This window comes from Temnothorax longispinosus, chromosome 6 (assembly GCF_030848805.1).
Source record: "Temnothorax longispinosus isolate EJ_2023e chromosome 6, Tlon_JGU_v1, whole genome shotgun sequence".
Taxonomy (NCBI): Eukaryota; Metazoa; Arthropoda; class Insecta; order Hymenoptera; family Formicidae; genus Temnothorax; species Temnothorax longispinosus.
This window is the reverse complement of record NC_092363.1, coordinates 18,979,021-19,091,243: the sequence shown is the minus strand read 5'-3', so window position 1 is coordinate 19,091,243 and position 112,223 is coordinate 18,979,021. Positions and strand designations below refer to the sequence as shown.

At 40.9% G+C, this 112,223-nt stretch overlaps 9 protein-coding genes and 1 non-coding gene across 16 annotated transcripts; 6 read left to right on the top strand and 4 right to left on the bottom strand.

The window, feature by feature from the left end:
* Positions 1–6: 6 nt before the first annotated feature.
* Positions 7–4,499, top strand: LOC139815251 (cytokine receptor-like factor 3). Of its 4 annotated transcripts, none has more exons than XM_071782034.1 (8): positions 7–172; positions 630–906; positions 1,045–2,324; positions 2,434–2,840; positions 2,910–3,199; positions 3,273–3,685; positions 3,871–4,001; positions 4,069–4,499. In XM_071782034.1, the coding sequence occupies exons 4-8, from the start codon at positions 2,436–2,438 to the stop codon at positions 4,402–4,404; spliced, it is 1,575 nt and encodes a 524-aa protein (XP_071638135.1). In that variant the 5' UTR covers positions 7–172; positions 630–906; positions 1,045–2,324; positions 2,434–2,435; the 3' UTR covers positions 4,405–4,499. The 4 variants fall into 4 exon arrangements, with proteins under 4 accessions (XP_071638135.1, XP_071638136.1, XP_071638134.1 ...); XM_071782035.1 differs by having other exon boundaries at positions 1,045–2,349; XM_071782033.1 differs by lacking the exons at positions 630–906; positions 1,045–2,324.
* L(1)10bb (BUD31-like protein) lies at positions 4,006–5,331 on the bottom strand. The gene is made up of 4 exons (XM_071782040.1): positions 5,118–5,331; positions 4,822–4,944; positions 4,499–4,733; positions 4,006–4,303 (listed from the first exon to the last, which is right to left on the bottom strand). The coding sequence occupies exons 1-3, from the start codon at positions 5,209–5,211 to the stop codon at positions 4,516–4,518; spliced, it is 435 nt and encodes a 144-aa protein (XP_071638141.1). The 5' UTR covers positions 5,212–5,331; the 3' UTR covers positions 4,006–4,303; positions 4,499–4,515.
* A 360-nt stretch (positions 5,332–5,691) lies between these two features.
* On the top strand, positions 5,692–9,351 carry Ifc (delta4-sphingolipid-FADS-like protein ifc). Its single transcript, XM_071782038.1, has 7 exons — positions 5,692–6,067; positions 6,202–6,592; positions 7,148–7,324; positions 7,425–7,564; positions 7,658–7,871; positions 7,961–8,172; positions 8,251–9,351. The coding sequence occupies exons 2-7, from the start codon at positions 6,511–6,513 to the stop codon at positions 8,389–8,391; spliced, it is 966 nt and encodes a 321-aa protein (XP_071638139.1). The 5' UTR covers positions 5,692–6,067; positions 6,202–6,510; the 3' UTR covers positions 8,392–9,351.
* A 237-nt stretch (positions 9,352–9,588) lies between these two features.
* On the top strand, positions 9,589–13,080 carry Noc1 (Nucleolar complex protein 1). The gene is made up of 5 exons (XM_071782030.1): positions 9,589–9,802; positions 9,962–11,092; positions 11,184–11,787; positions 11,861–12,283; positions 12,445–13,080. Exons 2-5 carry the CDS (start codon positions 9,965–9,967, stop codon positions 13,011–13,013), a joined length of 2,724 nt encoding a protein of 907 aa, XP_071638131.1. The 5' UTR covers positions 9,589–9,802; positions 9,962–9,964; the 3' UTR covers positions 13,014–13,080.
* Positions 13,017–15,827, bottom strand: LOC139815254 (chromobox protein homolog 5). Its single transcript, XM_071782039.1, has 4 exons — positions 15,686–15,827; positions 14,928–15,045; positions 14,598–14,835; positions 13,017–14,428 (listed from the first exon to the last, which is right to left on the bottom strand). The coding sequence occupies exons 2-4, from the start codon at positions 15,021–15,023 to the stop codon at positions 14,205–14,207; spliced, it is 558 nt and encodes a 185-aa protein (XP_071638140.1). The 5' UTR covers positions 15,024–15,045; positions 15,686–15,827; the 3' UTR covers positions 13,017–14,204.
* Positions 15,828–16,428: 601 nt separating this feature from the next.
* Idh3g (Isocitrate dehydrogenase (NAD(+)) 3 non-catalytic subunit gamma) lies at positions 16,429–19,006 on the top strand. Its single transcript, XM_071782037.1, has 3 exons — positions 16,429–16,583; positions 16,667–16,899; positions 17,390–19,006. The coding sequence occupies exons 2-3, from the start codon at positions 16,684–16,686 to the stop codon at positions 18,326–18,328; spliced, it is 1,155 nt and encodes a 384-aa protein (XP_071638138.1). The 5' UTR covers positions 16,429–16,583; positions 16,667–16,683; the 3' UTR covers positions 18,329–19,006.
* On the bottom strand, positions 18,869–22,562 carry LOC139815250 (probable ATP-dependent RNA helicase DDX10). The gene is made up of 12 exons (XM_071782031.1): positions 22,353–22,562; positions 22,081–22,272; positions 21,740–22,012; positions 21,530–21,651; positions 21,253–21,454; positions 21,021–21,183; positions 20,684–20,867; positions 20,431–20,607; positions 20,105–20,337; positions 19,806–19,999; positions 19,236–19,630; positions 18,869–19,152 (listed from the first exon to the last, which is right to left on the bottom strand). Exons 1-12 carry the CDS (start codon positions 22,449–22,451, stop codon positions 19,032–19,034), a joined length of 2,355 nt encoding a protein of 784 aa, XP_071638132.1. The 5' UTR covers positions 22,452–22,562; the 3' UTR covers positions 18,869–19,031.
* A 2,350-nt stretch (positions 22,563–24,912) lies between these two features.
* On the top strand, positions 24,913–24,985 carry Trnav-uac (transfer RNA valine (anticodon UAC)). The gene has a single exon. It is a non-coding gene; the product is annotated as a tRNA-Val (tRNA).
* A 2,948-nt stretch (positions 24,986–27,933) lies between these two features.
* Positions 27,934–41,183, top strand: LOC139814089 (nuclear receptor subfamily 2 group E member 1). 3 transcript variants are annotated; one of them, XM_071780070.1, is made up of 9 exons: positions 27,934–28,383; positions 28,611–28,726; positions 35,838–35,979; positions 36,161–36,276; positions 37,714–37,899; positions 37,978–38,091; positions 38,232–38,398; positions 38,598–38,844; positions 39,154–41,183. In XM_071780070.1, the coding sequence occupies exons 2-9, from the start codon at positions 28,618–28,620 to the stop codon at positions 39,381–39,383; spliced, it is 1,311 nt and encodes a 436-aa protein (XP_071636171.1). In that variant the 5' UTR covers positions 27,934–28,383; positions 28,611–28,617; the 3' UTR covers positions 39,384–41,183. The 3 variants fall into 3 exon arrangements, with proteins under 3 accessions (XP_071636171.1, XP_071636172.1, XP_071636173.1); XM_071780071.1 differs by having other exon boundaries at positions 27,934–28,726; positions 35,838–35,970; XM_071780072.1 differs by having other exon boundaries at positions 27,934–28,726; positions 37,762–37,899.
* A 9,117-nt stretch (positions 41,184–50,300) lies between these two features.
* LOC139814087 (insulin-like growth factor 2 mRNA-binding protein 1) lies at positions 50,301–104,724 on the bottom strand. Of its 2 annotated transcripts, none has more exons than XM_071780068.1 (7): positions 103,766–104,724; positions 64,546–64,722; positions 63,756–64,139; positions 63,181–63,433; positions 62,406–62,762; positions 61,578–61,829; positions 50,301–61,282 (listed from the first exon to the last, which is right to left on the bottom strand). In XM_071780068.1, exons 1-7 carry the CDS (start codon positions 103,852–103,854, stop codon positions 61,037–61,039), a joined length of 1,758 nt encoding a protein of 585 aa, XP_071636169.1. In that variant the 5' UTR covers positions 103,855–104,724; the 3' UTR covers positions 50,301–61,036. The 2 variants fall into 2 exon arrangements, with proteins under 2 accessions (XP_071636169.1, XP_071636170.1); XM_071780069.1 differs by lacking the exon at positions 103,766–104,724 and adding an exon at positions 78,001–78,332.
* Between the last annotated feature and the right edge of the window lie 7,499 nt (positions 104,725–112,223).

The following is a 112,223-nucleotide window of genomic DNA, read 5'->3' as shown; positions in this document are numbered from 1 at the left end:
ATTTAGACCCAGCGCGACAAGATGCACCGCCCGTAGAGATCCGCGATTACCCCGTGCGTTTCAAATGTCATAATCTTTTCGGCAAAATCATCGCTCTCCAAATTTCTCCCGTGTATCGCCCATCCTTGCCAGATTTCCGGTTTTAATTATCTCGGTTAATTTCCAACGTTCTGTGAGTATATATCAAGATTGTATATATGCGTACTGACTACTGACATATTTTTTTCCTTGATCTCTATCTTATCTCCGATGAATCATTTACACATTTTTCAGAGATATATACTTTATAAAATTCCGTTATCATAATCAATCGTCGTTTAACACGATATATTGTTTATTTTATAATATAATTTGGGTGTAATAAAGTTCGTCGTTAAATAAATTTCAAATTAAATATTTTGTATATATATAAATGTGCTTTATTTCGTATTGTACATATAAATTCACGTTTACAGATACATATTGTAAATAGTAAAAGTAATCTGCTTCGATTCTATATTAGTATATTTAATCCGTCAACAACACTAAAATGAATTTATAGGTTATAACTGTGAAAGATACATGTATTGAAACAGTTATTTATGTATTTAAGAGACACGCTCTTTGATGTATGATATATTTTACTGTAGAAGCCCTAACATGGGAGACTCAGCTCCGATAAAAGGCAGACGCCTAAAAAATCCACGGAAGAGAAGGATGCCAGATGTAATATTGCACACCAGGAATGTAATGATTCCCATTGTGAAACCTGTGCCCTTTAAGCAGAGCTGCGACGCTACCTTCTCAGAGAACAGGACTTTTCAGCGACAGATTCTGAGAGCGCAAAACTGCATAAATAATCCTGCATTGCTGTTCTCAGAGGCACCCTTACGTACATTATACGATCCCTTGGGAAACTCACTCGAGGTCAATCAAAATCTCTGTTTTCCAAAAGATTACTTTCCCCTTTTCTTTTTCATATTACATACTTTTGAACGCGATCTCGACAAATTATTAAAAATCTTGTTTAAAGTGTTTCTACATCTGAAGCTTGGAACTTCCTAGGTAAAAAGAACTGATCGCTGGAAAGCCAAGGATCAAAGTGCAAAGTATACTACTTTTGGAAAGAACGAGTCTCCAAGCATCGAGAAAATTAGTATTTCGCAAAATTCGTACCCACCGAAGAGATTATCCTGCAAGGAGAGAAATGATACGTTACAATTTCCCAATACAGTGCTCGCGCAATCCGAACCGTCCGCAGATGAAATGAATTTGCACAAAGCAAGTTCAAGATCTATAAAATTATCAAGGAAATGCGATCTGTCGCAGATGAAGGAAAGCCAGACGAGACACGAGGATATAATTGCACTTTTGCCAAAGATAGAAACGCCAATCAGTAGTATCATGAGCAAACCGGTTGTGTCACTATCAAGTCAATCATTCTACGATATTGCAGACACCGTCTCCACGGTGTCAACACCGTCAAGCTTCAAGATCGAAAATAAGAAAACGTTTGCAAATATTGCAAACAGGGCGAAGTCGATATCTAGTAAAGCGTCAAATCATTTGCATCCCAGTAACAGCGAATATGAAATTAATGTTTTACATTATGAAAATGACGTTCTGCCAGGAAATAACTTCCCACAGTTTGCACAATCTCATTTAAAATCTACTAACACAAACTGGTCTTCTGTCTACAACTGCAGCAGTTTAGCCAAAATTCAGGATGACAATAACAATCTTGTTGAGGAGAGAAATGCGATAAAGAGTCATACGTGGGATGAAGATAAGACTGCGGGTAACATCAAATATTCTTGGGAAATAGATAATTGGATGCCACACACATCTTCTCAAAGAAAAGAACCTGACAACGCTGAAATGAAAACTGCTGAGAGAAATGGCAGAAGACCTTATGACTGTAAATTAAAATATTCCTGGCAAGTTATTGGAACAGGCACACAGACATCACACACCTTATTGCAAGACTTGTTAAATAATATGGAGGATAATAAGCCTGCGTACAAAATGTGCAGCATTAAATATTCTTGGCAAATTATAGGGATTAGTACGCAAGCGTCTTTGCACGATTATAACGATCCAGATTATTGGAGCGGCATGTTGCTAACGCCGAGTAAGAATTATAACGGGAATGAAGCTGAAATCGGCAGTAATGAAACAGATCACGCTAAACTGCATGATTATGTGAGATATCCAGAAGGAAGATCGAAGAAATACCTGATATTGAACAATCAGCAGACCCAAACGTTTGCTGAGAAAGAAATTCAAGCTGACCCTAATGATTGCTATGCAAAATATTCCTGGCACAATTTAATTAAACAATATCTGTAATTAATAAACAAAAATTAATCTGTAAAATTTTAAAATTTATATTATATATTTGAATATTATATCAATAATTATTTATATTAATCCAAATCTATATTATCTTTTCAGATATGGAACAAATTTTAGAAGCGCTGACCAAACAAAAACCGTCCGATAAATTGGAGTTGGAGCAAATCGACAATTATGACGAATTATTGCACAAATACGTGACAAAACCATTAACGCCAAATATTTCTAGTAAGAGTTCCGATAACGGTAATGAAAAAACGAAGAGAGAAGAACTTCTGATGCGATTAATGTATGCATTAAAGAAATTAAACCAATATGAACGAAATGTGGACAAAAATCGGGGCACAAACGTATCACATCCTGATGCAGAAGATACTTTCGCACAAAAAGGAGAAGTATTGCCACAGAACGTGACAGACAATATCAAAAGCATTGTAGAATCTACACAGGAATACATAGCAAAACTGGATTGTCAATTGAAAGATCTCGACAATGCTGATCAGCAGGTAAATTTAAAATTGCTGCTTATTTTTATGCTTGGTGATTACATTAACACGAGAAAATTGTTTTGTCAGATAGAAAATAGTATGATGAGAACGTTAAAAGATATAGACGGGACGTTTCAATCTTTGTTAGATGACGTGTGCCACGAGATCAATAAGAGACGCGAACAGCTGATACTGGAGACAGAAATTCATAAACACGAGAGTCTGATACCGTTGAGGGCTTGTAGAAGGGAGCTAGAGGCACAGGTGCAAAATGCGCAGAATATCATATCAATAAGCGAGGATATTCTACAGCATCCGCATCGATATAGCGCGAATGGATTTGGAAAGATAATTTCTGCGAGTAATGATATAGGCAGGTGAGAGCGATAATAATATAAAGATTACAGAGACTATCTCAGAGACTAAAAGTTTTAAATTATAACTTTTAAGAATCCCGGCGGTGCCGTATTCAGAGGAGCTTCCGAATATAAATTTCGATCGTCCATTGAACTCGTACAAGGAAGAGATTATGGAGCAGATATCGAAACTTGGCTGCATCTCTCGCACGGTACCCGTTCAGATAATAAACATTGAGGAGAGACCGGCGGGATTATACGTTAAATGGCACGTAACTAATCCGGAGTACTTCGCCGAAGAACAGACGTATGTCGTGGAGAAAGCTAACGGGGAGATTCTCGATCCGGCGTCAAGCAAGTTCGAGACGGTGTACAGAGGATCCGAGACTTCTTGTTTTATCAGAAATATACCTGTTGATCGACAAGTTACGCTCAGAGTTAGAATACAAGCGGACAACGTCGCAAGGAGCGTACATCACGTCACACGGACTTTTATACCGCCTTATAGTACGTATAGGGAAAGCGACCAATCTTTGTATTAAGAATGAAGCTTTTCTAAATTTGATATCTTAATAAATTAGGCCTAACACGGTGGATTTTTGGACGGGAAAAAGAATACTTTGAAAACGTTTTATATTTCGTGTGAGATTTTAATGTGGCAGTCATAAAAAAATCATTTACAATGATTACAGGCTGGGAACTTGATAACAAGGATTACGTGATCACTAATAACGGTAAAGTTGCTGCAAAAGTTACGGATACCATAAGTACGTTGTTCTCGCAAGGTCCTCAATTCGATGCGAATTACATAATTGAATTCAAGGTAATTATATGCAATATGATTTTATTTACACTTTTTCGTCTACGCTTTAATTTTACCTATTATACAGTTTTTAGAAGTTTCACCAGAAGGAAACGATGACGAGGGCATTGCGTTAGTCTACGACCCGCAAGGTAGTCACGACACTTTGAAAAGAGCAGCTTCGCTGATGATCACGCCGCAAGGCAAAATCTTCATGGACGGTGACGAGAAACTGATGCGCCTGCCGAGGATGCGTCTCGGTGCGGTCATCATGATCTCTGCCCTCCGGAAAAATGCTCACGTGTTGCGAGTGAACATCGAGTCTGAAAACAAATGCGTCACGTACGACTGGCGAGTGCAAACGCCGCTTTATCTTGCCGCTAGATTTACCGGGCGTGAAAAGTGGCGCCTGACGATCGAGTAAAGATGCGAGATACGCGCAAATTAAATTTTTTTTTTTATTACAAAATGAGATGTACAATGTAATTTTGCGGCAATAAAGAGTATAAGTGCCTTACACAGGGGAGCGTCGCACTCAACCCGAGCATCCTCGGCAACCGCAATGTATGCACTCCACTATCCGGCCTTCCTCGAGCTTGCCCTTCGGCACTCTGCAGATGCAGTTCGTGCCGAAATTTGTATCCCTCGTCTGAATGCAACGCAGGCAGCACAAGTTCTCGTAGCCGACCTTCTTCCACTTGGCGATCAAGTTTTTGTCGGCGATATTTTCATTCAGGCAGTAATCGTACAATTCTGCAACAAGTGAAAAACGCAAGAAGATCAGACGTAATCTCTTAAAATCTCTTTTTAAGAGCGTCTTTGTAACGGCACGTCGACTCACCGCGACTGATCGCCTTTCTTCTGTAGAACAAGTCGTATATGTATCGAGATTTCTGATGGTGGATTTTAAATATCGGCCACAAGGACTCCTGTTTTCTTTTGCCCTCGTGCGGTTCCGTCTCGGCTGTAACGAAAAAAAAAAAAAAACTTTAATGTCCATTTCCACCAACGTAGATATAACTTTAATCTCGATTTGATTTACATTTTTATCTTTTTCTAGTTTTGAGAATTAAAGAGAGATAAAACGTAAGTTAAACCGAAGCAGCTAATCTAACCTCGCGAGGAGCAAACACTCACCTTCGCGCATCTTTTGCTCCAATTCCTCCAGCGTCGGCTCGATCAGTTCCCAACCATCGGGCGGCGGTTTTTTGCTTCGTCGTACTTTCGGCATGATTTACTTTTGTTGAATAAATACTTAATTACACTTCGAAGAGTTTCGTCAAACAATTGCGGTACGCTATCCAAAATACGTCTGTCGGTCTGTTCCTTGCAGCTACACTGACTACACTTAAATACTTAATTGTCTTACACTTTCTGCGCGTTTCTGATCCTGCAATTATTATAATTCAACCGGCAGAATTGCTTTGCTAAATTTCCAACTGTATAATTCGTTATCGCCCTGTCCGATCTTTCTTTCTACATATTAAACAATTAAATTGTTTTATTCGCCAATTAATTATTTCATCCACGAAATTATCCGTAAACAATGTTGCTAGGGAATAACGCGCAATCCGCCAATCAATCTCCCGCTTTTGCGAGATTCCGGATGAAACGCTAGAGTCGATCCCATCATCTAGCGATAATGGAGAATAGTGCTGGCTTTTTGTTCTCGATTATCTCGAAAAGAGAGAAAGGGAAGAGAGAGACAACGCTTTCCCGGGATTGCGGGTGGAGTTGTTTACTGTTTACAGGAATTATTTATCGCGTAATTTTTTTCCTTTATCTGTGCGCGCGATTTGAAGAAGTGGATGTATCTGCGCAACTACTGTGTGGCGATAAATGTTTCATTAGTATTTATCTCCACGTAGCACATACATACATATGTACGATGATGTCACGATTGTCACATGCCGAATTAGATTACATCAGTTCCACATACCGAATGCTCCAAAATCGTCGAACGATATTTCGAGCTTGGACTTGTTAAAGCAAATATCGAGAAAAAGGGAAAACATCACAAAACTCATTGACGATTGAGTAATTAGCTTTGGCTGTTTGACGGTCTTTCCGACTCCAAATTTATTTCGGTAAAAAATTAATTTAAAACTACAAATGTTTAATTCGACAATTAACTTGAATGCGAGTTGAATTTTTAAATAAATTTTCCAAAAATCCGCAAATTTATTTATTCGCAACTTATTTCGTAACTTATTGATTCAAGGCACTCGACTCCATATTTACTCAACGCAAAACGCGTGACCGGCGTGACCAGAACGTGATATCCGGTGATAGCAGGACACCCTGTATAACGGCAAGTAAGAAAAAAAGGCAAAGGCCGGCGCCCGGCAATATCATCAGGTAATGTGACGAAATCGTAAGTTCAAGGGTGTGTATGTAGTGTACATGCCTGCGTACTGCGTATCGCACGTCTACTTCTTGCCTTGATCGTCACTGACGATCTCATTCGGCTCTGGGCCATCGCTGGGATTAATCTCATCTGCCTTTTGTACGGAAATCGGAAACGGAAAAGATGGGCCAGCGGGTCTCGAGGACGGACTTCGAGTGGGTCTACACGGAAGAGCCGCACGCCACGCGCCGTAAAATAATTTTGGGTATGACAATCGCGGGAAAAAATATTTAATGATTATATTTAGGGTGTAAAAATTTGGTTACTTTAATTGCTCTCTCGGGATACGAGGCTCGTTAATTGCTTAAAGCCAAATTAGGAGCTAAATGGAGCATACGCGTAACCACGCCTCTATCCCGAGAAAATTCTGGTCGAATATCTTTGTGGCCGAGTAATATTTTGGATGTGGTATGAAAGCAGTACCGCGAAATATTAATTAGAGTAGATGCAGTATCTTCAATCTCTATTGTTGCCCAAAATGTCATTTTTAAGATTGTACTCCGATTTAGTGTCTAATGGTCTAATGAGTCTATGCTATATGTACCGAGAATTGATATATAAATTTGTATTAAAATATATGACAAGAAAAGCTCAACAAATATATTTAATTAAAGCGAGATTATTTCAGAAGTAAATGTATTTTGCTGCATTGTTTTTCGTGTTATCAAATTTTATGAATTAAAATGATATTTTAATGAAGTAGCTTGTTTATACTTATTATTTTTGAAATGTTTGTTACAATTAATATTTTCTATTCCAGAGAAGTATCCACAAATCAAACAGTTGTTTGGTTACGATCCAAATTTCAAATGGGTTGTCACTGGGATGGTATTGGTACAGTTCCTGTCGTTCTTTATCGTCAAAGATTTGAGTTATCCGAAACTCTTGCTATTAGCATATTGCTTTGGAGGCGTGATAAACCACTCTCTTATGCTTGGTATGCATACATTTATTAATACAATAAAGCCACAGTTTGTCAAACATTATGCGCTTGTTTAAACATATTACGCTAATTTATGTTACTTCTTGCTTTGCAGCGATACACGAGATAGCTCATAATCTTGCCTTTGGACATGCCAGGCCTATGGCTAATCGACTATTTGGCTTTTTTGCAAATCTGCCAATAGGACTACCAGTATCTGTCAGTTTTAAAAAATATCATCTCGAGCACCATCGGGTGAGAGAAATTATGAAAAATTGACTTGCGTTATCTAGCGATGTAATATATTTTCAATCAATATTTTATGAGGTATATTTGTTGCGTTTTCAGTATCAAGGAGATGAAAAATTAGATACGGATTTACCGACATTATTAGAGGCTAAACTGTTTTGTACAACTTTTGGCAAGTTCTGTTGGGTAATGCTACAACCGTTCTTTTATGCATTCCGCCCTCTTGTAACGTACCCAAAAGTACCAACTCTTCTGGAATACATAAATTTAGTTATACAATTGACGTTTGACGCCTGCGTATGGTACTTTTTCGGTAAGTTTCAGAATTTGTAAAGGATTCAAAGTTTATGTTAATAATATAAATTGTGAATCTCGATTACTGATAAAAAATGTGATTTTCAGGTGGTAAAGTACTGTTTTATTTGCTTATTGGCTCTTTTATGGCAATGGGACTGCATCCAGTGGCAGGACATTTTATATCGGAACATTATATGTACAGTAAAGGATTTGAAACATATAGTTATTACGGTCCTCTAAATTTCATCACTTTCAATGTTGGATATCACAACGAACACCATGACTTTCCTGCGGTGCCTGGTTCGAGATTACCAGAAGTATGTAAAAAATCACTACGTCCATCCGATTAGTATACCATGTAACTTGTTACTTATCAATTCAACTATCTTATGTAGGTAAAACGTATAGCCGCAGAATTTTACGACGATTTGCCGCAGCACAATTCATGGGTTTCCGTTCTGTACGATTTCGTGATGGATCCTGAAATCGGGCCGTATGCAAGGACGAAGAGAAGGCATCGAGGATTAGATCAATAGACTGTTTAAACTTCTTAGAAGCCTTTCTAAGAATACCTCATAAGATTTATACGTCACTAAGTGTCTGTATATGGCAGAATTACATGTTTATAGCAATTAAAAAGTTTGCTATGTTTGGGGTCAAACGAAATGTGTCACATGCTGATAGTCACGTAAGCATATTTGCCTGTAATGTAATGTAAATTCAGGGAAAAATTTAGACGTAGTATTAATCTATGGGCAAGCAATTTTTCAATGTTTCTATTAAGCTGTTTTTATAAAAGCTCTTTTTTTAAATCTAGTCATACTGCATACAACAACTTTCGATTAAGTACTCATGTCACGTAATACGAGTTATTGTTTTAACACTGCTCAATCAAGTAGAAAAGGTGAAACACAACATAATTTATCTATCATAATTCATAGAAAACATAATTTATCTTCAATTCTGTATCGATCTTGACTTCTGATTCAAATCGATTACTGTTTTTGTCTTTTATTTAATTGTGATCGTTCACTTTATAATTATCAGCTTTTTCGACGAGATTGGGTTTTTAATCGGATTTTCGAGAGCGATTAATACTGGTTACAGTCCTATTGCTATGTGATTGTACCTCATTTCCAAATAAACTTCCAAGTAAACGTGTGTCATAAAAATTGGTTTTAATCGCTCCTGGAACGATTTATAACCCGCGTTAGTAAAAAACGCTGCGTGTCTTGCAAAATAAAATATATCTGTGATGCAAGAGTATATACTCTATTACTCTATAACTTTTATGTATAATAAAGCGACTCTGGTAGATAACATTGTTATCGAAAACTCAAAATCTACTAGGAAATGCGTGATGGTATACGCCACATAATAGATAATAGAAAATTGTATATATCGCTTTAATGAGATGCAAATTAATATGACTGCACAGACTGTTCGTCAAATAATAACTGTATATTTTCCAATAAATATAAGAACATTGAAATATATATATAAAATGTATAGCACTCCTAAGAATTATGCCAAATAATTTTCATGTTTTTATCTCAATTTATGCCAAAAGTTTGTATGCTTGTTTTACAATAAATATGCACAGCATGAAAGTGCAAGATTGTATAAAAATATGGGTTGAAACTTGGCGCGGTTCTGTCCACGCCTGTAATTACATCTGACTACTTCCGGTATTTTAATCCATAATTCCATTAAAAGATGTTAGATGGCGTTAAAATTCGCCCACGTTTTCGCATGATTTTTAAAGAGCACGTTGCAAGGTTAGGATTTGAGGAAAATACAAATAAAAAATTAGATATTTAAATACGCGCATAAACAGACTGTGATTTGTGTGCAGAATATACTTACATTAAATACGTTTAAGTAAGTGATCTGAACGAAAAGAGTCTTTATCACAAGAGATTTACCAATGATTTTGAGGTTAATAACGTAAGTATTGGTCCACGTTATTTTATATTTTATATCAGTTCTAATAATTGCAAGTGTGTTATTTTACAACGTACATTAGAACACTGCGTCACACGTTACTTAAATGCACATATTTATTATTGTTCTGAAAATTATTTTAGTGTAGTGAATTTTTTTTAGAAGATGAAGAGAGGATTCGACGATAATTTTGCCACTGGCGAAGCCGCCACTGGTATTAAACAGAAGTGGTACGAGGAATATCAGAAGGCAGAAGGACCTTGCAAGCACTCCAAGTCCGAAGCCGACGTTTTGCATCTGAGAGATGAAGGAAAGAAGTATCTGGATGCAGAAACCGCCGCCTTTCAGCTGAAACAATCCAGATCGCACGACTCGGAGACCAAGTGGTTGAAAACGGCATTGCAACGGGGCACCACCTCGGATAAGATAGCAGCCAGTATAGTGCTGGTGCAAGATAATCCAAAGTATAATCTCGGCCGTCTGGTATCCTTGGTGTCCCAAGTGCGTGGCGCCAAGCACAATCAATGCGGCATGATCATTGTGTCGTTGAAAGAGCTCTTCCTGGCCGATCTGTTGCACCCTAAGTTCAGATTATTGAAATTAGAAGAACAGAATTTGGACAGGCTCAACATGGGGAATGGATCAGATTTCATCGTCAAGACGAACGCCGCTAGAAATAGATTGTTGGCGCACTGGTACTTCGAGGACCAGCTACGCGAGCAATATGAGCGTTTTGTTCTGAATTTGTCCGCGGTGGCCTCCGATACGGTAGATACAAATCGTGAGAAGGCCATATCCGCGATGGCGGATCTGTTGATAGGCAACGCCGAGCAGGAACACAAGTTGCTGGAGTTACTTGTGAATAAAATTGGAGATCCGAGCAGTAAGGTTGGATCCAAAGCTGTATTTTGCATCAATAAGTTATTGCACGAGCACCCGAACATGAAGCTTGTAATCTTGCGCGAAGTCGAGAAACTGCTATTTAGAAAAAACGTGGGCCAGCGTACTCAATATTACGCTATATGCCTGCTGGCGCAATATGTCCTGGATAGAAATGACGAGGAGATAGCCGGTACACTGATAGAAGTGTACTTTGCGTTTTTCAAAGCGTGCTTGAAGAAAGGCGAACCCGACACTAGAATGATGGCAGCGATTCTAATGGGCGTTAATAGAGCGTATCCTTTCGCCAAAGTGGACTCGAAGATATTAAATGAACACGTCGATTCTATCTACAAAGTGGTACACCTTGGATCGTTTAACGTTTCTCTCAATGCACTTAGCTTGTTGCATCAAGTAAGTAGCTACGGAATAGCATTTGTTGCTGCACTGAAGATTTATTCGTTTCTAGTTTGTACTAAAAGCAATTGTGTTTCATGGTTTTCAGATAACCGGCAAAGACGAGTCTCAGGCGAGCCGATTTTATTCAGCCTTTTACAGAAAGCTATTCGATCGGCAAATAGGAGTAGCGAATAAACACGCAGTGTTCCTCAATTTGTTGTATCGAGTTCTTCAGAAAGATCAAAGCGTGCTACGTTCATATGCTTTTATCAAAAGAATCTTGCAAATTGCGTTCTATTTTCCTGCGAATATGGCGTGTGCCATGTTGTACATTGTCTCCAAAATTCTTCAAAGCCGCCAAGATCTAAAACATATGTTGCTCGAGTCACATAAGGCTATTAAAGTCGAAAATGATGTATGCGAAGTAGACGATAGCTCATCGGATACAGAGGACGTTCGTGTAATAGAAAATGAAAGCTCCATTATGTTATCGAACGTCACCGTTGGCGAAGATACCGCGTCAGAAACGAAGCCTGATGTGAAGAAAGAAACCGACGTAAAAATCGAGGCACAAAATATAAAGTCGTATGATCCCTTTTGTCGAAATCCCCTGTATGCGGGGGCAATGAAAGGGCTCAACACCGAACTTGAAGCGTTATCCAGGCATTTCCATCCGAGTGTCGCTTTATTTGCGAATCAGATCATTCAAGGTAATAAAACTTTAAACTCATCATATATCTTTCACTATTATATTCGGTATAATATTTATAAATTTATTCGTAGGGAAATCGATTGAGTACACAGGCGATCCTTTGGAAGATCTGACGTTGATTCGATTCTTGGACCGGTACGTCTTTAAGAATCCGAAGAAGCTGGAGGACAAGAAGGTGCAAAAAAAGAACGATCCTTTAGCGCAACGCGCTGGATACACGCCTAAGGGGATACGAGCCCTTCCGGTCGATAGCGCGGCGTATCTCGACGAGAGGGAGGAACGAATACCCGTAGACGAGTTATTTTTATACCGATATTTGAAGCAGAAGGACGAAATCAAGAAACGTACGAAGAAAGAAGACGAAGACGAAGATGATGACGATTTAGACAGCGTTAATAGCGAAGAGTTCAATGATATGTTGGATCGTATGGGCGGCAGCCAAGATTTTGGCGATTTGGATATCGCGGCGGACATCCTACCTAGGAAGAAGAAAGGTAATGTGTTATCTTTGCATTTGATTTATGTAAAATGTGTTTTGTTGGCTCATTTATAAAAGGAAGCAACGAAATAATCCTTGCTCAAGCTTTCTTTAGTGTTTCATATATCTATAAAAACTATGAACGATATATCTTATCAATAATTACATTTGTAACAGGTAAAACAGATGAGGATTCTGATGACGAGGATGAGGATGATGCAGATAACGATGATCAATCTGAAGATGGCGATATCACCGATGATGTATCTGAAGATCTTGATGAAGATGTCGGGGATGACAATGACTTGCAAGATCTAAGCGATATTGATCTTGCAGACGTAGATGATGGCGAAGATCTAAGCGATATCGATCTTGCAGACGTAGATGAAGATCTGAGCGACATGGAGTTCAATGGTTCCGAGAACGAAGAGGATGTAGACGACGAGTTAATTTCGAGTTTGAATAAAAAGCTAAACGCGAAGGGTCCAAAAAGTAAAGGGAAGAAAAAAGGGATCGATAGCAACATATTCGTATCGGCAGAAAAGTTCGCCGAGATGTTGGAGGAGCAAAATAAAACGAGGGGAAAGCACGGCGGTAGCAATGTTTTCAGCAGCAGCGACGGTGCTAGCGCTAAGCAAATAGATTGGGAAGTGAAACGACATCAACGAATGAAAGGATCATTTGGCAAGAAGCGAAAGTCTGTTCAAGCGCATGATAATAATCGGGTTAAAAAATTCAAACGATAAATATGTAATAAACGCATTTCATAGACAATTTTATATTTTTGTTTACAATAAACCTTTTCCCAATGTCTTATTTCCGTTTTAATTCGAAGGCAATGCTATAAACAAATGTGAAGTAGTTTAAAACGGACGACGTTTAATCATCAGCATTTATATAAAAAATAAAAAGCACTCGTCTTCTCGTTTGCGATTTTTTTGCAAAAATGTGTTAATCGTTACAATACGCAAGAATGTGTTAATCATTATAATTCGGTCATACATCGTCATTGCACATAACAGTTTGTGTCTAATATAAACATTTTTCGATAATTTTCCTTTTGATACAAAGTGTGATTCAGCTAACAATATACCTATACTTTAATGTTAACCAGAAAGATATCAAATCATATTTTCAAAATTTTAATACATAAAATCAGTGAAATGACGATGTCAAACAGATAATTGTGATTCCTCCATGACTTATTTTTATCAATTTACAGATACACTGTATTTAGCGGCATGTACGTGTGAAAAAAAGAAGTAACTAATTCGCGAGAACTTATCTACATTATTATTGCAAATTATAAAATTCATTATTCTGTTTTACAAGCTTAGAGGCAATTGCAATCGAACTAGCAGTCTCGTATTAATTGACTGGAACCAATCCAGCATTTATAAAAAAAAAATTATTTTTCTCTGCGTTCTTTTAATTTCTTCCCTGCCAATAAACTGATTTAATTACATGTTATATAATTTTATGCTTTATACATTCATTTGAACTTTGGAGGTTCGTAAATTGCGCATCTTTTGAATAGTTGATCGCTGTTAAAGGAACAGGTAGTTCGCATAGGTGCAACAATTTTTAACTTTTTGTATGACCATTTAGTACACACAAAAAGATCAAAGTAGCTATTTAAAAACATAAAAATATCGTTAATTAATATACAAGTTCATAAAGATACTATTACTATTAAAAGCAACATTTTGAAATGCACATCAGTGAATTGTCTAATTATTATTCGAAAATAGATATTCATTGATCAGTGGTGACAAGTGTACGAGTAGTGTAGTAATGTGGCTTTCTTCTTTCTTTTAAACTTTCGAAAAATCTTACGTTTATTTTTCCTCTACAAAAGTTAGAAAACTCGTAAATAACTAAGATAATTATGGAATAATTTTTAATAATAAAAATAAATCACGAAGGAACGCTGTGCGCTACTCCGGGTCAGGTTTCGTATTTTCTTCGTCGTGGGCCGGGCTGTGCCACGTGAGTCGCTCCTCGTAAAATTTGATCACGATCTGTGGGCATTTCTCGTTAGCGATGCGCGCGGGTACCAGATCCGCGTCATCCGTTCCTTTCCATTTCATTAGGAACATCAGTTCGCCGCTGGAATCCGTCGCGCCGATAATACGTTCGGGATCCAGATTTCTGTCAAATCCTGTAAAGCGAAAGGCGTATTCGCAAATAGATAAAAATCCTATATTTGCTCGCTTCATTAGAGCGAGAGTGCTTATTCTTTTTTGAAAAATAAAGAATATTGGAAAAAAAAAAACAAATTTGTAAGAGAAAAATATGTAAGGGAAAAAATTTTCGATGCTTCCCTTTACCTTCCAACTTCTTTTCTTCCACCGCTGCCTTTTTCTTAGCTTGAGTGGGCGTCGGGGTGTTATTACTTTTTCGCTTCTTCTGTTCCTTCTCCTCGTGGCGTTTGCCAGATGCAGCTGCCTCCTTCTTCTTTCGCTGCTCTTCGAACTGAGCGATCAGATCCGGGCAGTCCAGATTCTCTTCTGGTTCCCATGTATTCTCGTCGTTTGAGTAGCCTTTCCATTTTAAGAAATATTCCACCTGTAATCCAAAACAATTTTTTTTTTCAAATTAAGCTAACGCACCTTAACAATCAACACTTATAAGATATCGTGCGGTAGGATCTCACGTACTTTTCCTTTTACAACTCTTCTGTCCAAGACCTTCTCCACACTGAACTCCTCTTCCGCTTCATTGTCGGTCGCGGGAGACTCCTTAACTTTGCTCATTGTTGTGCACACAAAGGAAATACTGCAAAAGTGAAAACCAAATAAGTCCCTCTGTAAATACTCATAAAAAAACTAGAAGAACGTTTATATAATGACACGAGATATATGAAAAACAGAAAAAAATCCAAAGCTTAAATTCGTGTCAGCCTAAAATGAGGTGAATCAAGTAGGAAACGTCAGAGCTAGGAACCATCGTTCACCTGGTTCTCGCACAAGAATGTGACTTTCATCAAATCACACACGCTCGGAGTCGTAAATAAAACATAAAACAGAGAGGAGGAATTGCGCGGGGGGCGCAGACCAGCTCCGGTGCGGCGTGGCGCGGCGCGGTACGGTGCGACGCGGCGCGCGGACGCGATCGTTTCGAGGTTGACGCGATCGCGCAACGTGACGCGAGCCGGGACAATCGACGGACGAGAAAGACTCCCGGGCGTGGCGGTCGTCGAGGACGAGTCGCGGCGTGATCGCGTGAAAATTGTCGCGAAATCGGTCGCAACTCGGCGGTTCGGTCTAAGATGGCGGCGTCGGCGACGACGCGATCGCCGGTGTTCCTCCACCTCCGCTTCCTCTTTTTTAGGCGTCGCAACGTTGCCCGGGACTCGCGAGCCGACGACGCCGACGTTCGCGAGCTCGAGAGCAGGTTCTAGAGTGCGAGTACTCACCAGTCGTTTCAACGTCCAAGAGCACAGCGACCACCTTCGCCTGTACGCCACGCTTCTCTCTCTCTTGCTGTGTGAAGTTCTTCGAATGACTGCGAACTGCGATGCGAGCCGCCGCACGCCACAACCGCACGCGATGCTTGCCGCGAAAAATGTCAGGCTGGCCAACCTACCTACTACCTACTTCACCTACTTGGCGTGAAATTTTCTGCGTAGGCGGAAACGGTTGTTCCTCCGTTGTTTCTATCAAAATATTCAAAATGCAAATTTAATTTCGTTTTCTACTGTCCATTTCTATCAATGTAGATTATTAACTTATCTCGTTGCAAGATATATGCAATTTAATGTAAGAATTTCTTCAGTTTCATCGTTATTTACTTTTATTTATTATATATTAGTCATGACCTCTCTAATCTCTTTTTATGTTATTATTTAATTTATTATTTTTGGTTGATAACTCTTGTGTTCAAAATGTTCCGTTTTATATATAACTTATTCTTTTAATTAGATAAGATTAAATCATATTATTTGTGGACATCCTTATTTGCTGCTCGTTTATTGCCCTATGATCTTTCCATCATGTTTGCTTTACAAATACGAGCCTGATTTTAAGTTTATTATTTTTATAACAATTTCTGATTGGTGATTCAATGGAAAAATCCCAAGCACCGGCCAATGAATGGCTGTAGTTAATCGAGACGCTCCCATGAAAATAGCACCCTGAATTGCGTGCGTCGTGCTCCGACTGCTCCAAGCAGTCCGTAGGTAGTGCGGTGTGGTGGTGGGGGGTGAGTCTAGCGTGGTGCTGGGTGCTGGCAAGGCAAGGAAGGTCTCTCGAGTGCGTCGTTGTTGGTCGTGGTGCGTCGAGGGTGTCGTTAAAATAGCACTCGCGAGAATAACGGTACGTATTGGGTAATGATGCGTGTTGAGCGATCACTCGAGACTCGACAGCGATCGAGGGATTGATTTTCGTTATGTTTACAGCGAAATAATACGGCGAGATGGCTGCCCGCTCGGTCCTTAGGTACCTGAAACCCAAGTCCATAATATTCCAGAGCCATCGATGCGCCTCTCTGTCCGCCTTCGACATCCAGCACAAGACCCCCACTATAAAGAAGGTTATGCCCATACCAAAGGCCCATTATGGTGGAAGGCACACCGTCACTATGCTGCCCGGAGCTGGCATCGGACCCGAGTTGATGGGTTATGTAAAGGAGGTACATAGACGTTGTCCTTGGATTTTTTATGGTTTTTACCAATATAAGAATCATTAGATAAAAGATGCGCAATTTCTCATCAACCTATCTAAATCTATTGGAGACTAAACCTTCTACCTTAAGCTATTGGAGCCTAAACTCTCTATCTAAAGCTATTGGAGCCTAAATCTTCTATCTAAAGCTATTGGGGCTTAAACCTTCTACCTTAAGCTATTGGAGCTTAAACCTTATATCTAAAACTATTGAAGTCTAAACCTTCTACCTTAAGCTACTGGAGCTTAAATTTTCTATCTAAAGCTATTGCATTCCTAAAGCCCCTTACACAATGCTAGGCGATAGCGACACAATTACTGATAAAGCTGCAGCATTGATACACTGCTTCCGATAGGCTAAAAATTTTGTTGCTATCGCTATCGCCTAGCATTGTGCAAGGGGCTTAAACCTTCTACCTAAAGATATTGGAGTAAAATTTATGATTTACTTGCTTTAGGTTTTTAAATACGCTGGCGTACCGGTGGACTTTGAGGATGTTGAGATTGACCCCAACGCGGACGACAACGTCGATCTGGATTATGCAATTACATCGATACGCAGGAACGGAGTGGCCCTGAAGGGAAACATAGAAACGCGCAGTACGGAGACTGACGTCCGCTCTCGAAATGTCGCTCTGCGAAATGAGCTTGACCTTTACGTGAACGTGCTGCACTGCGTCTCTTATCCAGGCGTGAACTCGCGTCAGAAGAATATCGATATCGTTATCGTGAGGCAGAACACCGAGGGCGAGTACTCCATGTTGGAGCACGAGAGCGTTAGCGGCGTGATCGAGAGCATGAAGATTATCACGAATTCCAACTCGGAACGCGTCGCTCGCTACGCGTTCGAGTACGCCAAGAGGAACGGCCGCAAGAAAGTCACGACGGTCCACAAGGCGAACATCATGAAGCTGTCGGACGGGCTTTTCTTGGAGATCTCGCGCAGGGTCGCCAAGGATTACCCGGATATCATCCACAACGATATGATTATCGACAATTGTTGCATGCAACTCGTATCGAATCCGCACCAGTTCGACGTCGTGTTGACGACCAATCTGTACGGCGCCATCGTGTCGAACGTGGTGTGCGGCTTGTTGGGCGGCGCTGGTCTGTTAGCCGGCAAGAACTACGGCGATCATTACACGATCTTCGAGCCGGGCACTCGTAACACCGGCACCAGCATCGCCGGCAAGAATATCGCGAATCCCATCGCGATGCTGAACGCCGCGGTCGACATGTTGCGTCATCTGGGCAACAAGCATCACGCCACCGTCATTCAGAACGCAATTAACAAGACCATTAATGAAGGGGTGCATACTCGCGATCTCGGCGGCACCGCGACGAGCAGAGAGGTCGTCGACAATATCCTCAAGCACATCAAAATCGCGACCGCTTAAGAAGACTGAAAATTATTATCTTAGCTGAAATCTCTTGTAGCAACTGTCCGTGGAAAGTGGCGAGTTTGAAGTACATATACCAAGAATCTTGTGTGATTTTTAGTGAGATAACGTATTACTAAAGAATATATATACGCGATAAGCTAGTTAGTCAATTGTCAATTGCAAGATAAGGAACGTTCCGACAATATGCGGTAACGAGATTTCGTCTATTGGCTCGAAAACTGCGAAATATTTCTCTCAAATCATTGTTCTTGGATAATTCGGCGGTTTTTGGCTTTGCTATAGATCACAAACATTGAAACATGCGTTCTACAATATCCTACTTGTTGAATAATCGGAATTTTATAAAATATTTGCTGTACATTGTAAGTAATAGCAGTTCCTATAGATGAATTTACCAAATATTATCACTGTGAGAGTAACTTGTATGAAATGTGAAGTACTCGTTATACACCTTACCATTAAAAGAATACTCACTGGTATTTGTATGCGTAAGAAAGGTACGATCATAATTTATTAAGCTGACAAATATTCGTATGCCGCCTTAGTACAATTTTATTTAGTTGAACTAATATCATGACACAAGATGTAAAATTACACTTTACTTTTAAGATAAAAACGTTATATTGTAAAGTGTACATACCGCCGCGTTCATAAATAAAATGTATAAATTTACATTTCTCTAAATATGCACTTGGTGCTAACTCTGTATTAATTGTAACGCTAATTCCTCGTCGGCCTGTAGATCGTCAACATAGGATACCTTTTGTTTCTTCTTCCCCTTGTACTCCTCTTGCGTTATTAATTTTCTTTTGGACGGCCTATAACAAAGACGTTAAAAAGTTTTCAATTGAGTTTTCCATAATCATTCATTATTCATAGATACAAATTACATGATTTTTACCTGTGAACTATGCTTTCCTCCTCAGATTCTTCATCTTCTTCAGATTCGTTGGCAGTTGATATTTCTTCGTCTTCATCTTGTTGCTTGCCATATATCTTATCTGGATCAGGTAACCACGAGATATCTGGACCTTCACCAGCTTCACTTTCGCTACCGTAATCATCACCAGCATCTTCGTCTCCTTTGTCATTCGTTTCTCCCTTTTGAGCAACCTTCAGTTTCCTCTTCTCCTCTCTGTGTCTTTCTTTAATTTTTTCTCTGAATCTTTGTTTATCGTACTGGTCCTCCTCGCGCAAAATTTGTTTGGCCATTTCGATATTAATACCAGAATCGACTTCATTCTCGTACTGCCGTGCTAATTCTGACATTTTTGTTTTGGTAGGATCGACTAATTCCTGAAACATGGGTATTTTATATAAGCAAGCAGGTAAATAATCGAATAACTGTTAAACTCGAGAAGAAACGATTAGTTTAGATAAATATATGTTCTGAATTTTACTAATCTCTTAAAACTGTATAAGATTACATAAATCGCAAGTAGTTTATATTGATGCGTAATATAATTCTTACTTGTCCCTCATCATCAAATATAATCTTCTTATTAGGTATAATCTTCTTTTTGAGAATCTTTTTGGCCAATGCGACCTTTGTAACAGATTTCTTTTTCGTCGAAGTCTTTTTGTCCTCATTCTCTGTTACTGGAATATCATCAATATCTATATTTTTTCTCTTTATAGTTAATATATCTTCGTCGTCACTATCATCTAAAAAAGGCATAATTACACATAGTTAAACGTGATCTTTTTATAAGGAGTAAGTAATAAGGAACCTATAATTGAATACAAAAGCGATTCTTTTGATTTTCTTACCAAACTGAAGAGCAGCAGTATTCTCCTTTTTAACTATTCTTCTTTCATTATTTTTATTATCGAGAATTTCATTTTTGTCAGAGTTATCCTCGCTATCTTCTTGTTCGCTGTTGTCTGCCAAATCAGTTGAAATTTGATCTATTTCTTTTTCAGTCTTAACGTTATTATTCGACATTTTCTTCTGCATTCTTTGTAAGAATCGGATTCTCGGAGGTATGGCTAAACCTAACGATCTGTAAAAAAAATTCTACTATGAAAAAATATTCAATACATTATACATACATATAATAATTCACGTTCGACGATAAACGACTTCTTGTGCTTACTTGGCATATGCGTCCGTGTTTAAAGCATGCACATTGAAGATCTCTTTATCCTTCATTAGGAAAACCGATTTGACGTACGATACAAACGCTCTCTGAGCTGTTTCTTTCAATGCCACATCTCGCGCCAATAAAGCTTCGAGTTTACGATGTGGCGACTGCAGCTTGTTTGGATTGATCCTACATACAGAGATAGATGAGTAACGAATGTAAATACATTAGAGCAAAACTTACATATATATACAGAAGACCTTACTTTATCATATTTATTGGGATTTTACGTTGCTGAAGTCTCTCAATTATCGCTTCTTCAGACGGTAACAAAACTAAGAGAGATTCACCACCACTTTTAAACCTGGCGGTTCTGCCTGCTCTGTGTATGTAGGCATTGACGTCTTCCGGACAGTCCATTTGAATCACCCAATTTACAGCAGGAAAGTCTATAAAATTATAGTTATTACAGTTTATAGTTAATAAAATTATAAAATAAAACGAGGAAATTTTATATAGTTTTCAACGCGTCAAGAAATTCTTTGGTACAGAAATTTGAATAATAAATCTTTTAAACAATATTTCGTAGAGCAGGACTTTACCTAATCCGCGAGCGGCAATATCAGTCGCGAATAAAACAGCGTGCTGCTTCTTGCAAAATGACTCGTAAATACTTATTCTTCTCAGTTGATGAAGTGTGCCGTAAAGAGCTAATAAACTGACCCCCGGCCGCAATCGACAAAACGCTTCATACACGTATTTCACCTAAAATCAATTTGACAGGATTATATCAGTCTATGACAATTAGTTGCTGATATAAAAATAAACAATTACTTGTTTGCAGCTGGAAAAGAACACGATAATCTTCTGCTTTGTATGATTTCTTATGAAGGACCACAGCATTGCCAATTTATCTTCCAAGGAACATACAACGTAACTTTGTTGCAGGTTCTCCGGTGTGCTGTGTGCAGAATGCTCGTGCACAGACACGTACAACGGGTCTTTGAGACTTAACCTCGCCAAATCTTTCACGGATCTAACAAAAATATATGAAATACACTCAGTAACATCACAAGACAAAATTCTGCACAATTTATCTTTCAATACGTACTTTGTCTGAGTCGCTGAAAAGAGCAAAGTCTTCCTTTCAAGGGGCAAGTTTTCAATAATGGAATTCATGGTCTTCTCGAAACCCATATCTAAGCAACGATCCGCTTCATCCAACACTAATATCTACAATCATATCTCAATTAACCTTTTTCTCTTCAAAAGCATGTAATTTATTTAATCAGGAGTAAGAAAATGTCATTTAACAAATTACCTGCATATTTACACAATTGAATAATGGATTCTCGTCCATATGCTGGAGCAAACGTCCTGGTGTACATATAACTACATTGCACTGGTCCATACGTTTCTTCTCGAATTTCAAATCCTTCCCCCCTATGATCAAGCCTGCTGAAATATCGTGGTAGTGACCCACTTTCCGCAACGTCTCGTATATCTGATACGCCAGCTCTCTCGTTGGCGTAATAATTAATGCACCTAGGCCATCCAATCTTGTCCATTGTTTGCAATACAAAATTTCCAATACCTGAAACAACGATTTATCAATCATACATCGTAGTCAGCTAGGGCTGCAAGGTTCGTAAAGATTCACACCGGTATGAGAAATGCCAGCGTCTTGCCGCTGCCGGTTTTCGCAGCCCCCAAGATATCGTTGCCCTGCAAAGCCAAGCCGATGCTCTGCCTCTGAATATCCGTCATCTCAACGTAGTCGTTCTCCGTTAAACCCTTCAGAGTAGGTCGCGATAGAGGGAGGTCGTTGAACTTGGTTGCTTTCGTAACGTCTATCTACAATTACGCATTGTAATTAGTTTCATGTCCCTTTACATACATTGTTATACGACATTATCGAGGTTATATATATTTACAGTGTTGTACTTGGACCGTAACCCCTCGATTATTTTACTCTCCGGCGTGCGTTTCTTCTTCACATAAGCCTTTACTTTCTTCTTGTTAGCCATAGTCATTTATTTTTCTTCATTCACTGTGAACTGTAAATGTTATTCTATTCCGTCCGAAACTCTAATCTGTGTTCTCGGCAACTCCACGTGTTTATCTCATTCAACAGTTTCAACACTGATGTGTTGCATTTTCCGACGCGCCGCCTGAGAAAGTGCAACTCAACTACGTCGTATCGCTCGGTAACCGCACATGGTTTGCGTCCGTGCTAATGGTTCGTGTCCGAACTAGCCAGCTGGAGCCGCTGGAGGGGATATTATTATTCTGGCCGCGGCGGCCGCGCTTGGCCGACCCGGGAGTTGCATCTGATAACACTCGCGTTTCGAGAGACAGCTACGTCGACCAGACACCACCGAGACAGAACGCAGAACGTAGAATACAGCCAGTTAAACCTGTGAAAGTTAACGAAAGATTCGGCATACGTTGATCTTTTATTGTTCGTTGAAAGTTTTCGGTATTTTTGAACCGGCCGCGGCCGCGCGCGTCGTGCCGCTTAGGAGAGGTAGGCCGTGACGTCATGCGCCGCTCCGCGCCGCCGCGCCATATATAATTCTTTTAAATTTGGTTGATTAGACTTAGCTTTATATGCGATCAAAATTATGGATCTTTGATCGCGTATAAAGCTGGGTCTAATCAACCAAATCTTTATAGTATTAATTACAATAAACTCGTGTGTTTAAATAACAAGTTGAACGATAATCATTACGATAATCAACGATAAGTTTTCGAAGTAAAAATTCTTTTCTTGTGCCCATAACTCATAAAGGTCTATTACTGAACCGGTTGCTATATTTAAAAGAGAGAAATTTAGAAGAAAGCTCGTTTTTTTCTGGTATGAGTTATTGTCGATAGATGCGTTTCTAACTGATCTCTATTGCGCTAATTGACACGCGTATGTATTGCATGCAAAGTTGCGTGTCACAGCGGCATCCTCTTAAATTGGTCCAGACATATTTTCCAACGACTTGAATTATGACTTGCAGGTTCACGGGTTACTGGGTTTCTAGTCGTTCGTTGTGTCTATTGTATCCCCATGTGCATTCCCATTTTTAGCCTCGTCTTCCCATTTTAGCCATGTTACGTAATCGCTCTATTAAAAACGAAAACTAAATATGATTTCTCTTGCAATTAGAAAAACAATAATACGGGTCTCAAATAAAGAATAAGAGAAGCTAAGCTCTTTCTTTTCTTTTGGTGACAGAGGCGAGGAACAGTTGATTCTTTCGTTGGGACGCGACATTAAACTCTTCTATAATACAAATTCGGACGATAGGAGTGAACCGATTTCCTTTGGTGTCGATGTTTCTGGACGGGCGGTGGCATCGATTGGGAGTTAGCATCAAGGGCGATGCTGTTACGATTATTCTCGATTGTGACAGGTACATCGCGAAAAAGTTGCGGAGGAACCTCGAGAAACCGATCGCCGGTATCGTCATAATTGGACAGCAACTTAAGGGCGATTTATATCTGGTGGGCGAAAAATTCAGAATAATAATAACAACATAAAAAAGTTGAATAAGAGTGTTGATAGAGAATTTAAATGGTCTTCTTCGTGAAGAGATTGTATCATCTTTATAATTAAATGTGAAAAGTTAAATTTACATTTGTAAAATCTTAAAACAAGATTGGTTTATATTTATCCAGGGAAGTCTCGAGATGCTGAAGATTGCTGTAAATCCGGATGCTGCTTACAAAATCTGCACACTGTTTGCCCCAGATTGTGAGCACCAATCAAGGCATACATTGAATTATAATTCATCTTTTAACGAAGATAATTACAAAGAGGAGACTGAGACAGATTCGGATGAAGATGATAACGGAGACTTTCCACTTCATGAGACGATCAATAATACAATTAATGTATTTCGATCAACAACAGAGAATCCTGTAAGAATGAATAAAATTAAATGAATGTGAAGTAAATTAACATTAACAAAGACTAATAGATAGAAATTATATCTTACAAAAATTTAAAGTTATTTTCTGTAATGTACATATTATTATTTTATATTTATTTGTAGCTATAAAATTGCTTTTTAATGAAATTGAGTTAGGAATGAATGCACAGTGTTAAAGATAAAGTAAACTTGATGAAGCTAAATTAAAAATCTTATTATTTAAGAATTAAAACGGCCTGTTAATTATTGACTGTCTCTCAATTTACTCTCAAACACATATTTCAGCTGTTAATAATTCTTAATTAATTATTTTAAACGTATACTAATTAATATCATTAATTGTTAAAATTAATTAAATTCGAATAATGCTAAAGTAGATTTTACATTTTAATTTTCGATTATTATGTATTTAATTATTTATTAATATGTACGGATTTTTGCTTATCTCTAAGTACACATACAATAATGCTATACATTATTAACTCATTATTTCATTATTTATCTTTAATGTATATTAATATTTTGTACATGACGTAATGAATAGTCTTATTTAAGAAAGGTATTGCCGTCAGGTTCCGTGGTGTAGCGGTTATCACGTCTGCTTTACACGCAGAAGGTCGCCAGTTCGATCCCGGCCGGAACCACTTTTTTTTTCCTATATACTTTTGTTACTTTAGTATGAAATATTCAAGAAAACATGTCATTTAATATTTTTATAAATGATAAAACAAGGAATGAGAATGTATACAATTCACTTTTACAACTGCATAGTGTTACAGATATTGATAGAAAAAATTGAGATATTACATTTTTTCATAATTTTCTTCTATCGAAGCATAAAATGTAAAATGTATTACGAAGTGTTTGGTGATATATTCCAAAGGTATCTTATATTATTTAATAATTGTGATTGTCAAAATAATAGACTAGATTGCAGAAATAATTGTCACATTCGTCGAGGATCATTTATTAATACATTTACTCTATATTTACTATATTTCAAGCATACATCTGTGGAACTGAGTTTAACCAGAAAAATAAGAAGAAATCAATTCGGTAATTTTTTTGAGTAATTAGTCTCTAGGAAGTGAATGAAGCTAAACTTATCTGCGAGAAAACTGTCGAGCGCTTCATCGAGTGCTGCTAGCCGACGTCACACTTATCGACTCCCGGGCGAGGGGGCGAAAGTATGAAAAGATTCGAGTGAGAGATAGGGTGGATCGAAAGGAATCCGCGAGAATGGCGAGATATGCGTGGGCGAACCGTGAGAAACCGCAGGTGACACCTTGTCATGGCGGTCGGCGGTTCACACTTCGGTTTCTTTCGTCCTTTTTCTGGTGACAAGACAACCGAAGTAACGGTGCAGGGCCGCTTTCAGCGTGGAATTGAGAAAGTGGAAAACACTCAGTCGTGCTAAATCTAGCGAAGTTAAAGGAGCGAACTTTAAATCGTATTGTAAAGAAATAAACAATAGAGAAGAATTTTATATATTTTAAAAAATATATTGAGATATATCATAGCAAATATATATTACTTGTAAAAGCATGAAAATATATTGTAAAAACATAAAATTAATTAACGAAGATCTGTAGATTTTAGAATCGACATAAGCAAGTTTAAAAATTTTCCTTCTCTTCTAATATAACTCTTCGAAGATACATTGTATGTGTCTAAATATTGTTGGTTTGCTATCTCAAGAATATTTTTAAAGTATTCTGTTCGTAGTAAATACAATGAGTCAACGAATTGTCACGATAAAACGGCGGTGATAGTCCTATTGTAGGAGACGGCGTCCCTGCAGGCGTCGAGCGTCTTTTTCAGCGAAGCGCGGTAGGAGGGATAAAAGGTTTCCTTGTTTAACAAAATATCGTCTCCGAGCCATTAGCCCGACCGTTACCACTTCAGCGCGATTTTCTGCTCCCGCTATCGTCGAGGAGGCACTCGAGGATCTTGCGGATCCTACGAGCTATCAAACGCAGACCTGCCTTTCACCACCCTCCAAGGATAACTTCGATATGTTGAAATTAACGGGAGAGCTCGGTGGCTCGGTACCCTCGAGACTGTCGCCGTTAACTCGACCTTTAATTTCCGTCAAAGTGATCATGATGTCTTTCCTTCGTTTCTTTATTTATTTTATGTTTTTAGGAGGAATCTCCGGAGATGATGAATGGCTTATAAAAAATTAAGGCGCAATCCTGTCAATCATTAAATTTTTCGCATTAAAATTAAAAAAAAAAATTATATAGATTATAGGAATGTTTTTTTCTAGAAGAAATAAATTTCAAGTTTGTCAAGATATCAAATTTTAATTTATATATGTTATATATTTTAAAATAAATTCCTGTCTCTCTTGTTAATCTTTAAAAATATTTTTCAACAAACAAACTTTTTTTTTCTTCAGTCTTACTTCTGTGCTGATCAACCTCGCGAGTTCCATACGTCGTGCATAAAATATCTAATGGATAAAACGGTGGCCTGATCGTATACACGTATACTCTCGAGATGGCGATCATTGATTTCCAGGGAAATAATAAATGAAATATTCATAATAGTGTATGCCATTACGCTTGTCTTGCGTAACCGTAACGTCGCAGCGCCGTGAGAAACTACCAGATGTCACAGTCACTCCCAGAGTACGGTAACAGGAATGTATTCCAACGAGGCCTGTCAGATCTTTATTTAAGGATCAATCATTGCCGAAGTCGATCTATGTAAAATGTAAATCGATCTAGAAACTACGCAGCGTGATCATAAGGTAAGATTCGAATAACGTTTGAAATAAAAATCTATTTAAAAATATGCAGAATGCTTCAGGATTGTCATTCGAAGGTGATGCTTTCTTAACGAAAATTTAATTTCATTTTTTAATGTTCAATTTTAAATATTTTTATAATTCACAAAAATAAATTCATTTGTTATACTTGAAAATTCTATAAAAATAAAATTTACGGTTTTAAATTTTATTTCTAGAGTTTAATTCACAAAATTTTTTAAATCTTGGATCTACAATTAAATATTTTATTAATGGAAAATCTTCAAATCTTTAATTCGTTTATAAAATACAACACAATTGTTCATTAATTTATCAATATTAAGTTTACACATACTTTAGTCTTCCTTACATTCTCACTTATTTTTGCTTTTTTTCCTCTTTTTCATTACGTGTTATTATTGAATGCTGAAAAGGGTTCAACCAAGTATAAAATAAATTTCCTTTTCACACAATCCCCCCCCCCCTCGCTCGCTTTCCCTCACACCCCTCTCGCGGTTCGCTCGATAACGCCGCCGGTGGTTCTTCCCGATTAGCCGAAGGGAGAGGCGGTAAGAACCGCGCGCGAATTGACTTTCGCGCTTCGACTCGCTCACCGCCGTTTACAACAGGGTGGAAGAGAGGATATTCCTCGCTGCTTAGTCGAGGGGTTGTGCTCGTTCAACCCCTACGAGGATTGCGAGATCTGGGGCTCCGCCTGTCGGCCAATCGTCGTCGCTGGTCGACGTCTCGCGCACGTGTTCTCGCGTCGACGGACAGCTCGTCCGCCCAGCCGCGCGAGCCCCCGGGGGATGATAATTCACGCTGGCTGACACCCTTCTCTGCGCCACCGCCGCGAGCCGCGGCCAGATCGCGACGGGCAAAAATTACGAGTTATACAAATCGCACGTGCGTACGCGAGTTCGACGCGTTTTACTTGCCGACAAGAAGCGATCATCGCGAAGACAGATCGAGAGGTTTTCCACGATTCTCTGATCGGGACAGTCGGCAACAATCGACATGGAATTCGGAGGGGTACATCTCGCGGCTGTATTGTGCGCGGCTTTATTCCGCGTCTTGTGAATTGTTATGCGAATTCTGGGGGATATCTGCTGTTATCATGGCGCGAGTCTCTGACCACGTGCCGGTGCAAACTCTGATTTAGATAATAGAGAGTTCTAAGGCGATTGACTTATCGGATCCTAAGAGAGAGAGAGAGAGAGAGAGAGAGAGAGAGAGAGAGAGAGAGAGAGAGATCGCTGGGAACTCTCAAGTATTATAATAACTACTTCGGTAAGGGATTTTTAAAAATTAAAAGTATTTTAAAAATCATTTTTTAAATATTAAAATAGAATTAAATATATTATATGAAATAAGAGATACTTTTTCTGGAGAACACGTTAATGAAGTTTGACTCGAATTTTTCGAGATATCTTGCTGCTAACCTTACGAAATGTCACATATCAAACAAACTAAAAAACTGGATAAGTACGATACACTAATCTAAATTGGGGCTTTAGAATATCTATGTATCATTCGCGACGATCGCCAAATTCGGCTGAAGATTTAACAGATCGCAGTGAACAGAGAGGAAACAGAGAGAGTTTATTGCAGAACTTGCAGGGATCTAATACAAGTAAGTAATTACTTTGATAATAATGTTATTGATAATACATATAAGATAATACATAAGAAAATAGTATTCCTTGCCAACAATACGCATTATAATACAGCAATATAATGCGATGTATTTCTTTTGCATTGCGACATACTATTCAAGTCATGGATATGTATAATAATACCGTCTTTTTTCTATTTGTCAAATTCTATTCGTGATTGACTGGCATTAAACTAAAGATCTTTGCATGTCTTTGCAAATTCAGCTCAGAAAGTCAGTAAATTCGCGATTTGCATAACATTGAAAACTTGTTAAAATAGAGCATATTGTTTGTTTTCAATTATACATTATTTTCTTTATTTATTTGTGTTGTTTGTTATTTTGTACAAAATCCGATATTTTTTAAAATTTCGTTCTACGTTACCCAAGTTCTTTCGCGAACGGTATTATTCTTAAACATACAATTTTAAAACATTTATTATACATTTATTAGCACTATTAGCTCTGTTATCGAGATACCCATCTTCCTTCTAAAATAAAATTCTCAAAACTTGTAACTGCTTTTATCTTCACTACACTATAATGGCTATTAAATTTTCTGCAGATTATCGTATTAAATATTACATTTACCGATTTTATTATATTTTTTCGATGTAAATGCGCGAGTATCATGTGTGCTTAAAGTCGAGTTAAAAACAAGCGCTATGGTCACGACTATAAGGGTGCTTTTATACACGGACTTCTCGCTTCGGAGAAGGAAAACACGCGTGAAAGGAAAAAAGAAAGAAAGAAAGGAAGAAACGTGACGAAATAACTGGTCCGCGCGAACATCGCTGATTTAATCGTCATCGAGCTCCCTTGGACTCCCTCGGCGGAATCAGCGCGTTCTCGTCGTCGGCGGTGCGATTAACGGGCGACACGTGGCACGTCGCTTACCGCCGGTCACCCGTGAGTACACGCACCTGTAAACCCGCTTTTCCGGTGGTCGCGCGTGCAATTATCGTGCCGCAATGCCCGTCATTACGTCGTGGCCGACGCATATGTCAAGAGAAGGCAAACGTTAATACGCGAGGAGGAGAGAGAAAGAGAGAGGGCAGAACTCTCGTCCGGTCTTCGATATCTGGATGCGGTATAGCGCACGGATACCGTTAATAAACTGTTACATAAAACATGTACCGGTCTCGCACGCGATATCATTTCACACCTTCCCATGTCCGTTATATACGCGCAAATTGTTGGAGTTTTTATTTAATACGCGTATCCGGGAGCAGCCGTGCGCGTGAATGTTATTAATATATGTAATAAATACATATCGAATCCGCACGCGATATTATTTCACACGTTATTTCTTTCGACGCGGCTGTACGTCGTCGCGAATGGGTGCGTTCCATTGTTGGCTTCACAGGTACATACTTTGTACGCATATGCTCTATTAAAACATAATATGAATAGTATACATTCCCTCTAAGCCCGTACATTGCGTTGCTTCACACGATTGTTACGTAACTGCAAGCGGACGCAACGTTCTAGATGCTGTTATTCTTTTCCATCGATTTTTTAGCTTTAAATATCAGCGGAGACAAAAAGGCGAATTAATTTCTCTCTACGAAATTTATTTAAAAAAAAATTGTATCACATAGATCTGCCATTACTGGATAGCCACGATGCGGGTGTCGTGTACGATGTAGTCGAGCGTGTCACGCAATCACTGTCAAACCGTGCGAAGCGTGCACGTGCGCGTGGCTGGAACCGATCGTGCCGCGGCTAATCGAAAATTAGGATCGGGTAAAAAAAAGGCACGCAGCTCCCGTCATTAACTTCGGTAATCGCCGGAAACCTCGTGGTTCCGGTACTCGACTGTCCAAACATTTCGTAAATCCGGACGATGTTATTCGAAACGGCGCGGGGGTGCTTGTCGATATACGCTAAGTGTTATAAATAATTGGATAACGATGCACTTTGCTATATACATTTAATTCACTGCAAAAGTCATAGAGAATGTTATAAAAGGAAACTTTTTGAGTAAAATAGAAAGAACGAAGCTTCTTAAATTATTTATTATATTATATTAAACATTTTACTTCGCATAAAACAAAATACATGTCAAAAGGATAAATATGATCTATTTAAAATAATAAATCATGTTAGAAAGGTTCGATGTTGTGATTTAAATAAGGTGTTAGAAAATTTGTAAAGTATACTTAACATATAAATATACTTTACGAACTTTCCAACATTTTATTTAAACATCGCAACTTAAAACCTTTATAATATAGTTGAGAATAAATTATAAATTAATATAACACCTTTTTTGCTCGTATTTGTTGATCCATCAATCTCCTTACATTGCATTGCGTATAACGAGATTAATTTTCTATTATTTTGTTTAAATTTAGATAAATAAGAGCGAAACAATCTGTATTGTATTTTTATCAAAAACTTTTAATTACACATCTCGCTTTCAACATAATTTCAGTGCAGACATTTACACGATCCGCTTACAAGTAATCGATACTCACTAATTATTATAATTAATTGTCTCTAATGGGAGGTTTACCTGTTACGATCTATTATGCCACATATGCCATTCTTCTGTAGGATCAATTATTACTCACGTATCGTTAATTGTACTGCGACCCTCAGGTACAACAAAGTCACGTCAGGTGACTCGACGTAACGACCATGCTTACGTAGAAGCGGATCATCAAAAATTAATCGCCGTAGTTCTCGTGGGCGTATACGAAAAAGGGAAAACCTTGAACAGCCGGTTCAAGCCTTTATCCGTGCGATGTTCGACAATGTATATACGTATGAACCGCAAGTTATATAACTTTTCAAAGATTGTATAGAACTTCTCTTCACAATTACGCGAATGTGTAATAATTGGATTAAAGTCTAGACTTGTGGTTCTAATATGGGAAATAAATCGTAGAGATGCTAAATGAGAATGCTATCACTCTGATGAGAAATAAATGAGGATTGGGCGCTAATTAAAAATCTTTCACTGTCTGAAAGAAAGTCACGTCATAGAAGGGAGTTAGGAAAAAAGATCCAGGTGAAACTTACTCAGCAATCTCGCGATACGCGTCATGGTGGCGGAACGGAGGACTCCACCACGTGCTTTTTTTCTCAATGAACCCTCTTTGTTCCGATAATATACGTGAATAACGTGACGTGCATTCGTAACGGAGCTAATCAAATTAGTAAGTTAATCGAGGGGGAGCGACACCAGTTAATTCTGATTTCTCGACGGCGGAAACTTATGACAAATAAATAGTTAAAGTAAAGACGAAAATTCTTATCCGTCCGTACTTACATGCACGCGATGTTAAAAATAGCTTCGGTATATTAAAGAATAATATATGGAAAAAAGAGGAAAGATATTTCCATCATGTATGTGTTCGCGAGTTGCAGATCTCGGGTAGAAACTAAACCCTTTGAGGTAACTTCATTATTATTTCATTATCAATGGCGAGTATTACGTATCTCTGGGCATCTTTTTTGTACATCAAAAAAATTCTCGATGGATTTGAATAACATGACAAATTGCTGAAATAAAATATCAAGAAGCTTCTTATTAAATTATTATTTATAGACGCAATAAATTCGTAAAAATAATGAATCATTTTATTTATTTCAGATTATTATTATCAGATATATTATTATCTTCCATTATTTCGTAAAAATTATTATTCATTCTAATTGTTTTAGAGATCTGTCACATTATTTAAATCGCAACTCGAATGTATGAAGCTATTTTGCGAGTATCGTTCGCAGCTGCGCCGAAAAATGACACGAGACTATTTTCGCTACAGATTGCGCGGTTGGCGATCGATCAGCATTTTTTATGCGAAAGGACGCATGTGACGTGACGCGGAAAAAAATTTGCATGCCGTCGACACCTTGCAGCGCGTCGCGCGCCGTCAAGAACTATCGAAAAGTCATCGGATCGACATTAGACGAGTGTTTGCAAGCGCAAACTGCGCCGCGCTTGTCGAACTTTGCGTGATCGATGGGCGTGCGCTAAATTGTCTCCCCGGGTGCAACACACCGTTGATACATACGATAAAACGTTCTTCATCACGGCTTTTCAACAGTCGGTTGAAGTTCCCTCAAGTATTTCTGTGACACTTGCAATTCTAAGAGTTTAAGATTTTGTTGGAGCAAAATTCTTGTTATTGTCTTTTCAAATTAAGTAGAAGAGTGAGATGTCTTTAATTTTTTGTATTCAAGAAGCTATATATGTATTCATTTATTATTATTTTCCAAAAGAACTCTCGGCGAAATTTTTAATTCATGCTTAATTGTCGAGAGATGAAAGTTATGAAATAAAATATGATATTTGTATATGTAGAAGATTTAAAATGTCAATATTGAAATAAAGATTTTTAAATTCTCTTTAAAGTATAATAAGCTACTTTTATGTTATCAAAATTACTAAAAAAAGAAGTATTGAAATATTCCATATTTCTTGTTTAAACCTTTTCGCGACTTCGCAATAATCTCCCTTTCGTTCGGCGCGGTCTGCGCATTTTTAGAAAGGGCGGAAAATCTGACTGTGTCCGATTCACCCCCGTTGCGACTCTTGGCGCAACGTGACATATGTTACGTGCGTGCACGAGCGACGCGACACGCGTTCGTGCAAACAGGGTTAAATAATACGCCCCGTGTAATTGCACACCGACATACTGTGCGTGGCTACAATATGCCGAGGCGACATCACGGGGGTGGGCGAAAAAAAAAGAAAACAATGACTTTTGTTCCTCCGTAGTCGTTTCTCTTTTTTGGCATGGTTGATTGTCGCATTACTCTAACTTTAATTATCTATTTCCGATTTAGCGACTTTTTGTCCCATTTTAAATGCCGCAATGGAGATATAATGCAGAGAAAGGAATCTCTCCCTCAGATCGAATTAATTAATTCTTTAGTATATAGCTTGTGTATAATTCTCTGTAAGGTTGCTTCTCATACGAAACTGTTCGAAAATCCAACCACACCCGTTCGTTATAACAAAATTTTCCCCAACCGAGAGAGAGTCAGATTGACCGTCATGGGTTGCTGTCGCGGAAGACGGCGGTCATCGGACAATAAAAATGTTATGACAGGCTAAAGCGCTCGCGTGAGAGGGTTCTGTTTGGCGCGGCGAAGGGCAGGCTATCAAGAAGTCAGCCCTACAACCCGAGCCGAGAAAAGAGAGAGGGAAAAGGAGCGAGCGAGAGCTGGTGGTTACGTGTAAGGCCTGGTCTCGCGGGCGTGAGGGTGCGGTGAAATTGTAGCATCATCTCGCCAAGGACTCCTCCAGCCGGCGGCGGTAGCGGCGGCGGTGCGCGGCGGCAGCGACCGACCGGGGGCCGATGGTGGTTCACCGCCGCCTGGGCGATGCTCTCCACGTCGGGCGCGCTGCATTATTGAGCCTGGGAAACGGCCAGGTGGCCCGGGCGCCTATCGGGTCCGTGACGGGCGGCGGAGGGCGATTGTGGGAGGGCAGGCAGGAGGCGGTAGCCCTGAGGGCCTGCGAGGGGACGCAAAGTCACGGGAGAAAGAGGGTTCGCCGTTCGTCGATGGGTCGCTCGGAAGACACGCGACCTCCTGGCTCCTCGACTTTGTGACCGGAGACACATGCGACTCGCTCCGTTGTCGATTTCGTCCCGGCCATTACGCCGCGTTCCGCGAAGGTGGCCATCGCGCATAAACGGAAATCTCGTCCTGTCGCGTCGCTCCATTTTGCATTCCAGTCTCTCGCGTCTTTCTTTCACGAAGTTTGATGAGTACAACTGGAAGCAGATTCGAATTAATGAAAAGCACATCCAACTCGTTCGTTAACATCCAAGAAAAATCTTTTCATCGACTGCAATACTTAATACTTCTTTCTAATACTTAATACTTAATACTTAATACTCCTTTCTAATATTTAAATCACGCAACATCGTGCTTGTCGAACTCGCGTACGTTTGTTTAAATAAAATATTAGAAATTTCGTGCTTGCAGCACGTTGCGTCTTCGATCGTGCTTAGGCCATTAAATCGGAGTTGTCGATTTTACACGGACTCGTTAAAATAGCGTCGAGACAGCCCGCGCGATGATCGATCGCGCGAAAAATCGTCGGTTCTTCTCCGCGATGTTACTCGCATCGAGCTTAAAGCGACCGCAATCGGAGAGCGATGCGGAATCGACGATGTCGCGAGCGATGTTTAGCGAATCCTCGCTGTCGCATTAACATCGTGTGGTATATGCAAAGTGGCGTGTATCTCCTCTCCCCCCTCGGAGAAGCCCGAAGTTAGGGCCACGGCACACAAGAAAATTTAAGCCGTAAAACTTGAGCAGTAAGCAAATCGCAGCTAAGAACTTAAGGCATAACGTAAAGCGGTAGCAAATCCAAACTGTTGATTTTCTTACTGCTAACGTTTTACTGCTTAAGTTTGTCCATATACCAAGGCCCTTGTAACAGCGTATTTACAGCGAAGGAAATCGCTCAAGGAAATCCCACGGCGGATAATGAGCAGAAGCGCTGGCTCTCCTTCGCGTATGCATTTCTCCTTGTATAGCGCATGCATAATGCAGAGACGCTCGTAGTTGCGTCAGTGACTCATAGCGACATTGCCTGCGACGTATTACCGTTCGTCACTTTAAAGCCTAGCACTCTTGAGGGGGAAATATCTCGTGCCCTTGTAGGTTTCTCGCGGCGGCATTTTAGCGCGAGATATTATGACTCTCCAACGACTCTTATGGCGTTCGACTTCGCATTTCAGTAACCTTCTTCGATCCTCCCTGAACTATACATCTCGAGCCACAAGATATGACGGATATGCGTCTTGCGGACTTGTCTTAGTTTTTCTTTAATTTTTCTCTCGGCTGCTAAAACATATTGTACTCATTTAATGTTATACCTCTGATATTCTTCTACTTCGTTGATCATATAAAAATAAAATTGTTTTGTAAAAAGTTAAATGTTCTATCAAATCTTCGTTTTGTCAGTATTAAATTTGCTTGATAGCTAGATTAACTATATACAGCGAGTCGTCTCTCTTTGATTCCTGTAAAATATATGTGAAATGTTCTACTTCATAATTTAGAATTAAGCGTCAAACGTATCTATGTCTTCCAAGAAGTCGACTTTTATTGCAAACAGGTTCGTCGGACATGGAGGAAAACGGACGCGGGGAAACGCTGTGTAAAGTCTGCGGGGACAAGGCCTCTGGGAAGCATTACGGCGTGCCGAGTTGCGACGGATGTCGGGGTTTCTTCAAGCGGTCTATCCGCAGGTACGCGAGGTAATTGACTTCTCGCCTGATTATAAACAATCTCTGCAAGTGTGATCTCATCCTACAGATTTGTTAATTGCTCTGCCGTTTATTTTTCTTGTAATTGTGCGCCGCGCAATGTCTTTCTTTCCTCCGGGAGATTTCTCTTAGCGGCTCGTAAAAGGAAGCCTTTGAAATTGCGTGTGCGCAGGAATCTGGATTACGTATGCAAGGAGAACGGGCGCTGCATCGTGGATGTATCGCGGCGCAACCAGTGCCAGGCCTGCCGTTTCACAAAGTGTCTTCAGGTCAACATGAAGCGAGACGGTACGTTCTGTCGGCGATTAATAGAGTTCCGAAGCTATCGGTCATTTATGTTCGCGGGGCAATTGCAGAGATCATTCGCGTCACATCTCAGCTCTATAATATCGCGACGGATTCTAAAATATACCAGTCCCGAGCGCTTGCCTAATCTTACTGACCGTTGTGCATAAATCCGCTTCTAATAATAATGCGTGTGTTTGTCCATTGACACCTCATTTGTTAAAGAAACGAAAAAAATGTACATTGTGATATATCTCCCGATTGTTAAGGCCACCGAGTGGCACTCGACATGTTTGCACGGAAATATCCAGGCTGTAGGAGTGTGGCTAAGCGAGAGATGTATATTCTATTTTCTGACAGTCGCAGAACTTCCTGGCACCCGACAAATCGAGTTTTAACTTCTCAAAGTGTTTCAGCGTTTGATTGCAGCGCGAAATCACCGCGTATTTTCTTGTGTTCGCGGGTAAATCACAATTTCTAAGTTGCTAATCTCGGAAATATGCTAAATAAGATACTCGTTAATTTGATATTGCGTATAAGAAAAACGACGAAGAAATCTCCGTCGAAGATGAAGAAATAAAACATTTATTAATTATCTTCTTAAAAACGACGTTCTTCAACCTGTTCAACAAGGCAAAACAATTGAAATAAATTTTATTATTCGTGTAGATATTAGGAATGCTCTATTCCGCTCTACGTGCAGGATAAGCCTCATATTCCGTATTGATACGCAAAAGCTGCGTTCCAACACAACGCGGAGCTTTTAGATGCGCTCCGTAGAATAGAATATATCCGCAAAGTGCTGCGAGTTGAATATTACAATGCACGGTGACGCGCTCGGCCCTCGGCACGGCGCGGGCGCCCGGGCGGCGCGGCGGAAGGGAGACTGCCTGGAAAAAGCGAAGTGTCCACACTTTGCCATCTCACATCCCACACATCCACATGAAACTCTATACCTCTGCTTACCGAATGGTAGGATCCGGTGGCGAGCGGTGTCAGAAGCAGCCTGGCGTTCACAGCTTTTGTAAACACCTCCGGCCCCCTTATGCGTCGAGCGATAATCCAAACACTTGATTGCTGAGATATCAATTAGCGAGGAGAGAGGCGGGAGGGTGCCATTAAAGGGCCGCTGCACTCCTCGCGCCTCTTTCTTCCTCCCTCGTGATGCGAAAACGAACACGCAATTGTATGGAGTCGTAATTATTATCTATTTTAATTGGACCGAGTTATAATTATTATCTATTAATCTTAAATTAATATAATGATAATTATTACTTTATCGGATATTTAAAAGAGAACTTAATGAGCATATACTATTCATTAAACTGAATTAAAAATAATTTAACTAATATAACGCGATTATATATACAATATCCAAATATATGATGGTACAGAAATTTCCGATTAGAGACGGAATTTTAACGACGTCGTCGTTTTTAGCTGTACAACACGAGAGAGCACCGAGGAGCACGTCTTCTCTTGTTGCAGCGGCGAGGAGAACTTCTTCGGGGCTTTACACGGGCATCCCTAACGTCTATCATCCCGCAAGCAGCACCTACCATCCACTTCTATATCCCGCATTGTTCCCCTTCAAACCCACGGTACCAACATTCACCCCGTCCATCGGTAAGCAATAGATGTAAAGATCAATGAGTCGATATATTTATTCTTTCCGCGATAAAATATTGTATGTTGTCTTGGCAGCGCATTTTCTGCCACGACCGTCTCCGGAATCTTTGTCTATGACCACCGCCAAGGAAGACGAAGTTACCAGCTCCGAGGAAGCGGCAACTGTCGATGTCAGAATCGAATCGAAAGGTATAAATTAGTTGTGATAAATAATTTAGAGGTTCGCTGTTGATTTGTGACTCTCAAGTCGCGATCTCGGAACGTAAAATTTATTTCTTTTCACCGCGCATGTAAGTAGGAGATTCAAGCAAATTGTCTATTTGTTGTAGAGGAACTAATGAGCACTCGCTTAGCGCCGCCGGTTATCACTTCCGTCTCATCGGAATACGCCATGCACAGCTTATCTCTCCTGCCGACCGAAAATATCTACGAGTTCGCGGCGAAGTTACTTTTCTTCGCCGTGCGATGGGCGAGGAGTATACATTCCTTTCTGCAAGTAAGCTCTAATCAAGTCTTCCGTTAAACCAACTTAAAGATATTCCTATCGTAAAGGTAAAATAGAACAGATAATTAAAATAACACGTGAAATGAAAATTTGTACAAAATTAAATAGAATTTGAGTTAAGATCGCAAAATAGCCCTTCGTACTCGCAAAAGTTAAAAAAGATAATCATGCTGTTGTCCTTTCTTGCAAGCTTCCTTACAGAGACCAAACTATCCTTCTGGAGGAGTCTTGGAGCGAGTTGTTCGTGCTGACAGCCGCGCAGTGGAACTTTCCCGTGGATGAGACCACCCTGGTGCCCGTGGATCTGCCGATAGAGCGGAGGGAAGTTCTCCTTGATAAAGCGAGGAGGCTGAGGGAACTCTTAGCAAAGTGCGCCGCGTTGAGGGTGGATCATTCGGAGTACGCCTGCTTGAAGGCCATAGTCCTCTTTAAGGCGGGTGAGCAAGTTAGGTCAAAGCTTTCGATCTCTTCCTTTCAAACGATTATTCCTTCCTTTCTTTTTTCCTTGCTTTATTCATCTGAATTTTCAGGCATAACTCGTACGTATATTGCAACGTCATATTTGTATTACTAATGTTCTCGAATCTTATCATTCTCATCGATCGCGTAGTTGCTCAGTTGCTTTTCGTTATTCATATAAATTCTGCTTGCTTTCATGAAAAGCTTGGCAAAAAATGACTTTTGCTTCATCTATTTCATAATTTTTTTGACGTTTTAACTTTCTTTGACATATTTTCCGATCGTAGAGTCGCGAAATCTCTGCGAGCCGGGACGAGTGGCGGCGTTGCAGGAGCAGACGGTAGCGGTGTTCTGCGAGAGGGATGCGCGCAGGGTGGGTCGATTGCTGCTGCTTTTACCACCGGCGCGTGCACTCTGCCGTGCTACCCTGCACGAGCTGCTGTTCAAGCCGACGGTCGGCGATGTCAGCGTGGAGCGACTGTTGGGCGACATGGTCGGCGCCCTAAGGCCTACCTAACTGCTGGCACGAATGCGCCCCTTTTGCTCTTGGGATATCTGTGCCGTGTACGTTTTACCGACACCCCTTTATCGGCGATGGCGAAATATTCAGACCGAGGGATGATCATCCCGAGATAAAATTGAAATATACTTTTGCGTCGTAAAAGATCTGTCTATGGAAGAAATGCGCGTCTACGTGAAAAATCTATTTATTTTCGACATCGACCTCTAAATAATTTACTTTCCTTAAAAATAATTAACGTCAAAGCACATAAATATCGTGATCGATTTTGACGTCGTGTAAGTCACGTAATGGGGTTGATTGTTTTAGATATTGAAGATTGTTAGAGTATGAACGTAATGGCGTATGTAATTATTATCGTTGATATGATTATTGGAACAGTCTACGGTGTTGACACGGAAATAGAAGGACAGAAGTGTCCTATATCTACGATTCTGTCACCGATATCGATCACTTAAAAGGTCTTAAGGATATTGAATCTAGTCCAGAAGATTTCTTGCTCCCTTCTAAGATAACTTTATTTAACTTTAGTTAACTACAATTGACTAAATAGTCCCTTGTGTTACTTTATATAGTGAAAATTCCGGAAAAGCCAATTAAAGCTGATTAGTGACGTCCAGAATATTCTAAATAAACTATTCTAGTAGACTAATAATTGTGAATGGGAGTAATGGGACAGATAAGCAATAAGCGATAAAGATAATTCTTGTTGCCAGCTAGCTTATCGAATTATGATACGACCGCGTTGGCCGTGCCGATAAAATGGGCAAAACGGTGATAAAATGACAGCAGAAGGGAAACGTATATACGAGATTTCGTGACGCAGCGACAGTTTCGCTCGTCGGACTATCGATTCACGATGGACAGAATTATGGCGCTATTCAATGGCATCAATTCTTTTCGTGTGTGTATGTGGTATTATACTTATATACATAAATGGGCTTTGCGCAATGTAATATTTATGCACCTTAAGTGGATACATATATGTACATACCTGTCCTAGATATAAGTAACTTTACCGACGACCGTAGCGAATCGTAAATTAGATGATGTAATGCATATTAAAGCGGCACAAACGCGTATTCGTGTAATTACTTAATTAATCGATTAATGGTCTCGTTCATTCCGTTCTTCGTGCCACTAGTCGGATATATTTGAAGCGAAAAACGATTGTCGTCATTTCCAGCGTTACTCTCGCTAATGTTATCTCTGTATAGTATTAATTCTTTGCGCTAGAGCGACCGAAGATTATCTAATCGCGAGTTGGTCGCTATTGATGCCCGTCGCATCATTTTCAAAAATTGTTCTCCGTAGTAATTAAACTAGAATAAATCCCTTCAGAAAAGACATACACTTTTCTTTCCCTCAAAATGATTTTTCTTTATATAAAAAGCGGTTGGCTAATGCAATTTTTCTATGTAATTCAAATCATGTTACGATGAAAAACTTATGATGAAATATACTATAAAAATTCTTAGTTCATGTTGCAAGTTCTAGATTCTTAGAGAAAGAAATGATTTTTTAAACAGTAAGAATAGATACATGAAACACATAAATAAAATAACAGAGTTATTGTATCATAAAACGGAATTCTGCGGAGAATGTTTTACCAGCGCACTTTTTCACGACTCATTTGACATTTCAGCTGAAAGATCTTATTACATTTTCTGTATGCAAGTAAAAATAATTAATGCATTAAAACATGCTGGAAATCGTTAGTATAATTAATATGGAAAGATGATGGCGAGGGGACGACATACACGCACTCTTTTTTTTTTTATTAACTAGAATAATTTATTTTTCTCTCATGGTAGAAAAAGGAGAATGTATCTTAACTCACGAACTGCATTGTACTTATATATATACAATTACATACAATCCTCAATTGAACGTTACACATAAACTCATTACACATCGATTTCTCATTACTTCCTTGTCCTCGTGAATGCATTCCCGAAAGAAAGAACTGCTCGCTATATTATCTGAAAATACGATCGGCCGGTTGTTCAGCGGAGTGGGAAAAGTCGTTTCGATTGTAAGTGTAGTTGCGTGTGAATTCTCTTCTCATTCTTGCGCGTGGACTGAAAGAAAGGAGACAGGGAGACAGTGGAACAGAGTTCGAGAGAGGAAAAAAAGGTGGAAAAGCGGAGAAGTTTTCATACGAAGAAGCTGTGCGCGCGCGTGTGTGTGTACATGTGTGTCTGTACATTGCGTTGTATCTACGTGTGTATGCGTTTACAGATGGAAGGATTTTCGGATGGACGTTAATTGTATCGATGGGAGCATTTCGTGACGGAAAGATTTTCGAGGCTCACATTCGCATTATCTCGTCAGCACGGTTATCTCCGTCTGCCGAATCGCGGCGTCGCGATTCTCGTTCGTGTGTAACCATTCTCGGACAGTTAAGATTACTGATAGCAAGCGGTAGCTGGAAGAAAACGAAAACGCCCGACCGAGCGATGGCTCGAGAAATTCTCGACCACGATTTCCAACACGAGGGAAGTACACTTGAACTGGCGGTGTGCTCAAACAATTTCTCAAATATCTCAAATGTCTCGTGTTCATTGGATTATAAAATTTTGTTAAGATTTTTAGAAAATTTTAAAGTAGTTCTTGCTCGAAAATTGAAATTTCTTCTCTTTAGAAATGTTCGACATTATCGTGAACCGTTCAAAGTTTCAAATGCATCTCTCCCTCATTTTTGCTCTGCCTCGACTCGCTCGGCCGTTTTGCTCGAATATTTTTTCCATGATCGTTTTTAGTATCTAAACGGATATTACTTAATGAACAAACGAACAAACAATAAAAAAAGAAGAGAAAGAAGAGATCTCTCTTCGAAATCTACTCGTGAGTAACCTGCTCTCTTCCGTGATCTGCCGGTCGCTCTTTATCATATACGTGTTACATATTTTATATACTGTTCTCCTTAATATTTTTTTAACGCGCTTACATTCAAAATTGATGTTTATTAGAGTTACACAGTTGATTTCCAATTAAACCTGATTCACCTGCGTGTGCCCGTTATTTTCTCGTTCATCCATTACACTCTCACTCTTTCTCTCATACTCTCTTTCTCTCTCTCTCTCTCTCTTGCTTTCTCTATTTTTTTCTGACAATTGCAATTTTCTTTCTTTTTTCTTTTCGTTTATGTGAGGAATTGTTCTCGTTCTCGTTTGCCAATGCTCGCTTACGCGCGTGCTTCAACTCGATCCTCGTTTCACCTCGCTTCCCTCCGATCGTTATCGACCGGAATAATCAAAACAATAAGAAAAATGCGACGTTATGTCTCCTAATGGTAAAATCAACGGTAACTAGCAAAGTCATTAATTAATGACTATTTCAATTATTGGTACATCAATTATTTTCCGTTATTGATCTCCTCATTAAAACATATCGTATCTCTTATTGTTATAGTTACAAACCAACGTTCGTTTGTGCAATTTCGACAAGAGACGAATAGTACAATACCTTTCGAGCGCATCTGAATTTTTAAAGAAGCGGAAAATTGCCGTGCCGGATCGCGCACGCTTCATATTCAGGATCGATCGAGGACCGAAGCTCGCAGGCGCGTTAACGTTACATAAAGAAAAAGACGCGCGTACATTCGTGCATGTGTTCGCTGAATCTCTCCTCTTCCTGATTTTCCGTCGCCTGAATGCGCGACGAAATATCGCCGACGCTTTACTTCTACCTTGGCTTTTTCTCGTGGTTTTCCTTCTTTTCTCTTAAAAGATAAAAAAAAAATGAATCAAACACAACGGCATTTCTACTATTTTCCTCCATTTCAACACTAATATGTAAGGACAAAAAACTAACAGATTTCGGCGTAATAACAAGTCGCTGTGAGCCGAAGGCCCGAAGGGAGTTCCGAGAGAGCGAATCTGAACAAGTCCGGATTTTCGGGACGGTTCATTTCTTCTTACGCGACTCGGCCTCCTACGCGCTTTCTTCGCGCAAACTCGGAATTTTCAGACGAATCGGCAAACAGCGAAATATAACAGATTGTCGGCTCTGACGATCGTCGTTACGGATTCTCGATGACGCCCTTTATTCGCAATCGCGAATGATCGATGTGATTATGATTATCATGCTCTATCTCATAATCCTCTTTTTTTCTAGAGAAGAAAAAAGATATTCCAAATATCCTTCTTTTTCTAAAGAAAAAAAAGTTTCTACTATCCTGTAGAAAAATTGAAATTCTACGAAATTTCCAGAGAATCGATGCGACCTCCGAAAGTATTTGGCAGTGATGTGTCTCACCTTATTAATTAACATTAATATTAATTAAGGATGTTTATATTCCTTCTTAATTCGGGGCACATTATTCGCCGGAATTTCGCGCTAATATTGTCAAATCTGGTTTCTAACGAATCTTGACAGAAATTTGTACAACAATAAAATTAAGAAAGAGCAGAGAAAAATTCTGCGATCGGGAATATTGGAAATTCTCGAGAAAAGTCCGCAACTTCGGCGACCCTATACTATATACATTCGCGAGGGGAAGCACCCGCAGGACGTCGATGCCCGAGAAAAAAAGGGGTTGTATCGAGTTCCTGGGAGTGCTCCATCCCCCCCGACAGAGCACGCAAACGCAATAATCTATTATCTCGTAATTGTTTATCGTCGTCGTTACGCACGCACGTTGCAACTATTTTCTATTGTATGAGGGGGTGGCGGAATCTGTGGGGGTGGGGTTCTTTTGCCTGTGTTATTAACATAATTGTCGCGCGTTGCTATGACCGTTCGTCTCGTACCGGTGCGTTCTCGCATCAGCATTCGAATTTGTTAAATCCGCCGGCGATGACGAGCGCAGAATCTGCTTATTCCCATCTCGAGGATAATTAACGTTACAGCGAGTCGATAATTATTATAGGCTTGCCTCGCCCGGCTTCCTCTGTGCACGCAACTTTTTTCCGCCTCGCGGAGGAAAAAGGATGGATTTCTTGTGGACAGCGTTATATATATCAATTAGCGACGAAGATACTCATTTGCGAAGCCATTTTAATCTTCAGCGATGTCGTGATTTCAATTGACGCTTTCTCTCTCTCTCTCTTTGAAAAACTTCAACGCAATGAACGAAGGTATATTATTTGCATCGATTGCAACTCTCCTTTCACGATTGTTTCTTAGGAGAGAATTTTTTCAACGAGAGAGATTCTGTAGAACTCATCCTTGAAATCACAATGTTACATACCGAGCGATATGAATAATTGATTTTATTATCACTCGGCCAATTTTTAAATCAAACTTTTCTCTAAAGAAAATTCTTAGTAAAATATTATCATAGAGAAAATTTAGATTTGCACGAAATCGGGAGAGGCAAACAATGGTTTATGGAACCACATTAGTTAATTCCATCGGTTCCAGTAAATTATGGACAGTGTATTGATCGCTGTAACATTATTCATTCCCTCTGTTTCTCTAGGTTTCGTTAAAATAAAATCTTCCGTCAAGCAAAATTACGCGCTACATCATCCCGGGTGACGTTTATAGCTTACGCTTACGTTTATAGCTTGAGAATCTGCGAGGTAGTTTGCATGTAGGCGCGTCGCGACGCCAGGCGTCTCGACGCCGGTGCTTTCAAATCCCCATTGGTCTATTGTAACAACTATTGCACATATATGATCTGATATATAATGTGTGTATAGAGAAATCGCGTGACACTCGATCGTGATAAAAATAAAGGGTGCGTAGAAAGACATGGTTATTTTTGCAAACTGCAAATATTAATCGTAGTTAATTAATTAACATGTAATAGGTACGTTTAAATGCCATTCGGTTTCCATAACTCCCCGTCGTTTCTCTCTTTCTCTCATTCTTACGCTCTTTCCCTCCCTTTCTCCCATTCTCTCATCTTGTTCCCTTTCACTCTCACACTGTTTCGCACACATTCGAAATCTCTCACGCATTCTGTTATCTCTGTTAAGTATTGTATTAAAGCAAAAGACAGAACTGCAAAATATATATGGCGTATGTGGTGTATACATATATATCGATGTATATAATATAAATTTCTATGGTAAATTTGGGTCATCAATAAACTCTTAAACATTTATTACAGGCGGAGAGAATCGATCGTTTCTTTTTCTTCCTTCCCTGTAGCGTGTGTACAGCGTAACACGCACTATAAAGAACCTCCCGTGCGTCCAAACTGGAAGAAAGCAGAGATCTATCGAAAGTATATTAAAAGAAGTCTTTGGATACTAAAGGCCATTGCACGTAACAAAGTTTTAGTCATAATCGTAACCCACACAGCATACATATCAAAAAGACGTCCAGAAGATATCCCGAAGATATATTTAGACGATGGGATATCTTCAGGATATCTTCTGAACGTCTTTTTGATATGCTTGCTGTGTGGGAAGGCCGTAAGAAAATAGACCAATCACAGTCGATTAGTCTCCTTGAGCTCGAAGAATAATCGAGTGTGATTGGTCTATTTTCTTATGGCCTTACGATTATGACTAAAACTTTGTTACGCGCGATGGCCTTAAGACGTTTTAAAAATATAACGTTTCTCTATCATCTTGTCCGTTTTCTTTCTCCAGTCCAGACGCACGATAAGCTCTGTTAAGCGCGTGAAACACGTATGTATCTTCGTGGAAAGAAACACGCGTGCTGAAGAAATACAGCACGCGTGATACACTGAAAGATAACGCGGCTGTGAAACGTAACGAATTCTGCTTCACCCTGCGTCCTGCGTACGCATGTCTGTTTTTTGTGTCTGTCGGTGTCTGGCTCGCTTTCAACGTCTTTCTCTTCGCTCATCAAAATGATACACGGCAATTCCTCACTTGTGTGTGTGCCTACTAAATTTATGATCCGAAAAAAACACCTTAGCGGTTGCTCTCCCTCCAGAAGTGGTATCCTTAAATTTTCCGAAAACGATTTTTCGCTTATTTGCGTGCTTCTTGAGCACCGAAAAGGAATTCCTAAAAGACGTTTTTTCCCCATGACCAAAAGATCTCCAATCAAAAAGTTTGACGTCAGTCGTTTCGAAAAAACCGTATCCCTCCTAAAATTTATCCGTTTCTAGATTTTCAGAATGGAACGATAACAGAAGACGAGAAGTGATATGATTTCTTCGAAATAGCTGGCGATCAGCTGGTATCGCGATAATAATTTAGAGAAGCGACAGACGGAACTTGAATTTCGCATCTGGAGGAAAGCCGCCCGCTACTTTCTTTTTCTGCCTTATTATATGCCTACCAACGTTTTATTTCCTATGCTTTCGTGTACTTAATAAGGATTATTCATATAGAGTATGTAGTATGTAGTAAACATTACCCACTAAAAACACCCCGTAGCTTTCTTTTTCCTCTCGATCGAAAAGTTTTATGCGCCACGTGTGATACTGCATTTCTACCGCGTGTGTGTCGATGTACGTTTGCTTTCGTGAGTGATGAGATCTGCGTAAATTTAGCGATTCGGAATGGCGCAATTGGATGTGTGAAGGGGGTTGAGAAAAGAAAAAAAAACAATGAATGAAGAAGAAACTATTCTACTGTAATGTAAAAGGAGAAAAGTCAACGGAACAAATAATGCCAAAAAGCAAACGAAAAAGAACCGTAACGCGACGACGCACAAAATTTTGCGAATTCACGCGGAAAGGATAGCTCGCGAAAAGGATGATCTTTGAAGGAAGAAACGCGCGTTCCTCATTCGGAAAGTAAATGTTTTCTCCATTTCTTTCCCTTTATCTCTTATTCATACATGTTTAAGAATGCCCCACGTGTATTTTTAAAAGTTATTTTAAAGCAAGAGAATTAACAACGTTGTTCTAAATTATTCAACATGCTGCAAGTTTCATAATCTAAGATTTCACATGCAATCATTGCAAGCATTTCAGTTAATTATTAGTCATCTCTTCGGCATAGAAAAGCACTTTAAGGGAAAACGATCTGGAAAAGGGAGTGCCGTTAAATGAATCTTTTGAGAAACAACGAGGAACGTTTCGCGTTTCTTTAGGCGTTCGCAAAGATCAAGAAAAAAATTGTCGAACACACAAAAATATATAGTGGCTAGTAGCACTAGTAGTAATAGGAGTAATGGTAGTAGTAGTAGTAAGTAGCAGCAATTATATAGAACTTTTTCCTCTACAGATAGAAATAGTAGCGATTAAAGTAAACTAAAGTAGACAAAAATGAATTAATTACGGCGAAATTGTCTTAACCGCGGGGAAGCTCGATTCCCTCGATGCTGATCGCTCGACTTGACGAGACGATCGCATCCTCTCGGTCGCTAACGTTCCCTCAAGCGTGGTGATTCACGTGTTGCAAGGAATCCCGCCGAAATTAAAATTAATAAAAAAAAAAAGAAAAACCAAAGGACTCATTACACTTAACGTAGCGAGTGTGAAGCGAATGCAAGCGCGGAGGTTGTCCCCGTCGGCAATGCACAATCTTTATATCTATATATGCGTACATATTCGTATCGACACCTCGGGGCGAGAACGAGTGAGAGCGAAATCAAACGAGCTGTACTTTTGTTCGCCCTTCCACGAGGAAAAGGGGTGAAGATTTAACGGGATTTACTTTTGTCCGTTCCGTGTCTACGAGGCGCTCCGGCCGTCCTGACCACGAGGCATCGATATTTCGATTGAGAAAATGGGTGGATCCCCCCAATGCTATCCTCCATCTCCCTCTTCTTTCGCCTATGATTAACATTATCTCCCTTGAGATGCATTGTATCATCGTCCTGTGACTGTAGTCCCGCACTCCTTTTCCGTCACCTCTTTCCTTCTTCCTCACTCATTCTCCCCCTATATGAATACAGTGTTCCTCTTGCTATTGTGATAGTGTTCCTCGCATTTCTCTTTTTTTTCCACCCCTACTTACTATAGTAACGGCGAGACGGCGCGGCGTCGCCGCGTTCGCTATGATTATCGATTAATTATTATTATTACTTCGTTTATGCATGCAACCATCATTATACGTGGGTGTGTGCTTCCTTTCTTCCTCTCCTCGATTATCCTCTTCCACTGCGCATATCTCGGTGTGCGTATATTATAATTAATAATAATATGTACGTATATTATATAATAGAGATACATATAAAAGTATATATATATGTATATATTTATATAGTATGCGCGTGTGTATTGTTGGCATAGACATGGTGTCCATGTAGCGGTAATCGCTGTCATTCGTTTTGTTACTTCGAAATTCTTTTCTAATGCGCTAATGAGGTTTGGCCCTTCGGTCGCCCTGGCGTCGTGCTGGGTCGGGACCGATTCTTCTGCTCTGCCGCTCTGCTTCTTCTTCCTCTTCTAATTTTTCAGGTATGTAATATGCCGTGGCTTTTTGCCTTGTCTTTTGCTCTGCTGCGCGAAAGCTGCGTTCTTAGCTTGCTGGCGTTTCGCCTCCGTTTCTGCAACTGCTTCTTTCTCTCGTTTATCTTGCTTTCAGTTTCTTTTGCTATGCTTCCCCTACTCCTCTTTCTCTATTATAGCGATTAAAAACCTACTTGCGGTTAATTTAGCAATCCTTTCTCGTCGTGGCAGTTTTTTTTTGTGAATTTGTACGGTCGTCATCGAAGCACCTCGCTTTGCATCTCGATTTCTTTTTTTAGTTTGATTATATATTAGAATTCTTAATCTAATCCCTGATAGATTTCCTTTTCCGAATTTGAGACGTTCGAAGATTCACACTGGCTGCATCTTTCGTTTTATTTCACTTTGATTATCTTGAAATTATTAATTCAAAATTCGTGGTCGATGCGATCTTCATTTTCGAACCAAAATGTTTGAGGATCCAAAATCTCTTCCTTGATGAAGATTGTGATGCTGTTTTGATTCCAAAAGTTTTTAATTTTAATCCTTATTCGACATTTTTCCTCTAATTGCAATTCTTGAAAATCCTTCACCTTTTAGGATGAAGATTAACGCTTTGATTATTTTCTGAACACTATAACATTTAAAAATCTGAATTTCCTTTTTTCTTCTTCAGGATCGATATACGCCTTATATCTCTCGTTGTTTTCTATTTCAATAAGCTGTGCTATCGCTGCTTGCATGTTGCTGAAAAATGTTGCGCGTTCTGTTGTATCTTCTGCTGCTGTCCTTTTTCCCCGATTCGCTTTCTCTATATCTAATTTATTCTCGCCGTTGCGTTTGACACGGACGAGAAATCACGAAGCGAATTAGCGCCGCGAGTCGAGAGAATCCTGGGCAAGATCTCGCATCGATAATTACAGTAGTCGCGTCGCAAACGCGATGAGCAATTAATTATTGTATAATCTATTACTTCATTCGAGTCATTTTTCAAATATTATCAAATATGACAAACGTTAGCAAGATTTGTAAAATTACAAATAATTTTGAAAAATTATGAATGTTGCCAAAAGATAGTTTCAACCCCCATTTGTCTCGTGAAATCAACGAGCAAAAGATTATCTATGTGATTTTTGTACCGCGAGTTTATTTTCCGGCAAGGACAATGGTGTTTAAGACGATCCAATAGATATGTTCGAGTTTGGTCGTAATATATAGATGATAAATCGAGCACGGAGTTGATTAAGAGGGTGCGATGGAATTTCACGACAAGCGTTTAATTTCGTTATGAGTAATGAGATGGTCCCGTTTTACCATGCGTACGCTGACGTGACTGGTTTTGATCGAATATTCTCGTCCGTTATTGGATATACGAGGTGAAAGATCGCAGTCGTTGGAGAGGTGCTTCGCCAGGATCCGCTCGACTCATGGCAACGTATGTACAGAGCGTTATATTTTATGTACACATGTACATATGTACAACGTGCGTTTCGACTTGCTGTAACGTGGACATTGTGGTCGGAGGATAATGTTGAAAAGCAGGTCGGCTAACCCGGCAGTGGTACGGCCCAGGATTATCACCGGGCCGACGGGAGTGAGTTTCCCCGCGGAGACTTTTTTTCCCTCAAGAGAGAGTCATCGAGTCAATTTCCGAATTCGTATATTATCATTGGATTACAGTACAACTCGTGTTTATTTGTTATTTTTATTACCAAGTAACATTTCCGCATGTCTTATAACTATGTGATTTTTGTAACTTTGTATCTTTCCAATTATTAAGATGCGTGCTCCAATCCGGGCACGGTTCACGCATCATTTACGCCAGACGGAGTTTAAATGATCGGAAGAAAATCGATGGTGCATTTACGTGTATACATATATTTTGCATTACTATTTATTTAAAATAATCGGAACATGATCGATATGCACTAATATATAGTCGCCGATATATGTATATATATCGATTAACGTAAAGAGCACCTGAAGACAAATGATTACCACTGCCGGGCTAAAAGCGGCGTCTGAGCGATTATCGGCGGTAGTATAACGCTATTTTATGTGCCGGTGTAAAACATATAGTTTCTTCCCGGGAGTGTGTGCGTCGTTTCGAAAAATCGGTATCGCCGCAAGCAGGGAAAATCGCACGCGCGTGATCTACGGACGCTGACAGCTGTTATCCGCGTGTATATACGGACCGACAGCGCGACACTTTCGCGAACCGTAGGAAGAATGAACAAGCGCATCGCGCACGAATATGAAACTAGAAACTGGCAGGGGGAAAAAAAAAGGAAAATTAACAACGGAACGTAACGCGTGAGCGAAGAACAAGAGCCCTGTTCCCGAATAGTGGTTCCGAAGGAATCTTTCCGCCGATCGCTCGAGCGTTCTGCCTGGAGCTGATTCTATCTTCTTTTTCTCGCTCGGTGCAACAAGTGAATAAACAAAGACAAAAAAATAAGAAATAAAGAAAAAACCAAGATTAAAAATACGGAAGGAAAACGCGAACAACTATTCTTTTCTCTTTTTTTTTTTGTGCGCCTGGCAGCATTTTTTTTTCACTTTTCGCTTCTTTTAATTTCATAGAATTCTTGTAAAACTTATGAGGTAGCGATGGTATTACGTAAATTCCCTGTTTATTCATTCCTCTCGCGCAAGCACGGAGTGAAAGGAAAGAAAAATAAAAAAAGAATTTGCTTCCTTCTTTTGTATGCGGGATGTTCCCACTCCGTGTGCGGAGCTTACTCGCTTTCTCCCGGAAACGGCTATTTTGGGTTTTAGTATTATTAATCTCGTCTCTCGACATTGTTTCCAGCATCCGGTCGGTCGCCTCATCTCAGTATTTGGCAGTGTGTGGACAGCCTTATATGTGAGATATAGTTACTATCGAGAGGAACGATCGGTAGATCGTACCTTGAATAGAATCTTGATCGCACGGTGAAAATTCATCGTCCATTTTTTCATTAGGAAATCCGCGGTTTAATCTCCGTTTTTTAATCTCAAATTTTTTATTTCACTTATGAAATATTTTCGAATGACAAGAAACAATGTTTTAATATGTATCTCAATGAAACGGGTGATTTCCTACCGTGCGATCGCTTTCTTGCGGGTGTGATCGTTCCTTAGCGTATATAATCAGTCGCAAAAGTTCGGTAGCAAAGTGAGACGAGGCACACCTGTGCGGAAAACTGCGTACAAAAATGTCGCTCAATTTTTCTGCTCTCGCATCTTCTCTCTCACGCACTCTCTCATTCTCTCACACACACTCACACACACGTATGCACAATACTCTCTTGCTCTAACTTTCTCTCCATCCCATTCACTCGCTTCATTCGCTCCGTTCGACGAACGGCTATTTACGGGTTGCACATAATCTGGCACGTCGACTAATCATCCGCCTCACGTTAATTAAGTTTAAGCTTTACATATAATATATATCTATGTACAACAGATGTATAGTGTATATGCGCTGCGTAACTATGTATACATAGGTATATTTCTCGGGGATCATCGGGGGAAGGGTAAATGCAGTGTAGAGAATAAGTTACATATCCGCGCGGCTCTTCATCATAATGCCCATTATTGGCAACAATAGGATAATAATAGATAATACACCGGGAAGTCCCTTCAACGGGCTCCCGCACCGTCGTCATTACCTCTCTCATTTTTACTTCCCTGTCACACTCTATACTTCTCTAGCTTCGCTTAGATCTTATGAATTACATTACATCTTCCACACACGTTTCTTCACTCTCTTAGCATTAATAAGCGCCATTCTTCTCACCCCTCTCACTGTCCCTATCATCTGGAGGCGCGATATCACGCCCAAGGAGCTTATCTGATATACTATCTGTTTAGCGATATCAACCTGTCACAGTAATAACAATGCCCAAGTGTGTATAATAAGGCCTTCGATTGCCGCCACGTGCCCGGTCCCAGAATTGTTTCCTGCGCCGAAAGTATCCGATCATCCCCCATTTGATTTTCCCACGGACGTCCGATCGCGCCCGAAGTATCTGGATTAAAAAAATCGAAAGAAAGGTTAGTCACGTAGCTCTTTCATGATCCTTAATATTTCATTATGCGTGATAATGATTCGATTCTCGTGGCTATTTCCGACAACTATTGGATTTCCGAGAATATTCGATTATTATCGTAAATAGGTATTGATCCCATTTTATCCAGATGGCTTCGAAGCTAATCGCGACGTCCGGCCACTGCGCATAATTTCGGAAAATAATCGTCAGCCCGTCGAGGAAGGAGAGCGTGACGAAACGATCTCCGTTCTCGAGCGTAACTCGCGAGCAAATCCGAAAAGAGAGCGACTGTTTTTCCCCTTGAAATTTCTCCGGCGGCCTTATCACCGTTTCCTGCACCCGAATCGCACTTACTCCAAATCTCTATCGAAACCCTAATACTAAAGCCCAAAATAATCTACCTCTCCTGGCCGTAATCTGCCATCTCTGTTTTACTTTTGCTTTTGTCAATCACCCCCCAAACTTAGACGCGAACGCGATCCTCGTCCCGTCCCCGAGCGAGGAGCGCGTGACGCTTATTTAATATTTAAAAATCAGTTTAAATCACCTCTTATCGCTATTATTATTATTAGCCACTATTATTAATTAAAGACAAGTATCCTGCAATCTGTTTGTTTTCCAAACGGGCCGCGGTCGCGCGGCCCTGGACGCGAGTTTGTCTTTCTCTAAGCGTTGCTCGCGAACGCGATCGCGGTGATGCGGGATCGATCGTTCGGATTCTGCATGCCGGAATACATGTATGTACCTATATGTAAATATATATATATATTTTTTTTATATATCAATATATCTTGTCGGTGAATCGTGAATAATGTCGGTGAGAGAGTAATGCGGGATAATGTTGAGAGAAACGCGTGTTTCTTCATTTCTCTCCCCTTTCTATTTCCGGATGTGCTACGCGCCACTTGTATGTACTATACAGGATGTTCCTCCTACGGCGATCCCGCGAAATCGATGGATATCGACCAAGTCGATCAAAATTCCAACCATCTCCACCTTTCCTTGAAAGGCCTTCGTAAGAGGCTCGGTCTTTAGTTGATTTCTATCGGATCGGCTTCGTCGCTTCTCGAGGTTTCGCCATCGGTGATAAGAGAAGAACTCTAATTCCTGTTGTGTGTGCGTTGGCATTCGGTTTTGAAGATCGGATGCATCTGGATGCCGTCCGCAGAGAGCTGTGCTGCGTTCACGACTGGTCCTGGATTGCGTTTGATCGATCAATGAAAACGAGAGCATCCTGGCTCGAGAGCATCTCGTTCGTCTGACTCTTTCTTCCTGTCTCTCTCTTGTCTGAGTGTATCTTCGTGGAAAGTCCGTTATATACTGCGAATCGCGTAGCTGTTACGCGTTAGACGCTCTCTTTATTTATTTATTTTTTTTTAAATACCTTTTCTCGCTCACAGGCATGTCGGCCTGAGATTCTGCCGTCTGTGCACTTTTTTTTTCCTCTTGCGATTTCACTCTCGTAAGTGTTACGATGCGCGTGTTAATTATCGTCCACCGTCACGCGTTTGTGCGAGTTCTATTCAACTTGCTGAAGAATGTTCGGCGATGTCCATGCGGAAAACGTCGATTCTTTATTGGTGTAGCGATATATAAAACTGCTTCTAATGAAAGAACGTGACGGAAGATAACGGATAAAACTGTGTTGCGCGAGAGTCCTTGGAGACACGTTGATGATGTTAGAACGCGCGTTCGTACAAAGAAAAATGGAGTACTTATTATATCTCGAGGCTTGTACAATAATTGAAGTGGTTTTTTTGTTTACGGATTGATTCTTCCGATTGTTTTTTTTTATGACGATGATATTCTTGTTTTCTTCTTCGGCGGAATGATTAATTTAAATTTTACCTTGTTTCGCTCGAAATTCCTATTTTTAGCTTAATCTGCCGGGATAGTACAATCTTAGCCGAGCTTAGTATAATCTTCACTTTTTTACGCGATCTTCGACAGTAAAATACTCTAGAATACTAACATTTAGCAATAAATCGATTTTGTACATTTGTTTGTCGATATCTCTACCAGTAGATTAAGTTATATTTCTCGCCTCTAACTTTTCGCGCGCCTCGCGGGCACGCGCAATAATTTATAACGTTAAAAATTTTCTTTCTTCTTTAAGTTATTATTATTATATTAATAATTTCATCTATTCAATCATCGTTTGTTATTTTGTTTGATTTGTACATTCTCTTTCTTTCTCTCTCGAGCGTGCGAGCGGGTTGTCTCTCTCTCTCTCCTTTTGTCTTTCTTTTTCTATCTGTTATTAGTGTTTTCTGAATGCTTGAGGAATCGGCTGAATAATGTTCCCTTCTTCCGTCTTCCTTTCCTGATCAAAGAGGCTGCTTCTATCTGCTGTCTTCTGAGTAAAAAGTATGCAACTTCCGTCTTTTTTCTTATTTTCATTCTTTTCTCTTAATTTTTTGATTCCGAAACTTTTTCTAAAAAATTCGTCGCAACAAAAATATCAAAACTGAAAGACCCGATGAACGAGCGAAAGGTGTGAGTTTTCGTATGCGGGGGCACATCGATCTGTCCGCGGGAAGAACGCAGCGATTAACGTTTTCGCGCGATTTGACATTTATATACATTCGTGACCATTATGTATCTATATCTAAAACTTTGGAAAAATTTTGAAGCAATATTCCAAATTTGTCTTTGCGCGCCAGTTATCGGCGATACGACGTTCTAAGAAAAAAAAAAAATAGATAGAGATCTCCTGTTCCTCTTGCCGAGATATCGGACGCCGCGTTTTTTCCCGGAGCAAAAGCTTTGTTCGCTCAATTTAGAAAGAGATACTCCGAAAGAGGGCGGATGGGCGATGGTACCCGCCGAAAGCCGACTCGACGAGGTCCCGATGGAGTATATATACCGCACCCCGTGGACCTCTCCTCGGCGACGACGGGTCTTTTGTGATAGGGGCGATTCGCGTGTCTCGCTTCGCGTGTCGTGCTTCATCTCTCAAGTGTCCGGACTGTTCTTCCTTCATCGACTTAAAAAATTTTGAAAGTACGGGCCAAAAAGGAAATCAAAAAGATGACGCGTGATATGACATTGGTCTTGAAGTAGCGTAAATGATTCGTCGACCGTGAGAATAAACGAGGGCTTGATTCCGTATTTTGCTATCTCCCATTCTGTATCCTTCCCCTTGCTCATTTATCTGCGCATCACTGTAATTGTTCTCTGCATTTTTTTGCCTCTGTTATCGTTGCATCCTGTTCTATAATCGGCAATCTATTGCTGTGATAGTACTAGTTTTGCATGCTGTGCGAACGTGTGTGTGTTTCTCTTGTCCCTTGGCACTTTCTTCCGTTTCGCAACTTCTTTCTTCTTTACAAGCTTTAATACAAATCTCTCCCTCTCTCTCTCACTACTTCTCTTCTCCATCTTTCATCATTTAAATATTTACGCTTGATAAATAACCGCGCGGCACGGGTCTGGGCGAGGGTACACCTCTACGGTGGTACGACGCGCGAACAGGGTCCCTTGCATAAAACTGCGAGGTTCCTGGACCGGGCCCCGTCTCGCCGACGGCTTCGCCGAGCAGACCCGCGGCCGCCGCTTCTTCGAAATATATTATTAAATATAATATACAAATTTATATCCCACTAAAAAATCTCCTTCACGTCGTAATCTTTTTCCCCCCTCCTAAAAGCGAGCGAGCACAGCGCAAAAAGCTGCGCGCCTCATCCCCCCGATTAACTCTTATAATCCTCTCTCTCTCTCTATAACGTTAATTTATCCGTTTTCCCGCGAAAATCATTTCATTTTGCCACTCCTCTCTCTCCTTATCTTACATTAAAAAAAAAACTCTCTCTTTATCTCTCTCTCTCTCTTTGTTTTCTCACCTTAATATCGTAAAAATTCATTAAGTTATTAAAAACATCTAACAAAAAAAATGAAAAAGAAAGATTCACTTGGAGTCTCCCCAACAATGTATCAAAAATAAATCTACGTTCTCAGACTCGTTTTCCTCTTTTATTCTATTTTCGATTTTTTTTATCCTTTTCTTTGTTCTCCTTTACTCGTGTGCTAGTTCGGCGCTTCATCCTTGCGCGATGCAGCGGAAAGAAGACTCGCATTATCGTCGCGCATTCGACATTAGATATGTGACAACCTGATCCTCACTTTTCTTTCAGTTTCGTTCTCACAATCACAAATATGTCGGTTATATTTAATCTTCATTTATACAAGATTCTTGTTTCATCTAAGCTTTAGATCTAAAAACAGAGATAAACATTTAATCGAGTCTACGAGCTTCTATATCCACTTTCATAAACACGAGTTAAAGTTGACCGAGGTTATAAGACAGAATTAAGACCTCAGGATTTTAAAGAGACAGAATGAAAAGGTGTTTAATCAATCTTTAGTTTTTATTTTTCGGAAAAGCCGAGAATTAAATTAGTTATTTATGTGCAAGTGAATTTTATTCTGTGGTTAAACATCAAGTTTAAGTCCTGAGGTCTTAACTCTGACTTTTATCTTCTTGATGTATTTAGATCTATTATAAACTGTGATCAGCGTTAACCAATGTTTATGGAAATCGCAAACTTGATTAATAATCAAGGATGAATGGATAATCGACGATGAGAAATTAGATTCATTTAAAAGCTCACATCAGTGTTCACATCTTTCTTTAAATCCAAAGCTTGGAGGAAATAAAAATTGTAAATTAAAGTTAACAACACTTCTTTGTGGCTGTAAGAATGAATGTTATCGAAAAAGACGCGGATCGATTAGTCACACATTTAATAATTAAAATCGAAGATGCGCGATAAGATAATGTGCGTTTTCATTTCTCGCTGCAAAAAGTTCTTATCGATTAACACTCGCGAAATACTATTCGCACACTCCAAAAATTCAATTTTTGGCCTTTTCCGAAAGAAATAAAAAAAAAGGAATAAAGATCGATTAAGCACACGATGTTAAATTTTCTTTCACCTCTCATTTTTTCCATGTCACTTTTAAATCTTGATTATCTTATTTATCCTTAACCTCATGTATCTTTGTACTAAACGCATACCGAACGCCGAGAGTGTAAATCGGCGGGCCCGTGGGGCCCGTCGTGTCACCAGACGTGGGCGCCCCGATGGGGTTCCACGTGCCGATACCGGTGCCGCCTCGGTTGCGCGCCGACGAGCTCGATAATCGCCGATCGATCGTAAAAAGTGAGTCCCGCATTTCTGCCGGACAATAAACTCGAGTGGTAATCACTTGATGGCTCAAATAATTACGAGAGAGAATGAGATCGGCATTCGTTTTAAGAGTTCTCTCAATTTTTTTTAGAATTTATTTGAATCTTGGAGAACGATCGAGCTTCAATCGGCGCGAGACCGTGCGCCGTGATTGATTAGTCCGTTGTATTTGTTGAATTTCCTTGGTCATGCTTAACGACCGCTTTGTAGGGTCGGTTTTCTCGACTCCGAATCTGATTTGATTCATCGCGTTCCCCGTCTCGCTGCCTCCGCCTCATCTACCTGCCGCGCGATCGATCGTCTGAAATTTCTCTCTCTTCCTCTCTCTCTTTCTTCCCCTATCGCTCTAAAAGCGTCACTTCGGAATGTCTTCAGAACTCGACGCAGCGACTGTGACGCGTATTCGGTCACTAGTATACCAGCTGGAGCAAGGTCGCCTTCGACATCACTGTTGGAGAACGACTTCGACGCGAAATCGCGTCCTGTTTTCTTTCTTCTTTCTTTCGTTTTGCCTCGCCAAACGTCTCCGCGTTATCCTCGGATCATCCTCGATCACGAAAGGAATCTCCTGGCTCTGTGCAGCGGGATAATAATGGCCGATTATACGCGCTGCCAGTCGCGATATCGATGCGAGATCGAGATAGTTGCGCTCCGCGGTTATCCGCGCCCGGCTGATTCTGCGCGCCCCTATAACAGCTATAATTTGCAAAAATTACGGGGTTCGCAGACTCGTCGGAGGGACGCCTCGCGGAGGCTCCGTCTCGACGCTCGTCTCGGCGACACACCATCCGCGGTGAGAGTAAATGTCGCGATTAAACGTCACGACACTTCGCTCTTCTGTCGTCCCTCTACTCTCCCTCTCACTACCCTTCCATCTCTTTGCTTATCTTGCGTTAAGCCTGATTCACCCTTACTCTTTCCTTCGCCTTTCCTCGCCGTTTAACTTCTAATCAGTAATCAAATTACTTATCAATTAATAATTATTATTCAACACACGCACACTCACACATTATTACATTCATGGTAAAAGTAAAAATCCCTGAAAAGTTTTATCGGTTCACTTTTTATCCCTTATGTCCCCTCCTTCGCTCGCCGTCCGTCTCTCTTTTACTTCCTTTGTGTCTAGCTTTCTTTCTTTTTCTCCTTTCTCCTTTTCTCGCTGTTCTTCGTTGCGTACCGACAGTCGCTTTTTCATTCTCTCCGTGTGTTCGAGAAACGTCCTTTAATAACGCTCTTTGAAAACGTGGCACAAAACGGCATCCGCGTATCGTACCGATATGGTATTACACAATCGGACTTTCGTCTCCTGTTTCAGTTTCCTCCCTCTTTCTTCTTCTTCTCTATCATTATCAATCACTCGTGCCAAGCGACTTGATGTCTCGTCGGTGTTGTCTTCGATATCTTGATGACTGCTTGTCGATTTCCCCTCCCACATTCACGTATCTGATTCCTCTCTCCTTTTCTCTCTTTCTTTCTTTCCCTCTTTCACTTTCGTAGCTGTTGATGAGGAACTTGAGGCGAATAGAGCGTACACGACGCATTTCACTTCACTAATACGAAATAACTCATAGTCGCTTCTTTGGTATTACGTGCGAGGAGGGGCGGGTGGGGCGCGGGGGTCGCTTCTATTCTCTTCTCCTCCTGAGGCATCCTGGCTTATGTCTACGACCGGCAACGGGTCGCCGTTCCGCGGTACACGGTCTCGGTATTATTTAAGTCTTGTATTATCGTTCAACGTCTCTGAATTGTGTGTATAAAAAAACTGCACCTAATCTGTATATTTTTTGCTTTCTTCTTTTTTTTTTTAAGAAAAACCGCTTTCCTCCTGTAGTACTAGTAAGAAGTAAGTAAATAGTATAGCGATAATAGTAGTAGGTAGGTAGTAGGTAGTAATAATAGTATAATAGTTGCAGTAGTAGTAACAGATATAACATAATATGTAATTGTCACTTAACTTCTCTGTATATTATTAACTTTAATATTAGATAGACTTTTTCTTTTTTTTTTAGATTAATCGGTTTATCGCTTCTCCCGCGCGTTTCACTTTCCTTTATCGTATTAAATCTTTAACCGTAATGCAATGAGGTAATAAGGTTGTGTGTGTTTTTCTTCTTTTTCTATTTTTTTTTCTTATATCAGTTTGTTTCTCGTCGAAGAGTCCTGTTTCATCGGCGGCGGTGGTTTCGTTAGCGCTGCGAAATTGGATCGTGCGCGGCTGTGTGTTAATTGTCGCTTTTCGTCGCCATCGCGGGGGGGGGGGGGGGTGCGCGCGCGAGCGGGACGCAGACGCGACGCGTAGAGCAAAGGGGGAAAACGTCACAGTCCTCGTCAATGAGAACGGGAGTTCGTCGTGAGAGTCAGCGATTGCGTATGGGCAGTGTCTGCCTGGACAAAGCCAGATTCGATAATATACACTCGGTGCCTCTCCGATCAGTCGCGGGTTCTCGCCTTTTACTTCGCCTACCATTCCGTGCTTTGCGTTCAAGTCGCGACTCGCGAGAATCGCAATCGTTTCAACCAAATGCCAATGCGATTGATCATTCACAACATGCGCGTCCCCATTGTCGACAAGAACGCTTTACCTAAGATAAATTAACCATTCGCACGTGATTAACATCGATCGCGATAAATGCGCCCGTGTCGAACCGAACGGAGGGCCCGAGGCCTCGTTGACTCTTCAGATTGACTTACAACAGTCAAGTCTTGGAATTAGAATCTTTGGGATTACGAATTCTTCGTTCGAATTCTCAGAATTAACTCTCCGAATTGTGGACTCGCCGAGCGCTCCTAGAATTCCTATTGATTCGTCGAGTTCGGACTTGTGGATCGTTCCTGATCCACGGAGCCCGAGGTTCGACGGGAACTGTTACTATCAAGAATTATCTCACAGTGTCGACGAGTCCGCGAACCTTGCTGGATCTCGGTCGAGTTAATTCTCAGAACGTTGCCGCACGTCTTCCTGTCGCAATCTGCGCGTCGCGCACCCTCGTTCGAAGCCCTCCCCCGACGGGGAGGGTCGCGCGCGCCCCGCGAGAAAAGGTCGCGATAAGCTCAGCCTCTCGACGAGAGAGAATGTCAAAGCGACGACGAGGCCACTCCGGCGAATGAAGCGGATGGGCGTCGGTCCGCGTCAGGTCGGTGTCATCGATGTTAATGTTACTGCGGCGATGATGGTGACTGCGGCTGCGGCTGTTGCTGCTGTTGGCTCGATGGCGAGCCGGCAGATTGCTGTTGGGAGCTGGACTGCGACGTCGTGCCGCCCTGGGAAGTGGCGCTGCCATCTCTTTTAGAACGGGAGGCACCTTCCTGGCTGCTACCGCGACCGGCGCGTGAGCCAGCACCACCGGTTCCACCAGGCGTGCCTGATTGCAGTACCATCGCGCGGATTCTTCTTTGTGCCGACTGCAAGAAAACCGGAAATTTGTCACTATTTTAATTATTATGCTAAACGAATTATATTCATAAAGAACACACTTCACTCCTAATTTAATAAGAGAAAATTGCCTGTCTATCGATTAGCAGTCTTTTTAGTGTGTCAGTGACTTGTTATTTCTTTCGGTGGATTTGAGTAAAAAAATTAATCATATGTAATAACATAATATTAACATATTTCATAATAGATCTGATATATATATAAATAATATTTAAGTATCAAGTATCTACTCATAAAAATTATTTGAAAAGCCAGCCTCCTTACCTGAACGGAGAAGAAGGGACCGAGTATATGGACAGTTGTTTCCTCTTCGGCTGAAGGAGGAGTCGCTTGCTGTTCTGACAATTTTATAACGCTACCGGTCACGCGCTGTAACTCCCTCACGTTTTGACCACCTTTGCCGATGATTCGGCCAACCTGAGTACTGGGCACGAGGATCTCGATGGTCAGTCTAACGTCTTCAGTGCCGGAGACGTATCCCTCCTCCCGCATCTTTTCAAAGATCAAGTACTGGGCCTGAAATCGCAGTTTTTGATATTGTACAAAATTAAATTCTTCAGTTGTCTCAGAAATAAATTAATATAAAACGAAAGTTAAAAAAAAAGGATGTCGAAGGGTCAAACGGGGCCGATTCTCGCATGCTTAGTTCGACGAGATCGGTACGGGGCCCTTTCTTTAATATTCCTGCTGATTCAAGTTGATGCATAGATGACAACATCCACCCAAAATACGCAGGGTAACCGCGAACATTTTTACGGACTTGAATGTACTACACAATCTTTCCCGTAGACGACTGGATTTGAACCCGCGACCTCAACATTGGTAGACCGAAGCGATACCTTATCTGCCAATATGGCATCGACATTATGTGGATGTTAAAACCCTTCAGACATTACTTTGGCGTTATCATTAACGAAACAAGCTTTATCTTTTTTGCGTATTTAAGTGTGCTTATTTGAATCATAATACGTAAAGCAAAGAAAGGCGCCGATTTAACATTTGTGTGCAAAATTGAAGAAACTGTGAGATAAAAAGTCAGGAATCTCATTCTTGACCGAGAGATCACGGTACAACGGGGACGATTGCGCTTACCTTCCACTGAGATTCCGGGGAGCCGACGATGGTGACCTTCCTCTCAGTCTGTTGCTCAGCCGGCTTATCTTGTTCAAGGGGAGCGATCTTTACGCTCGCGCCAGAGAACCTGATTATGTTACGGATGTGGGAGCCTTTGGTACCGATGATGGCGCCGACGCTGTTATTGGGAATGTAGAGGAAAGTCGTCTCCTGGGTATCGCTGGCGGGGACGCCCTGTTGAGTAGGCAGGCTGCTCTGGTAGGGATACGGGGCGGGTCCCGAGCCGTAGAGGCCGGGTCCACGGGAGCTGTAGCCCATGCCGGCGGTGGACATCATGGCCATCGGATGCAGGCCGGGGAACATCATGCTTTGGGGCTGGTGAGGATAATGATTATATCGATTAGAAGCCTCGTCGCGTTGCGCAACGGCGTCTTTGACGCGATCGACGCGCTTTATCTGCGCCAGACCTTGACGAGGTCGACACTCGAATCTTTCTAGATTAACTAAAAGCTTGACGAAAGAGTTTGCTTTACATTCCAATTTTTGATAGCAAATATTCAATCTAAAATTTTTAATAGAACCCTCCGAAATTTGATCCTCGTATAACAGTGTCACTTGCAAGTCATTGAAATACGTGTAGGTATTTATACTTGTTTGCATTTGCACTTTTTTAATTATTTATATTTTTCCTATATATTTTTTTTAATCTACGGGAAAATTCCAAGAAAATTCTTCCGAAAATTATATGCTTTATTATATTGAGAATAGGTGGGCAATATGCAATGGGACTTACAGCCATAGCTTGCAAATCGTTTTCGTAGCTCTGGCGCAGCTTGCTGGAAATCATGGACTCAGCTTTGCTCATGTTATCGATCGTGCCCTTAACCGTGATGATGCGTTCGAGGTTGAAGCTATTGATGTCGTTGATACTGCTGACGGTGATCTTCGTATCGGTGTCCTGCATGATTCTCTTGATTGTGTTACCGCCCTTACCGATAATCCGACCGATGAGATTGTTGTGCGCGAGGATCTTCAAAGTTATCTCACTGTCGACAAGCAACGTAATAATATAATTATCATCACGATTCAATTATCGGCGAAATATCGCAAGTCGATCGATCGAGCAACGTAAATTAAAAACTGTATTTATAATATATTGAGATCGGGATGATCGTGAGAGTTAGCATGCTAAAACCGAATTAACAGTTATTTGGACAAAAATAACGAAAAGTTTTTAATATATTAATATTTAATATGTTATAGTTAACAAAATATTTGATATAAATATATTTTTATCTAATATATATTCGACCGATGTACGATTTAATTTCGGAAGGATCGAAGAGAACTCACGACGCCGACTCTTACCCCTTGTTCGTATTGTTGGCCTCTTGTTGCATGACCTCCAGGATCTTCTTACATGCGTTGGTACAGTTCTCGGGATTGCCGTAGATAGTGATAGCTTTTTCCAGAGATCCGACATTGTCCTTGCGGTGAACATCGACGCGGGCGCGCGTCATCTGCGTGATCTGCCGTATGGTGGAACCCTGTCGGCCGATTATCGCGCCTACCATGTCAGACTGGACAAGGATACGTAGCGGAAAATCGGTCTGGCGACCAGATCCCGGCAGCCCGGAGAAGACCGCGCCACTGCCGCGCTGGCTCCGGCCCCTGCGCCGGCTCTCCGCCGAGGACATCTCCACTTTCAGCGGATTGCCGTCGAGGTCGTAGCCATTTAACTGGTTCACAGCCCTGTGAATAGCGAGATCATTGAGTATCTCTCCCGGCCGGGTAAGGTCGGTTCTACAATCAGTTGTATGTCGTAGTCAATGAGAGAATTTCTTTTTCGAAAACAAATTTTCCACATTGAACTATCGGCTACGTTCCGACATACGACTGATAGTAGACTCGGGTTAAGCCGTGCCGATGATGACGTCATCAACTTTCGTGCGCATCATCTGCGAATGCCTAAAGTTCTAACGTGAATTCCGAATATGAATGTATACATATGGCGAGAAAGAACCTTCGCGATTCTTCGGAACAAAATGTGAACAAAAGCAAGAGAAAGCAACGTTTTTGCCTTATTCATCTACGCCACAAATTTCCTCGATTTTTCGCGAAATCACAGGAGATAAAAGAATTGTGCCAATTAACGTACTGCTGTACTTGTTCTTGCGTCTCATAGCTAATGAGTACGCTCTGTGTATTTGGGTCCCGCGACGGCACTTTTTCGATGCTCTGAACCTGGCCGTAGTTGGAAAACAGCTGGTCCAGCTCCTCTGGTCGTATTTGGATCGGTAGATTGCTCACGAGGACTTTAGCGACTCCGCTGCTGCTGTAAATAAAATAATAACAAGATTAGGCGATACACACGTTTCGGCTGCGAACATGTAGAAGTAACACGAAGCTGGGTAAATGATACTTTATATCAACGTAATACAAACATACACATATACACGCACTTATGTTCTTAATTAATATCTAATAACGCGATATTAATATCGTTAGGAGCATATAGCGAATGTAAAAGATATTTTCCATACTACCGCATGATTTCTTCTATCTTGGTTAGGTATTTGTATTCGTCTTGACTGAGCAGAGACTGTAAGCGAAGGAAGAGAGAGACCATGTAAGTGAACTCTCGAACGCGACTGTGATAGAATTATACGGCAGCAAGCAAGATTCCAACGGTAATCGCTAATAAACTTTGAAAGCCGAGCTGTAACCTAGCGGGGAGTCGTCGGCTGTTTACATTACATCGCGACATTGTTGCCTTATTATATGTATAACGAGATATATCTGTTGACGCCTGTCGTCAGCGGACAATATTAATTTTAAACTTTATATATTTACCAAGATAACTATCTTTATTACTACAAGTTAATTTATAATTTTAAAACTAGTTATATATGCGAATATTATAGTTTAACAAAAGATGAGAACAAACTGCGTGCAAAATAAGATGAACGAAATTTCACGTGTTAAATAATAGTTGTACAGAGCTGAGAATATTTTTCCCAGAAACGCTTTATGGGAAATCGATTGGATATCATCTCTTTAATGCCTGAATGTGTATCAAGCAACAAGAATGCCTGGTTTAGCAGAAAATTTTATATTTGTGAGATCTTTTCGCTTCTTTTCCATTTATGAAATCTTTCTTAATGATTGTTCCTAGAACAGTATAGAAAAATATTCAATATTATATTATCTTTTAACGTAATATATGATGTTCAATGTTATATTAAATACATACATATTTTAATATTATCTTATAATATATAGATATATTATATTATAATATTATGTATTATACCTACATATTATAATTTTTAATGCTAAAAACTCGATAAGATTTGTAAAAGTTAAATTTTAAATTCGATTAAAATTATAATTCGATAAAAATTAATTTTTTTTTAAGTTAACGAAATAAAATGTCTTGTTAAACGTAAAATTTTAGTTGTATCATCTTCTTTGTAAGCCTTCGTATGAAATCTTATTTATAATCACAAACATCTTAAAATTTGGTTAAAAAAGAATTTATCACTAAGGATCTCGTTACTCCAATACATTGTACGTTATGTCTGATAATTAGGACATAATGTGGAAAGGACAATTACTGTTATAAAAGTCTTTTGAAGATCTTGGATCAGGCATTGAAACAAATATTTCTGCGCGAGGTTGCCGGTTAACGCGGTGAGGTTAAATTTCATTTTAGCCGGCTTTGCGTACTTTGTTCGGGCTTGCACGAGCGTGAACCGTGCTTGCGCGTTTAGGTGCATCGGCGCGGCCGCCAACGACATGAATGAACCAAACGGCAAGTAAGAAGAGCACGCGGAGTGTGAAGAACAAAAAGGAGGGTGGAACGACCGAGGGAGCGACTCTCACTTTCGTAGGTATCGATTTTTCAGCGGGCCGACCCACTCATCGACGGTGCCGCGGCGAGCTTTCGAGCAACCTTGAAGAAGACGCGGCGAACGGACTCTCTAGCATCTACTCCGGGTCCGAGGATAAGCTCCATCGTACTTTCATGAGATAGGACGATTGCGTAATCGATCTTGCGTAACCCAGATTAGCTATGAGTATGTTTCTGGCCAATTAAATAACGAATCGGTCATCCGGAAATATCGTCAGGTTAAAATTCCGCAAGAATTGGTCGATAAACTGCGCGCTTCTAAATGTCATCGAATGTTTCCCTCTCATGGAAAAATTTCTACATAAATTTCGACATACTTTTTAACTGTTTGTTGAAATAATTAAGCACGTCTATCAAAAATAAATGTACGTTGATTTTCCGATATTAATATGCAGAGAATTTGTATTTTCGTTCCTGGATGCATAATTTAATTAAAAACTATGTGATGCCAATAATGTTTGCTGCCTTCTTGAAATATATCAAACTAAAAAATTGAAAACCTCTCTCTTCGTGCATTGTAAAAATAATTCATGGAGAAAGCGAAATGTACTCGATGCACGCAAGATGCATTGTCCGCGGTCGCGATGCACTTACATGCAACGAGGGATCATTCCGTATTAATATTGCAATTCACGTTGAATTTATGAGCAACTGTAGTATCATAAATTTATTTAATCGGTGAATCGAGGATCGATAGTGTTGCAATGTTGATTTCTATTCGCGTAATAATGCTCGGAAATAAAGTGCATACAACCTTGTTAGATAAAAATACAGCGATAAGAAAATTAGTGCAGCATATTAAAGTTTACTCATATCTTTCACGATTAAATGTATAAATGAATGAAGATACACTCTCTCTCTCTCTCTCTCTCTCTCTCTCTCTATCTCTCTGAGAAAAAGATATATGAAAACTAACGACAAATTAGGCGTGCGTTCGCAACATTATGAAATAAAAAGGGATAAAAAGAGGGGGGTAGAAAAGACAACGATGCATTAAATGTGCGGGCGCTCGTACACGCGAGGAGAGAGAGAGGAGAACGGGAGAGATACGATGGACGGCGAGCAATGTGGGGGTGGGAGGGGGTGGGGCCTTTGTTTCGCGTACTTCCCTTTAGGGGATTTTCGGCGGTATCCGTAATATAGCGCGAGGAGTGCGTGCACCGTCTGCTTCGTGGTTCCCGCGGCCCACCACCCACCAGAGGACTCCCTCCTCCCGTCCTCTCCCTCTCTTCAACCCTTTTGCACGCACGTGTGACTCGTCGGCGATTTCGTCGGGTCACCTTTAACGAAAGGCGGGTTTTCGCGAGGCAAGGGAAACGAAAGGAGGACGAGCAGGAACATAGAGAGGGCGTCGGGAGGGAGGGAGGAGAGAGAACGAGAGAATGAGAGGGAGAAGGAAAGAGAGCCTTTGCGGACAGGGATGGATCGCGGCGGGATCACCCCCGTGGAAGAGCTTTTGATGTCCCGGCCTAAGACACCTTTTTTTCGGCCACTCTTTTTCTTCCATCCGCCCCACTCTCTGGCCGCCCTCGTATTTTTTTTGGCGTTTAACGAGTCGATGGAGCGAGCATGGTGACCGAGGTGCTGAAGAGAAAGGGGAATGGGAATGAAGAATGGATAGAAAGCGCGGGAGAATCGACCGAAAATTTTGAAGATGTCGTTAGCGCGATACGGATCATTTCGCGAAAGGAATTGAGGGATTTCTGTCTTTGAACAGTTATATCGGTCTGCTCGTGACACCGCAGGCCAATTTCTCGATGACGTCTTGATAAAACCTCTCGTGACACCGCAAGCCTCTAGATCTAATTTGCTCCTGGGGGCAATTAATCTCTCAAGATTCTTAAAATTGAAATAGAACGATGTGCACATCGATTTCTTAGAAGTAAAACAGGAGAAAATGAATTGGGCGGTCACGTATATGTATATAAATACAGCCCTGCCTGAAGAACCATCGACGTCGTCGACTTGCGCCGTTCGGACGCACGGCGCCAAAATCGATCTTGAAAAGGGAAAGTGTTAGCGACGTGACTTCACATACACGCATCACACACGAGAAAAATCGCTGTATGAAAGCTGCTGGCCAAGGGCGTTCACATATTAAAATCCAGGAAGTCCCTGCAGGCTCCCCCCATCTGTTTGTCATTCTCAGAATGAGATCGACGAATCGAGAGATAAAATATCTCTATTTTCCTTGATATCTTCACGGCCGGAATTAGAAATTTCATATCCGCCGATACCTTGGATTATCATATCAAAGTAAATAGAGAGAGGGTACATTCTGTCGGTTGCTCACAATTTTGGTATCGATCATATTTAAGATAAAGCACTTCGGAATGCTGTTATCAGTCGTCCCTTTTCTAATGTATAGAATTCACGGATAAACTGTAAATGTTTTTATCTGTTCGGAAAATTTGAATGGTGAATTATAGCTCTTACAGCATTAGAATTGTTTTTCGGAGTAATAGATTCAGTTGCTGACTGATATTTATTAAAGAATGACGTGTTTTAGGTGATCTGTCCGATAAGTGTCTATACTATTTTTATTTCGAATTTTGTTTGTAGAAATAGAAAAAAACGTCGGTCTAATGTGATGTCGCGCGTTCGAGATTTGTTCCATCTAAACGCATCTTACAATTAAAGGTTCCACGTATCGAAGGTATTCGGAGGGCGGGAGGGCATGTCGTTGCGCGATTCGACATGAGGATGAGGATCGCGTGTAGGCAGGGTACCTGCGCGACCGCGTGGCACGTGCGTCGCTTTCCATTTACGCCTGCGTGTGCGTGACGCACGCACGTGCGCACGGCGCCGGCCGAGACGCCACACACGACGATGTCTAAGTGCGATTTTAGGGGGAGAACCTCCCAGCCTTCATTATCATTATTCAACGATGAAAAATATATTAATAAAAAGCTTTATTATAAGAACTATAATTTAATTTTAAAAAATTTAAGAGAAATTTAAAACACAGAATTGGTTTTCTGTATTTGGCACGATTCATGAGTTGTATTCGGGATAGAGGGATGACCTAAAACTAAAATTTTAAATTTTTCAGATATCGAAGTGTGCTGACATAAGCATACGCATTCCAAGGGAGGATCTATGCATTTTAATCGCAATGATAGCGTCATATCGGTATGTGGAAAAGACCGATGTCTCGTCGCCGTGTGCTATCTATGGATACGGTAGATAGATAAGATAAACACATGCAACAGGGGGTTGTTAATATTGACACGGTCGACTCTAGCTAGAGCCGCCACCCTATTTCCACAGTGTCGACGGCGCGGCGTGTATCTGCGGCAAACCGCCGTGCGTCAGCCAACTTCCAAGTAATTTTTCCGCGATAAGCTCGCGTATGGAAAAAGAATTAGTACCCCGGTACAGGAAACCGACATATACGTCACCGGATATCGAATTAAGGGTATCGCGAAATGTACAATACGGCGAGGGAAGTAATATACTAACAATTGGCCGACGAAATGAGCGATAAATCTCGCATAACTAAACTATTTTCCCTGAAGTTGCAAAAACTTGCTATTTTTGCCACCAACCTAGACGTGAACCTTTAACATTCAAAGAGAGATCAATGAACGAACGTCCTCGTCCGAAGCGGATGTTTTTGCGATTTAACTCAAAGTTATGAGGAAGCTCACGAATACAAAGGCAGAAATTAAGCGAGGGTTTTGAAGCAAATGATGGAAATTAAATTGCGCAACGCGATGTGTCATAGGAAGGAAAGGTTACAGACGAACCATTAAAAAATTAAATTTTAATACAATCAGTTTTGAACATAATATTCTTTCATATATTATCATTAAAAGAGAAACGCGAATTTTTTGTTCAAATTAAAATTTATGCGTTTCAATTTTGTTAAAATACGTCCTTGCTAATTGTTAGCTTTTGTGTCAAAGAAGTCAGATGGTAGCTTTAGTAACTAATTAGCTGAAAGTCTGACTTTTAGTGTCAAAACAACGATAAGAATTAATCCGTTTCATTTTTGCATTTGAGCATGATGACGCAATATTGCGAAACTGACTGTCGCACAAAAATATCTAACAATAAGGCGCTACACAAAGCGTACAATCTGTCGTATAAAAAATATCTCACTTCTATGCTTTTTCACGTGTAATATTTCATTACTTTCATAACCACGTATTACGCAGCGACATTAATGTCAAAGGAAGAAAAAGAGTACTCGCTCGTTCTACAGAGTCGATCTAGTCAAGAATTTCAACAGCATTACCGTAGTTATAGACTGCGAAATTTCATGAATGCAAATCAGATAAACAACTTTCACTCCTTGAGTGGAGAAATAGTTCAGAAGTTATGGTGTCGCGCGATTTATATCGAGCCATGCATGCGTATTTAAAAAAATAAAAAAAAAAAACCGGATCTGAGAAATATTATTTCTAATATTCTTTAATTACATTCAGTAATGTCGCGATTGAGAAGTTCAATTAAACAGCATTCTTTAATCAAATCCAATTATTTTTTTACACACATAATTGTGAAAATATCGTCTTGATAAAAATATTAATTTAAGATATTCTATAAGATTCTATATTTTTTGGAAAATTTTGCGCAAGTAACAAAATTTCTATAGCTCTAAGTTATAATTTTCGTAAGTTGATTTGCCGTTTATCAGAAATAATTTGCCTTTTTCATAAAGGAGAATAGCTCTCAAATGTAGAATAGCTAAAGCAACAATAAAATCAGAAAAGCGGCAGGAATTTACGGCAATAAATCGTTTACGTTGTCGAGGGCATAAATGTACCGCGAGATGCACGACGAGTGCATCGACACGATTGCGGCAAATTGTAGGAGGGAGACGATAACGACGTCACGGCATTACTTGGAGATAAAAAAGAGGAGATAGAGGAAGAACGCAATAAGAGAAGAGCGCGCGGTAAGAATGTAGGAGATAACGAGTAGCGGCGGTGATATCAGAAACAGGAATTGCATAACGTTTGCGAATAATTGCGAGCATCTGAGAGTCAGCGTGTCACATGTCGCGAACATTAGTTCCATAGACATATTGTTCTTATAATTATTATTGCTTTATAATTACGATATATTAGCGCGACGCGATAATTTAATTTAATAATCCTCACCTCAGCGCGGTGAGAAAATTGCACGTTGCATATAGCCAGAACTTATACGCTATCTAATGCATTTTGTATGGAAAAACACCAGGTTAGATATACACAGCTAAGTTGTTTATACACAGACTCACTTGCGCTATAGATAAAGTATAACGACTCGCTGTCTGGAAAAACGTGAGTTCGCACATTTGCACCGTCATATAAAAAGTTGAAAAGATGAAAGATGTGAGTGAAAAAGAAATGAGACAACACACACATTGCTTTGCGAAATAATAACAGAAACAGTATTTTGTGCCAAGGTATAATAATTACTAATTTAGAATACTAATGAAAGTCGATCGCTGGCCTTTCATTATCAATAGCTATTATCAAACTGCCAATACATCTACATGGCATTTAAACACAAAAAAGGCAGCGAGTGATATAGTTATTCGTCCACTGTCTCGTCGTTTCTTCATGGCGGACAATCGCGTTGGCGAGTTATCCATCGTACGCGTCCGTTGCGTATCAGGATTTCCAAGAAATAGTCTTCGACTCGAAATAGTCCGAAACCCACGTCACTATGTTTACCGAAATGACTTGACATTTCGGCCGGCCTAGAGTAATGCGCGACTCCGATCGCGATTTCCGATCGCTCGGGAAACAACGCGGGATCCCCGGAGGGAGGCGGACGTCACGCGAAAGCGGTGTCAGCGACCGACGTCATTCGGAATGCACCAAGCGATGACAGTGGGCGTATTGGAAACGGTGACTCAGCGTAGGAATTATTAACGGATAGCTCGTAGTACCCTACGTTCATTCAGCGACACCGAGGAGCGAGGCTCCTCGCGGACGTCGCGGCGAGGGTTCCTCGACCGTCTCGCGGCGCGGCGAAGATCTAACTCCGTTCCATCTGTTCTTGTTTTCGTATAAAAAAAAAAAAATTAATGGCGTGAGGTCCTCTCCCTTGTGCACAAGAAAGATCAAAGCGTGAACGTTTGACCGCAATTTTTAATATTAATTCTCCGTTCTCGATTCACCCAATAGTGAATTTTCTTATGGAGGATTCTGTCCTACGCGCTTGATTTTGAGAAGGAAAGGTATCGAATGCGACTGTTTGTGCTCGATATCGTATGTTACAGTTGCTTCGGCGGACGGCAAAGAAACGATCGATAAGTACACATGGATAAATGCAGACACACGTACGTCTTTGGATATACGTATGTTAAGCGGTTAGGTATAACGACCCGGCCCCGTGTTCGATCGCGCGAAACGCCGTTTCGATGCCGATAAACCCCGCTCTTTTTCCTCTCTCTCTCTCTCTCTTCGTCCTTTTTCGCCGCGGCGCCTTCTTCCTTTTTGAGAGCTTCCGTGAGAAAGCGGCGGATGGCCACGGCGATTCAGGCGTGTAATAGAGTGCGATTTTCTGTACGAGATGCACGGACTCCGGTCGATCGAGCTCATCGATGGTACCCGCGTCTCGCCCTGTCGAACCATCCTATTTCACGAAGCGGAAGTTAATTCTACGTTTATATGCGAATTGCAGCGTTCTGCAATCACGTTAACTGCTGTCGTCGCTACCCTCTTTGTTGATAAACGCCACCGGCGAGAAACATATTCATATATTAAATGTGATTCTGATGTATCCTCCGATTGTCAAAGCTGAATTAAATCGCACTGACTCGTTGTCGTTTTCCATTTAGATACTAAGAACTAAGCGCTATAAATCTTAAAATATGAGTGGAAACTGACAATTAAAAGTTAAAGATTATGATGAATGCCCGTAAAGTTGCTCTCAGACTGGATTTTATCGAAATCAGATTATAAAAGTAATACCATTGAATTTATATTAATTAACTTTTAATTTATTTTTCCTGGAATTGTCGTCGCTTTAATTCGAAACGGACATCTCATGTACACGTGGAGAAATCGATTTTCGAGTAACGATGAAGGACGTGAATTTCCCTGCAGAGATTCATGACTGATTAAAAGGCAGCCGGTTCAAAATGAAAATGGTTCTGGTATTAACTCCGGGGGATCTCAGTTTCGTATTATGCCGCGACCGGCCTCGATGAAGGCAGAGACCGCTAAACGGTCGCCTTTATTTTTAACTTCACATCCAGAGTTCCGCGCGTCGGCAGTTGGCCGATGCCATGAAACAAAAGCGCGCGTTTATTTGAGCTCAATACTATCGAGCTCTCTCTCTCTGTCGCGTCGTGAACGACCGGACACGAATCGAATCGGACCCGATCGTTCAGTTTTTGCCGGAAGACCTGACCTGGTTGCGTTAAAACTTCGGATACACCCTCCTCGCGTCCAACCCTTTCAATTCCCATGTCTTTTTCTTCGTTCGTAAGGTGCAAATGTGTATTTTTAGTCGTATCAGCTCATCATATTCTGAGCTGTGACTTGCGTATCGCTTATCGATATCTAAAGTGAATTAGTGGACAGAGAAAGAGACCGAGTTATTGCATTCGATTTTATCGAAACAGATGCATTATCCGCGTTTTATATTTATTTTCAAAATCCGCTGATTATGGAAAAAAAGGAATTTGTTTTTTTAAATAAAGATGACGTACAGTTTAAATATGAAATGTAATCATTTTGTACAATACACACAATAGAGATTTATAATTCTGGAAATATTTGATAAAGTGAAAATAATTTTGCGCGAGACATTTTTCTCTTAAAGAGTAAAGATCCCGTACTGAAAGGATGCAATTCGTGCACATCGCGCATGACGCTCGACAAGACCATCGATTGAGAAGTATATTACAAAGTCCTTATTAAGGGTGCTCGGCGATCTGCCTTTTTTCACGTGACATGCGAGAAAAATAATTCTCTGATGGATCATCCGACAGATCGTGCATGTGTGTGTGTGTGTATGTGCTTTTACGTTAACGAGCCGCGTGGCTTCCGAACAAAAGGGGCATCGATTATATTACAAGATCACGTCATGCTCCGCGCCCGGCAGTACGGCGATTATGTCACGGCGATTAGGCGCGTATCAAAAACACGCGCGCATACCGCCGCGGTATATCTTCCCTTCCTCCTACCGCCCGGCGCCCGCCTTTCCTTCTCGGATGTTTATTATGCTGCAGTTATTTTGTGATAGCGGCCGCTTAACGGCATATACACGCTGTACTAATTTATGTGACCGCCGTGCTTACGGCCGCCGAGCGGCATAAAGTACTCTCTCGAAAAATCATCGATATAAAATTCCTTATCTCTCCGCTTACGAAATGAAGAAGAAATATTAAGGGAAAATTAATTAACGTCAAAAGCGTTGTCAGAATCGTTTTCGAGTCACCGTAACAAGATTTATATATTCGTTTTTGTTATTTCTTTTTTATCGCAATGTGAATTATTAATTTATTCCATTACGTTATATCGAGATACGAGAAGCGATTTTAAACACGCATGTTTCAAGGCTACTCGTTGGCACCATTCATCTTATCTTTATTCATATGTAACATGAAGACTTACGTATATTTATTTCATAAATTAATAAACAACACAAAATATTGAAACTAAAAATTAGCAATCGTTAATTTTATTATCTTATAATTTTATGCTCGATTAGACGAATAACGCGAAGCTATCTCTTGCGGAATATCTTTGCAGATTTACTGGATTGACGACATGTTGTGATATTATTTAGATACTTGGAAAGATACACCTTGCGTTTCAAGATAATGTACGTAAAATCGTCATCACATTGGCGGCAATGTGATGACGGTTTCCGGCCGATTCGTGGAAGACGATGATAAAAAAAAAGAAGAAGGCGCACGATGAATCGATGCCGAGGAAATGTATCCTTGTCGCCAATTTGTTCACGGAGCTATGCGGATCACGTCGTCGTGGTGACGCAATCGTCACGAAAGACTCGCTGTGGTCTTATCAAAAGGATGCACCTCGCCGCCACGAAGAGCGAAGCAGAGCCGGGGCGCGTTTAATGATTTCCGAGCGACGTAGCATTATAAGAACTTGGATGTTGATATTTAATAAAGCGCTAATAAACAAACTGCCGTTTTGTTTCACATTTCTGATCATTGCTTTTGATCCCCAACACCCCATGAATCTGAAATACATAACGCAAGTCGGATTTTAACGGCGTAAATCTTTCTATTTTATTAAAATATAAAATATTACTAATGGGATGATGAGCTTATCACGTGGTTACGTCATATCGGGAAACGACACGCCGCGGCGCCGGCTTATTCTAGAACGCTGAAAATTCAACAATGACGACGTGGTTCCACATGCGCGACGTTGTTGGCCCGAGCTCAGGATATTTCTGTCTGCGACGAATTACCGTTGCGACCGTAAACCTTATTATACATTACCCGTATGTCTATGCGTGTATGACGAGCGTAGCCAAGATGCATCTTCGTCTGCGAGCGTTGCGTCGAGCACGCATATAGATATACAAGGTAACGATCTCTCTCGGGACAAAATTAATATCACGTGTTCTTAAAAAGATTATGGAAAAACTCATATTGTTAAAAGGATTGTAATTAAATTATTAAGTTAAGATATTAAGATTGTAAAAAGGTTAATTCTAAGAGTCATTAAATTTTGGAAAACATAATTACGCATGTTCATGACTGTAACGGCGTTTATTAACACGACCACCTACGCTAAATGCATTTGTATATTGCATTTGTAATTTGCATCAGTCGACTAAATATCGAACGGCGCGATTATACCGTTTCTCACAACCTGAGTTGCGCTGAATCATTCGATATGATAGAGATGACGTCAAGACCGTCAATGACTCGTGCAAAAACTTTCGTCGGTTTTCCTTGTGTCCGTTAATTATCCCAACGTGGACAATAACGATAATCACAATCGGCATCTCTGAATTAAGAGGTGCTATAGTCCGCGCGCAAACGCAATGAATGCTCCGCAATTTATGCACGGCAATTTATAATTTATGATCGATCATGAGTGCGTGGAAGATATCGCGCGTAAAATATGAAGACATAACATATGCTGCAGGATCCGGGTCTTTCGAAATATCGTCGATTTCGTCGGAGTTTTATCGTTGCGATAAAAAAGAGGGGCGAATTAATTTCGAGAAAACGAATTCATTTCTTCTTCGCTAATGATTTCAACGCGAGTGTCTGGGCTCGCGATTCTCATTCGTAGATCTTGAATCCACTGCACCAACACCTCGATAAAAGCAACAAGTGTCCCGCGAAATCATTTGTCAACGGAAAAGCCGACGGTGTGGCCAGTTGATCGCTCGTAGTGAATCATCGAGATCGTTACGCGTTGCGCGCAACGCGTCCGCTTTGCAACGTGCGTCTCTTACTTATTTCTTCCACGAAATATATGAGGCGCCGCTCACATCAGTATCGTTTTTAGTAGTATGATTTTTAATAGCTTGAAAAAATTACAATTTCGGAGCCAGTACGAAACGCTTTTCTATTCTTTCTCTGCTCAAGATATTCGTAAAAAATGATGATTATGCTAAATAATACATATTACGTGTGTCGTATGTGTAATGTTTCATTGTTCCTATGAAAATTTCTTTGTTAGATAAACGTGATGTTCTACAAAACGTATAAAATTTTTTCAAGTCACGCGGGAAATGCGATAGTAACCGCTCGCTGGACTAACTTTTGTTGATGATTTAACTTTTCTGCGAGAGAAGGAGAGAAAGTGAGATCAACGGGGAGCTGCAAATCAAAGTCGAATGAGAAAACTGAGCGAACACCGCATGCGGGACTCCGGTCTCGTCCGCCACGTGAATGGACGGTTTATTTACGCGTGTTCTCGTACGAGTCGCGATTACGAGACGCGGTAGCGGACGGCGGTGACCTGAATCCCGAATACGCCGAACGTCGATATCTTCGGTGTTTCGCTCACGCCGAGGAAGATAGCGATGTGTGTACATTGGCGATCGACGACCGGCGTTTTTGCATAACTCTTTGCATAACATTATCGCGGCGCGGTCTACGCGGTTTCCGGTCAGACGCGATTACGAACGGGGCCGCGAGAAAGTGCGGACGCAAGCGGGAATCCACGCTGAAAATCTATTGAATCGAATGCAAAGGAATGCGTCAGAGATAGTATACGCGAGAGATCGATATGAATAAATTGTTTGCGAAATTTATACAGATAACTCGTTATGTGGCGGTGTACATGCTTATTTATTATGCGTATGCACGCGTATGCAAAATTTGTATGCACTAACGATTCCACTATCAGCCAATGAGGCTTAACATAATCGTACATAGTACTCGTCGAGTTTCTACCATCTACCGGATACTTATAGCTTTGAAGTTTGCATCACGATATACGCAAATATTTCTAAAATATATTCAACTTTCATTGCAACGTATTTAAAGTCCTGTATTTATTCGTATTTCGAGCAACGTGGGAAGTGATGACTGTTATTAATTACATAATTGATTACTATATATAACGATAAATATATAATTTATACAGATTTGTTTACATAATTAATTACTATAATAATAAATCTATAATTTATACATCTTTTGATTAACAACTTTGGCATCACAAAATAGGCAGACGAAACCTTCGATTTTTCCCACGATACTAATCTAGGGTCAAGAACTTTTTGTACACACTTTTAAACATCGTAACTTACGGTTCCGCTCGCAACAGGAAGACGCGTCGAGATGTTAATGAGAGGTTCTCGTCATCGTCGTCGGCTTCTAATGGTTGGCCTTCCGTTCGTCTTCGTGTTCATTAGCGAAACGCGCGCACCGAAAAATGACTCTCCCCTCGCGAATTGTCTTTCTCTTTCTTTTTCCTTCCTTTCCTCGTTCACACACTGGTATATACTTCGTGAGTCAATTCACAAACAAAAAAGCTACGCGCCACGTGTTCCGCGCCGCAGTGACGCGCTCTCGAGCATCGGAGAGGAGATTCGGGATCGATCCGTGAGAACGAAAAATCTGGACGTGGCGTCGTGCAGTTCTGTCGCAAATGATAACGTATGTAAAACGGCGCGCAAACGAACGTGGTAACGAAAAAAACAACTCGCGCCACAAGCGCCTCGTATTTAGCGCAAACTGTTATATTGAATCAGTACATACTGTGCCCAAATATTTTTCTAACAGTTCTCGAGAAAAGTGCGATGGCACTAGAGGATCGTGTATTGAATGTGTGCGTATGTGTCAAGAAATGTAGAGATAAGAAAATTTACTTGCGCAAAACAAAATTCACGCAAATTAAGACTGCCGTTTATACAAAGAATATATTTTAAAATAAAGTTATAGACAAAGCAAACTACTTCCCAAGGTTAGACAAGTCCATAACTTTCAGTAATCTACGCGAACCTTGCTTTGTATTTAAATATTTCATGTCTAAAATGGACAGATTGTATCACGCAATCGATAATTCTTTTGCTTTTCAAAAATTTCAAGTTAAAATAAGAAATTAGATTAATATGAGATAAAGAAGATAAAGGTGCAAGTAAATGAGGCGTGAAACACAGAGGAAAATAGTCTCTTTTCTCAGAGAGAGATAATTTTTGATCCTTCGAATGAGAGGCGCTCATGGCGCGAACCCACCCGCGGGTTAACGAGGCGCGCGCGTTAACGACGTCGGCAAGCTGCGAGGCTCGTGTGTGTCAAAGAAACGGTGAGTCAGAGAAATCGCTCTTTCTCTTCTCCTTCGGTCTCTCTCTCTCTCTCTTTCTTTTTCTCTCGTTCTTCGGCTATAAAATTGAATGTAAGTCTCGAACGGAATCACGCGAGAAAGAGAGAGAGGAGAGAGAGAAGGAGTTGGAGGAATCTCGTCGAATTGTAATGCATAGACTCTCCGATGCGCTTTTCAGAACACGTAAGACTGTCTTCGGGCAGGGCGATCGGATTGCATTTCTACACGTGTGAGCGTTGTCAATCAATTTAAAGCCGCGCGGCAAATTAGTTCAACCCTTGTTCCGAATTCAGTAACGCGCGGGAATCGAACGGCGAACATCAAAGAAACTGATACCGAGATCAGTTCGCACTCCGATTACGATTAGTTGCACAACGCCTGTAATTCGAGTCTCTTTGACGTTCTGGAGCAAAGAAAGAAAATTGGCACCCGCCGCTTATTGTGACAATTTCGCGCAAAATAACGGGAAACGAAAACGGTTTAATCGTTTGCCGCTTGATAAGCCGCGCTTAATTAACGTAGCTAAATGCTGCCACAACGCTGCGATATACCGCCCCACATTTCGCGCTATTCTTCTTCCGTGACGCGTACAGTTTTTATGTAAAAAGACAGTAAAAGAGTATTTCATCGTGTAACGCAAACCACAGTGGCGTTTCCGTGCGAAAATCCCGCGGGTATCGGAGTTCGCTGCTCCGAGGGCTTTTCCGCAAATTGATGTTCGCGGAAAGCCACGAACGAACGAACGAACAAACGCACGCACGCACGAACGCACGCACACGTGTGTCACGCGGCCGATCGACCCGCGATCGCGAGGGAAACGCGCGGGGAAATTGCGTCGGCGCCACGTCGCGAGTCGACGCGGAAAAGCTCATCGGTCAGATTAATTTTCTTTCCTCCCTCCTTTCTCGCCTGCCGGCTTCGCCTCGTCTCGCCTCGCCTCGCCTCGCCGCGCCGCGCGCGCGTGCACGCACGCTCTTATCATCGTCGAGCGTTTACCACGTGTCCGCGAGTCGCACTTCCGGCTTCGGCTACTACTTGAGATGATCCAGCCGATCGCTTCTATACCGCGACGCGGTATCCTCGAAACCCACGGCGTTTGCGGCTCTCGTCACTCGAGGAGGCACCGCGACGGAGGCGCGTCGCGGGTCGCGAGTAGAGAGATCGAATGCGCGCGGCACCGGGTTCTCGAGCGCGATGCCGTTTAACGTTGGGAAAAAAAGCTATGGCACACTGGTTCGCGTCTCGCCGCGTACTGCGGCCGTCGGAGCAACCGGTCGACCGGAGCGCCTCGGCTCGGACACCCGCGCACGGAAACGCCCGAGTCCGCGGTAGCGGCGGCGGCGGTGGTAGGTTCCGACGAGAAAAGATAACAGCCGCGTGCATTCCTCGCAGTGCACTTGGTGCATTCGATACTAGACATTGTATATATTGAAATATATATAAACGCATAAAATATATTAAAATACGTAAAATGTTACGTATTGGAATATATTAAATACGTAATTATATATAAACGTATTGAAATATATTAAATATAAGTAATATGTACTCGCCTCGTAAAATTTTCATCTATACTATGATGTGTATACTCTTTTTAATTTAAAAAGCAGAATGCATTTCGAATCGTGAAATTGTAATTCAGACCTAATTGATTTGACGTTTTTTTAACGATTGCATGTTGCGTTTTATTTTACGCTGATTAAAATTTGATTGAGCTTGATTAATCGATTAGCTCTTCGAGTTTTGTTCGCTCTTGCAATACCAGAAATTTTTTCCCTCTCTTTTAAAATTATTCATTAAACAATTATGCATTAAATTCTCGAAGATATATTCGAGTTTATCTCTTGGAATTAATGCAAAAATTTATTATACATAAATTATATTATGCAAAAATCGGATTTAACTGAGAATATCAGAACTAGGACATCAGGACGAATAATGGGTTAATCTCCCGTTTTCATTTGGTACCAAGAATTGACAGTCGCTATTTGTCTTTGGTTTAAAGATGGAGAAGCTGTCATTATGTGCTCACATTTTTACTCCCGTAAAAGCACTCGAGCAATCTCGGCGTTTCTGAATGACACAGTGAGGGACTCTCGAGGACCTGAGAGGTTTTTTAATTGCTGCCGAAAAGATGCCGCCGTATTTGTTGCAAACATTCTCCCTTTCTTTTTTTTTGCAGAAACCTTCCCTGACAAACACTTTGCCTGCTTACATTCGATTTTACGACAATTCTCTATCGCTGATTTTTATGACTTGGCTTTAGCTTGTATATGACAAATTTCTCAATTTTTTACGGTATTAACGGTAGCGATTATTTCTCGATAAAACAAATGCAATTGAGTGTCTCGTATAAACTTGACATTGTAGAAGTTTCAAGTGTTTCAACTATACGCGTTCAACTGACCATAAAATAGATATAATGGCTGCATTCCGATATTCACTGTCAGCAACTTTCAGTACTGAAAATCTATAGTATACGTGACGTAAAATATAGATTTGCAGTACTGACAGTAAATATCGGAATGCAGCCATTAAAATCTACACAAATAAACTCAAAATTCTCAAATATTAATGACATACATTACATATTTGTGATTCAAAAACGTGTGACTTTTCTCTTAATCATTTGAACTCCTAAGATTCTAAGCTGAAAATTGTTCAATAATATTAAGAAATATTATTTTGTTATTCCTCGCCCAAAAATGTGTAATAAAAGACAAACTCGCGACGTCAAGGAACGCGGTCGCGGACGACGATTTCGCCATCGGGGTATAATTGAAAGCGTTCGCGTGCCGATATCGCCAAGATCGGCGTGGCGATGCATCGCCGATAAGAGACGCGCTCTGTTTTCGCGGACCGGAATACTTCCTTCTTGCGGACACGCGAACATTAAAAATCGGCAGCGAGCGGCGAAAAAGCGACGCGCCTCTCGACGCATCCGAGCGGTAACAGCTGTTGGAGGCAGCTGCCACGTGGCCGGCACGCACCGCCTATGATCACGGAAATCCTCCGCTATTTACGATCGATACCGTCGTCATCTTCACATGCGGAAGAATACCTCGGTACTTTTCACTCCGCGTGCGCTCTTTCGCGTACTTAAAATTCGAAATTGAAGGAACCCTGGCGAATTATAAGCTTGAATACTGTAAACGAGTGATCCAAACACTTTGCTTCTCACTCAATCAGTTTTCATAGAAGCTATACGGATTAGTAAAGACTTAAAAGTAAAATTTAATATTAAGCGTATCGCGAAAGGAAGTCACGGAAGAAGATAAACCGGATCGTATTTCTGTCATACTCCGAAGACTCGACGGCGTTAATTAAAGCGTTTCGCGTCACGGGATTTCGCAGCATGGCGTGTAACATTTACGACCAATTAGGGATCATAAAATGTTATCAGCTTGACAATCATCGGACCATTGGGTATATTATCCAGAGTATTATTTTAACAAATTACAGATTTGCGGGTCACTCGCCGCGTTACGAAATCGATCGTTTTCGAACAACGAATCGACGTGTATATTATGTAACGCGCACGCATACACACGCACACATACGTTGGCACGCAAGTGCAACCGGTATATCGCAACATACTTGCGTGCGTTCGAAGAAACGACGGTTCGATTTGCTTTTCGGTGAACAAATCCAGATCATAAATATTCATGAGTCCACGCAGCTGTGGCACACGGCTTTATTAGCGGGCCGCGGAGTCGCGATGCTAATTTGCGCGCGCGCGCGCGTACTCCGCTGGCGAGGAGGATTAATGCTCGTGCGCGAGATACAGAGGAGCGCAAGATAACGCGTCGCATAACTGCGCGCATCGCCGTAGCACATCCGGGTGCCAGCAGGTGGAACCACGAAATCGTCCGACAAAACCATGATACCTAATTTCTTCGGCGGTCGCCTTATCGCCGACAGGATGCGGCTCCCGAAGCGTTAAGTATGCAATTTCGACCCGATATCGTCGCTAGCATTAATTATTGTCTCGTGGTCGCGATATTGAGACAGACGAGTTCAAAGATACATACAATATTTATCGAAGATATTAATCGTTCCCTATATGTAACGCAAAGCATTGCTACATTGCACTGCTAAATTTATATTTTAATATCTCCCATCGCTCTCTACTCGCCATGTCCTACCAGCTGTATTTTATGTCTATATCGATATTGAATGCAATGTAAACGATGATTAACGATTCTCAAGCATAACGTGAGCAGGAAAACACAAGCGCAGTTATACGGCAATCAACAAAATCCACTTTATTTTATTCCTCTGGTGGCTGCGAAAGTAATCACTTTCATGCTACGCTCAATCATCGTATTTTCTCCGGAGTTGAACGATATGTCATAATATCGTGAGTGTTCTGCTTCAAAGGAACAAAAGCCGCATCGATCCTGCTAAATTTTTGGAGGAGCGCGAGTACAATGGAGACTCCCCTTCTCACTCTCTCCTCTCTTTCTCTGCTCTTCCTCTCTCCCTCCCTTCCTCCCTCTCTCTCTCTCTCTCTCTCTCTCTCTCTCTGAATTTGTCGGGGAAGGAGGGAGATCAAGAGCTATGTTAATCTCTTTTTTTACATCGATATTTTCTTCCTATAGGATATTTTACTGACTGGAATTAAACTCTCACGTGTATATTTTAGCAATCGGAAAATGGTTTACATAATATTATTATACGGATTACTATAATTTATATTCGAATTAAATTTAAAATTCCACTCGGGATTTATAATTAGACTAGAATTAATTCATGATTAATCTTCGATGTTAGCAAACGTAAATTATACCGCTGCTTGAATTCACCCCAGGAAAAAAGTCGACATCGAATTCCTCGCGGAGTGCACCGCTGAAATTCCATTGGAACGTTATGCAACAGCCAGGAGCACCCTCTTCATTTCCCCGATTGGGGACGACGGTCTGGCGTCGTCGACAATAGGCATCGAGGAAGTCGAAGCCGGGTAGACGTAGAGGAGGCAGATACGGGAACTGAGAGGGAAAGTAGACGATAGATTCGGGAGAGAGAGACACAGGGAGAAAGAGAAAAACACAGAGGGACGAGGGGAGAAAGACTGCATAACGTGGAAAGGCAGTGTCGTTCCTGAGCCCAATTAGCAATTTAAGGCAATAAGCGGGCGCACTCCCTCGCTTACATTCCCGCTGGCATCGGGCGACGTTATTTCCAGAAGGGAGAGACCGGTGGCTTCTCCGCGCGCATAAACTTCGCGCGGAATAACGCTACATTCGAGATGAGATCGCGCATCCTTCCGCTCCTTTATTTCCGTCTCTCTTTCTTTGTCCTCTTGTCGGCGACGCGACGTTCTTCGTTCCTCTCTGGCACCAAATATCTCGCGGGCTCTCAAAATCTAAATGCGGAAGCCGCGATCGGGTTCGTCCGAAGGGGAAAAATATGTGGAAATATGGAAAATGAGCTATTTTTTCTTTTTCACTTTTCAGATTTTTCCTTACGTTTTAATTAGATTATTTTTTATTCTCACATTTTTGCCTGTACTTTTTATATTTAATTAATCTAATTTCTTTTGAGAACTTTTTACGAAATTAGTTAGGCTTTATGTTATAATTAAGGCACAATATTCATATTAATATTCGACATAAATTTAATTTTTTTAATGTATTCTGGATAATTTTGTTTGTGATGTACTCGTCGCAGTTTATGGTACGTTATACTTCACATTATGTATATTCAACAATGAATTATTAAACTCATTGTATTCTTTAACACATGCAGCGTTTATATTTTTTATTTTCTGTTTTAATACCGTTTATTTTAATTTTCACACACGATGAGCAAGTAGAAAATCGTGTAGTTAACGAAAAAGTACCTCGTATCTTTAAGCGCTCCGGATTCTGCGGATGCGGACAAACGCAAAGTGCATGTATTCTTAACTATCTCCGGAACGAGGGAGAAACGTCGGCATAGACGAGGGCGATAAATAAGGGAGAAGGGCGAGTTTACGGCAACGCCGCGCCACGAAGGGCTCTCTTCCTTTCTTCCCCGAGATTTACGAATTATGCATCATGCCGAAGGGAATACACTCGAATTGACGTGAGCACGGCAAGAAAGACGGCAATGCGACAAAGGGTTGGAATGTCGTTAAAATAACGCAGCCCAAACATATCCTTCTATGATTGAAACATCGACTTAATTTATGTTAATTTACTTTTCTGCAAAATATCAATCCTATTTGAAATGCAATTATAATTGAAATGCTTATAATTGATATTGGAATAAAGTGTTATACAAAAATACATATATAAGAAAAAAGTTTTATGACGCTAGGCGTGGATTCTTTTTCTGACTAACAGTAAAATCTACTATTTTCCGTTACATCAGTGACCTTCTTTTCCGAGAGAAAATTGAATTCGCGGCGCCAGAACGTGGGCCGCGGGATTTTACGATATTACGATGCCAGGAGCATTCTTTTTTTATTGTCCAGAAATGGAACAATAAAAAAAGAATGCTCCTGGCATCGTATTATCGTAAAATATAATCGTTTTCGAACTGACCCGCGTTTTGTAACGAGAAATTTCGCGACCGGCTTATCGGACGTTGTCACCGCGACTCTTGGGAGGTCCGTTGACCCGATGCCGGTGTTTCGTCGTCCAGGCACGTGTTACGGGAACGTCTCGGGTGGTCGCCCGCCACGCATTGATTTCACTATGCGAATCGTCTCGACACCGGACACGCTTAGTGTCATGTAACGGTGAGAAAAAGGAGAATTGAAGAAAAATACATTGATAAGAATCTTGCAAACTTACGAATGTTTAACTTGCAAAGATGGGGGATTGAGCTGAGACTCGTTGCATCTCTCGGTGTTTTTATTCACCTTTCGCTCAGGCTAGTATAGATTAACCGAAAATTGTAAAATTTAATCTCTCATAATTAATGATTTATTATAATTAATTCTTGCAAAGTGACAAAAAACAGTATTAGCAAAAATATTATGCGAATCGCCTAATGTCAGATCGAACGTTTAAATTTACGTTAAATTTTGAAGTTCGAATGTAAACAGGAATTTATCGGCAAACGAAAATTTCATTTCGTCAATCGCAAAAATCTGGTAATTTTATTGGAAAACTGATTACAAGAAGATGAATTATTCGAGAACATTGAAGATTTTAATTAATTGACTAATTTCCGATTAAATGACAGAAAAAGAACCGGCGTTCTTTGAGAACCTCGAAACTCGTGACCCGGTCAGTTTCGACTAAACCGTATCGATTATCGGCAAATGTCCACCCCTTTTTAATTCTGGACATGTGCAAATTAACCCTCTGATACGCTCTTTGCGGGTCAAAACGAACAAATCACTTTTCTCATCACTTTTGACAGATATTCATGTGAATGAATCATATTCATATTTCCATTTGTTTGTACAATTTCTGAAAAATAATAATTTCCCGTAAATGTTATATGTATTAGAGAGATTGCACTGCCTGATTAAATAAATATTCAAAAATGTGTATAATGAAATTAAAAGTTGTTACCGCAATAATTTGCAGATACATTATATGTTTTTTTTTTATATAAACAAATATCTCAAGAGAAGCGAAAAGAACAACTTCAATCAAATTGAGTGAACAACTGGCTCTGTCTATCGACCTAATCATATTTAACATAACTTTAGATCGAAACCGATTAATGAGCTTGGCAGCAGGGGGATGGGGGCGGATTGCCTCATCGATCGCAGGTGATGGTGGTGGTTGGATCGTTCCCCAAAATAGCCGCGAAAGCCAGACGGACGCGGAATGGCACGCGAAATGACGGGCCCATCTTCGTTATCAGTGCGCGCGCCGTCAATTTTCGTAGGCGCGAATCGGCCGGCGGAATCGGTGTGTGTAATCACTTTACGCGGTAGGAGAACTTTCGGAGTCTCGCCGAATCGATCCGCGTTCGTTCGGTCGTTTCCCCGGCGAACCACCCTGGCGGATTCGTGACGGCCAATGCACGCGCGTGCCTTCGAACCGGCGCATCTTAAAGCGCGATGAGACCGAAGACGATGCTCCGCGCTTTCGTGCGGATTGCATTCCGGAAAGCCTCTATTCGATACTCCTGTTAAGGAAAGAAGTTGCTCGCAATCGTGCCAGTTGTGACAATGTCGATTTATAATTTTGCATTTACAAATATGCTCCTCATATAGTCTGTATTTTTGTATGTAAGAAGACTCAAATCAGATCCAAATTCTAATGTCATAATTTTAAACTATTATAAAATTATTTCAATTACTTTTCTGCATTTGATTATAAACATTTTTACCTTCACCTTTATAAATTTCTACCTTCAATTGCATATATTTTATTTATTAATTTTGCACGATAATAAATTGATAAATTGCAATGTAAAACTTTAAAGGGAACATAATTCTATAATCACATTCTTTAAATAATATGTTATTATTTTTTCTACTATTTCTTGAAATCTTTATCTAAAAAAATTAATGTTTTCATGCAACTATTATTCAACTATTATACTTTCAAGATCCAAGATTTCGAAAATAACGTTAAGTTAATGTCTGATATTGCATAAAATTTTTATTTGATAGCAAATGATAAAACAAATATCAAACTAATTCAGATATTGTATTATACTGAGAGAGAGAGATATTAAATGGAAATGTCAAATGGTAAATAACAAATCTAGCTTAACAGTAAGTTTGCATCTGTCAAATTATAATGGTTTGATATATTAATTAAAAGCCCTGATGTTATAAATAACGATATATTACCTCGTGAATGTAAATTACAGAACATCCTAGACATAACTTCAATAATTATGGATACAACTTATATTTTATTTTCCTCTTTCGATAAAATTTTCCTCACATTATTATTTATAAATTAAATGCTATAATGGCTAGAGAAACTTATGATTTGTATTCTTTTTTGTTACAGGTAAGCATACTTTGATGACCACAATCTATGTAATGAGACATGAATGATGAACATCAGGTAATTAAATATCTAATAAAAATGACGGTACAAGTTTCTTTGTTTATTCGCGATAAGTTCTAGAAATAATATGATTGAGACAGAGGCGATGGTAAATTGAGATAAATCGTTTATAATTCGACAAGATTTTCATCTTGAGAATTATTCCGCGCCTACTTAATACTTCTCGAATTTAAGTAGAATTTATAGTGTCCTAAAAGATACCAGCTATATTGTCGATTTTACATTTTCAAATTACATACCTATACACACACGCACATACACGATAAAATACAACCTTATTAAAACTTCATTAGTTACGTCAAAATTCTGAAAATGAAAGGCCAGCTTCACGGAGGTGAAGCGCACAGACACCATCCGTGCATAACTATTCCTCTCCGTCATTTCCGAGTCCCCGCGCCCTTCGACCCCTCTCCGGCCCTTTCCGCGTGCTCGCTCGTTATGGCGAGCGATGCGAGACCGCCAGCTGCGAAGGACTCTATTTCGGGAGTGAGCGTAGAAGCGGGACGCGAATTCGTTAATCGATTGCGAGACGTCTCGGTCGCGTTTTCGACTAGCCGCGTCCTAGGATGACGGCGCCGCCGCCACCGCCGCCGCCGCCGCTTCCCACCTGTCGCACGCGTGCTCGCTTCTCCAGGATGTAACCCTGCTGGCCAGCCGACCAGGACGATCGCGAATTTTGAGCAGCAGCGAATTTCTAAGAGCGTGCGAGGCTGTCTAGCGCACCGCTAGGCAAATGTTAGGACTGTTTGGGTCGCCGATCAGGGGACAAAGGTCCTCGCGGTTGTCCTCGGCGACGAAATTATCTATCGAGTTCAATACTAGCGGAAATCGATTCCTAGATTAAAATCCTGTGGTTCTAAATTGGAACGAGGAACGTGTATTCTATGCATATTATACGCGATGATGATCCTATTCATACACGATTGTCGAATCCTCACAGACTTCGAAACCGATTAGAGATTGTTAGGTTTTTGTTATAATACGCGACACAAATATCATTACTATCGATCAGACAGTTTTTAAAAAATAGAAGGACCAAGCCTCGTTTTATCTACTTTTGATCCGTGACATTTCAGAGAAGTAGGTATTCCTGGCCCCGCACAGATATTTATACATCATGAACTATAGACTCATATCTGTCAGGAGGATTGAAATTTCCCAACTGTAATTGCATTGTGGCTTTTTATTAGTTTTTTTATTAGTATTTCGTTATAAATGGAAATTTTTAGATTTCTGCAATAAAAAAATCTGATTTAAATGACGTTTGCCGTTTATGTCACATAAGACATGTACGAAACAACTCGGAAAATTACTTTCCGTGAAAATTCGATTGGTCGATTGGAAGTAAACCGAGGAAAACGAAAGTTAAAACGTATGAAATGTAAAATTTTCATGAAAAATGAGATCCAACACATGTGGCTCAGAGAGGAGAAAAAGATCAGGACGTGACCCGGCCGGGATAACGAATCCAGCACGCTCGATCCCCGGGCTCGTACACTGGCCTTGAAATTTCGCTCTCGCTATCATCCCGGCTGCCCTATCGTTCCCTTCGACGATCCCGTCGAAGGACGAGGGAGGAAAGAGTCGCGAAAGGGCGCGAGCGAGTGAGAAGGCTGGCAACCAGGGTCACCCTCCCCGTGATAAGTTTGCGTGGAGAGCGAGAGTGCGTCGAGAGTGGCAGCGTGGGAGAAAGGGTGAGCGGCGACGAGAATTCGAAAGAGAAAGGGCGCTGCTTCGAGCGGAGGAGGAAGAGGAGGAGAAGGAGAATGGCAAGGGGATGACGATGGTCAAAGGGCGAGGAACGGAGGTAGGAGTGGGTGGTGGTGAGCCCAGCAAAGAGGGAGTGGAAAGGGGTGGAACGGGAGAGAGAGGAACGGATCCCGGCGGAGTCGTCGCCGCGTCGGCTGGAATAGAGGGTGGAAGGGGCGCGCGCGAGGGTCGCAGAAGGGGGTGAAGGGCGACGAGAGCGAGGTACGACACGCGCGCCCAGGGGTAGAGGGTCGTTCATCCCCGGGTCAAGGTTACCCACCTCCTCGCAGGTCTCACCCTCTCGCGGCCCGGCAACGTGCCATTTACCACTGGCTTCGACCGACCCTCTTCTCCTCCTCGTCCTCTATCCTCTCTTTATCCTCCTCCACCGTCGCCGAACCCCCTTATTTTACCTACCTTGTGCCGCTATTGCTACTGCTGCTGCAAGCACCATCGATCCTTATTCTCTTCTCCTTCGTGGCACCTTCGCGAGAATCGCTTCCGGACTCGCCCCTCGTAAATCCTCGAAGGCAACTCGAGTGCGTGTGTTTCTTTAGCGCGGGAATCGAGTCGGACTCGAGTGTCACGCTAATCCCCGGGATTGTGGATTTTTCGAGTTAACGTGCATAATAATCTCCGTCACGCTATGTCTATCATGATTCAGTATTAAAATATTATACATATATGATGGACCAGTTCTAAGGATCTGGGTCAGAACTTCAGAAGTGAACGTCGATCGAGACCGTTTCGAGAATCCTTTTACATTGCGAGGTCGAGCGATGTCGCTAAAGATATCGGCGAGTATATTTGGTGGTTTCGCGGGTCAGATTTCGACATTTCCCGATTTTGCACCGTCTAAATGATGAATGGTTGATGGCACAGATACGGAATCTAGCACGGTCGGGTTAATAATGAGCTGAGATCGTTATCGGAAATATCGCAGACGTATTTTATACAGATTTCTTCGGCCGAGGAAAAACTCCACGCCGATGAAGATTCATCGCAATCCGATCTCGAAAATATAAGTTAAATATAAGTATAATTTGAATAAATATATAAGTATATTATATACATATAGATTATGTAAAACAAGCATAATTCTTGAAATTTTTTATGAAGAATTTAAAGCATTTAAATCTGGTATCAATATCAATATATAATCTCGAATTTATGTTTCGATGTCACAGATATTTATATATTATAGAGATTGTTGCTGTGTACTAATTCAAAATAACTTTTAAAAATACATAAAAATATTTCTGTCGTCAAAGAAAGCTCTGTTTATCAAAAGGGATCTTCTCGAGATAATTAGCGTGATTGTCTCTTATAAAAAAATGTCATCTCTACTGGAAGAGCAAGTCCGTAGCTTCCTCCTCACCTAAATAGCGGACTTCATCTAACTGATATAATAATTCTCCCCGGAATATTTAACGACATCGAGGAGCCAGGAGGATCGTCGAATTTCCCAGCAGAACAAATTGAGATACGAGGATCACGTTTCGCAGTAGATGACCGGCGATATAATCGATGGTGGTTTTAGGCGAGATGGAAAGGGCAAAGGCAAAGGCGAAGGCGAAGACGAAGGCAAAGGCGAAGGAGTAAGAATGAATGTATATATGTCACAGCGTTAGTCACGTAGAAAAAGCAAGAAAGCGTTAGAAAACATGTGTGTAAGAGAGAAATGGGGGTACACGAATTTGTGCTTCTACTTTCCTACGAACTCCGTTAATAAGAATTTACTGATGTTATTACCAAAATGAGCAAAATTGTGAAAACATAGAAACCAGAATAAAAGGAAGTGAAACAAAATGAGAAAACAGTTAAAAAAAAGTGAGAGTATATAGTAACATAGCACTCAATAGATAAAATAGAAAATATTAAATGTGATAGTAACACCGCTTTGTACACCGAGAATAAAGAACGATTTTATGCGAATAAACATTAAATGTGAATCAATTTAAGACTTCTGAATTCACGATTATTATATTTTCGATGCATACAGTACTAACGTTATAAATAATAAACTGACTATACTGCAATATGTGTATTAATTATTAATAATTAAATCATAAAATATCTCTCCACATATTTTATTCAGTTGCATTTTCTACAACAGTAATATATTCAGAAAGAGTAATATAAATTAAAGAAGAACACGCATTTTTGTGTGTGCGTGTACGAAGAAAAGAAAGAAAGAGAAAGATGTCACAATATAGCCAGAAAAGAGAGTGCGAGAAAGAGAAAGTATACGAGGCTTCCCTTCCGTCCTTTCCATCTCCTCGTCCTCCTGCTCCTGTTATCCCGCCCTACCCTTTATCCGCGTCCCTTCCTTCCCACAGGCGGAAAGTAATCAATACTTCGGGAAGGTGCGTGGGTGAAGCACACACGCCTGTGGGTCGCGGCATCGCCGGTAACTTTGCGCGAATTTAACTTGCGAGGCCCTCCTCCCTCGGTACACACGCACGAAGGAGAGGCCTACGCAGCCCCTCGTAGGGCGGCGAGAGGAGAGATCCTCGAGATTCGTCCTCCTCGCTCTCGGTGAAGAGGCATGTGGTAGAATCGGCTGGAGGATCTCGGTCGAAATTCACTCAATTCCGAAGCAAAATTTTATTTGTGCAAAACAACCTCTTAAGATGCCCTTAATTAGGGAAATGTGACAATACACCGTTCTGAAATTTTTGAGATTCGCGTTTCGATTAAACAGTTTCCTAATTTCATCATAATTTAAAACTTATATTCTGCTTATATTTTTGTCTTACCGTAACATCTGTCGCAACAAAATTATCTTGACATTGCTATATAATTTTTATAATGCGAAAACGCTACTTGCTAAAAACTCGAGGTTTAATTAACGTCAGGAGCGTTTAAATAAAAAATTCATTCCCTCATGCACTCACACTCACTTGTTCACTCTTTTTCTCCTTCAACTAAAACTATACGCTGTTCCCGGTGTTTATTGTAATCCCGACTGCGATGCGTGCCTTAAGGACGCAGGAAGCGGCTGTCCCGCGCGGTTCGGTACACGGCGCCAGGCGTCGATTCTAGTTTTAATCGAATTTAGGCACCAGGCGGCTGTTTAATCGTCCGTGACAAAAAAAAGAAGCGAATAAAATACACGGACATCGAGACGTCGCGGCGCAGCGGCGGGGGAGATCGGCGAGGAATTAATTAAATGCAACGGCGATGTATTCATGTCGCGATGGCGAGCAAGCGAAAAAGAGAGAAAGAAAGAGAGGGGGGAGAGGATGCAACCACTCACCCTCGCTCGCGTATCCCGCGGGATACGAAAACGAGTCGTCGCTGCCGCCGCTCGCGTGACAAAGGCTTAAGTTCCAGCCGCCCGTACAATGCCCGAGACAACGTCGTCTCCAGATTATAAAATTTAATTAAAATTTTGTTAGGGCCCCGCGCCGAGTTCTCTCCTCTTCTCTCCTGTATCTCTGACACCATTCTCGTTTTCTTTCTTCCTCCCTTGCCGCTTCGATTCGTCGTGTTTCGCGTCTCTCTTGTTTCTCGGTGTTCCGTTTAGATCATTTCCGCCCGTGTTTTTTCGATACGTAGCGACGATGCATCTCGAGAACGTAAACAGCGGTGACTACAATAGAGCGCGCCAAAAATCACCCCGAATTTAATTATCACGTTGCGGTCTCATCAGAATTTGCGTGGATAATGTCTGTTAAAAAATGATTTTTTCAGCAAAAATTGCATGGGAACCAGTATGCTCATTTCCGCGTGACTTTTGCGTGACGAAATTTCAAGTATTGGTACATATAAGCTTTTAAAAATGCTGATTGTAACATCAAAATTAAATATAAAAAAATCATGCAAATAAATAGCGATCGATCAAACTTGCGCTACAGAAAGTTGAATTCATAAATGAAATATATTGTCAGTAAGCGAAAACATTTTGCAGGATATTAATTGAAATTAACTCGATAAATTAGAATACGATGGGTACAGTATATAAAATGAGGTGTAAAGTCTTAACGAGCAAACACTTTAAAGGAGCATAAAAGCGATTATAAAAAAAATACAATAAATCTTAGGAAGCATCCTGAACTCTCTTCCTCTCCGCCCTTGGTTCTCACCCTCGTTTTATTTTTTTTAGCCCTCCTTCAGCGTGACGTCGCGGACTTGCACGGGCTCGGCGAAAAGCTCAAAGTAGGACGAGGCTGTTGAATAAATAATGGCCCACGGTCTGACTCGATCGCGAAAGCCAGATATGTGCCTTTTTACGTAAGCTCGCGTGACCTCGGTTAGTTGACGACCGACCGGAAAGAGGCAGCCATGAAGACCCCTGTACGTTTACAAACCGTTACACGTGGTCGGCAAGAGAAAGGAAGGATAAGCCCAACGCGATAATCAGCGATAGTCTAATTAACCTTTTAAATTGTCACGGCAGGGGACGAGAGAGGCCGTCGCGTTAGAATCATAAAGAACTGACTTGTATCACGTTACTTCCTCTTTAAATTAATTTCTCTCTACAAATTATTTTCCATTTCCCTAAACATTTCTCAGCTTGTACGAACAAGCTGAAATTACGGTTGAACAAGATTAACGAGATAAAGAAATATATTCTTAAAGAGAACAATGTATGGAGAGTATACATTTCCCGTCGGCAAATAATGCCGTGTTCAGCGAATACAAATTTCTTTTATGCAAACGATTGTTTTGACAGGGCAATAAATGTATTTTACATTCAGCACAATCGTATTGCATATTCGCTTATATTTCATGTGCCATTCGGTCCGCATAACTTATTTGTTATATTTACACCGTAACGTTTGCAGAGTGAAAGCACACGTTTGCACATAAATTTACTTCCATTCTAATTTAAATAATTAAAGTGCGAATCGCGGAATCTCTAATTAGATCTCGTATCTTTAATTAGAAACGCTGAAGATAATTAAACTAACATTTATAATTTTTGTATATGCAGTACCTATACAAGTTGTGCGGGACAGAACTAGGCAAGTCACGTATACATAAACTAAAAAACTTGAATTATAATCGCGGGCTAGATTTTATCCCACAAAAGGTCGTGACAATGTTTCGCGAGAGGAGCGAAAAAGCGAGGTGGATGTTCGTTGCTTACGAGACTCTGATAAGACACACTAATCAATGTTACGGAGAAACTGCTAGCCACGTATGGAGACACGGCTCCGTTGCACTTCCAGGAACGCATCCGATGACGAGAGGAAAGACTACGCGGCCAGCGACACGGGGCACGGCGTCGTCTGTCTTCTTCGGCCATAAGGTGGAAACGGAATCGTTCGCGGGTGCGTTGATCGACGGGAGAGACAAAGAGAGTGCAAGGAACTCCCGCGCGAGCTGACTAGAGAAAATACCGCGACTATCGCGCGAGCATAATGTCACGCTGATGCGTCTCGACTATTCGATGCACTTCGCGATTCGCAGCCTGCGAGGAATTTTCCAGTCATCGATTATACGAAAGAACGAAAGAAATATCGAGGAGAAGAACTAAGAATAATAGAGAGACACTCGAGACGACTCGATAACTTCATGCTTAAGTTATCATATCGTAATCTATTATCCAAAGTATAATTGTATATTTTAATGTGTTAAATGTATAATATATTGTTATATAAATTAATATATATTTCCGACACGATTAATTTTAGTACAATCTCGATGTGACAAAATTCTCATTGTAATAAAAGTTGATGAAATAAATTATGTAATGTTTATAACTTTTATTTTCTTCAAACTATTCGCGTCGCTTGCTTGAAACGGACTAAAAAGGAAAACTGATAAGTGTACAAATAATCCAAATATCTATTAAAAATTTGGACGGAAGAGTTGCTATTATTTTCTTATGTTAATTTATCAAATATTCGCAGATATAAGAGCAAATCCTTGTTAGCGCTACAGCTTGATAATGATTGACTAGTATGCAACTTGTATGCTAATCAGTGAGGGACATCGCAAGCCGGTTTGCAAATGGCGGCTGTCATATCTTGAGCGCCGACGCCATTTTTACGCTCTTAAGTTATTTCGCTAAGAGAGGTACACTACGTTTAAATTTTGCGTGTAAAAAGTCTCTTCTTTAAAGCTTTTCTGCGTTATTTATATTGTAAAATTCAAAAAAACTTGAACGTCTTAAAATTACTTATGATTTAAAAAAAAGATGTTTGTTTTCAGAAAAAATTTTGGCAGTTTCTTTTGCTGTTATCCGCGTGTGTCTTCCATTGTCACGAAAAGATTTCTAATAGCGAAATGCTATCGGATATGGTTGAGATCACCCTTGAAAATCTTGACAGAAAATAAAAACTGAGATTTAGGGAAAGTAAGGAAAAGATACAATGGAATAAAAGATGAAAAAAGGCAAAGAAATATTATTCTTTAAGTTACCAGGGTTCGTTAAGGATCCATCATAAAAGATTATTTTTTTTAAAGAAATTCCAGAAGAAAAACTTCTAAAAGGAATTTATAAATTAAACAATATATTCCGAAGACCATCAGAAAAGTTTTAGAAAGAGAACGCAGTTCTTTGTAGAAACGCTCATAAAAGATACCCTTCTGTTATTTCCCGTGTCTCTTTCGAAATTTTCAGGTCTGCTCGATCCCGTGTTCAGGTAAAAGGAAATATTGAGAAATCGACAGAGGGGCCTTCCTGGAAGTTTACCCGTCGAGCCCGAAGGACCGTTAAAACGCGCCAAAAATTTACCTGGCTTCTTTGTTCGGAAGATTTCCCAAGAGGAACCTTAACGCTGAGATTGACAGGGAGGCGAGAATGATGCAGGCGATAACGGAAAACTTTGTGTGAGACGAAAACGTTTGGAGAGATATTTTCTTGCAATTATTAAACGCAGGCTGCATACTGCATTCAGCGGAGTTTCCTTTCTTAAATATTTCCGTAACAAAGCGATAAAATAAAGAGAATAGAGAAAATACAACTTCTTCAGTTGTAACCATTCCTCAACTTTTTAAATAAAAATTCAGCAAATTGGAGGAAATTTTATATAGGTCACAAGATGTTTTCTCCCTTAATTTTTTTCACAGATTCTTTCATTAATTTATTATTATTTGCTTTTTAACTATTATATAAAAGTGATGGAAGACATCTTCGTTATGACAAGTTCAAACGTTTCAAAATTCGAACAGATAATAAAATCTCATTCTTTGTTTAATCAAAAGCTTAGTTTGGCTAAGATATTTAGTATTGAAAATTGAAAATTGGCTATTATATTCTCGTAATAATCGGCGCTATAACAGTTTGCATCGTCACGCAGTAACTTAATATCTTGTCTAACAATGAAATGTATTCATTGACTGATTCGATTCGATTTTGATACTAAAAGAAAAGAGTCAATCGAACGTCTCCGCCGAGTGCTCGAGGTAGCTATAATTTATACTATTATAATCTCGAAATTATAGTCGAAAAGATGAACGTTTTCGACGGGAAGAATTTTCCGCGACGACAGTGTCATAGATGCCTGCGTTACCGACGCGAAAAAAGGCGCGATGCGCGTTTTCACTGGAAGATAGAGCCACGAACAACGTAGAGAACGCTCTATCCGGAGCCTGGCTGATGCGACACGTGACGTGGTATTTCGCCGTTGCTACTCGCTTCGATGAATCGATGATAAGGCCGCTCATTGCGGCATCTCCTTTCGATCCGCTCGCGCAAATCAAACGTTATTTATGTTATGCACTAACGTGTTATATTACACGTTCTCTCTCTCGCTCTCTCCCTCTATTCAAGATAGCGCATCCGCTATATCTGCTTAGACCGCCATGCCAGCAGAAAATGGCGGCTCGGCCGCGACGTAACTCGAACACGCGTCTCCATAACGTTCGCCGGCCTCTCGTCGTGAAAGTACGAGCAGACCGTTTCCATTTCTCAGAATCGCCCGTTCGCCATTTACATTTCTATTACTCGCGATATCTCGGCAGGGAGAGGACGCATCGCCGAGATCGCCGTATCCGGACTGTCCGCTCTTAAATTAAAGTCACGCACGTTGTTCCGCCACGTAGCCGCCTCCGCCGTAATTCGTCCCTCTCCCCCCTCCCCGCTCCTTCTTGCCCACTTAACTTTATTATGGTTATCCGTCATTATTTGTCGTTATAGAACGATAGAGAGCGGCGGCGTGATTGTCCGGGATCGCCGTGCGATTTTTGCACGCGATCTTCTTCGCGTAACCGCTTTTTGCGCGCGCGATAATACCCTTTTCGGAGACGATTATCATGTAAAAAAATTGCAAGTGATACTTTGACATATATATGTATATTAAAGCCGTTATAGTTACCGGAAACATACACCGTTCGAAGGGCCACTGTAGTGGCACGTCGAAAATCTTCTCTGTGTTTGTGAAGACATTACAATGACTCACCTAGTTCACATTAAGTCACTAAACAAACTCGTTAAAAGTAGTCTCTCTGTCTATTTACGATAATTTGTATAAATATGTCTTATGATAAAGACACGTCATTCAACTTTCCTTTCGATTTCCAGGAAAGAAAAACTTTTTAAATAGTAAAGTTAGAGGTAGTTATTTTTTCTATGGTAGTTTTGTTCGGTTCCATCGTGGCAAGAAGGTTAACAACTCCGAATGAGAGCAGCCAATGTCGTTCCGTGACTTGAAGATAAAATATTGAATATCTCATAACGTTCTCTTTTCTTCACAGTCGCAGAGAGAGATTGGTTGTTGCGTATACATTGTATATTTCGCACATATATCATCCATATACATATTAAAATGAATTATTAAAAAATCGATACAGTACCAAAAATTACAAGACCACAAATTGTAGTGTTTAAAAATTCAGCAGATACTTGAATTATGATCTGATATATTTAGGGAAGATTAACGAATTTTATCGAATTAAAATTTTGTCATCGAAATATTTAATAATAAATCTAAATACATCAATTATTGTTGTATATAGTAGGTCTATTAATGTTGTTGTTATTATTGATTTCTCGTGTAAAAGATTTTATTATGGGAAATTAAGATCGATAGAAAGTAATATTTAAAAAATCGATGCAATCAATAATCAGCCAGTTTCCTTCTCAGCTAAAGCCGAGCTCTGGTCTTGGTGTTACACGTGGCGTGATTTCGTCCCTGAACGGCGTCGCCATCAGCATGATGGACGTCACCACGGACGGGAAATTCTTTTGGGCGAAGAGTACGCATAATGTTTACTTATCGCGTTATCGCCCGATCGGAATTTTTTTTTATCGGAAAAACTCTAACAGAGACTGACCAAGAAGCATAAAAATAAATTGAGAAAGGTTCACGGTACTCACGTGTAATTGTTCGAAATAAGAAGAGTTCTAAGAAGAATTTAGTAGGCCGTCGTTAGGTTTTAACTTTGTAATCTTCGAGCTCTTATATAAAACTGTCAGTGTTGTAGAAAAATGTCACGTGAATTAAAAAATCATTCGATTAAGACCATATAATATATACATATAATATAAACTGTACATGTTTGAATTACATGAAATATCTTACAATAAATTTTAAAAATATAAATATGAAATAGATTTTTATACGCTTTTCACAGACGGAAAGCGTCGAAATCGTATCGAAAGGCACATTGAAATTTATAACTCGCACAACGGCTTCATTGTGTTTGCGATATAAGATTTTGCCGAAAATGGCGGCGATAGAGCGAGGGGGACGGTATCGCGTACGTGACTTCAAGAATGACACCCCGTAAAACGAAAACGCAGCGTGACTCATTCGAGAATTAAGGTGGAATAATAAAGAACAGGGATCAAGCAAGACTTTCTCTACCGCCATAAACGGAGTATACGCGCGCATTTATGTACAGATCATATTAACAGCTTTAATTTTCAATCGCGCCTCGTCTGGCTAATTGAAAGTCAGGTTTTCTTTATATAAAGATACCGGAGCATTTCTAAGTTTTGAGATATAACTCTCGAGTTGTGAACGATTTGCAACGTAAGAATTAAGATTTGGCTCTAATTTTTAAGGTGATAATTATGGAGAACATTTGGAGCATTTTCCAAGATATTTTTAATTTTACTACAATCACAGTGTACTCCGTTCGCTAAAATTTCATCGAACAGCTCTTTATTCATAGCAAATGCAAGTTTTTTCGTAAATCATTCGAAAGTAACGCGGGATATAACATGAAAAAAAGTAGTTTAGATTTCTGATGAAGTTTAACAAAAATGGGGCCGCACGTGTAATTCCTAGCGGCGCCCATGTGCACCCACGTGGAGAACTCGCATCAGGTACACGCCGTGCGTGCGCGTCCGCGTGACACGCACGAATTAGGGCCAGAAATAGTGCACCATATCGCACACGAACTGCGACGCGGCTTAAAAATAACGCGGGGAAATAGACCATATATGTACGCGTACGGTTTTATTATGGCGAAGTCCGCACCGGAAACCGGCGGTAAATAAATAGGCGGAAGAAGCGAGGGCAAAGGTAGAAAGAAAACGTCTCGCTTGCCGTTCTGTATTCGAAAATGTCGGCTTGGAAAAGAACGTGCGCTTGAAGAATCGAAACAAAGAAAGGGGGAAAAAATAAAGCTCAAGATGGTGTTAACAACGAAAAGTGAAAAACGGCTCGACAAATTGAAAAAGTATATAAAACCTAGCTGGTTTTGATGAAAATATATTTGCTTAGGAAGGAAAATGTGGGGAAAATCGCGAACTCGAGACATTTAGGGAAGCAACGAAATGGAAAATTCCGGAAATCAGTCGAAAACTCGGGAGTCAAGAAGGAAAAACAGGCTACTAATTCTGATCATTGAAACAAGGGGAATTAAGAGATCAAAAGATTCTTCTTCAGAGTACCACGCACATATAGGTGTCGCGATCGAAAGGGAAATCACGAATTTCGTCGATGCGTGAAAAAGATCGGCGCTGCGAACGTTTACCTAGCGAACACGCGTGCGCGAAACTTACGACGTGTCACCAGTGATATTTTTCTTTGCCTGCTTACGTAATTTTCCATTACGTAAACGCGTGACGACACGCGCAATTACGTCGTCGTGAATTCTTCTTTCACTTCGCAAAGGAGCGCGCGCGTAGAGACGCAAGCGAATCCGATTCTTTAAGTCGCGACACGGATCCAAAAATATAATACAATGAAATAGCAGAATGAAAAGTACAAATCATAACACTCCATGTACGCGCGTACAATCTCTCTCTTTAGAGATAGTGGACATTTATATAGCAATATTTACAAATTAATACTTTAAAATATAAATCAAATATTTCGTAACGGAGATTGTTACATAATTAAAATAGAAATTACCATTGTACGAAATGTCAGACAAACTTTCCCTTCTGCTTCACGGCAAAAGCGTTCTTGCTTCCGTCCTCTATTGAAAGAATTCATTTCGCTCATTTCTTTTATCTCGTCGGTCGTGTGAGCTGCGCTTGGAAAAGAGAAAACGAAATTTAGAAACGTTCTGTGCTTAAACACGCGCGGAGAAAATGCTCTATCTGTTCTTGTAATATATTACACCCGCGTCTTTATTTTCCCCGCCAATTAAACCCGCGGGACGGACACGTGATGCGGTTCCAGCCGAAACTTTCCACGCGAGGCCCCGCTCGCCTTGTCCCCTCCCCGCTTCTAAATCTCCTAATAGCGATCGTCATCATCACACTCGTCGCCTCGCACGCATACACGCACTGCCGCGTCCACATTACCGCGCTCTTCATACCAAACAAACAAAACCGCTCCAGACGGATCGCAATCAGCACTAAATGCGCATTGACAATCACTGGGATTCCTCGGAATTCTTTGACAGAGCTTTCTTCGTGCCCGAAGAAATACACCTTCGTTGAATTAAATTCTTTTAATTAGAAACTAAATAATAAATTAAAGCGTAATATTACGTATGATGAACATTCTCATAAGCTTTATTACAATGTAAAGCAAGGAGGTGCGCCAACAAGCATCCTGTCGCAATTTGAAACGAATAAATGAATAAGGAAACCGCAGGACAACCTCAAAGTAACGCGAGACGCGCGCGGTGTTGAAATTTGATGAAGAGATGATCGCACGCGATCGCACGGTTCTCTCACGCGACGACTCGTTAAAAAAACCGCTCCAAAAAATATAGTAGTATTTTTACACTTCCGTCGAGGAGTGCAGATCGTTCTCGCGACCTCCAAAAATACAAAGGGAAAAAATGAGTGAAACTGCAAGTCGTTTTTACGACTTTTAAATGTATACGAAGGGAAAAATTCGTGAAAAACACATGAAACGACTAGGATTTGAGTCAAAGGATTTGAGATGATAAATATATACATATATTATTATATACATATATGTATATATAGTGTACAACGAAAGCCGCTATGATGGTTCTCCGTGATGCAAGAAAGTTAAAACAACTTCATTAAATAGTAATTCCTGTCCGGACGTATTCGTCTAATGGCTTTACAGCTCTCGTCACTTCTGACATCAATTCATTTATGAGTTTAAATAATATTTAACCTTTTTCTTTTTAAATTATAACTACATAAATCCACTACGTGAATTCGCGCGATATTAGGTATTGCAAATCTGATTGCGTATCACGTTCAGTAATATGGAAACGGCTTTTATCTCCCGTCACTCGAAGTCGATCGCGACCATTCAGCGGCACGAAAGCGCGAATGCCGCCGAGGAGGCATGGTGTAAATGACGAGATACGCCCGCGCACGGAGTGCGTGCGTGCGTAATTTGATTTACGTTATCGGCGATATTTATCGAGGAGGTTGTTGACTCTGCGAGCGTAATTCTTGGCCGGCCGTGAGATTAGACGACACTCGACTTCGTCGAGACGGAATCGCGATACAATTTCGCCGTCTGCGGGCCATTATATTTGTCTCGCGGCGTGTAAATCGGCAGGCAGGTATATATTTGAAACGCTCCGCACAGACGAAAGCTCGCCGTGAGCGACAACATCGAAGAAACAACTTTCGTTCTTGGTGTTTAAACAATCAGGATTCTTTTTAATGGACGATCTCTCTCTAAGTATAGATACCGAAGTGGGAGCATTCAATATGTGAATATTAAAAAATATAAAAAAAAATATATAAATGTCGGCTATTTATCAAAAAAAGATAATTTTTATAGCTTGACTAGTACGAAATGTTAACCATTCTTGTTTCTCACACTGTGTGCGTATTTATTTAATAATTAATTTATTAAATTAAGTGTGTCCCCGATTTCTCCCTATGTCATCCTATATTCTTCGCAAATAAACCTGAAGAACCTATACCTTAGTCGTGAAAGAGTTATAAGGATGAGAACTTAATTGACGACGGCGGAAGCGACCGATATCCGGAATTTATCTCATCATATTACATAATCGCCACGCATCTTAAAAAGTGAATTCGCAAACAATCGCGGCCTGACGTAATCGACCAATTGGAAATGTATGGTCTTGACTTCGCGTTGATTTGCGTGCCAGTATCTCCGACAATCGCGAATCGCTAATGTAGTCCTCTCAAAATCTCGCATTGAACCGCATTGGATTAACCGGAGTTTTCCACCGGAGTTAAGTGTATTTTAAACTTTCGTGTATTTCTGTCGAAATCACATTGAAATTTCGTGTGCCATGTACTCATAACGGACGACAATAATACATTACGTCTGTTGTCGACGAAATTATCGACTACTCCTAATCGAAATGACTAACCATTCTTGAACGACCTCCAATATTCGTTCATGTTTGTGTTATTGCTCTCACAAGTCCTCTCGCAAGCTTGTAAAGTTGTTGATATGTACGTGAGAAATGCCTGAATCGTACGATCGAAAGCAGATCGTAAAATGTCTCGAAAATATTCAGTGTTTCGTCTCACGATAATATTCCGTCAAAATTTAATTTTAATTTGTAACGCGCATTCCGTTTCTTTTTTCTCTTTCAAGAATAAAATTCTTCTCAGAACATACAGAACAGATAATAATTTTAAATTATATCTCAATGAACGTATGTAATCTACTAATGAAATAATTAAGATCGCAAATTAACACCTGTTGGTTAATTGGCGACCAACGGGAAATAACGCTACGTGGTTCTTAGTTTTACCTCGGACTATCACCGTTCTTCTCCTCGATCTCCAGACGCTCCATCTCCTTCTGCAGCATACCGCCTTCCGCGAACTTATCCAAAGACATGTTTACGATAATAACTTTGCTCTCTGTTGCAAAACTCGCGCACAAAATGAAGCGACGATTACGCGCTTACACTTGTCTCCTTCTATATATATATATATACACACGTATTAATTTTCTTTTTCTCTCTCTGTTAAATATGCTTTTGTTAAACTGCTTTATCGGCCGCAAGCCGCCGACTGAGGTAGACTTTAAACACTGGCACTAAAACACTGGCTGATCTCCCGCGCCACCGAGGTGCGGAGAGAGAGGGAGGGAAGACAAGCGTAGAAAAAAAGGTACCGGTGCACTTTCGCCCTTAACGCCCTCCTCGACAGATCCGCTCCGGATTGAGGAGCGGCACGGCTTACGTGTCGTGGCGACACACACGATGTATCTCAGCGAATGATTTCGGGTTGCCGTAATCTCTCCTCCTCGCCGATTACGACGCACGCACTTCCTCACTCTCTCTCCCTCTTCCTTTCCTCTTTGGCTCTCTTCCGACTTCCGTCCCGCGTTTTACTCCCTCCTTCGAGCACGCCGTTCCCTCCTTCTTAGGAGACTCAGTGACGACGCGATTTACGTCACGGATAAATGACGATTGTATCAAGTCGACGACGACGACGACGACGGCGACGGACGACGACGACGACGACGACAGCGGCGACGGCGACGGCGACGGCGGCGATGATGATAATGACGATGGCGGTAACGACGATAACGACCGGCAACGACGACGAGGATAACTGATGACGACGGGCACCGTCCAACCGTAGTTCACTCGCACTCGGAGAGGGAAGAAAACACGCCGCGAATTGCTACGGACGAATGTCCAAGGGAAACTCGTGCGGGTGGTGAAGCACTAGCTTTCCCCGTCGTCTCCCGATACCTAGCCTTCTAAGCGAGCCGTCCCCTTCCCTTCCCTACGCTCTATCTGCGTTCTCTCTATCTCTCTTCCCCGCAACGCGCCGCGCGCGTCCGCTTCCTGCGTCTTTCTCTCTTCAGGCGCTACCCTCTCTCCCTCGGAACGGGCCGCTCCGGTGTCTCACTCCGTTTTTCTCCCTCGCTCTCTCTCCCTTTCTCCCTCCCCCTCGTTCTGGGCCGACGTAGGAATTCCCTCGACGTATCGGAGCCGCTCGGGCTTTTTTACCAACCGAGTGTAGTAGACCGGCTTCGAATGCGATTGGCCGTCCGTCGAGGACGATTCCGGGACGATCCCGGGCTGCGCGGCTGCCGTCCGATCGCCGGACTCGACAATGACGGGCGGCGTTAGCGGCGTATCGGACGCACACACGTAGCACGCGCGTACTTTTGTCACTGTCTTCGCACGTGGATCAATCGGTGGTCGCGTGGGGTGCGCAGGATCGTGACCGCCAAATTCTCTCTCTCTCGGCGCCGCGCCGCGCCGGTGTCACGCCGATTACGTGCGCCTCGGGATCCGGTATCGGTGGTATCTGCTATTCGGCTCGCGGCTCCACGCAGCACCGCGCTGTCAATGGCGCTGCTCGATACGTGGGGGTGTCCCCTCCCTCCCTCTCTTCTCCTCTCCCCTCTCTCTCTCTCTCTTTCTCTCTCCTTCCCACTCCCTGGCACGTCTCCACTCTTTTCTCCGTTCGCCGGAGCAAGATTCGATCGCGGCGATCAATGAATACCGGAGTAGAACGCTACGCCGTTCGCCGGTGCGCGTGTTACACGCGTGCAACGATACGCGGAGGGACCGGAGTTCACGCACGTATTCGGTGCGGCCAAATATCGGACGGGATATCTAGTGAGAAAGAGCGCTAGGTAACACTGATATTATATTTTTATAACACGCGCGGCGCGGTCCCGTCATAGGCCGCGCCCAATCTGTCCCCACCAGGTCTAGCTTCCCCTTTACGCGCCGGGTGTACCCCACTACCGAAGGCGCACCGTTCGTTGAGGAGGCGGTTTACGACGCGTGCGTGAAGGAAGTATATACACACTATCGCCTCCACGCCGATGGTTCTCTCTCTCTCTCTCTCTCTCTCTTTTTCTCTTTCTCTCGCTCCTCTCTGGAAAAGCGCGGGGATTCGCGCGCGTCGTCTCTCCCCTTTATATTCGTACGAGTTTTCCGATCGTACGCAATTAGCGAACGAGAAAGATGTAATTTGTTGTTAAATTAATTATCAAATTATCTTAAGTCTCTCTCAGGACTGGTTCAGTTTGTGCGCACGACGGTCCAACGTACTTCTCGTGTATTCCTTTGTACGAACGAGTGGAATGAGTCGGTCGTGTTCGACGGCGACAATTCGAGGTGGCTTGCCGGAGTAATCGGGGTCGATACGCGCCATACCGAATAGTGCGTAGATAGCAGAAGACGCGCGTCATTGACCGCGAGTGAAGGCGACCACTGATTAATACTAGGATTTGAATACACGGTGTGCTGCGTTCAAGAATGACATATTAACTCTCGACTGCAACTGTAATAAAATGTTAACGATATGTTCTGAATTCATCTCACTATCGAGAATCGACTCTTACACACTCTGTTAAATGTTAAAGGATAAAATTTAAACCAATATCTTGAGTTAAATAATATCTTGTTATTTTTAACTACCATGTATATCGAAAAATTTATTATTTTACCATAAAACATCAAAATCCAACCTCATATTCTAAAAACAGATATTGTTGATAAAAATTTTTTGCTAAATATAAAATCGCAAATAACTGTCGATGGATATCAGCTTTGAAGTTTAATTCTCCAAGAATAACTTTCCCTAACTTCAGCAGAACATAAGAACTTAGTTTTGACGTACTTGTAGGATTTTGATAGCTGCGTCGTTATCGTTATAAATGTTGGAATCACTTTCAAGAGTTTCGCTAGTGCCCGAAGCCACATCGAAAGTCGAGAAGTTTCTCAGCGCTGGTTGAAACCTTCGAGGATCGAGTCGTCTCTACGTCTTTTCCTACTGTTTTGTCCAACTCGTTTTCACGTGTTACTCCAAACTCTTTCCTCTCTGTCGCACAATGGCAATCTGAATTTCGAGTTGCCGAATCTCGCGGGGAACGCAATAACGCGCTCTTTGATCGTTGACTGCTGAAGGGCCCTTCGGCCGATCGACCCCCTGCCGGGGGTTGCGTCGCATAGCTCTACCGGGTGACTTGAAGTACTGTCATCCATTGTTTCGCGAAATGGATGTTCGATTCATTAACGCTGGAATTGCTGTTGGCGGCAACTACAGTCGAAGTCCGTATAGGTTCGTAGGTTGGCACCGAGTTTGCGAAAAATCGGCCCAACATGTATGCCTGTCAGGATTATCGGTTCGCCAAGGGTTGATTCCGTTACGGGGTCTCTTTGTTCGTTCCAGGTAGAGAAAAGGAAGGACTCGTCCTCTCTTTTGTGAGCGCCCGCAGGTATATGGGTGCAGGTCGACGGGTACTTCTGTCGTTCCTGCTCGATCCGCCGGTCATTATCTTCGTCAATGACGAGGGTGTTATCCTTGAAGTAAAATTTATCATTCACGGTGCGGCGCATCTGGAGACGATCGGCGAGTGAAGTTTTTGTAACTTCCGCTTAAACTTGCGGCAACGATAGTTGCCGCGGGAAAAAATGCGCGATGGATTACATCATCACTTTCTCTTCAAGAAGCTTCTCAACGAGAGACGACGAGAAACGAGGCCTGTGACGGCAACATCGATCGCAACTTTTGATAGCGTTTCTCTCTTAATGAGCTCTCATCTTCCAAATTGCGTTTACTTGTTCGAGCGATATGATAAACCCGACAAATAACGGCTAATGATACGCGACATCGATTATGTGTTTCTTCGGCGAAAAATGAATCAACTCGACTTGAAGCGAGTTTAAAGAAGGAAAAGGAAGAGACAGAGGAAGAGAGAAACGGAAAAAAAACTTTTTTTTTATATCCTTTGTGTCTCCCTTGTCTATAAGTCTCTGTACCACGTGTTGACGCGCGTTTCTGTACCGTGAGCCAGAACATATAGGTATCGACCACCTTGTCCCGATCAACTAATTCCGCTGAATGGCCAATCGATTATCCCCTCGGTCGAGCGTGAATCCACGATGGCTCCCCAGAAAACAAGCGTCTTTCGCCGTTTGCGATTTCTTTCTGTTTTAGCCTCACTTCAGAAATATGCAGCCACGTGCCGCGAAATATTTCGCCGCGTTTCAGAATCTCGATCTTATACAATATACAACATGTTATACGTATAACGATAACTCTAGTTACACTTGGAATACAAATCATATTGTTAATTACGCGTAAACGTTAAGTAAAGAGTGGTTGAGTAGCGCGTGCGAATGTGAGTGACAAATAAAATTCCCGACTATCGTTACCGAGAACTGCATATCGGCTTCTTTGTTCCTGACGATAATTGGAACGAGGTTGGGATAGGTTCAGGTAACGTTTAAAGATAATTAATAGTTGCATGGCTCGTAAATACCGCTATCAGTGGAGCGTGCGGCCCAAGTGCGCGTGGGATCGGCAAATGGTTTCCGGGCGCATAAAAATTAATGGATTTCGGGCTGGCCTTCACCAGGACTCTTCGATTTCGACAGGTCTGCTCAAGGTCGATCGTCCGGCGGATGTAAATGAAAGGGAAGCATTCTGTGTTTGCGCGCGCACAGTCTCTAACATAACGCTCCGTTCAACTGTCTTCTTCGAATTTTTCGAAGAGAAACTTCTCAAAGCGCGCGATTACCCGAAATTTCTCAAAAAACGCATTACAATCGTAGATAATAGTTTTTTTTAAACGTAAATTGCCGAGTTTCGAATTCATGTATGTTCGATGACTAAATATTCCTGCCTGAAAATCTAAGAAAATACACATGTGCATTTCACACAAATTTTCTGAGTATGTTTAATTGCTGCGTAAATTTTAACTGACTTTATAAGCTCTAGTTAAGAAATGTAGCTCAATATATATTATGTTATGTTATATATTAAATATTTTCAATATTATATTATATAGATTTTAGAGAAATTTATTTTTCGCAATTACATCGTTCTTTTATTTTTTTACTTAATTTTTTTTACCGATATTACAGATAATAATTTTTTAAATATGTAAAGATCAAGAAAGTTTTAGATTTTTAAAACTTTCTTATATTTTGTGATATCTACTCCTCTTTTCACCAATTTCTTTCACGTTTATTCCTTTCAGAAAGTAAAGATTATTTGTTATAAAAATATAAATTTTTTTAAATTATGTTTATGATAAAGATATGATCTAAAAAGTATTAAAATATTAAATATGTAAGATATATTTGTTTATCGCATAACAAATATATTGTGATTCTAGGAATAATTTCGCTTTCATCCCTGAAAGAGTTAATCTACTCGATATCGGCGATTAGATTTCCGGTGATTAGATGCGGTCTTCGCGTGATTTTACGATAGCGAACGAGGCTTCATCATTCGAACGAACGCGGAAGCAGCTGGAAGCTAGGGATAGTTTTAACCCCTTCAGCGTGGATCGGTGTAAGCACGGCAAGGAGAAGCGACCGGGATATTTCGGAGATGAGGCTGCTCCGGGGAAGACAAGCAGCGCGGGTGGATGGAAGAAGATACTGATAGAGGAACAAGGGAGAAATATGCCGAGGGAGGAGCTGAGGAAAAGGCAACGAGCGACGTGCTTGGAGCAGGGAAGAGAAAGACCGCGAGGGTGCGTAAGGGCGGCACAGTCTCCGGAATCAATAGCGACTACGCATAGCATCCTTGGAGAATTTTCGCACCGGGAGGTCGAAGGTTATAGCTTTGGAAAGTATCTTTTCATGTGGCCTACTCTAGCAAATCTTAAGGATCAATCTTGCATTCTTCGAGATTGGCTGATAGTTTTCATCACGACTCAAGTCGGTTCAAAATTTTCTCGAGAATGTTAAATACATCGCTTAAAAATTTCTTCGAAAAGTGTTAAATATTATTACTTTACTCTCAGTAAAAATTTTCAAATAAATGCTATTTGAGATGTTTTCTCATAATTTTCTGACCTCCAACTAAAAATATTTTTTTAGATAATTTTCGAATTAAAATCTGATGCTAATAGATACTAGTAAAGTGTCTATTTCAAATTAAACGAAAGATATAATTCTCCTTCTCTATTTGTATTCCTATAAGGTTGTAAAATTACAACAATTTTGTAAATCAATTCCTCTCACTTTTCTCAAAAGTTATTAATTTCTCGAAATGTTATCAACAAATAACGTTTATTTTTATTTTAGCATTTGTGTGTGTGTGTGTGAGTGATATCCTTGACCAAGAGAGAAAGCGCTGTACATTAATTACCGCTTCAAGCTATATATAACCGTTATTGTCACTTATACTGATTTATTTTCGCGTTCATCCCGTACACGCGGTCGAGAGGATAGGAAAGGCAAAGAGATGGAGTAAGGAAGGTAAGTCGAGCGGGAGAGAGGGCAGAAAAATCACTCACCTCCATCCGTTGCCGACCTGGCCGACCGGAGATTCTGGTAGGGCGGTGCCGCTACCCCTGCAAGCAGGAAAAGACATTCTATAGGATACGCAGGGATGTAAGGACCTGAGGGATTAGGAGTGGGGCTGGAAAGGATCAGGATAATCGTGTTTCCCGCGCTACGTTTATTTTCCTTATTGCTTGTAGGTACACCCACGGATAAACGTTGAGACGCATGGATACTACAAGATAAATATATCATGTACAAATATTGCATTCTTAATTAAAGAACGTGTACGAAATTATCAAATTAATTACTTCAGACAAATAATAATTATCAAAATAATTAATTGGTGTGTCTACCAGGCTACAGACTATTTTTCTTCCTCCCTCGACGTCGCGAGATACGCGCCAGAAAGTGCATATAGCCGATATAATTTACCTAAATAAACATCAAGCTGTGGTGAGTCGCGAGGACAGAGCTCGCCGAGTCACGCTGAGTTTCGCGTTAGGGAAAAAAAGCCTCGCTCGCTTCTCCAATTAACCGTCTCTCGCGACGTGCATATTAATTGCGATGTATTTGATGGCGGCGGCGGTGGCGGTAAGCGACGAAAGGGGAAGGGATAGAAAAAGCAAAAAAACAGGGAGAATTAATAATAACTGCATCGTTCGAGATACGCATCTGGCCTGGTCGTTCGGCCAGGTGCAACGTCGTCGTCGTCGTCGTCTTCCGTGATCCGTGCATATTCTACGGGCCCGGGATCCTCCACGGCGGTCTTCTTTTACGCCGGTCACGGTAATTAAGAGGCATCGCCGTTAAAAATCGCCCTCGTCGCGCGCGCGAGTATTACGAGCCGCGGCGGTGCGAAATTTCAATTCGCCGAGAAACCTGTTCGCGGCCCGCTCGCGTTTTCACTTTTCGTCGCATGAGTACCGAGGTACGAGGATACTAATGAACTACAGAGCACTGCGGGATACGCGTTTTTTCTTGCGGATACAGTTATGTTTACATTAAGATTTACCTTGATTGTAAGCGTGAACAGTGGTGCGCGCGTTCTTTGATATTTAATTTCTTAATGCCACTTTAAATAAGGCACAAAGGGCTAGATAAAGACTAGATAATTCTTAAATATATAAATGAGAAGTGTGCGAGAAGTAAATAAGTTTTCCTTTCATTTGCAACTTATTATGTTCGTAAAATGATATAATAATTTGCAAATTTACTTCTTCGTTGACCGAATTACTTCTGTAGATATAATAATTATAATTTTAATCTTAATTAAAAAGCAATTAGAAAGTAGATTAGAAACTTCTTACGACCAGGAGTACTATAAATATATGATGCGATATAGATTTGAGGAATCTAATTGTAAGATCTTTTAAACTGACAATAAGTGTTTCAAGATGATATTGTTTTGACGAACAAATATTCTGTCATACTTAAACGTATAATAAACTTGTCAAAAGAAGAGTACGCGATGCAATCTTTGTAATAATGTCGAACCATGTCACAAACAAAATTTCGTCCTGCGCGCGGTGCGACGATCTCGAATTCGAAGAGAGCCACTCGTGGGCAGCTGGGCTCGAGAAATCGCAGATCGCTTCTTCGGCGATTTTACTATCGCGTTAAAGCGGAACGATCGGAGTCCACAAAAATGCTTGACCGGTTACAAAGGGCAGCATAAATCCGGGGAATAAAGAGGAAGAGAGGAGAGAGGCGCATGACAATTATTGCACGTCAGCGTGCCTTCATTTCGGAATAATTAAGCGGGGCCCTTTTACACCTGCGGGTCGCGCGTACCATGCGTATCCATGAAATCCGACGTCCACCCGTGACCGGACACGGGGCCCGATCCGGGGTCCTGATAAGAGATCGATAAGCGGGGTAACCGCCTCCGCTTCTTCTCGGCGGGACAAGACGAGAGAAAAAAACGGCCGACGTCACGACAGAGCATTATGCAACGCGAATCTGTAATTAAGATTTTTCGCCGTTATCTCTG

What these genes read in the sequence shown, in the direction of transcription:
- LOC139815251 (XM_071782033.1), top strand. Translation starts at nt 2,436, where the DNA reads ATGGAACAAATTTTAGAAGCGCTGACCAAACAAAAACCGTCCGATAAA. An exon ending in GCGAGTAATGATATAGGCAG is followed by an intron (nt 3,200 to 3,272) that starts GTGAGAGCGATA and finishes ATAACTTTTAAG; the next exon opens with AATCCCGGCGGTGCCGTATT. An exon ending in GACTTTTATACCGCCTTATA is followed by an intron (nt 3,686 to 3,870) that starts GTACGTATAGGG and finishes CAATGATTACAG; the next exon opens with GCTGGGAACTTGATAACAAG.
- Ifc (XM_071782038.1), top strand. Translation starts at nt 6,511, where the DNA reads ATGGGCCAGCGGGTCTCGAGGACGGACTTCGAGTGGGTCTACACGGAA. An exon ending in AAACCACTCTCTTATGCTTG is followed by an intron (nt 7,325 to 7,424) that starts GTATGCATACAT and finishes CTTGCTTTGCAG; the next exon opens with CGATACACGAGATAGCTCAT. An exon ending in CTGCGTATGGTACTTTTTCG is followed by an intron (nt 7,872 to 7,960) that starts GTAAGTTTCAGA and finishes TGTGATTTTCAG; the next exon opens with GTGGTAAAGTACTGTTTTAT.
- Noc1 (XM_071782030.1), top strand. Translation starts at nt 9,965, where the DNA reads ATGAAGAGAGGATTCGACGATAATTTTGCCACTGGCGAAGCCGCCACT. An exon ending in CACTTAGCTTGTTGCATCAA is followed by an intron (nt 11,093 to 11,183) that starts GTAAGTAGCTAC and finishes CATGGTTTTCAG; the next exon opens with ATAACCGGCAAAGACGAGTC. An exon ending in CCTACCTAGGAAGAAGAAAG is followed by an intron (nt 12,284 to 12,444) that starts GTAATGTGTTAT and finishes CATTTGTAACAG; the next exon opens with GTAAAACAGATGAGGATTCT.
- LOC139815254 (XM_071782039.1), bottom strand. Translation starts at nt 15,023, where the DNA reads ATGAGCAAAGTTAAGGAGTCTCCCGCGACCGACAATGAAGCGGAAGAG. An exon ending in GAAGAGTTGTAAAAGGAAAA is followed by an intron (nt 14,836 to 14,927) that starts GTACGTGAGATC and finishes TTTGGATTACAG; the next exon opens with GTGGAATATTTCTTAAAATG. An exon ending in GGAAGAAAAGAAGTTGGAAG is followed by an intron (nt 14,429 to 14,597) that starts GTAAAGGGAAGC and finishes TTCGCTTTACAG; the next exon opens with GATTTGACAGAAATCTGGAT.
- Idh3g (XM_071782037.1), top strand. Translation starts at nt 16,684, where the DNA reads ATGGCTGCCCGCTCGGTCCTTAGGTACCTGAAACCCAAGTCCATAATA. An exon ending in TGATGGGTTATGTAAAGGAG is followed by an intron (nt 16,900 to 17,389) that starts GTACATAGACGT and finishes TACTTGCTTTAG; the next exon opens with GTTTTTAAATACGCTGGCGT.
- LOC139815250 (XM_071782031.1), bottom strand. Translation starts at nt 22,451, where the DNA reads ATGACTATGGCTAACAAGAAGAAAGTAAAGGCTTATGTGAAGAAGAAA. An exon ending in TACGGTCCAAGTACAACACT is followed by an intron (nt 22,273 to 22,352) that starts GTAAATATATAT and finishes GCGTAATTGTAG; the next exon opens with ATAGACGTTACGAAAGCAAC. An exon ending in GAGGAAAGCATAGTTCACAG is followed by an intron (nt 19,153 to 19,235) that starts GTAAAAATCATG and finishes TCTTTGTTATAG; the next exon opens with GCCGTCCAAAAGAAAATTAA.
- LOC139814089 (XM_071780070.1), top strand. Translation starts at nt 28,618, where the DNA reads ATGTATCATTCGCGACGATCGCCAAATTCGGCTGAAGATTTAACAGAT. An exon ending in GGTCAACATGAAGCGAGACG is followed by an intron (nt 36,277 to 37,713) that starts GTACGTTCTGTC and finishes CGTCGTTTTTAG; the next exon opens with CTGTACAACACGAGAGAGCA. An exon ending in CATAGTCCTCTTTAAGGCGG is followed by an intron (nt 38,845 to 39,153) that starts GTGAGCAAGTTA and finishes TTCCGATCGTAG; the next exon opens with AGTCGCGAAATCTCTGCGAG.
- LOC139814087 (XM_071780068.1), bottom strand. Translation starts at nt 103,854, where the DNA reads ATGTCTTTGGATAAGTTCGCGGAAGGCGGTATGCTGCAGAAGGAGATG. An exon ending in ACGCAAGAACAAGTACAGCA is followed by an intron (nt 64,140 to 64,545) that starts GTACGTTAATTG and finishes CGCTATTCACAG; the next exon opens with GGCTGTGAACCAGTTAAATG. An exon ending in ACGATTTGCAAGCTATGGCT is followed by an intron (nt 62,763 to 63,180) that starts GTAAGTCCCATT and finishes TATCCTCACCAG; the next exon opens with CCCCAAAGCATGATGTTCCC.